This window comes from Schistocerca serialis, chromosome 7 (genome assembly GCF_023864345.2).
Source record: "Schistocerca serialis cubense isolate TAMUIC-IGC-003099 chromosome 7, iqSchSeri2.2, whole genome shotgun sequence".
NCBI lineage: Eukaryota > Metazoa > Arthropoda > Insecta > Orthoptera > Acrididae > Schistocerca > Schistocerca serialis.
This window is the reverse complement of record NC_064644.1, coordinates 47,983,407-48,127,585: the sequence shown is the minus strand read 5'-3', so window position 1 is coordinate 48,127,585 and position 144,179 is coordinate 47,983,407. Positions and strand designations below refer to the sequence as shown.

General features: G+C 39.5%; 1 protein-coding gene and 1 non-coding gene across 2 annotated transcripts; both read right to left on the bottom strand.

Annotated features, from left to right (window-relative positions):
- Nucleotides 1–28,851: 28,851 nt before the first annotated feature.
- Nucleotides 28,852–137,975, bottom strand: LOC126412408 (coatomer subunit beta). The gene is made up of 19 exons (XM_050081992.1): nt 137,895–137,975; nt 122,443–122,570; nt 115,251–115,480; nt 111,497–111,666; nt 111,059–111,266; nt 92,563–92,700; nt 83,079–83,271; nt 78,739–78,887; nt 76,810–76,950; nt 76,594–76,728; nt 71,168–71,307; nt 53,363–53,565; nt 49,817–49,986; nt 48,868–49,162; nt 48,598–48,759; nt 48,308–48,453; nt 46,981–47,070; nt 35,588–35,740; nt 28,852–29,103 (listed from the first exon to the last, which is right to left on the bottom strand). Exons 2-19 carry the CDS (start codon nt 122,531–122,533, stop codon nt 29,029–29,031), a joined length of 2,889 nt encoding a protein of 962 aa, XP_049937949.1. The 5' UTR covers nt 122,534–122,570; nt 137,895–137,975; the 3' UTR covers nt 28,852–29,028.
- On the bottom strand, nt 115,914–115,988 carry Trnas-uga (transfer RNA serine (anticodon UGA)). Its single transcript has one exon. It is a non-coding gene; the product is annotated as a tRNA-Ser (tRNA).
- Nucleotides 137,976–144,179: the final 6,204 nt, after the last annotated feature.

Here is a 144,179-nt window from a genome sequence, read left to right as displayed (position 1 = left end):
CTACAGAACAATGCTGAAGATTAGATGGGTAGATCACATAACTAATGAGGAGATACTGAATAGGATTTGGGAGGAGTTTGTAGCACAACTTGACTAGAAGAAGGGATCGGTTGGTAGGACATGTTCTGAGACATCAAGGGATCACAAATTTAGTATTGGAGGGCAGCGTGGAGGGTAAAAATCGTAGAGGGAGACCAAGAGATGAATACACTAAGCAGATTCAGAAGGTTGTAGGCTGCAGTACGTACTGGGAGATGAAGAAGCTTGCACAGGATAGAGTAGCGTGGAGAGCTGCATCAAACCAGTCTCAGGACTGAAGACCACAACAACAACAGAGTGCCCTATTTCCTTGTACGTACCGATTTTTTGCTTTTTCATCACACGATAACTTTTATCCACGTGGCATTCCCAAGTCGTGGTTTATGTTCACAACACGCACTGTCACTATTGGTGTCATATCCTATCTGCAGTAAAGGCATGTACGCGTATACTAACACCACACAGAGCAAATTGCCTTTATACCCAGTTCCACAGTCTATCACCTGAATCATTGATGTTTTCTTATGTGCTGTACCCAAAATCAAATGCGATACCTTTTGACTGTATTTATCGGTGTTGGATTTCATACTGTTCCATATGCACTGTGCACAACTATTCCAACTGACAATGTTAATATCCATGCCTTCATACTGATTTCCACTACTGTACCACAGTCTAATATACATAGTCGCGACACTCACGCTGATTTTGTTATACACCACAACAGCGCCCCAAGCTACGCTGGTGAATACGGTATTCAGTAAATGTAAACTATCGTTTATATTCATTTTTAACATTTTTAACATGGTTTTTAGGAAAGGCAGCGTATGTAGCGCGATCAATTGCAGAAATAATAGGAAGAAGACATCACATTTGTCATTCTTCAGATTTCCTAAGGACCCTGAGAGCGCTCTTTATTTGCGATTTTTTTCTAAACTGTATTGAGTTACTGAATTTGTTTCTCTTTTTTAGGAGCAAGAAATGATTAATAAACAGTAGAAGACAGGACCTGCTGCAGAAAGATGTCCTTTATTTGCACAATAACGTCAAGTTTTGTGCGTTACATTTCGAGTCAAACCAGTTCATGAGCGCAGAAAGAAGACATTGGTATGGAACGCAATTCCTGCGTACTTCGACGTGCCGAATAAGCCACAACTAGTGACGATGAAGAGAAAATTGCCATACAAACGTGAAAGTGTTACTGCAAAAACAATAAAACTCTCTCCTGACACAGAAGAAACAGCTACCACAAGTGTTCCTACACGAGAGACACATTTAAAATCACTAACAACGAAATCTGCAACACAGACATCTTTTTAAGATGAAATGCTTAGATTACGTGAAATTATTCCCGTCTTGGAAAATCGTGTGAAATGTAAAAACGTGCAAATCATTAGACTTCGTACAAAATTACTACGTGACAAGGAAAGTGCCCATCGTAATAATAAACTGCAACCACAACGTCACAGGACACAAGTACAAAAGGACAAGCTCATTTTAAAAAGTATTGGTTCCAAGTACTTGAAAAAAGATGCTCTCGATTTATTGATAAGCCAAATCAATATACCATTGAATGGAAAACATGGTGCGAGATGGAAAGGTGAAACTAAATTATTTGCACTTAATTTGTTGTATTATAGTACTCAGGCAGCCAGTTTTTTTCACACGGTTTTAGCCTTCCGGTTTTTTATTCCCATTATTTCCTGTCATAAACCGAAAAATCGAACAAAGATTGAAAAAGTTGCCACTTTGTTTCAGTATAAAAATGGTTCAAATGGCTCTGAGCACTATGAGACTTAACTTCTGAGGCCATCAGTCCCCTAGAACTTAGAACTACTTAAAACTAACCAACCTAAGGACATCCATGCCCGAAGCAGGTTTCGAACCTGCGACCTTAGCGGTCGCGCGGTTCCAGACTGTAGCGCCTAGAACCGCTCGGCCACTCCGGCCGGCAGTTTCAGTATACACAGAATCGAAATATTAAATCAATAATTAATCGAAACATTAAATTAATTTTGTTTCGAAAACTTCGCCCGAACACCATTGGCTGCTTTTCTCGAAAAGTGATAAGTGGTTGAATATTACATAAAAACACCAGTATTCTGCTATTGATTCCAATTGTTTGAGACTCTGCTCAGGAATCATATTGTAATTAGGTATCATACCACTATTTGGGCATTACGAATAGTCAGTGCTGTTATTGTGTTGTGGTTTTCTGTCTGAAGACTGGTTTAATGCAATTCCCCGTGCCACCCTAGCCTGTGCGAGCCTTTTCATCTCAGAATAATGACTACAACTTACATCCTACTGAATCTACTTACTGTATTCGTATCTTGGTCTCCCTCCACGATTTTTAACTCTCACACTTCCCTCCCATACTAAATTCGCGATCCCTTGATGTCTCAGAATCTGTCCTACCAACCGATCCCTTCCTTTAGTCAGGTTGCGGCAAAAATTTCTTTTCTCCCCAGTTCTCTTCATTACTTCCTCATTACTTGCGTGATCGACCCATCTTATCTTCAGCGTTCCTCTGTAGCACTACATTTCGAAAGCTTCTATTCTCTTTTCATCTAAATTGTTATCGTCCATATTTCACTTCCATACATGGCTACACTCCAGACAAATACCTTCCGAAAAGACTTTCTAACACTTAAATCTATATTCGTTGTTAACAGATTTCTCTACTTCAGAAATCCTTTCCTTGCCATTGCCAGCCTACATTTTATATCCTCCCTACTTCGGCCATCTACTAATTTAAGTGTCTCGTTTCCTAACCTGATTCCCTTAGCATCACCTGGTTTAATTCGACTTCATTCCATTATCCTTGTTACGCTTTTGTTGACGTTCATCATAAATATCCTCCTTTCAAGACACAGTCCCTTCCGTTCAACTGCTTTTCCAAGTTCTTTGCTGTCATATCATCGGCAAACCTCAAGGTTTTTATTTCTTCTCCCTGAACTTTAATGCCTACGCCAAAGTTCTCTTTGGTTTTCTTTACTGCTTGTTCAATGTACATACTGAATAACATCAGGGATAGGCTACAACCCTGTCTCACTCCCTTTTCAACCACTGGGTCCCTTTCATTCCCCTCAACTCTTGTAACTGTCGTTTGGTTTTTGTACAAGTTGTAAATAGCCTTTCGCTCCCAGTATTTTCGCCCTGCTACCTTCAGAATTTCAAAGAGAATATTCCAGTCAACACCGTGAAAAGCTTTCTCTATGTCTACAACTGCTATAAATGTAGGTTTGCCTTTCCTTAACCCATCTTCTAAGATAAGTCATAGGGTCAGTACCACCTAGTGTGTTAATACATTTCTCCGGAATCAGAACTGATCTTCCCTGAGGCCTGCTTCTATCAGTTTTTGCATTCTTTTGTACAGAATTCGTGTTAGTATTTTGCAACTATGACTTATTAATGTGATAGTTCGGTAATTTTCACACCTGTCAGAAACTGCTTTCTTTGGACATGGAATTACCCATTTGCCCTCTAGCCATTCCTGCTTATCAATTTCGCACTTCCTGTCAATCTCACCTTTCAAACGTTTGTATTCAGTTTGCCTGCTTCATTTCCTGTATTTCTAAATTTTCTCCTTTCATAAATTAAATTCAATATCTCTTGTTATCGTAGGCCTTGTCTTTTTACCTATTTAATCCTCTTTTGCCTTCACTATTTCATCTCTTAAAGCTATCCATTAGTCCTACTACATTCCTTTCCCCTGTTCTAGTCAACCTTTGCCTAACGCTCCCTCTGATTCTCTCAACGACTCTGGTCCATTCAACTTATCCAGGTTCCATCTCCCTAATTTCCGACCTTTTTGCAATTTCTCCAGTTTCAAACTACAGTTCATAACCAATAAGTTGTGATTGGAGTCCACATCTATCCCTGGAAATGTTTTACAATTTAAAATCTGGTTCCTACATCTCTGTCTAACAATTATATAATCGGTCTGAAACCTTCCCGTGTCTCCATGTCTCTTCCGCGTATACAACCTTCTTTTAGGATTCTCAAACCAAGTGTCAACGATGAATAAAATATGCTCTGTGCAAAATTATACAAGGTGGCTTCCTCTTCCATATTACTCTGTCATTAGTAAAAAAAAGACGCCTATTACAACCAAGACGGATCAAACACCGAAAAATACCTTTTATTCAGAACTGAAGTACTGCTATCGGTTTAACCAGTCGGCTTTTCCCATTCCTACACACGTGCCCGTCACTGTCCCCAATCCCGCACAAAGACGCCCCTCCCTTTGCTGCACAGCGGAATCAGGACGGTAGTTAACTTGTCTGTGGATGAAGACCCATTGTAGCTTGCTGTTCCTATATAAATTTTCACACACCACAGCAGCTACAGAAGTCTCTGAACAACACGGCCGTGCCGCAATGTAGGTGTGTACTTCTCTCCCGGAGCTGGGTGCTTCTCAAACTGTGTGAGGTGCATCACGGCGCCACATTTCGCCATAGAGCTAAGACTTCTGTAGTCCTACTGAGCTGACATTGCTGTGCAATGAAGTTACAAACTGAAGAGATGAGGACTGTCTTGGTTCAGTCTAAGGTGTTGACGGTCAATTGTACCGGCAAATTTTAGGGTGATTCTGGTAGATTTGCCTTCTTCAACTAGTCGAACACTGGCCCTAGCCTACAATTTACCCAGCTTTCAAAACAATTTTTGTTGAACACTTCTTAGGTCAGCCAACATTAAAATGCCTGAAGCTAGAAAATAACACAATGACTCCATTAGCATGATCGAATGCGAAGTTTTCAGGCAAACAGTGTGTTCCCATCAACTTTTTCTTTAAAATTTGTCCCCTATTTCCCCACTTCGAGGAGGATTAATGAGGCATTTTTTGTTGGTTATTTTTGTTGATACCCAACAGGATTTTCTAAATCGTCTGGCCCTTTGTTCTATTTCACATCCTTAATTTTCAGTTTCAACCGAACACTGTTCGAATATGAATACATTTCATTCGTAATTCTTTTCTGGCTTTCTAGCTGTACTTCATAATTCGTTGATGGGACACTTAGAATTTATCATCTTAGAATCTAACTTTCAACTCGCTGAATTAAAAATTTAGCGTCTATATTCATATCAATAACTTAAAAAGATTTAATTTTGCTATACCATTAAAATGTGCCTAACCTTTATGTATCAAAGTAAGCTACCTTAAAAATTCTAATGTGATATCCATCAGCCGCATGAGATACAATACGTTTTGCGTATTTCCTGACAAATTAGTTTCCTGGAGCACGACACGTTTTTCAGAAATAATGTACCAAGAACGGCAATTTTAGAATCTTGCCCCCTCTTACATAAATTTCTGCGTACACACTATTCTAAGTCATATCTCATCTGAGCATGCAAATGATCAGAGTGTGGATGAAGTAGAAGACATCCAGTTGGTAGAAGATACGGGGCCTGTTCAAAAAATTCCGGAACATTCGCAATTTCGCGTCAATGATGAGTTGGAGCGAAATGCGGTTGGCATCCCTGCACCGCCTGTGTTTAATGTGTAACTGCCGGAAGATGCATTGTTGTGTGTCTGTTAGGTATTGTTCAGTGCTGTACTGAGTAGAACGTTGTGTCGCACAGTTTGTGAATTTCGAGATGGGAGAGTTAGGGGAGCAACGCGTCTACATTCAAGAAAACCTTTACAGAGACACACCAAATTATCCAGGAAACCTACGGTGATGAGTGCTTAAGCCGTACTCGGTGTTATGAATGGTTCACACGGTTTAAAAATGGCCGGACAGAAGTTAAAGATGAGCCTCGTTCAGGATGCCCTTCGATGTCTGCCGACTACGCTCATGCGGGGAACATCAATGAAATTGCGCGTGACAACCAAAGACTGACTGTCCGAGATGTTGCAGAAGAATGTAACATTTGAGTTGCATCGTGTCATGAAATCCTGACAGCGCATCTTGTAATGCATCGTGTTGCCGTCAGGTTCGTGCCATAACTCATGAGTCACGACCGCAAAGACCTTCGCCTCGCAATCTGTGGAGAGTTTTTGGATCATGCAAATGAGAACGAGATGTTCCTTAAGAGGATCATAACAGGTGATGGTACTTCTTTTACTTCCAGAGTCGAAAATCACGTTGAGAGGACGAAGATTTGCAACGATAGAAAATTCGCAGATGGCGTTTCGCACGATCCAGCAAGAGGCGTACCAAGACTGCTTCCGGACTTGCAAATGGCGTTAGGAGCGGCGTATCAATTGTGGAGGAGAATATTTCGAAGTAGGCCAAACACAATAAGTCAAATATGTAATCGTAGGATAATTTTGTGGGCCAAGTCCCGTAATATTTTGAACCGACCTCGTATTTCTCCAACAAGCACACTCAGAATTTCTACCCATAGTGGTGTTTCAAACATAAGAATATGGCGGACGTTACGCATTCACGGCCTCCATCCCTCTCATTTAGAGCAGATTCAGCACTTTCGAGAAGAAGATGTCTTATCACATCATCTTACAGGGCCTCATTATCTAGACTTGCTTGAAAACGAGTCTTCCAACGTTGCAGGAAGATGTTTGTTTGGCTACAGCGAGTGAATGTTCTTCCAGCAAGACTCCTCCTGCACATTGTAGTCGTCAGACGACGCATCATCTACACCTAGTATTCCCTTTTAGATGGATTGCAAAAGTGTTCACATTTCTTCGTTGGTTACTTGGCCTTTGGAGCAACGTAAACCGAGTCCCATCCTAGCGACACTACTCATCACCCCCTCTTCCCCCCCCCCCCCCCCCCTTTTCCCAGTTCAGTGGTATTTGGGGCTGAAACAAACATGTCATCCAGAATGTGTCATCAATGGACAATTGATGGACCGCTCCAGTGCTGCTGGCAAAAAGCGGTGTGTGACAGTGACACCTTCACAGGGTCAGGCACAGGAGGTGTGTGATGTCCATTCTATTTAGTCTCGTCAGCACTTGATTCCAACACAATAAAGTCTGGTTTTTAACCTGTCGGCTGAAAGCACAGAAGGCGAACTGTGAATGTCAATGCCAAGTGTCTTTTCACACCTCATGAGGACTGCAAAGGAACGAATGTATGATGACTGCAATTGTGCGACTTCCGAGTCGCACCATCACACACACACACACACACTTGATAGCAACTCTTGACAAATTAATGAATGTTTGGCACAAAGTTCGTTCGGTACTGTAGGTCGAAACCTGTGGATTTGTACACGTAGCCTTTGGACAAGCGCAAGTACTTGTGTATCGTTATTAGCTGTGATGAAAAATACACAGCGTTTGTCCATAGACCAGCTATGCAAGTGGATCGTGTCTGAAGGATGTTCGCCTGCCAAGCAAGACAATTGGTGGAACCTCTGTCTAGTGTGTAGAGACGTAGCACCTGTGACAGGCCTTTATTAACGACGAAACCACTTCATCAGTCCATTTTCTGAAGCATGGCGCGCTGAACTACGAATTCTGTGCATTCCCAGGCCCGTTTCTAGTGGCTTCAGTAGAAGAGACTCGAATTGTTGGCCATGATCTGTACTCACGTGCGTGCAGTAGTACATTAAATCGCGCGATCCAGATGGGAAACAATGTTTTGCCTACGGTTCGAGATGTGATATCTTCTGTAAGTTGAACATTTAGCCTTCAGTTGGTGGAAGAGATCCAACAATATCTATGTGGACGTGTTCGAATTTCTTGTTTAGTGGAGTGAAAATTCCAAGTAAGGATGGCACATGGCGACTAATTTTATTCAGCTCGTATATGTCAAATATCCATACGAAACATCTTTAGTTTTTTTGCTTTCTTAGGCTAAACATATGTTCTATAGGTTTAATCGCTGGATAGGACAGACTATGAAATTAGGAGGTGCTCTAACATTGGAATTTAGTTGTAACAAACGGACATGCGTCCGATGTTGAGACACTATGGCCTACTGTTTGTGTTGAGTACGTTGATACGCTTAAGCTGTACTAGAAATCTAGGAGGTTCTTTAATTCGTTGCCTTCCTCCTGTACACTAGCCAAAAGGCTCGAAATCTAATGGTTATGCAACAGTCTCGGATGCAGTAAAAGGCATCTGCTGCTATATTCTTAAAACTGGGGTGGCAATACTTCCAAAGTTCGCTGTTGTATAGTGACCAACTGGATTATAAAAGTAATAGCGGGTGTTTGCAATTAATTGTCAAGCGATTCATTCAAAAATTTGTGAGGTTACAACTTATTGTCAGCAGATTGTTTGAGAAGCTCTCCCTAAGGAAGATGTCACAGACCGTAGACAAAATGTTCTTTCTCTATTGCTTAATTTGTGAACTATTGTTTAATTTGGTATACCACTGCACATAAAAGCAGTTGAAGGCCAACAGTTTACATCTCGTTTATTCAAGAGACTCAGAACGCTGCTGGGAATGGACAGAATTCGGATTTCAGCCCAACACCCTTTAGCAAGTAGGGTACTGACATTACAATGCTTTCATAATCAGCTAAAGGCCTCTCTCAGGTATCCGCACCTGAACAGTTGGTAGTGAACTCAGCCAGTTGTCCTGCTTGGCTTGTGAACACCCTTCAAACTCAGCCACACCGAAAACGTTAAGTCATTAATGATATCGAAGTATCTGACTTCATCCAAAACTTACGCCAACAAATCCACAGGATTTGTACTACAGTACCCTAGGAATATGGTGTCAAATATCAATTAAATTTTCAGGATACGCGTTCAAATGGGTGCATCTGCAGGGTGTATCACAATTACTGTTGTAAACACATACAGTTGAGAGTACACAACACTAGAAGCAAAAACCTCTCAGTAAACAAAGGTTCACAAAGGAATGGTTCGCGGAGTAACTGCGAATTTGTTGTTACCGACCACCACTGACTTGATTCTGTGTAAACGTCATCTCAATTAGGAAAACGTAACAGTACTGTGCAACACTAAGAAACGTTATTAGAGGCACTTTGGTACAAGTGCAGGTATCTTGAATGAACACGGCAACAATTACATGGCTGTACTCATAGTTATTATAGCGATTATGATGCTGTTCTATTTCAATACACATACCATTAATGAAACGTACTTTGTCCTTCTACAATTCCATTGTATTGCTCTCCACAGGTTCTTGTATCTGACTTGATCCTGGGTAGTGTGGATACCAGTTTTCCTCAGATGGCTTCTCTCTTCAATTATCTATAGTGTGTACTGCGATATCCAGGGATGCTTTGCACTCTGCGATTGTTCTGATGACGAAGCGAGAGGAAACATCATTCTTCATTCGGTCCCATATTTGTGATGCTGGTGCTTCCTTATCAAAAATTACCTTGTGAAGTTTTGGTCTTACAAGTTCACCAAATTTGCGAATAGATTCCTTGTTTGTGACTCTTAGCTGTCTTTCTTCACTCTTCTTGGTAGATTTAAGCTTAATGCGCATTTTCATGTATAGCAGGATGTGATCATTACCACAGTCAGCTCCGGGAAAGGTTTTACAATATAAGACTGAAGTCTTCCAACGTCTTCGCACCAGGATGAAATCAAGTTGGTTTCTAAATCTATCACCAGATGATATCCAAGTGTACAGTCGTCTTGGGTGAAGTTGAACATTTTGTTACAGATGGACATGTCGTTACTCACAAAGAAATCCAATAAGTTCCTGCCTCGTTCATTTCTCTCACCAAGACCATAAAGTCCAATGATGGATCGTAAGTGCGAGTCTTGATTAGTATCTCCAACTTTAGCATGGAAGTTGCCTTGGATTATTGTCTGTTCTTTGGTAGGGATCTTATTAAGGACTTTCTTCAGTTAGTCATAGAACTTCTCCATCTCCTCGTCTGACACTGTAGCTGTAGGAGCATATATCTGAATTATGTTGAGTCTGCATGGGGAAGCATTCAGTTTGATAGAGATGATCCCGTTATTAATGGGTTCGTAATCTACAACACAGTTCGTCAGATTTCTTGGAACAACTATTGCAATACCATTCTTACTTTGGTCACTACTTCCTGAAAAGTACACAGTGTTCCTTCTTTGAGTCACGAAATGGCCACTTCCTCTCCAGTGAGTCTCACTAAGCCCAAGAATGGTAAGACAGAGGTCCTGAAATTAGACACTGGACTGTAAGGCATACCAAGGAGCAATATAGTAATGATGAACAGTAGGCTGAAGTTTAAAAGAACTGTCAGCAAAAATCAGCCTGGAAGGAAATAGTATACTTAAGTGCTGTATGGAAGAATGATAATGTAAGTTTGAAGTTCTCTAAAGCTGTACATATTGGTAGAATGAATATCACAGTATGCAGTTCAGCTGAAGAGAAATGGACATCTCTAAAAATGACAATCATGAAAATTGGACAGATAAACATAGGTACAAGGATGGTAACTGCAAAGAAAGCTTGTGTAACAGATGAAATACATCTGTTCATGGATTAAAGAGGGAAGTACAAAAATACCCAGGAAAAAACAAGCACACAGCAATATAAATCGCTTAGAAATGAAACAAACAAAGTGTACGGAAACTGAGGCATAATGGCTGTAGGTACAATGTGAAGAAATTGAAAAAGAAATCGTCATCAGAAGGGCAGATTCAGCATATTAGAAATGCCAAACAACCTTTGGTGAAAGTGAAAGCAAAAGCATCGAAATTGTAAGTGCAGCAGGACTTCCATTGTTAAATGTAGGTAGGTAGAGAGAGATAGAGAGAGAGAGAGAGAGAGAGAGAGAGAATGCAAAAGAAGCACAGCATCAAGTGTAAAGCCAGGTTCACACATACTTCTAATGTGGTACCACACCATGTGGGTTTTCCTAGTGGCATTGTGAGCTAGTGTTCACACGTAGCTACACAGCTTTTAATATGGCATCAACTGAAATCATATGGGTGGGTATAAATGTTATAGTGCAGGTTATGACATTATAGATATGACAAGAGTTAAATACAGGGAAGACAAAATCCAAATGTTGGATCCGAAAATAGATTTCGCATACGGATACATCAGGAGCCACAAAAACATTTAGAAAAGAAATAACACTCAGAGGTGACAGTGGTGTCTACAATGGCAAACTAAACAACAGCTGGCATGTAAATATCATCTGCAGACACGCCACTCTTCCAACATTTTAGAATCTTCCTGTATTCATTGATATAGGCACTTCAAATAATTAATTTTTAGTTTAACAGCTGCCCCGTGACACTCAAGAGCTATTTGCTGCATATAATCCACAACTTACACAATACTTGGTGTCACAAATCACAAAGTCTATACAACTGGTTTTTTTGGTTACATATATTAAGTTTATTTATTTATTCACTCAAAAATTTTTTTTAGGTTATGATACATCATTGAATTATAAAAATTGCCGCCCCTCCCGAACGATACACTGCTACATACAATCGAACATAGGTGGTTGTTGTTGTAATAATAATAATAATAAAAATTTTATTGTCATTCAGCTGATTACAGCAATAGATAAAATCGAGAGCATATATTTCTACATAAACTACTATATCGATGTAAATTGGTTTACATAAAATAGGTACACGTTAGAATACAGTATTTTCATCTTCAAAAAATTCATCAATGGTGTAAAACGGATTGTTCACTAGTAGCTTGTATAATTTAGCTTTAAAAATATTTGCAGGCAGTTCTTTAAAGTCAGCACTTAGACTATTAAACATCCTTAGTCTAAGAACTAGGTAGGAGTTCTGCAATTTTGAAAATCTATGATATGGCACATCTACAGATGTTCTATTTCTAGTATTATGGCTATGAATATCACTTCTCAACACAAAATTAGAGACATTGTTTCTAATGTACAATAAAACATTGTAGATGAATAAGTTTACTACTGTAAGACACTGCAATTTAATAAACAGAGGTTTACAATGTTCTGTTTTATCAGAATCCGTTATTATTCTTATTACTTTCTTCTGTAAAAGTAAAATGTCATTTACATGACACCTACTACCCCACAATAAGATTCCATAGGAGATGATGCTTTGGAAGAATGAAAAATATGCTGATCTCACATAGTCATTGGGAACCCGTCTTTTTAAATTTCTAATTAGATAAATAACTCTTGAAAGCTTAGCCAATATATTTTTAATGTGTGGTTCCCATGTCAATTTATTGTCAAGAGTAACACCTAAAAATTTTACAGTTTCTAATTCTTGGTAGTTACAAATCTCTTTGAGGCTAAAGTAAAGTGTCTGGGTTTTGTTTTCATTTAGTAAGAAGCCATTGGCTTTGAACCATAATGAGGACTGAGCAAGGGTATTTTCGGTCAGTGTTTTCAGTGTACCTGGATCAGAGCTTTTATGTAGAAAAGTTGTGTCATCAGCATACAATATTGTGTGAGAATTTATGAATGAGGACAGGTCATTAATCATTAGTATAAATAGTAAAGGTCCAAGCACTGACCCTTGAGGCACTCCATACCTAACATTAACCAAATTTGATTTCTCCCTACCAATGCACACAACTTGTTGACAGTTCTCTAGAAAAGACCTGAACATATTTATACTGTTGTCATCAAAACCATATTAAACTAGCTTATTCAGCACAATGTCATGCTCTACACAGTCAATGACTCTGCTCAGGTCACAAAATGTAGCCTGGGCATAGTCCCTAGCCTCGAACAAATCTAGGACTAATTTTATAAGGGAGTCCATTGCTTCTGTTGTGGATTTACCTTTCCTAAATCCAAACTGTTTATCACTAATTATATTTAGTTTACCCAAGTAGACACTAACTTGCTCATACATAACTGTTTCTAAAATTTTTGAAAAAACTGTGGTTATGGATATAGGTCTCCAACTAGCGGGACAATTCTCTTCCCCTTTTTTATATATGTAGTTCCAGAAGCTGTGAAAGTGTTCCTACTGACCACTGTTTTCACTTTTTTGAGCAACAAAATGAAAACAAACTGAAATCGAGTGGAGTACAACAGCAGTTACTCTACCATAACCGACAGTATCCTCATGCTTCGAAATACTGCCACCATGGAGCCGTGGTGAAAGGGAAGTGGCGCGACAAAGTACAACGAAGTTGAACTTTTTGTGGCAAGCAGAAGTTACGTCACTAAGAACTGGGAGTTCACACATGCAGTGGCGACACTTTTGTTGCATGTGTGAAATGGCTCTAAGCACTATGGGACTTAACATCTGAGGTTACCAGTCCCCTGTTGCATGTGTGAATCTGGCTTAAGGTTCTGCTGTGGCCCGTGGCAATCAATGGGTTAATATATCTGCACCTTTCACTCTGTACTTCCCGTCAGTTCTGAAGCAAAGCTTGTACAGTGCTTGTCAGTGCAATGGGCAAGGCAGTCATACAGGAACATTAAAAAAATTGATGCTTAGGCCTATCAGATACTTAAATTGTTTTTAAACTGTATATGAATATACTGTAGCGTTCACGAGTGGAAATTCACAGTTTATCTTAAAAGTTATTGTTATTTTAATATGGCATAATCCAGATGGCATCCTGGGTTTGCACACATTGTCAGAGTCTGAAAGTGAATCTGCCCATTAGATTAGATTAGATTAGATTTCGTTCCATAGATCCGTGCTGAGGAGATCCTCGTGGATGTGGAACATGTCAGTTTTTTTTTTTTTTTTTTTTTTTAGGTGAAATAACAATACTAATAGTATGATTATACACAATACATCATTTGTTTCTATTAAAAAATTCGTCAATGGAGTAGAAGGAGTTGGCCACTAGTAAGTCTTTCAGGCTCCTTTTAAACTGATCTTTATTTGTAACTAAATTTTTTATGTTTACTGGCAAATTATTGAAGATGAGTGTTCCTGAGTAGTGGACCCCTTTTTGAACTAAAGTAAGTGCTTTTAAGTCCTTGTGCAGATTATTTTTGTTCCTGGTATTGTAAGTATGAACTGAGCTGTTTGTTGGAAAAAGAGATATATTATTTAGAACAAATTTCATTAATGAGTAAATATACTGAGAGGCAGTAGTTAGTATACCCAGTTCTTTGAAGAGGTTTCTACAGGACGTCCGTGAATTTACTCCACAAATAATACGTATTACACGCTTTTGGACTCTGAAAACTTTTGTTTGACTTGAAGAGTTACCCCAAAATATTATACCATATGATATTATGGAATGAAAGTAGGCAAAGTATGCAAGCTTTTTCATTTTTATGCCGCCTATGTCTGCTAACACTCGAATTGCAAATACAGATTTGTTAAGGCGTTTCTGCAGTTATGTGGTGTGCTCTTCCCAACTGGATTTATTATCAAGTTGTAATCCCAGGAATTTAAGACTGTCAACCTCTTCTATCTGCTCTTCTTTGTATTTTATGCATATGCTGGATGGAAACCTCTTACAGGTTCTGAATTGCATATAGTGGGTCTTTTCGAAGTTTAATGTCAGTGAGTTGGCTTTAAACCATTTATTAATATCCATGAAATTTTCATTAGCAGATCTTTCTAGAACTACACTTGACATACTATTTATTGCAATACTTGTGTCATCTGCAAACAAAACGAACTCTGCTTCTGGCAGTGTAACTGATGAGAGATCATTAATGTACACAAGAAAAACCAATGGCCCTAAGATGGATCCCTGTGGGACACCACATGTAATTTCTTCCCATTCTGATGACTGATGACTTAATTCACTAGTCCCTTGCACTGACACCCTTTGTTTCCTGTTAGTGAGGTATGACTTGAACCATTTTGCAGCACTGCCTGTGACACCTTAGAATTCTAATTTACTTAAAAGGATGTTGTGGTTCACACAATCAAATGCCTTTGACAAATCACAGAAAATACCTGCTGCTTGTAATTTGTTATTTAATGAATTAAGTACATTTTCACTGTAGGTGTAAATAGCCTTCTCGATATCAGAACCCTTCAGAAATCCAAACTGTGTTCTTGATAATATGTTATTTGTGGTCAGATGGTTGAGCAGCTGCCTGTACATTACTTTTTCTAAAATTTTTGAGAATGCTGGCAAAAGTGAAATTGGTCTGTAGTTTGATGGTATCTCTTTGTCCCCTTTCTTGAATAGAGGCTTAACATCTGCATATTTTAGCCAGTCAGGAAATGTCCCAGTTATAATTGACTGGTTACACAAGTAACTTAGAATTGTACTAAACTCACAAGAACATGCCTTAATTAACTTTGTTGATATTTCATCGTACCCACTAGAATGCTTTGTTTTTAAAGATTTTATTATGGACATTATTTCTTTTGGTGAAGTGAGTGATATATTCATGTACTTGAAGCTATTTGTGAAGGCTAGTTTCAGATAATCAAGGGCTTTATTTACTGATCCTGAAAGTCCCATTCTATCAGTAACGGATATAAAGTACTTGTTAAATAGATTTGCCACACTATGCCCATCGGTTACTAATGTATCGTCTACCCTTAGTGCTATTTGCTCCTGTTCCTTTCTGGTTCTACCAGTCTGCTCTTTCACTATATCCCATATTGTTTTTATTTTGTTCCCTGACATTGCTATCTTCTTCTCTTAGTGCATTTGTTTAGACGTCTGAATTACTTTTTTTTAGTGTTTTACAGTATTCCTTGTATTTAGCTAAATCATCAGCATTGGAGCTATTCTTGGTCGACAGATACGTTTTCCTTTTTGTCTTGCAGGAAATCTTTATTCCTTGTGTAATCCATGGTTTTATTATAGACTTCTGTTTAATTTGAGTAACTTTTAGAGGAAAACAGTTTTCAAACATGGTACTGACATTGTTCATGAATGTGTTATATTTTTCATTCATGTCATGAGCACTATAAACATCTTTCCAGTTCATATCTTTGAGCAGTTTTCTAAAACACTCAATTTTTGGTTGATTGACTACTCTCCTGTACTCAGATTTAGCAGTCTTGATAATCTGCTTAGAATTTACATCTAAAACAAGGAGCTGCATGTCATGATCTGATAGTCCATTTATAACAGGTTTTATGATATGATTTTGTTCCTTTGATTTGTCTATAAAAATGTTATCAATGGCTGTCCTTGAGGATTTAGTGATCCTAGTTGGAAAGTTTACAGTGTGAGTTCGATTGAAAGACAACATTACTAACTGCAGTGAATGTTTACTGGAAGATTGCATTAGAAAATCTATATTAAAGTCACCAGCAATCAAAATTTCTTTGTTTCTTCCTGTTAAATAACCCAAAAGAGGTTCTAGATGATGTAAGAATAGATTATAATTTCCTGCAGGTGCTCGGTAAATAGTTATTATTATATAGGATCTGTTATGGAACTCTACTTCTGTTGCACATGCTTCTAGATGATACTCTAAACAGAATTTTTTAATGTCAATGTTCTTGAATTTATGGCAGTTTTTGATCAATGTGGCAACTCCTCCTCCATCCATATCCACTCTGCAGAAGTAGGAAGCTAGCTTAAATCCTGAAATGTCTGTGTCGTATTTCCGATGGAAAGTTGTTTTCTTTTTTATCAAATTCATTCCTTCAAATCATCTTTGATTCTTGGAAGATTTCCTTAGAAAACTTTAAGACTTGAGGTAATCTCAAAGGAAAAGGTCTGGAGCCAATATCTGGTGAGTAGAGCCAGCATGGAATATTGCCATTTTTGCTGTGGAGATGACCACAAGTGTGAGTCCAAATACATCCATTGACACTGCAGCTGTATTGCTTGTTGCGGCATCCTGCTAGATCTCAGGCAAAGAAAATGTTACCAGCATGACAGCATAATGTTTTAGAATTTACTATCATATTGTTTTCTCATTTATTTTCAAAAGAGTGAGGTCTCATTATGGCCCAAGATAATATTGCACACCAAACTATTATTTTTCATGGATGGAGAATGGTTCCAAGGAGATGATGTGAGTTCTCATCAAACAGTATCAAAAGTTCTGCTTGTTGTCAAAACTATTTTGGTGGAAATGTGCCTTGTCACTCATCCATAAGTTGTGAACTCTCTCCTTGTTTTTTCTATTACATTTCACATTGCTTGACAAACGCATATGCAGTTATGGTGACGATGAAGTTGGAGAGCTTGCACACAACTTGCGTCTTTTATTAATGGTGGTGGAGATCATTCTCCAAAATCCTTCTCACTGATTGTTAGCTGAGAACAGTTTCTATGTTGTGCTGTCTAGCTCATTGTTGCGGTTCTCTGTAAAGCTTTATGCATCTGATCAATATTCCCTTGGGTGCAGTTTGTTTTTACACTGCAACCTCTTTTCTTTGTAATGCTACTAGTGGCTTCGAAGTTTCTCACCCAGAGGTTGCCAGCATTAGAAGATGGCACTGGAGCACAGGGGGTATATTAGACTCTCAATGGAAAGTGTGTTGAACTTCAACAAAGTTGTCAGGAGTTTCTGTAACATGCATTTACAGTGAACACATGCTGCACACTTGACCAACACTCCATTGCTACTGAGACTTTCACCTGTGATCACGTCCAAGATCAAGTCCCCCATTCCCGTAATGTCCCACTATGACAGGCAGCCAGTCCTCAAATCTTCCTGTTTGACTACCTCATCCTCCACTAACTTTGCTCTCCTACACTGATGCCTTTTCCTTTAGCTTTGCCTCCCTTTGTCTACATCTACATCTATATTCTGCAAACCAATGTGAGGTGCATGGCAGAGGGTACGTCCCTCTGTACCAGTTATTAGGGTCCCTTCTTGTTCTGTTCACGTATGGAGCGCGGGGAGAATGATTGTTTGAATGCCTCTGTGTGTGCAGTAATTATTCTAATCTTATCCTCATGATCCCTAATGTAGTATATCCCTAGAGTAATCATTTATGGCCAGGTCTTGAAACTTTGTTAATAGATTTTCTCAGGATAGTTTACATCTGTGTTCAAGAGTCTGCCGGTTCAGTATATCTGTGACACTCTCTCATGGATTAAACAAACCTGTGACCATCCGTGCTGCCCTACTCTATACACATTCAATGTCCCCCATTAGTTCTATCTGGTACAGGTCACACACACTTGAGCAATATTCTAGAACTGGTCATATCAGTGATTTGTAAGCAATCGCTTTTGTTGACTGATTGCACTTCCCCAGTATTCTAGCAATAAAGTCTGCCATCTGCTTTACGCATGACTGAACATACATGATCATTCCATTTCATATCCCTACAAAATGTTACACCCAGGTATTTGTACTAGTTGGCTGATTCCAACAGGGACTCATTGATATTATAGACATAGGATACTATGTTTTTTCGTTTTGTGAGAGCAAAATTTTACATTTCTGAACATTGAGAGCAAGTTGGCAACCTCTGCACCACGTTGATATCTTATGAAGATCTGACTGAATATTTATGCAGCTTCTCTCAGATAGTACTTCATTATAGATAACTGCATAATCTGCAAAAAGCCAGATTTTGCTATTAATATTGCCTGGAAGGTCCTTAATATACAACATGAACAGCACAGGTCCCATCACACTTTCCTGGGGCACACCCAAAGTTACTTCCACATCTGGCGATGACTCTCCATCCAAGATAACATGTTGTGTCCTTCCTACCAAAATGTCCTCAATCCAGTTACAAATTTCTCTTGATACCACATATGATCATACTTTTGACAATAAGCATGGGTGTGGTACTGAGTCAAATGCTTTTCAGAAGTCAAGAAACCTGTGTCCGCCCGATTGCCCTGATCCAAAGCTTTCAGTATTTCATGTCAGAAAAGTGCGAGTTGGGTTTCACAGGATCGATGTTTCCGAAAACCATGCTGGTTGGCATTGAGGAGGTTATTCTGTTTAAGATACCTCGTTATGTTTGAGCTCAGGATATGTTCTAAGAATCTACAACAAATCGATGTCAAGGATATTGGACTGTAGTTGTGTGGATTACTTCTGCTACCCTTCTTGTAGACGGGTGTGGTCTGTGCCTCAGTTTGTTTGTTTAGGGGATCTACGATAGATTATAGTTAGAAGAGGAGCTAACTCAGTCACAAATTCAGTATAGAATCTGACAGGTATTCCATCACGGCCTGGAGCTTTGTTCAATTTTCCCAACAATAAGTAAATCCCTTGCAAACTAGGGTCTTAATGATTGTCCTCCTTGCCCTTCCCAACCACTCTCTCCTTACTCTCTAAAGGAAAAACTTATTAGTTCCAAAATCTGCAATTGGTATTTTCTACTTTGTTTCTATAGGCAGATGGTATCATTCAGGGGATTCACCCAGAATCTTTGTCCTTTGTACAGATACATGCTGTCCACTTAACTCTCAACAAAATTAATAGCTAACAACAAGAACAAAATTCAGGAAGTACAATATGGAGAGTAGCACTAACAACATTTCAATTACAGGCTATAGCTTACAGTTGTAGTGTTTTTGGGAAAATCTGCAAACATCTGAGTAATCTGTGAAAACATACAGCAGCAGTTTATGGTAAATGACAGCCAATGTAGAACCTCTTTAAAACTGAATTACACATTTGTAACTCTGCTTGTACGTTTTAGGTCAGCAGTTTTAAGTATCATATTTGTGAAGTTCTAGGGTACAAGATTAATATCAAGGAAATAATTTTTGTAGCTGGACTTTCCACATGTTTAACCCTTTGGCTACCAATAATTATGTAAAAATATGAAAAAAAAATCTGTTTCCAATGCAGAGAGGGTAAGAGATACAGGGTTACTCCTAAATAGTCTGAGGTTTCTGAAGATGACTGCACAAAAATTACCATACACACAGAAAGCGCACACATTATCAGTGGGTAGAGCAACTCTTTAAGCTTATAACTTACATTATAGGTGCTCAATATGAGCTCGCTCTGTGACATGGCAGACATGAATACGAGCATGCAATTCATTTACGCAAATTTTTCACGAAGGTGTAATAGCAGCACACTTTGCTAATCTGTTTGTGTGGGTGCCTATATGCAGGCACAAGCTACTTATGGAGCAGAAGGTAAACAATAAAAGTTGAAGACAGCACAACCTACAGGTATGATATATATATATATAAACAATTAGCAGGCTTCCCTTTGCCAGTGGACATAAGATACATAGCAATAACAGGTGGCAAATTCTCACTGTTTCTCTGATAGCCTGTTGTGAGACACTTATGTCCAGATGGTAGTCAAAGGGTTAAAATATTTGTCTCACGGCAGTCTTTTTATTCTTTTCCAGGGCACTGAATTTGAAACTCTAACAGTGGTTCACAGAACATGTCACATGTTAAGACCTCAAACAACTACCAGTCAGTCAGTATCATTTCCCTCACAAGTTCACTCACATGTGCAGTACAGCATTGATTTTTGGGCCATCTGAATGTTATACAGTTTTTCGTGGTCGATGAGAGTAAACTTCCAAACACCTGTTGTTCTTGTTCTGAACAATGGCTGGCCATCTCAGTTCTCGGCTGTTGGCCAATGTACTTTGACTGCTCTTATTGCTACCTCTGTCACCTGCAGCATAACATCACAGATTCCAAACAGCAATTTAAGGGAGAGAATAATGCACAGTAAGGTAAAGGAGATTGTATTCAATATCATTAAACAAATGAGGGCACACAGCACATCCTCAGCCACATGTTGACTGCAAGGGGACTTGTGTAACATGACTGCTGTCTTCTCTTCTGTCCACCCGTCTGCACAACTGTGTGACATGTTAAATGGCTCACCCTCTACAGCCAACGTTATCTGACTTCTATCTTCTTGCATGTGGTTTGTAGTAGACAAAATCAATCTGGAGGTGGTCAATTTTGCTCATTTACCTTGCGAGCACAGGGGTATTCACCACCTAATTTTCATGATTGTTTTCACAGATAATCACTTAAATACTTTATATATACATATACATTGATTTACTGGTAGACTCTTGAGTGTTATAATGGTAAAAAGTAATAGATGTTAAACCTATTAAAATATTCCCGGCTGTTATGCCACGGCTGGGGGGTGGTGGTTGGTTTGGGGAAGGAGACCAGACAGCGTGGTCATCGGTCTCATGGGATTAAGGAAGGATGGGGAAGGAAGTCGGCCGTGCCCTTTCAGAGGAACCATCCCGGCATTTGCCTGGAGCGATTTAGGGAAATCACGGAAAACCTAAATCAGGATGGCCGGACGCGGGATTGAACCGTCGTCCTTCCGAATGCGAGTCCAGTGTGCTAACCACTGCGCCACCTCGCTCGGTGCCACGGCTGGATAAATTTCTTGTCGAAACCCAATGTTTTGGTCCATCCGCGGAGGACATCTTCAAGGCAGTTCTGCCTTTCTCAAAGGACCAATGAACATCCTATCTCACTACTAACCTAAGTTCCCTATGAGCAGGAGCTTGCAGAAATGGAATTTTAGTTCAATTAGTAATGAACCAGGATGTGCATCAGACCTTTGAAACTGCTACAACCCTCCTTGAAGATGTCCTTCACAGAAGCGGTGAACATTGTTTCAACAAGAAATTCATCTAACCATGGCATAATAGCATGAGATATTTCAAAATGGCATAATATTACTGGCCATGGAAGTTTATTTTTACAATTGATAGTTTTGATAAAATAAGTAATCTTTCTATAAATGAACTGGCCTCATTGCAGTTTGAAAAATTTGTTCAAACTGTAATGACTACTGTGCCACTTTTTGTGAATATCAATATCGGATACTGTATTTTCAAATTTCATGCCTGGTTTAAGAACTGAAACAAGTATATTATTTTTAACAGTGTTCAACATCAATGTGCCGAGTATATAATCTCATCATAAAAAAAAAAACCATTTTCATTACTTTTGTTTTTGTAGAAGGACTGAATATTTTACACTCATGTGGTGGTGTCCTATTCAGCCACTTTGCTGATAATGTTTTCCCAATATGTTGACAATTCTCTTAATCCACACATGGTACACACTGAGCCAAAACATTTTCATCATCTGCTTAACAGCATGTTGGTCCATCTTTGGAACACAATAAATCTCTTCGTGGCTTGGATTAGATAAGTTCAAAAATGGCTCTGAGCACTATGGGACTTAACATCTGAGGTCATCAGCCCCTAGAACTTAAAACTACTTAAACCTAACTAACCTAAGGACATCACACACATCCATGCCCAAGGTAGGATTCGAACCTGCGACCGTAGCAGTCACGCGGTTCCGGTCTGAAGCGCCTAGAACCGCTCGGCCACTGCGGTCGGCGATTAGATAAGTCCTTGGTAGTTTTCCAGAAATATGTGGTACCAGATGACCATGCACAGGTCATGCAGTTCTCACAAATTATGGGCTGGTAGTTTGTGGGAGTGTTTAACTAGCACCTGACCACTTCCCGGACAGTTATATCGGGTTCATAACAAGTGAATTTGGTTGCCAAGATGTCAAACCCATCTACTTCACTATAATGTTCTTCAGACCACAATTGCACAATTATGACCTTCTGTAACGGACAGTTATGCTGCTGGAAGATGAATCTGCTGTCAGGGAAGGTATCATGCATGGCAGGATGCTGCCGGTGCACATCAGTGTTCACGATAATACAGTACAACTTACCTGCACCCAGGGTGAGGTGCACGTTTCGATCAGCCACTCACCTGGAAGATGGGTGTATCTGGACACGACCATCGACATGGTGTAACAAGAAATATGACTATCCAACCACGTGACATGTTTCCAATGATTTACAGTCCAATCTCAGTTACCCTATGCCCATCGCAATCTTAATTGACAGTGTCAATTGGTCACCATAGGAACACACATGTATTGTCTGCTGTGGGGCCCATGCTCAACAATGTGTGCTGAACAGGGTGCTCTGAAACATTTGTGCCTGCACATGCGTTGTCCTCTGTGTCATCAGACCTGCAACAGATCACTGCCAAGCCTGCTTTACAGAATGGGCAGACCTTTGACCTCCACATTCTGCAGTGAGATGTTGATGTCTAGCCCCATAATGTCATTTGTGATTTCACTGTCCTTCAACCACTTTCCGTGCATGCTATTACAGTACCACATGGGCAGCTGCATAGCTACAGTGTTTATGTTATGCTCATTCCCAAGTGTTGTGCCATAACACTCTATCCTTTGTCCAACAATGGGAAATCCAAATTATTAGTGTAATCCTTTGTCAAAGATGATTATGTCTGTGGATTTCGCCATCTGTGCAACTTATTGTTGCTAGAATGATTCCCCATTCGTTTCTGCGTTACTTAAGTACTTACTTTATCACATGCTCCTGACACCACCAGGTGGGATTCAATCTCACAATGGGCAGTGGTCATAATTGTTTGGCTCATCAGTGTACTTTCTGCCCGAGTCTACTTTAACGGATTTATTGGTTTATGTTACCACACTGTGTTGTACACTGATCTTTGTTAATTGCTGAAACACTACGTCTTTCCTGAAACACCATATTTACCCAATGTAAGACAACCCTGAATATATGAGACCCCCTACTCTAAAGAGGATCTTAGTATTTTCAACAATTTATGACTACTCAAAATTACAAAATCTTTCACCGACAAAACACACATTAAAATCTGCCATAAAAATTCTACTAACTATTGTAATCTTACGTCATTCATCTACTGTCCACATTCTGGCAAAGCAACAAGAAATAGCATTAGCAAAAAGAAATGGTTTTCATAGATTTATCTTCACAACCTCTGTTTTGCATACTATTAACAACATGGGCCTGTGGAATCACTATTTTTCATTTGTCTTCATCAAGAGCACCATTCATTTGTAAGCCTACTACTGCTTCTTCTCTTCTTGCAGTTCTATATTGCCATTTTCTAACAAAGAGATAGAGGGGCTGGCCAGTACTTGCCTCAGCTCAGTACAGCCGATAGATACACATAAAACAGAACTGAAAATTTACATTCCTAGCTTTCGGAACTTTGTTCCTTCATCAGGGAGGAGAGAGGGGAAAAAAGGGAAGAAGGGAAAGTGGATTCAGTTACTCACAACCCAGGTTATGAAGCAACAGGGAAAGGTAAACAGGGAGGGTAGCAAGGATGGAGGCAACCATGCCTCCATCCTTGCTACCCTCCCTGTTTACCTTTCCCTGTTGCTTCATAACCTGGGTTGTGAGTAACTGAATCCACTTTCCCTTCTTCCCTTTTTTCCCCTCTCTCCTCGCTGATGAAGGAACAAAGTTCCGAAAGCTAGGAATGTAAATTTTCAGTTCTGTTTTATGTGTATCTATCGGCTGTACTGAGCTGAGGTAAGTACTGGCCAGCCCCTCTATCTCTTTGTTAGTATTTGTTTCATATCTTATATGAGATTTTCCATTAATCATTTATATTGCCATTTTGTGAGACACCCATGACATTGAATACTGTGAGGCACCATTTCACGGCTCACTTTCTTAATTGATTGAATGGAGTTCATCAGTGACAAGGACAGAGATGCCACTATTAGTTTATTATATACAAGGTCTGTTCAAAAAAATTCCAGAACTCTGTCCCCAAAATTTTTCTATGCTTATCTTTTACTTATTGTGTATGATCTTTGAAATATTCTCCTCCAAAGTGACACACTGCTCCCAACACCACTTCCACTTCCAGAACCAGATCTGGTAGGCCTCTTGCTGAATCGCATGAAGCACTGTCTGCGAATTTTCTTTTATCTCATCTACTGTTACAAATCTTCATCCTTTCAATGGGGTTTACAACTCTGGAAATAAAAAAAGTCTGTAGTGGGCCAGGTCTGGAGAGTGTGTAGAATGAGGCAGCACAGTGATTTTGTTTTTTGGCAATAGCCATGCGCCAACACGGATGAAGGTTTGCGGGTGCATTTTCATGAAGTGAGAGCCATGAATTGTCTTGCCACATTTCAGGCTATTTCCTTCTCACATTTTTTTGCTGGTGTCGCAATATGTCCCAATAGTACCATAAAATAAGTTCATCCCTGTGGCACAAATTTTGTAGTTGTTTCTGACATGAGCATTGTCGGTAGACATTGTAAGGTCACTCTGTGTGAGGGCCATCTTCAACTTCCGTCCAGCCATTTTTTTTAATCTGTGTGAACCATTCTTAACACTGAGTACAGCTTAAGCACTCATCACCGTAGGCTTCCTGCATCATTTGGTGTATATTTGTAAACATTTTCTTGAGTTTCATGCAAAACTTAATGCAGATGCATTGCTCCTGTAACTCTTGCCATCTCTAAATTCACAAACTGTGTGACTACGTTCAACTCAATGAAGCACTGAACAATAACTAACAGATAAACAATGAAACTGCCGGCAGTTGCAAAATAAACACAAGTGTGTGCAGGGATGCCAACCGCATTTCGCTCCAAAAGACCATTGGCGCAAAATTAAGAATGTTCTGGAATTTTTTGAATAGACCTCGTACTTTGTCAAAAGGAGTTATTCAATGATAGTAATAAAATCATCCCACGAGATTCAAATAAAACTTCAAATATCATGAAATCTTCAATCTTGGACAACATCCCCTAGTTGTGAATTACTGTTTAATTTTCTTCATACAGGCAACCATAAAATTCTGTACACTACTTGGGTTTCTTTTGAATACTTCCTCTTCCAGAGTTTGCGACTCTGAAGCCTCTCATTATGGATTTACTTGAGATTCTGCTCCTTGCAGTAAGAAACCACTGACCCTGCATGGATTGTGAGGGCTTCAGGTCATTAACCATTCATTCCACTTTTTGACATCTAAAGATAAGTCCTGCAGGCAGTTTATCTTTTGGTATGATTTTCTTGTGAAGAGCCACTTATGACAGGAGCTTGCTTCCATCTGCCAGAGTACCCAGAATGACAGTTAGTCTGGCCTTTTCATTGCCAGAACTTCTTACAAGAACACTGAGCCATTCCGCTTCATATCGATAGTAGTTGTTCACTATTACCTGTGGCAGTTACCCAGCAATGGGTTCGGCTTTGTCGATGACAGGCCACGACCTATCTGTGAAACTTTTACAGGGCATGCACATAAGCACATTCATTCCATTTTGTCATTCAAATGAGTGGATAGGAAAGGCAGTGCCTGCCAGGACCATGTGCTGGGGCTGTGCAGACACGCAAGAGGAAAGACACACTGCTGCAAAAATATGTGGTACTCTGAGAGCACCTGCTAGTGGCAGGCAGAGTCTGGACAGACTGAGGAACTTGCTGCTGTTGATTCCATCATATTCATCAGCTGCCATCACCAGTGGAATTAAAATTGGTGAGCACTTTCTGAACATTTGCTTTTGACATTTCATTTTTGCAAACTGCGCATGTTGACACTCATTGAGACCAGTTTATTTTGGACTGTCAACTTCCATTAGTTGCTGTAACAACTATTTCTGATGTGGCATTAAGTGACCAGCACTGAACTTGCTGCTGGTTATTGTAGTAAGATAACACAGTTTTATTAAGTTTTGGATACTCTTAGGGATTAAGAGTTCATGAAGGTGGTTGCTCCATTTATCTTGTGTAAAAATTGTTGTGCCTATGTTTTAATGAATTGTTTTTTGAATTTTATAGTACAGCCAGTTACTGTGGCAACTGAGACATGGTGCTGAGCAGAGTGCACGTCCAGTACTGGTGACTGGAGCTGACACCTGGTCGAATGGATTATCCAACCTTTGTGTCTCTCTGGCATGATGTGTTTTTTATTGTAAGCTGTTGGCAAGCATTAACACTCCTTATTTGATTAATGTAGTGCTGGCCTGAGTAATGGCAGTAACATTTAACAGCCTATTTACATAAACAGGCTTAGCAAGTAGTCGTAGTTTCTCAGGATGATACACAACGCTGAAAAGCAAGTAGCTTTTCATTAATTGCTATGGGAAGTCACTTTGTTACCATTGTTCATGGTCACGATTTAAGTCATGTCCTATTCATTATCCTCATGCATCAGCCCATACTCGCTTTGAATTCTGTATCTCATGTTATTGGAAAATTCTTATCTCCAGCACCTTCATATACTGCATGACCTGTTGCTCCAATTACTGAAACCTTCTGTGCTGCAGCTCCTGACAGCTGGGGGCATGTGGAACTGGCTTTCTTTAATTTATACATTATCTTACACAACCTACAAGGATTTTTTTTTGTGACACCAAATTTTCTTCCTGCCATACCATTTTTATGGTCCCTTCTTCATGAATTAACATTAACTTAAAATTAGCACTATACTGTCTGCACAAACCAATTGTGAATTGTTACCTTTTGTGAACAGTATCGTGGCAATGATTTTCATCTATTATTGAGCCATATAATTTACTGTTCTTATAGCATTGAAAATCATAGCAAACTGAATGCTGCTGTTACTTTTGAGAACTTTAAGGTTATAGATTTCAAATGCTGAGATAATAGTGATGGAAACTGCAACTTAATTTAAAATTAAAAACATGCTGTCCTCTCGGCTCCATAGGTGTTCATCAGCAGAAATCTGAGCACTTTGGGCTAACAGTGCACTTGTAACATCATGTGTTGCCAACCTCAAAATGCAACAGTGCTGTGGAGCAGTAACTCCATTGTTGAACAACATGTTTTGTTTTTTATGCTGTGGGGTTGGGTTGTTTGAGGAAGGAGACCAGACAGTGAGGTCATCGGTCTCATCGGATTAGGGAAGGACAGGGAAGGGAGTCAGTCGTGTCCTTTCAAAGGAACCATCCCGGCATTTGCCTGGAGTGACTTAGGGAAATCACGGAAAACCTAAATCAGGATGGCCAGACGCAGGATTTATGCTGTGTTTTGAGTGTTCTGTGTGAATGTATTTATATTAGAATTAATATATTTCTCATAGAAATGTATTTTACTGTTGAGTATCTTTCTATTTGCAATACCAGGTCAATTTTGACTATATTTCAATTCAGGTGAACTGGAGCTTGCCACTCCCTTCCCCATGTTCATCCTAGTGTTTGACTAGGACTCTGCTTCCACCTCCAACTGCCCTTCTGAAGTCGCTAAATAAAATCTGCACTTGATCTCAACTACCAAATCTTCACCTGCAAATGGAAGACAACCCCTACATTAAGCCACTACACAATGTAAAAACACTGACTTCAAGCAGTTGAAGTTTAATCTGCTGTATTTTTTACTGATGAATTTTGGAAAAATGTCATCTTGCAGTCAGTTAAATATGGTATATATTTAACTTAAAGAGCACCATTTTGCATTTTTAACAATCAACATACCTTTGCAGCATTTGAAAATGATGTACTCGTTTTTGACAAAGTTTACAAACTTCCTTTTACAAGGTTATATTGTGAACACGTCCACAAGTAACTGTCACTAACAGAATTTAAGTATATTTTTTAGCATGTTTTGTTGATATCAACCTTACAGCTTTCATAAAGTATTATTTATTACTTCAATTTTACCAGTAGCATTTACAGCAACTTTTGCGACTGCTGTCTTTTTACATTTCAATGGTACTCTCAGATACGTAATGATGCAGTAAAGTTTCATTAAACTACACAGTAAGCTCAGTAAATAACTCCCTTGTTCTTCATAATGTGAGTTATGACTATACTGTGACCAGCTGATTTCATTTGCGATCTTCAGCCTGCCTATTTTCAATATCCCACTGTAATAGTTTAATTGAAAACACTTCTTGACAATTCATGAATTTGAGAGATTGTTAAATGGCAGTTAGCTTACATCTTTAGTATCTTGGACAATTTTATCAGTGATGGCTGATGCTTTTCCCATGCCTTTCATCATGACAACTGAAATCTACATTTTCAGTATAAACAAAAATATATTGAAGGTTAAATTTAGCAGGTGTCTTCTCTTTTACATAAACAACATGAATCATAGCAAGAACTTTGCATGTGTGAGCATTTGAACTTGCTATGACCATATTTACACTAGTTTACAGCGGGCAGTATGATAACTGAGGTCTGGTGAATAGATGAACTGTGACATATCCTGGATAGTTGAAATCTTGGTCTGTGAGATGTATGTGTTATTAAGTTAACGAAACTGACAGCTACTTACCGTTTGAAGCAGGGTGTGAGGCACATCTCAATTATTTCAACATTTAATTTACAACTTCGAGATTTAATCTTAAATAAAAACATGTACAGTATACAAGTTGTACTATTACAATTATGTAAAACAAGATATTGTATAATAATATGAATAAAAGACATCACTTAACTCCAGTATATTGTTCACATTTCATATCTCAGAAAATAAATTCATGGTAGTACATATTTATGCTCCACTACATGCTTTTTGTGGACCTTTTTGTGTCATGTTGATTTTATCTCCCAAGCTCAGAGCCATTCCCTGCAAAATAAAAATGAATTTTAGTTTCATATCACAAAAAATTGATAAAACCTGGTGTATGAAAATTTAGTTCATTTTTTGTGTAATTTTTTCTCAAACGAATATTTAGCACTTACATTTAGGAGGTAAAATTCTAGCACTGCAATAGAAATAGAGATGATCTTTTTCTTACTTTTATTGGGTCAATTGGAAGTATGGGAATTTTACCTACTGAAGGTAAATAAAGGCCAGTCAGTCTCTCCTTGAAATTTTATATTTCTCTCAAGTGAAGTCTCCTTTTGTACATACAAAAAAATACTTAAACACCCTATGTGTTCTGCAAGAGAGCAAATCCAACTACTGATACAGGTGTCCTATGATTCCTGGTCACTACCTAAGAGGTTTCAGTGGCAAACTGCTCTTGAATTGTTTCACTTACATGCATATAATGTCAACTGAGGAGCTACTGGACTAAGCAGTTGATGACACACTACCACACAAACCACCAAAGTCGCAGTAAGTCAGAAGACTCACATTCTACCAAAGTGGCCTGTAGCCACTATTACAAACAACAAAGATGGTAAGACTTTTTTTGTCTGTCATTATCACAAAAAGACATAATTAAGAATAGGATCATACAGTGTCATCTGAACAATTCCGCTAAGGACAACTTGTATCCTAAAGAAGAACTTTCATTGGACGTGTAACAATTCAGAATTTCCTCCAGATAGGATCTTGAACCCAGATTTTCTGTCTGCCACAAGCACTTGTCTTAAGTCTCAGGCAATCTGAGCCTCCATGCCTGACTCAAAGTTGCATTATTACTGTTGTTGCCAACTACAAGTTCCGAGCACTATCGCTAAAAGAGCCTCTCAACAGCACCACTGTGGAAGCGGAGTCTGTTAAGGATCATGCCTTCCTTACCCTGACACAAGGTATATGAACTACATGCACCGATATGAAATTAATGAATCCATATACAACCTGATGATAAAATTAGGGCAGAGTGCGGGCTGCTGGAAATGACCACTTGCACACTTCAACGAAGTAAAAACTTCAGTATTATCAGCAGATAAACATTTGCTGATTGGTCAGTACAGTCCACATACCAGAATAGTGACATGCTGAGATGTCTTTGTTGGTTACAGTTCCAATCTCTTAGTACTAAGGGTTTTAAATACACGAGCACATAGATAAAATGAAGTACCTACATCTGAGGCAACTAGGAACAACTGAAACCACCTTTCTACGGAGCACATTTACAGAAGATTTTGCCACAAATTAAAAACTATTTTATGAAATAAAGCACTTACAATTGGTGTACCACAAAAATGGGTACTCTTTCAGAGACATTTAAAAGGCACTTTGCTCTACCACTCCACCAGATGTTACAGAAGAACAATAAGAGACAAAGACAGTGGCATACCTGCTGTACTACAGACAAATCTCTGCCAAACCAGCAGAATTCTCTTGAAAAACAACATCAAAAGTATATTTTGCTCATCCATTACAACTGGGGAATATAAACGATACTTGGAGCTACAGAAGCAAGCTTTTATAATATGCCGTGCCAGTGAAGAATGTCACACATTGGCCAGACCACTGGGATGCTGGGCATCAGGTATAAAGAACATCAGAGGCATACCAAAGGCAACCAAATCAGCAATAGCAGATCACTGTCTAGAACTTGGTCACTCATGAGCTACAACAACACCAAGAGTGTGATAGAGACCCAGAGATACTGGGAAAGTGTCATGAAAGAATCCATCGATATCAAGGTCATGGAGAAGCTCCTCAACCACGGCACTGGATACCTGTTGCACCCAATGAGAAGTACAACACGGAACGCCTGCTTCAACAGGCAAGGACATGACACACAATGCCCAAGACAAATGGAGGATGGCCAAGCCAGCAGTCAGTGGATAGAACACATGGCAGAGTGTGGATGCAAAACAGAGTATCAGAAAACAAGCATGACACCAGAGGGTGGCTAAACCGGGTGCAGATAGTGATCTGACCACTAGCAGCAAAAGAGGACAACTAGAGCCGCCCCTGGTGGACATGGACTGCGGATGGAGTGCCTGATGTAGCTGTGAATGAAAACGGAGCACCTAGCACCATCCAGGCATAATTACTCCAACCAATCCACCCATGGAAGAGCCTCAGGGAACATCTGAAGAAGACAGTGAGTCACGCCAATGAAATATCATGCAATTGTCTGATGAAGAAATAGTAACGTTAAAACCTGTGGGAAGCTGCTTCCCACAGGTTTTAACATTATTATTTCTTCGTCAGACAAGTGTTAGCCTCATTTTCATAATCTGCCACGAAATATCATGTAAGATTGACACAAACAGCCAGCAGAAGATCTGATTATTCAACATGTCAACATTATCACTGGGAAAGCCTGAAGAATTACAAAATGATGGTTGTTCCTCATCCATGATATGCACCCAAAATGGCACAGAGAGACTCTTTTTATTTCCCAGAATGAAACTCAAGTTAAAAAACTGAAGATTTCACACTTTCGAGGAGATTGAGTCAGAATCACTAGTGGCATTAAACAGGCTCATCAAAAATGCATTCCACAGAGCTTTCAGTTCATGGAAAAACTGCTAGGAGCGTGTATTCACCCCCCAAGGGAACTACTTTGAAAGTGACGGTGATAAGTTCCAGGTAATGTGTAATATTATTTATTGGTGTATTCTGGGAACTTTTGAGTAGTACCTCGTATATGTAGAAGGAAGCAATATAATGGTCGACTCATCTAGAAATGTACACTCTTGTATCTTTAACAGTGAACCACACCTCTTTGGAGCACCTGTCACTGAAGTTGTCTGAACACCACCTATGAAGCTTTCACACTTACCAATTATCATCTAACGAAACATGCTGCTCTTCTTTGGATCTTCTCTATTTCCTGTATCGATACTATCTGGTATAGATTCCAGACCAAGCAATACTGAAGCACTGGTCGAACAAAGGTTTTGTAAGTTACCCCCTTTGCAGATGGACTACATTTCCAGAAGTTTCTTCCAATAAGTCTCAGTTTGGCCTTCCCCACAACTGATTTTATACGGTTTAAATCCCTCTCTGTGCATAATCTTAGATATTTTATGGAAAACTGCATCCAGTTATTGTTCTGCTATCATGTAATCATACAATAATGGGCTTTTCTGTCTACTTACACACAACACATTACGTTTGTTTATGTTAAGGTTCAACTGCTACACACTGCACCAGTCCTCAATCCTCTGTAAGTCTTCCTGCATTTCACTACAGTTTTCTAGCATTGTGACCTCTGTATACAACAGCAACATCTGCCAAAAGCCTCATGGAACTTCCAGCATTATCTACCATTCATTTACATATACTGTGAAAAGTCATGATCCTATAACACTCCCTTGGGGTGTGCCTGAAGCTACTTCTACATCGAACACTTCTCTCCACTGAGAATGACACACTTTGTTCAGTTTGCTAGTTACTCTTTAATACAGTCACACAGTTGATTTGGCATGCAGTACACTTATTTTGTTCACTAGGCAGCAGTGCGGAACTGTATCAACCACCTTCCATAAAGTCAAGGATTATGGCACCTACCTGGGCACCTGTATCTACTGCTTTCTGGATTTTGTTGATGAACAGAGGTCAGCTAAGTTTCCCACCATTGTTGTTTTTAGAACACATTTTGATTCCTACAAAGGAGAGTTTCGGTCTCCAGAAGTTTCATAATGTGTCGGCTTAAAATGTTTTCAAAAATTCTACAACAGATCAATGTCAGAGATATACTTTTGTGCATCTGTTCACCATTCATTCTTGAAACAGGAATAATACATGCTTTTTCCCAATAATTAGGAAGGGCTTTAGTCCTCTAGAGATCTTTGGTACAATGCTGCTAGAAGAGGGGAAAAGTTCTTTAACTTATTCCAAGTAGACTCATATTGGAAATCTGTCAGGTCCAGTGGCCTTTTCTCTACTGCGTGATTTCAGTTGCTTTTCTATTCCTTGATTATCAATTCTGATACCTAGCTTTTGTTGTATGTTTAACGATTTAGAGTAGGAACTGAAGTGCAATCTTCCTCTGTGAAACTGTTTTTGAAACAAAGAGTTTAGTATTTTGGCCTTTTCTATGTCACCATCAGTTTCAGTGCTACTATGGTCTCAGAGTGTCTGGACACAAGGCCTTGATCCATTTACTGATTTACCCTAAGATCATAACATTTTAGGATTTTCTGTCAAGTCAGTACATGGCGTTTTACTTTTGACTACACTGAACACTTCACACATGGTTCTCCTTCAACTAAATTTATTCCATTAACTTCATCAGAAACTAGAAGCAAAAAGAAATCAACACTTCAGAACAGTAATCTGTGGAGTGGAATTTTATACTCTTAAAAAAAGACAACATAATAGGAAGAATTCTTAGTATATTTATTTTATTTACTGATTTATTTAACCAGGCAATATTAGGGCCATTAGGCTCTCTCTTGCACCTAAGCAAGTTTTCTATATATATTTTACATTGTCATATACTGCAGTAAGCATGTTATACTACATTTAGAAAAATGAAAATTACAAAAGTACAGATACTATAATGTTATTGGATAGAATCTACTCACCACGCACTGCGAGGAGAATACATACATAAGAAAAGGTTTAACTTATTCAAGTTTTCAGAACCATTGGCTCCTCCTCCTAGCAGAACGATTGAAGGAGAAGAAAGAGGAATGAAGGGAAAGGAAATGGTGAGGTTTAGGAAAAGGGGTAGAGTTCAGAAAAGTCACCCAGAACCCCAGGTCGGGGGAGATTTACTGGATGAGAAGGAAAGACTGATTGTTGGGGACTGCACCAGACAAGCTCTCAAAATCTGAGACCTCAAAGGTGGAAGAAAGGGTAACGTGTAAGACAGTGATTACTGCTACAACATCGTGCACTAGTTAATAAGAGTGAAAAGCTAAGTTCATTGGATGTAACAGAGGTTGGAGGGAGACAGGGAAAAATAGATGGGTCGGAAAATGAAAAAATGTAGAAAATTAAAATGGAGTGAAGAACAGAGTAGTTACATTGAAGAAATGCTGAGACAGAAGAAATTAACCTAAATTAAGGCCAAGTGGGTGGCAATAATGAAGGATGTGTAGTGCTAGTTCCCACCTGCAGAGTTCTGAGAAACAGTGGACCTAGGGATGTTTAGAAGTGTGGAAATCTCGCGTACAGTTGTATGACACATGTGACACCCAATCACCTGACCACGTTCGAAATCTGTGAGTTCCGCGGAGCACCCCAGTCTGCTCTCTCACAATGTCTAATGACTACTGAGGTTGCTGATATGGAGTACCTGACAGTAGGTGGCAGCACAATGCACTTAATATGAAAGCGTATATTTTTGGGGGTGTCCGGATAAGTTTGATCACATAATGTAGGTGCTTGTTCCGCCACACACATCATCTGGAATCTTCCCCTGGACACCAGTTTCTCAGAACTCTGCAGGTGGGAACTAGCACTACACCACGTCCTTCGTTATTGCCACCCACTTGGCTTTAATTTAGGTTAATTTCTTCTGTCTCAGCATTTCTTCAATGTAACTACTCCGTTCTTCACTCCATTTTAATTTTCTACATTTTTCATTTTCTGACCCATCTATTTTTCTCTGTCCCCCTCCAACCTCTGTTACATACAATGAACTTAGCTTTTCACTCTTATTAACTAGGGCACGATGTTGTAGCAGTAATCACTGTCTTACACGTTACCCTTTCTTCCACCTTTGAGGTCTCAGATTTTGAGAGCTTGTCTGGTGCAGTCCCCAACAATCAGTCTTTCCTTCTCATCCAGTAAATCTCCCCTGACCTGGGGTTCTGGGCTACTTTTCCAAACTCTGCCCCTTTTCCTAAACCTCTCCAGTTCCTTTCTCTTCACCCCTCTTTCATTCCCTTCTGCTGGACAAATGAGGTCCGAAGCTTGCATAAGTTAAACCTCCTTTTATATGTGTATTCTCCAGGTTATTTTCGTTGTTATAATAGTACACAGTAATACAACAATAATTAGAGGTTACAATAAGGTAGATTTTTAATTATGAGTGCTAGCGGCAATGGGATGGACGAGGAAAGGAAAGATGAATCTGATAATACACAATTAAAGAATATAAGGGAGGAGGAGGTGGCATGATACACAGAAAAAGGAAAAGGGGATAGGAGCCTTAGCTCTGCTTTTTGACAGAGGGGAAGTTGGCCACACATGTCAATTTTGGGGAAGCATTATGAGGATGACAGGAGGAATTTCTTCAACTTTTCTTTGAAAGTAGCAGGACTTCGAATTGCGGAAGGAGTGTAGGGCAGCTTGTTCCAGAGGTGAACAGTAGCAACAGCAAACGAGTTGGTTAATGTTTTTGTTTTATGAATTGTATAATATTGTAGCAAATTTTCCAGATATGAGAGAGAGAGAGAGAGAGAGAGAGAGAGAGAGAGAGAGAGAGAGAGAGAGAGAGAGAGAGAGAGAGAGAAATGCATACCTGGCTTTTAGCTCGTATTCGAATGTGCCCGGTAACTGGCGCATCTGGTTTGTTGAATGGCTTTTCAATACTCAGGTTAGCCAAAGCATCTTCCCCAAATATTGAGCGTGCATACATATTAGCTGCCATGAAGCCACACTGACCGGACAGAGCCTGAAAATATTAAACAAGAGAGGTTATTATGCAAAAATAAAGAAAAAAGTAAAACTGTGAAACATGATATTGGCTCATTATAGATTATCTGTTTAGTTATGAAAGTGGCCTGGTGTTTGTTTGGTAGTGCTTAGTGTGCAGTTTTTGTTGGAGACTCATCAGATTTGAATGTAACATCACTCTTGTCTAATGGCAGTCCTTTCTCAATAGTGTTAGCAGAGCAAGAATTTTTGTAGATGGTTATTACCTTATATAAATATACCCTATCTCATGAAAAATGTGACCTTTATAATTACATTCAGACTGCTAGTATTTGTTGTAACAACTGATAGTTTTTTTTTCAAATATAAACACGGCAAAATTGTGACCATAAGCATGAAAGTGCCACGAATTTATTCTGTACATCCCAAGTGAAAATAGGGAATCATCTTGTCTCAAACATAATGGAACATTGTATGACAATATCTTATCATCAGGAGAGCAGATGTCTGATAAAGATTCACTGGGCATAGCATCTTGCAAATGAAGTATCTAAGAAGACAATTGTGCAATCTTTTCTTAAGTAGCATTTTTCTGTTTAAGACTCTTACTGAATCTCAGTTTTTGAAAAAATCTAAAGGGCTGGCATACTCTATAAGAATGCTTTAAATTCAGACTAATTCCATAATAATAAATTTAGGATGAAACACAAACAATAACATGCATAATGCTACAGACTCATTGAGAACTCAGTAAGTGTACAAACAAGAAATAGAATAACGGAGCTCAGCTTTCCAATATTCATTCTTCTTTAGATCAATTTATTGTTTTCAAGCCACTCTGGGTCCTCAACACAGTATCCTGTTCCCTGGGTGCTCAACAGCTTGCATAAGTCGTAGCAATCCAATGTCATACACAGCGTGCACTCTAGGATGGCTCAGTAGCACGTCCGCGATGAGCATTTCTGATCTGCGCAAAATTATCAGTCCGATCTAGTGTGTTGCTATATAAGTAACCACACTTTCTTTATTTCAGTCAAGTCAAATGTCACCGTGCTGCCATGCTGTTCTATTCATTGTGTTTACAGGTAGCATCCTACTACATATAAACAAGTACATGATTATGGTATCGGTTTTAAAACTGCTACCACCACCATCACATATCAGCAGTTATTTCATGGAGGATAATGTTTATAGAATTACATCACTGGAAAACATTCCTCTTCAAAATATTGTCAGCTATAAGACATTAATGTTTGATACGATTTGGTCTTATTTTGCCTCTGCTACAGCATCTGTTTCTGCTGATAAGCCCTTGTGTATTTGTTCTATGCATAGTTGCCGCCTCTGCTACAGCTTCTGTTTCTGCTGATAAACCCTTGTGTATTTGTTCTATGCTTAGTTGTAAATTAAGTCCTGATGTTATACTCTTGTGATCTTCAGTTCGAAGACTGGTTTGATGCAGCTCTCCATGCTAGTCTATCTCACTATGCCTTCCGCATCCTCAAAAACTTACTTCACCCTCCATATAAACACTCCCGAACACCCATTTAACTTGACCATTGCAGAAGTGTCAATACTTTCTAAAGGCCTCAACGTTAGACCCAAATGCAAGTTCAACCATGTTAGACTTGTAAAGGAACTTGTTTGCTTTACTCATTCTCGACAGTGGAAATATTTCTTTGCCACGCACCTCACTGACAACAGCCACCCAAAACCCCCATAGAACTTCATTTAAAGCAGTTCCAACCTTCCTCCGACCATGATCCTCCATCTTTTCCACCCAGTCATCCCCTGGTTATCTTACTTCTAACCTGATATCACCTCCCCAGTGAGTCCAGCATATAATATTATGTCTCAAAAGAAGAAAATAATGTTTTTAAGCTGGTAATATTAAACTCGTTGTTAGTGAACTAGTGTATGTAGTGTCTCTGTTTGTATGCCTGTGAAGGAAGATATCAATTTCCAGAGCGGCATCAACTGCTCCCACAGCATACATAATTTCGTACATGTAGACAAGTTACTCTCGTGGTGTAGAAGCAGCTGCTAACTCTGATGGTCGCCTGTAAAATTCTTGAAATGTATGAGAAAGAAAACTTCTATAGGATCTTCACGAACTGGGATACTGCTATTCGTATTTGGTCATTCGACAATTGTCTGCGAGTGAAATGAGTTTGTTTTAGCAGAGAACACTTTCTCTATGCTTTTGACCATGTTATTGAAGCAGATTCTACAGCAAACATTGACCACCAAATGTTCAGAGTCCTGTACAAGCTTGTTGTACATTACAGTTCATCACAGAATCCTTTGATCAAAAATAAATACGCCAAATTACCTTTGAAATACTTCATATGTATTATGGCTGTTACTAAAATCCACATTAACGTTACATATAGCTTATGAATCTCAAAAAACACAACAATGACTGTTTCATTGCAAACACTTCACACGCATCCTCTCATCATCCTATCTTGCAACGAAGTCCCATCACATACTGATTTTCTTACACTTCTTCACTCGCCATGGAGCAACGCTAAGTGAAGGAACAACTATTTTGCTCGTGCAGGCGAAACGCCCACCTTGTGATGTATATTAACTTTGAACCAATAACAATAGCAAGGTTGTTGAATTGATCAGCTGATCGAGTCACAACTCCTAACAGCTAGTACGCGGCAAGGGATATTATAATCATCATTTCTATGGAACACACAGCTACCTGTAGCCTGAAAATCAATCCAGACTTGGTCATCCCAGACAAAGGATCCACCACAGAGGTCATGACTCTGACAATGTGGCTTAAGTCTTCTCTGCTTAAAATCCTTATGACCATGATTTCATCCCAGAAGTCGAACAAGACCTCCAGCAGCTCCTTAAGGTATTTGGCCCATCCAAAAACCTACCTTACCATTCATGGCGGAGGACATCTTATACCATTACTAGTCATTTTCTCTCCTGTTCCACTCACAAATACAACAAGGGATAAACGACTGTCTATATGCCTCTGTCTGAGCCCCAAACTTCTCATACCTTATCTTCATAGTCCTTACTTTAGTGTATGTTGGAGGCTACAGAATCGTTCTGCAGTCAGTCTCAGATGCCATTCTCTAAATTTTCCCAATAGTGTTCCTTGAAAAGAATGTCGCGTTCCCTTCAGGGATTTTGATTTGTGTTCCCGAAACATCTCCGTAACACTTGTGTGTTGTTCAAATGTATCAGTAACAAATCTAGCAGCAGCCTGCTTCTGAATTACTTCAATGTCTTCCTTTAATCTGACCTGGCACAGATCCCAAACACTTGAGCAGTACTCAAAAATAGCCTCCTATATGCAGTCTCCTTTACACTTGAACCATAGTTTCCTAAAATTCTCCCGATAAACCAAAGTTGACCATTTGCCTTTCCTACTAAAATCCTCACATGTTCGTTCCATTTCATATCACTTCGAAATTTTACACCCAGATATTTAAACAATGTGACTGTCAAGCAGGACACTACTAATGCTGTATCTGAACATTACGGATTTGTTTTTCACTTGGTTCTACCTTTGGAGCTAGCTGTCATTCATCACAACTACAAATTTTGTCTAATTCATCTTGTATCTTCCTTCAGTCACTTAATGATGACACCTTACCAAACACCACAGCATCATCACCAAACGACCACAGATTACTGCTCACCCTGTCCGCCAAATAATTTCTGTATACAGATAATAGCAGTGGTCCTATCACATTTTCCTGGGGCACTCCTGACAATACCCTTATGTCTGATGAACACTCGCCATCGAAGACAACATACTGGCTTCTATAACTTAAGTCTGAGTCACTCACATATCTGTGACTATTCCATCTGCTTGTACTGTCATGAATAATTTGCATTGGGGCACCGTGTCAAACGCTTTCTGGGAATCAAGAAAAATGAAATCTGCCTACTGCTCTTCATCCATAGTTTGCAATACAACATGTGAGAAAAGAGCAAGTTGAGTTTTACACAAGCGATCATTTCTCAAACCACGCTGATTCATGGACATAAGCTTCTCGGACTCAAGAAAATTTATTACATTCGGTCTCAGAATATGTTCAAGCATTCTGCAGCAAACCGATGTTAGGGATACGTAATTTTGCGGGTCTGTTCTTTTGTAATTTTGCGGGTCTGTTCTTTTGGGTTTCTTATACCCAGTAGTAACCTGCCCTTTTTTTTGGTCACTATGGATTTTGCACTGGGCGAGAAATCCGTGATAAATAGAAAATAAGTAAGAGGCCAATGGCGCAGAACGCTCTTTAAAAAATCGACTTGGGATTCCATTCTGATCTGGTGACTTATTTGTTTTCAACTCTTTCAGCTGTTTCTCTACATCAAGGATAATTAGTACTATGTCGTCCATATGGGAGTCTGTTGACAGTCATATGACAGTACGTTTGTACGATCCTCCTTCGTGAATGATTTCTTGAATGTGAAATTTAAAACTTCGGCTTTTGTTTTGCTATCTTTAAATGCCACACTGGACTGGTCAACAAGTGACTGGATGGAACCCTTAGATCTGCTTAGTAATTTTGCACAGGACCAGAATTTTCTCAGCTTCTATAGCAGATCGTTTGCTGTGTTATGACGGTGGTACTATGTGTATGCTTCGCGCATAGATCTTTCCACAGACTTTCTACTAACCTTTGTGTGTTGTCATTTGGCAATTCTCTTTTGAATGAAGAGTGCAATAGCCTCTGCTTCATCAGCAGTTTCCGACTCTCATTATTAAACCATGACCGGTCTTTTATGTCTTAATCACTTACTAGGCACATAATTCTCTAGACCACGATTTACAATCTCTTTAAACTTTGCCTGTAATTCCTCTACATCCCTCTTATTGGAACTAAGTGATGTCAGTCCTTTTCCTTCATCCCTCTTCCTTCCCCTTCAATCCTTCAGTCTGAAGAAGGAGCCACTGGCTCCAAAAGCTTGCCAATTACAACCATCCTTTATGTGTATGTTCTGCCGCCACTTGGCGAGTAGATTTTTTTTCTATCCAATTAAATAACTTTGTCAACAATTAACTTGGTTTCACCAGTTATACATGACCAGGTAACTCACTGTCACACTCAATTTTGACTTCAATAGAGACAATATTTTTGTCAACTGAAATGAACACTCTTCCTCCTGTGTTCTCTAATCTGTCTATCCGATATATGTTCCACAACTCACTAAATATCTCAGAACTTCCCACTTCGGGTTTCAGCCAGCTCTCTGCCCCAAGAATAATTTGAGCAAGAGAACTTTCCTGGAGAACAGTAAATTCGGGAACTTTACTATGAATACTTTGACAATTTACTGATAAAATTTTTACAGTCAAAGTGTATTTACTACAAATGTGATCTGACTTCACCTGCTGCATATCGACCAGCGAGTGTTCATAAGAGCATCTGAAAATACTGCCTGGCCTAAAAATCCGTCACGTGTACTCCACAAGTACTCTGCTAACTGAGTAGCTGCTTTCTTCGTGTAGTGCACCCATGACCTATCAAGGAGAGTCGTACAAAAGGAGTACATAAAAAAGCAGACTAGCACTGGCATAAAAGGGCATTTCTGGCCAAGAGAAGTATATTGCAAGGGCCTTTTTTTCCCCGACCTCCATTCGCTGAGTATAGAAGCTATGCGAGCAGCAGAAAGAGGACATGCACTGTGGGCTACTGCGCAACTCTCACACTACACACTCCGCGATTGCCGACCTCAGGGCATCAGTCTGCATTGCACTACAGCGGCCCTTATATTATCAAACATAGCCGTTAATTTGAGGAGGAAATTTCTGAGAATGTCATTTGGAGCACAGAATTAAATTGTGGGAAAACCAGAAAACAAACAGAGATTGGAATACATCCAGCAAATAACTGAGAATGTAGGTTGCAAGCACTATTATAAGATGAAGAGGCTGGCACAGGAGAGAAATTCCTGATGTGCTGCATAAAACCAGTCAGAAGACTGGTGGCTCAAAAAAGTTGCAATGCTCCTTAAACCTAGTCTGAAAACATCTGCCAGTTTGTCTAATGTATCGGGAATCACATTGTGGATACTTAATACAATCAATGCCTGTTCTATTACATGGTTTGGGTTCCCTGTATTTGTAGTGAATAAGATGTTGCCCATTATTATGAGGAATAAAGAAAGTGGGAATAATGCTTAAGTCCCTCAACCACTTTCCCACTATCTCTGGAATAATACTACAGTAGTAGTTGTTATGGTCTTCAGTCCTGAGACTGGTTTGATGCAGCTCTCCATGCTACTCTATCCTGTGTAAGCTTCTTCATCTCCCAGTACCTACTGCAGCCTACATCCTTCTGAATCTGCTTAGTGTATTCATCTCTTGGTCTCCCTCTACGATTTTTACCCTCCATGCTGCCCTCCAGTACTAAATTGGTGATCCCTTGACACCTCAGAACATATCCTACCAAGCGATCCCTTATTCTAGTCAAGTTGTGCCACAAAGTCCTCTTCTCCTCAATTCTATTCAATACCTCCTCATCAGTTACTTGATCTACCCATCTAATCTTCAGCACTGTTCTGTAGCACCACATTTCGAAAGCTTCTATCCTCTTCTTGTCTAAACTATTTTTCGTCCATGTTTCACTTTCATACATGGCTACAATCCATACAAATACTTACAGAAATGACTTCGGGACAAATCTATACTTGATGTTAACAAATTTCTCTTCTTCAGAAACGCTTTCCTTGCCATTGCTAGTCTACATTTTATATCCTCTCTACTTCAACCATCATCAGTTATTTTGCTCCCCAAATAGCAAAACTCCTTCACTACTTTAAGTGTCTCATTTCCTAATCTAATTCCCTCAGCATCACCCGCCGTAATCCGACTACATTCCATTATCCTCGTTTCACTTTTGTTGATGTTCATCTTATACCCTCCTTTCAACACACTGTCCACTTCGTTCAACTTCTCTTCCAAGTCCTTTGCTGTCTCTGACAGAATTACAATGTCATCGGCGAACCTCAGGTTTTTATTTCTTCTCCATGGATTTTAATACCTACTTAGAACTTTTCTTTTGTTTCCTTTACTGCTTGCTCAATATACAGATTGAATAACATCGGGGAGAGGCTACAACCCTGTCTCACTCCCTTCCCAACCACTGCTTCCCTTTCATGCCACTCGACTCTTTATAACTACCATCTGGTTTCTGTACAAATTGTAAATAGCCTTTCGCTCCCTGTATTTTACCCCTACCACCTTCAGAATTTGAGAGTATTCCAGTCAACATTGTCAAAAGCTTTCACTAAATCTACAAATGCTAGAAACGTAGGTTTGCCTTTCCTTAATTTTTCTTCTAAGATAAGTCGTAGGGTCAGTATTGCCTCACGTGTTCCAACATTTCTACGGAATCCAAACTGATCTTCCCTGAGGTCGGCTTCCAGCACTTTTTCCATTCATCTGTAAAGAATTCGTGTTAGTATTTTGCAGCTGTGACTTATTAAACTGTTAGTTCTGTAATTTTCACATCTGTCAACACCTGCTTTCTTTGGGATTGGAATTATTATATTCTTCTTGAAGTCTGAGGTAATTTCGCCTGTCTCATACATCTTGCTCACCAGATGGTAGAGTTTTGTCGGGACTGGCTCTCCCAAGGCTGTCAGCAGTTCTAAAGGAATGTTGTCTACTTCCGGGGCCTTGTTTCGACTTAGGTCTTTCAGTGCTCTGTCAAATTCTTCACGCAGTATCATATCTCCCATTTCATCTTCATCTACATCCTCTTCCATTTCCATAATATTGTCCTCAAGAACATTGCCCCTGTATAGACCATCTATATACTCCTTCCACCTTTCTGCTTTCCCTTCTTTGCTTAGAACTGGGTTTCCATCTGAGCTCTTAATATTCATACAAGTGGTTCTCTTTTCTCCAAAGGTCTCTTTAATTTTCCTGTAGGCAGTATCTATCTTACCCCTAGTCAGATAAGCCTCTACATCCTTACATTTATCCTCTAGCCATCCCTGCTTAGCCATTTTGCACTTCCTGTCACTCTCATTTTTGAGATGTTTGTATTCCTTTTTGGCTGCTTCACTTACTGCATTTTTGTATTTTCTCCTTTCATCAATTACATTCAGTATCTCTTCTGTTAGCCAAGGATTTCTACTAGCCCTCGTCTTTTTACCTACTTGATCCTCTGCTGCCTTCACTATTTCATTCCTCAAAGCTACCCATTCTTCTTCTACTGTATTTCTTTCCCCCATTCCTGTCAATTGTTCCCTTATGCTCTCCCTGAAACTCTGTATAACCTCTGGTTCTGTCAGTTTATCCAGGTCCCATCTCCTTAAATTCCCACCTTTTTGTTGTTTCTTCAATTTAATCTATAGTTCATAACCAATAGATTGTGGGCAGAGTCCACGTCTGCCCCTGTAAATGTCTTACAATTTAAAATCTGGTTCCTAAATCTCTGTCTTACCATTATATAATCTATCTGAAACCTTCTAGTATCTCCAGGGTTCTTCCATGTATACAACCTTCTTTCATGATTCTTGAACCAAGTGTTAGCTATGATTAAGTTATGCTCTGTGCAAAATTCTACCAAGCGGCTTCCTCTTTCATTTCTTAGCCCCATACTACAGTAGGGAGTGTTAAGATACTTCTCTCCCGTATCCTGTACAATGACTGTGCTGCCTAAAAACCCATTATTTCTTCTCTTTTTTTGCAAATTGTTTATTTCTTCCAAAATCTTGGTAGGATACCTTTTAGCATAAGTTAAGCACTTTACTGGGACCCCATTGCTTATTAAAGTCATTCTATTGACGTGGAACTTTGTGTAAAGGCCGTGCATTTATGGACTCAAGCATGCATAGAAGAACTATGTATCAGTGTATCAATGGTGATTAGTTTTTGGTAAATACAAATCCAACCCCGTCACTATGCACAGTAAGTAACAAATTCAAATACGGTAAAGCAACATATTGTGGGAACTCTGCAATAAATTTGATGATAGGTGCTTGGTTAATCAGGGTCTTACACAAATCTAAAAGCTGGTCCCTGTCCTCACCATAAATGACACTTATGTCACCGATATACATCCTATATAGCACCATTTTAAGTTTGCACTGGGGGTGTTCATTAAAATATTTTCCCTCAAAGTGTGATGAAGTGGCTAATGGAGTGCCACTGCTGAACGTGCAGGTTTAAGGAGAATTTTAACGGTCCCCCCCCCCCCCCCCCCCCCCCATTAGTCTTCTGATGGGCGTGACACATTTAGTCTTCTGATGGGCGTGACGCATCCTGCCACAAATCCCTCTCCTGTGCCAACCTCTATATCTCAGAGTAGAACTTGCAACCTATATTCTCAATTATTTGCTGGATGTCTTCCAGGGTCTGTCTTCCTTTATAGTTTTTTACCTTCTACAACTCCTCTACTACCATGGACATTATACCGTGATGTCTTAACAGATGTCCCACCATCCTGTGCCTTCTTTTTGTCAGTGTTTTCCATAGATCCCTTTCCTTGCCACATGTCGAATGTTTGTTTCTCTTCTTTTCCAGTTTTCCCACAGTCCATGTTTCACTTCATACAACGCTGTGCTCCGAATGTACACTCTCAGAAATTTCTTCCTCAAATTATGGCCATGTTTGATACCAGTAAACTTCACTTGACAGGGAATGCCCTTCCTGCAAGACATAGTTAAGGAGCACTGTAACGTTAATAAGCCAAAATCAATTATGTCTAAGCACTTACCATTAAATAATCACAAACCAGGGAATATTAATGAGAACATTTCTATACTTCACGCCTATTGCAAGGGCTTGACTTTAAACATATTGGAATAGAGATATATTTTCAAATGTAGACTGAACAATTCTGACACTGCTCTCAACAAAAAAAAATCGGGTTCAAGCAGAAAAATCCCCTGTATAGCTTTGCACAATGCTTTCAATTGTCAGTTCTGGGTGTAGCTTATTGGTTTCTCTGCTGTTACTTCTTAACCCTGACATGACCCCTTAATCAGTGCTCTGAATCTTTTTTATTGCAATAACATGAGACGAGTAACTGCTATAAAACATTTCAGTTTGCAACTGTTTTCAGTTTTTTCAACTGTTTATTTTTTTTAAATTTCTTAAACATTTTACCTTTTAAATTCACAGGTTCACAACTTTATCATTTGTCACATTTGGCTTTTCTGCTATTAGATGCAGATTTTGGCATTTTTATGCATTTCGCACTTCGAATTACACTATTATTTTTTATGTATTCTGTGTCATGTATCTGTTGCTTGCTTGCACTACTTCTGTTATTAGTCTTGCTGCTTTTCTTATTTGCTTATTAAGGCCAACATCTCTCATAGTGAACTGCCATTACTTTCAGTTATTACCTATATTTCTTCAGTATTCTTTATTCGGCATTCATACGTACTTGTACTATAGTTTCTTTTTGCGCCACGTTATGTGCCCCCTTCAAGGTGTTTACCACGAAAACAGCCTAAACAGCCTGCAGCATTACTGCTCAGTCCCCATGCTGCAGGCACACGGGTCACACAGGCATTTGGTAAATGTTGGCCATGAACGTTACCACTGTTTTCTCGTGGTTCACCGTATCATGTTTATAGGTGATTTACTGTTTGCAGCACAGGGTCATTATTTAACTTTGGTCAAGCCTATGACTTCCACCTAATGTCATAATGTCATATGGTGGCTTTCTTCTAGTAGACTGTATGCATTCCTGGTGGCAATTTTGAAACAAGAGACATTTTCCCATGCTGCACTTGCAAGTTGGGGTTCTTTGCAGCCATAATTTAAAAAAATCATTTCATCCAACCTCCTGAATTTTAATTTTTAAAACTTTTTTAATTCTTTAAAGAAGTAGGTTACAATTATTGTTTTACTTTAGATTTCAGATGCACGAAATCACCCCAAAACTATGGTAGTGTATAGTGGCTTCTGTCATGTAAAACTCGAGTCAAAAAAAGCATTTTACAACTGTGGCAGATTTGTTTACCATGAATATGTAGCGGAACAGTTATTGTTGTCCCACAAATAAAAATTTATGACATTTCATATTGGTGTGCATCATTAATGTGAAGTACTGTGCATAAAATGCCGTGGTTTATGTGCAGACAATGGTGTGGTGCAATCAGTTTTCAAAACAAACCCAACATTGAAAAGAGTCATGTTCTTAAACAAACACAAACACAAAAACAAAAACACACACACACACACACACACACTTGGCAGATGCAGTTTATCTGTAAAATCTTATTAAAAATAAGAAAGGGAAACAGAACTGAACCCACCTTCTCTGGTGTCAAACACTTCATATTTGTGCTGCTTATCAAATGGTGCAGGTATTCATGAAGATCTGTTAAGTTTGTATTCACAGATACCTGATGAACAAAGAGGAAGAATTTTAAGTTGAAATGACTTAATTTTGCTGACATAGAAAGATATTTAATCACAAATCTAACGCATACTCTTTTTCTTTAAAAAAATATTACTAATTGCATCGATGCAATACTAAGTGCTAACATTTCTCAAAGAAGTCTCCTTACCATTAGAGGCATGCAAACTGCTCTATAAACAACCACGACACAACGTAGTACATGTCTTCACCAGAGTAGGTCCTATTTTTTTCAATATTTCTCTGAGTACTTGAACATTTGTATAACTAGATGTGAATGAGTAAGACATTCAAGGCAAAAGTCTTTAATGGCTTCAACTGATCCCTGACAATTATGCAGTCATTAATTGTAAAATTCCACAATGATACAATCTACACTGCTCTGATGTTATAACAGGGAAAATATTTTTTAGAAAATCTGAACTTAAAATACGATGTAGTGACAGAGCTTCATGATAATGCCTTGATACCCCTCAAGAGAACCAGCATAGCATTTCTGAAAATGGTTGGTTTTGGTAAAATAACTTGCCACTGTCAGTTTAAGTGATCCCAAGTTTCATCACAAGTAGTACATCTTGCAAGGAAGCAATTAAGTCTGATGCAAAATGTCATAAAATTGCTTCACAAGTTTATGCATGCCACTCTTTCAACTTAAGAATCGGCAAATGTAGCACCCACTTGGCCTTACATTATTAAATTTCAATGCAGCGTGAATAATGTGGTATTTCAAGCTCACTTTAACTTAGTGTGGTTTCAGGTGCTGGAATGCTTTCTAGAAACTACTGTTTGGAGCATCAGATGGTGAAGGCAGATCAACTGAAAATGCCCTACTATATCCCAGCAGTTTAGTTTTGAGAAACTGGCACCACCAAACAAAATCTCCATTCGTCTATGAAGTTTAATAAGTTCAAAACAGACTGCTTTCAGAAACTGGACGACATTATAAAGTTATTAGTAGGCATAAATCTCAGAGTAACTGTCTGTACAGTAGTAGCGATAATGAGAGTGCTTGTGCATCTCCACCCTCCTATCACCTACATTTCTAATAATGCCACTACCTTTAAAATACTGGGTAATATTCTGAAATTCTATTAGAAATTTATTGTGTTAATTTTACTTCCTGCCATAACATAATACTTTGTATTGCATGTGAAAGGTGACAGAGAAGGAAACATAATGCAATATCAACTTAAGTAATGCCATAACATCAATCTCACATGTACCTTATTTTCCCACTCAAATTCTGCCCACATCTGACGGAATTCAGTGTCATTGCAAGTGGCAGGAACTATGTAATCCATGATATCAATATGAATATCATTAAGTACAACAACATTGCGATCAGAAGCAGCTCCACTCACATCGTACACTGAAAATAACAATCACTAATAACATATTAGAAAAACTTTGGCTCCAGAGTGGAGTTATTTGAAATTTGCAAACTGGTTAAAAACTGGGCTCATATTCTATTCTATTCACAAAACTACAGAACATTTGCAAAATGCATACGTACCTATGTTACCAAAAATTATTCCATTTTCGGTTGAAGCAACCTTAACATTAGCTTTTATGTTGCAGAAGTCATGAGGTGCAAGAACCACAGGCTGTGGTTTCTCGACAAGCTTCAAATCACCCATTGTTGCGAGTTCAAGAGTACAGTTTTGTAAAGTATCATCTGTAATGTATATAAACATTTATTAGAAACTGGTGACCCCAATATTCAACTGACAAAAATTAATGTATGTATTTTTGCCTGGCATTAAGATATGACATACAAACAAACCTGTCTGGTTTACAATAAGCACATCAAGCACAATGTCGTATTGGTTGACATGCACATATGCCTCCGCATAGACAGGGTCAGAAAACCCTGTGAGCTGAGTGACTTTACTGAGCCTGCTGCTGATGGCTAGGGTCTCTGGGCTGCTGCGAGAACCAGAGGGGCCACCTGCCACAGCCTGTGTCAGGCTCAACTCAAACACATTTTCTGCTCCTCCCAAATCTCCACGATGAGCTGACAATTGTACAAACGAGATTGGATCGTCTGCCTGCACTTTAGAGCCTGGCTTTTCCTTTGCCTGTATAAGAGTGAGATTAGGATTAATCTGAGAACAGAATGATTTGTATGACTTAATAATTACCAAATCATTATTTGTTGGGGTTGAGTTGTTTTGGGGGAAGAGACCAAACAGCAAGGTCATCGGTCTCATCGAATTAGGAAGGACAGGGAAGGAAGTTGGTCATGCCCTTACAAAGGAACCGTCCCAGCATTTGCCTGGAGCGATTTTAGGGAAATCACAGAAAACCTAAATCAGGATGGCCGGACGCAGGATTGAACAGTCATCCTCCCGAATGTGAGTCCAGTGTGCTAATGATTATTTGTGATGATTTTGTTACTCACCAAGAGTAAATATACATAATCAGCAATACGAACACTCACAGTATCGATTCATGGCATAGGGTGTATAAATGAGGTTCTTGTAATTATATATATTAGTTTATTCACAGAGAACTCCCTTCATTCACAAAGAAAGCAGCTCATGTAAGAGAGCATCAAAAATTAGAGCAAAAAATGATACACATATGACAAATTAGACCAAACAGTTAGAGAAACTGAAGTATTTACTATCAGTGTCGTATTTACTTTGCAAGTAGGAAGCATTTTCTTCTCTGAACATAATTTGTTTCAGGTTTCATATTTTTCACTTTCCTGCTTCTGACATTACACATACCTTTTGTGTAGATGCTTCTTCTTCAGCTTTTGCAGCAAGCATGTTTGATAAAGCTTTGCGGCAGTGTTCATTAAATATGCCTACAATGACAGGAGATTTGTCAGACAGCACTTTCAGACACAAAAACAATCGATCCGCATCATCATTGGTCATGGCTTTAGAAGGAAGACCTGAAAGTACATTCAAAATGAATTTAGTTATGTGCTTTGATAGGTTAGCAAAATCATCACAGAGTTAATTTGTTCATTATTATTCGTAATCAAACAATATGGAAATCCATGTTGTATTGGCTGTTTTTCAAACAAAATCTCTACAGACTGACAGTCTAAGATGTGTGTCAGCTTTGTGTGATATTTAGAGATTACTGGAAAGATGACGATTAGGAAAATTATCAGAACACTGCAGTAGTACAAACTTTTAACTCTTCTGCTAATACAAGATTCTTTATCACAATTGTGATTCTTTGTGAATCAACTTTAATTTTATTAGGTCAACACAAATTATTTATTAACTTGACTGTAGAATCCACACACAACCACACAGATGCAGACAATAAGCTATGACATTACATAAATCTTTGATTAATGGAACCTAGCAGACCTTTGAATAATCTGCCAGTTACTGACAGGGAAACTTGACAGTGACATTGTAATACACATTGGTGACAAAGCCTTAGACAGGACTGAGCATTTCAATCTTGTAATTTTCTTTGCCTGATACAAGGGTCATTTCAAAAGTCTTGCACACTGCGTATGCATGACAGTTACGGTGCGTTGTAACATGTCAAAATTAATTTTGAACAGTTTTGTGTCGTTACGTAAATAATGTGATCATCTCAAACCACTACGACAGCAGCAAAATGTCATAAAGCAGATAAAGGATGTAAAAATACGTTATTTCTTGTAACTAAAAAGTCAGTATGTGTGTGTGTATATTCTAGAAAAACCAGTATTGTAACCAGCTGTACAAGTGTTCACGCAGAAGTGGCGGACAGCAGCAACGTGTGCCAGAGATCATTCTGGGTGAGCTGGCTGCTATACAACAAAACGACAGCCACAAGAAATTATATATTGTTTTTTAAAGAATAACGGTAGTGCCCTATGTTTGTCTAGATTTAGGGTTCATCTACAGTTTTGTTGAAAGACAATACTGTGAAAAGGAAAGTTGCTACTCACCATATAGCAGAGATGCTGAGTCGCAGATAGGCACAACAAAAAGACTGTCACAAACAATAGCTTTTGGCTGGTAAGGCCTTCGTCAGAATTAGGGGGCAAACACACACAGACACATTCATGCAAACCCAACTCACACACACATTACTGAAATCTCAGGCAATTGAGGTCACAGTGTGTGTGTGTATGTGTGTGCCGCCGTTGATACTTTGCTAGGAGTATTCAATATCAATTATCAAGACAATTAGAGATTTTCTATGAATTTTGTTAGAAAGGTTTCAGCAGCTTGTAATGAGTGGACTTAGATTAGATATACAGTAATGATACTAGGGCACAATCAGTGGAACTGTTTGATGAATTTTATCTGAAAGTAGCTCCTTTGAATGATGGGCATAGTGTAGCATTTCTAGTACACTGTGTTAGTTTGAAGATTGGTATTTGTGTGTCATAGATATGGCTGCAAATGGAAGTCCAACAAGGTCCAGTTTTATTGCCTGTGATAGTTTGTTGCACATGCCAAAGGATTTGGGTGTTGCTTATAGTTTGGAGAATTTGGGATAAGCACACTCTCAGGTGGTTGAGTGTTAGCTATTTGTGTAGATTTGTGGAGGATAGTGTTACTAGAAGGCAGTAACTTCTTGTACAGTGTGGAGTATTTAATAATCGAGTGTTGTTCTCAAGTTTTTCTTGATCGTAGGATCAACTACAGAAACAAACAGACCAAAAGTGAATTGCAATTACCAGTATAATTAGTCCGTACTCTTCGTTTATGACACAGTTATAGATATTCCCTTGCCCTAGCTGCACCAATTGAAGACGGAAAATCCAACTGCTATCATTATTCTAGTAGTACGTGATGAGTTATCAAACAGGAACAGTTTCTGAAAAGGATTGTTGTGCTTGAAACATGGATACCAGATTCCGAACCAGAACTGAAGTCTCAGTTGTCACAATGGGAAAGTTCCAACCCTCCATACCTAACAAAATGCTGCCGCCAACAATCAAAAATGATGATTTTTGCGTATGACATGAGTGGAGTCATAGCTACAAATGAAGTGTCCCAGGGGATGCCTGTAACAGACGCAGAATACAGGCTGTTTCTGCAAAATGTTTTGCACCTGAAAATTTGTCAAAGGAAGCCTGACGCACTTGCAGCTAGTGCCCTCATTCTGCATGATAATGCAAAACTGCGTATTGTCCTATTTGTGAGAACAATGTTTGACAAATATGGATGGGAAATACTTGCCTCCATTGGCACAGGCTGAGGATGCTACTCCACCGCCAGATGATGAGCAACTGTCATCACTGCTCCAACAAACTTCCCAGCCACATGACTTGGTCTTAATCTGCAGCAACAGCAACTGGCTCCTCTCAGTTCCCAGCTCTATCAATAGGTGGCAGTGTGTTACTACAGGCGTTATACAAACTCCAGTAGGGGATATTTACTGCCACCTCAGCCAATTGTACCCTTGTGAATTTGCTACCCACATTGTTCATAATTTCTTCCAGCATTGGGATTGGCATTGCCACCAACTTTACATCTCACATTAGCTGATGGCATGGCAGAACCCACTTCTACAACCCCTATAGCACAATACCACAAATCATATATTTCACCTACCCTGCAGGTGTCAGGCTAATACCAACGAAGAATTTGCTAGCATATTTGGGCAGATGGTCGCTGCATTTCTGTCTGTCATGGAAGTGAAGCCACCTACTGCAGAACAAATGAACTGCTTATGCTGTCATCTTCTCAAGGGTCTGTGATGAGGCAGTATCAGGTTGCACACACCACTGTTACCTGCTGAGCTTCTAGGTGCCTTACAACTGATGCCAATGAAGCTGTTCAGTTAGTTCTGATTGAACCATTCAAAAATGGCTCTGAGCACTATGGGACTTAACTTCTGAGGTCATCAGTCCCCTATAACTTAGAACTACTTAAACCTAACTAACCTAAGGACATCACACACACCCATGCCCGAGGGAGGGTTCGAACCTGCGACCATAGCGGCCGCGCAGTTCCAGACTGTAGCGCCTAGAACCGCTCGGCCACTCCGGCCAGCTTGAACCATTCCATCAACTACTTGGGAGCCCAACGAAGGAAAAGAACAGCAACAACATGTCACCATTTCTAGACAAGTTCTCTGTTTTCTTTGCACTACCACATGCTTGCTTGTGTGAACAGTTGTATAAAATTAGTAGCACAAAAAGGTACCATATTTAGTTGAATCAAGAATGGGAAAAATGTATTATTTCCTACAGATCATTTTTATTTTTATAATAAACTATTTGCAACAGTCAACTGGAAAAGAACACAGGTTCAGGAAAAAGAATGGGCCCATTTTAGTACTGCTTATTGTCATAGTCTACTCACCAGATTTTCCAAGATGCAACACAGAAGCCATAATAAGCATGGCTTCTGCAGTAAACCTGTTTTGTCGACGGATATCTGGTACAGCCGTGCAATAACGCAGTGCTAGTTTCGCTAAGGTTGTTCCCAAAGCTGCTCCAATAAAGAAGTCGCCTTCCATTAAATACTGACGAAGGGGAGGTCTTGCTTCACCTTTCTTTGCCACGCTAACGAGAGAAATTGCTTTCTTTGTAATGAAGGCACATTTATTAAAGCATAAAACTTTATGTGGATTATTATAGCCATTTTATGTTATTAAAGTATAAAAATAATAGTTACAAAAATGTCTGTTTGATAATTTCCAAGTGTACATAATGGAAAGAAAGGGAGATTACAATTTATCTCACTGACCGTGTATTCATTATAGATAAAGCAGCTGCTCATCTGGGTTACAATGGGAAGCCAATGAAGTGAAAAATTGCTACGTTAACAATAAAAAATGGTAGGCTGAGAGAATGATTGGAGGCTGGGGTAATGAGGATGGATGGGGGAGAGGGCAGTTAAGGGGGACGAGATGAGTTGGTGGGAAAGGGAGGGATGGGAGGGGCAGAGAAGAGGGGGGAGGGAGAGAGAGACGGAGAGAGAGAGAGAGAGAGAGAGAGAGAGAGAGAGTTGATTTTGAAATGGTAAAGGGGAGGGGAGGTGGAGTTGATAAACTGATTCAGGGCACCCAGTTTATTCTATTAAGAGAATCCCCTGAGGTTTCCAGGTTTAAAAATGTTCAAATGTGTGTGAAATCTTATGGGACTTAACAGCTAAGGTCACCAGTCCCTAAGCTTCCACACTACTTACCCTAAATTATCCTAAGGACAAATACACACACCCATGCCCGAGGGAGGACTTGAACCTCTGCCGGGACCAGCCACACAGTCCATGACTGGAGCGCCTAAGACTGCTCGGCTAATCCCGCGCGGCGTTTCCAGGTTTAAATTTCTGATTTGTTCAAATACATTTTGTGCATATTTACTCAACAACTTGTAAGTAATTATTATCAGTTCAACCATGATGGAAAATATATATATATTAAACTGAAGACTTTTTCTTTGTTTGATAAATAATGTTCAGTGATAAAATGTGTAGAAAAGTTAAACGATAAAATTGAATATGTTTTATTATAAATTTCATTTCCACTAAAAAAAAAAAAAAAAAAAAAAAAAACCACTCTAACTAGGTATAATGCCATCATGGACATGGTGACATTCAATGACTGATCATGCTTTCACAATGTACAAGATAACACAAACAGGTAAGTACAGCGCAACTACAATCTCGACAAAAAAATTAAATAGCCTATTTTATTTCTGTGTGTAAGGAATGTACACAATGTATGTTAAAAGTTATACTGCGTATCAATTGCTAGTACAGAAGGGGAAAACGGGAGAGGGGGGGGGGGGGGGGGCGAGGGGAGGAGAGGTTATAACTCATACTACAAGGTAATTTTTGTTTATGATGGGACAAACCCATATCAATTGTTGCACAATGAGGAGGTGGTTGTCAGTAAAACTAGAAACATGATTTGATTGATGAACATATTCATTGCACCAAGATTGGTATTAAATGACATATTTCACAGAAGACTGATAGGAAAAATTATAAGTAATAAGGGAAACTGTGGGGGGAGGGGGTAAATTTACTAAAGAAATGAAAAATAAAAACATCATAAAAAGATATATTTAGAATGATAGATAATAGCAAGTGCACATTTTTTATGCACATAAAAATTAACCTTCATTCTAAGAGACAAAATAAAATTGTTGGTCAACATAAAAAATCATATAAAAACACTATGGAGTAGACAATACGTTCAGAATGTACTGTACATCTTACTGCAGAGTCTACAAAAATACAACTAGCAAAGATATTATACAATAATAAATTAGTAAAGGAATCTAACAACAAAATGAAAGGCATTTGAAGTGTTGTAAACATGAAACAAATAACAAGCCAAACAATAAAAAGAAAACTTTAAACTGGACCTAAATTATATTTTTAATGACTAACTTAGTAAAATAGTTGAGGACCTAAAAAAAACCACTTTCTTTACAAACATCTTCATGACAAACCAGGAAAGGCTTTTTGATGTCTTAGGTCACTACCAATCCATTGAGATTCATCACTTTCATCGTCATTGTCTGGACTCACTATGCACATAAAATATTTACTTTTCCAACAACTCTGTCAGGAAACTGCATGGAGGTCATCGAGACCCCATATTCTTCCCTAAATTTGGATCCTCCCCATCTTTTCAAAATAAGTTGTACACAATCTGTCAGCTAAATATACTACTAATCATTCAAATACTGACTTCATCCTGAAATCCTCCAGAAACCTCAGGCCACCATGGCTTAATCACACCTGAATACATGCTAGAGAAAGAAGAGAAAATCATTTTTCCCTAAAATCCACAGTACCATGTTGGATTAGGATGTAGAACTTAACTGCTATACCAAGGGTAATTCTCCCTTAACCTATGATTTAAGTTCCAACAGGTTTTAGCATATGCTTCAGTAATGATTCGGCTATTTCAGTCTCATAATCAATGTAACTCTGAATTTTCATGTTATTTATTTTGTTGCGTAAAATGCATGAACTGAGTAGATCAATATTGAACAGAAAGATAATTTTTCAGTGTCCTTTCACATGTCTTCTCTTGATTGGGAAGCTTGTTAGTATTTGGTCTTGTTGATCAAATCCAATCATTCCCTTACTGTACTCAACAACACAACCCAATTTCAAAGTACAATTAGACCCTTGTGTAATGATCCCTACTGTTTCATCTTTTGTCATAATAATTTGAACATCTTGGTTATCTTTCCATTTTACAGGAATTATTCGATTACAGCTCCTCATTCTGTATCCCCCCTTTTAATTTTACTTTACAGAAATCTTTTGTCATATTCTTTCTATTCGCATTTACATTTCACACTTGTTTTATAACTGTGCAATAGCATCTTAAATAGTTTTGGTGAAGAGTACCAATTATCTAGGTACAAAGTGTGTCCTCTGTGTAACACCAACTGTGATGGCTCTTTGACAACACTTTCAGAGGCACTACCATCACAATTTATCTTTTTATGGCCTGTATATATTTTAAAGCCATAGCAATAAACTGAATCTGACTCACATAATTTGTAAAACTTAATAGCAAACTGTGTCCTTTTTGATGGATTGAATTGTCTGTAAGATATGCGTCCCTTATATTTCATGAGATATTCATCAATAGTAATATCCTGTTTTGCTGTAATATCCTGTTTCGCTGTATATGTTACTTTAAATTTTTGATTAAAATACTTGGTCACAGGTCCTATTTCGCTCAATTTGCCTGTATTAGCAACCACATCATTATTTGTGAAGTGCAAACATCTTGTACTTTGCAAATATCTTTTTAACGGCACTGTTTTTCTAAACATGGGCATTTCCGTAACAGCCCTCTATTATCAGTTCAGCTGAATTCTTGGTTTTATTCCTCTGCAATATTATTATGAACAATGAAAAATACCTTTCAATTTCATTTCACTCAACAGGAAACCAATTGTTATTGATTCTTTGTATTTTCTTTGGGTTGGTTCATATTTGTTCTGTGCACTGGTTAGTCTTGCTTACAATGTTCTCACAGAACATGTTATCAAATATATCTCGTTCTCTTTTATTTACTCCTACCAGATGTAAGGTTGCCTCCTTTATGCCAGGGGTCATTGTATAGTTCCAGATTTTTGGACTACATGTTTCTTTCCAAATCCAGGGCTCCAAAAGTTGAGTCTTGAGAATCTTTGTCAGCAGTATCATCCTCAACAACTAAATGGTTGCATTTTTGTCACACAGGGTGTGTGAAGTCACTACTGTCACTGCCGGTAGCAGAAGTATCAATGTAATGCTCATTTTATATTCACAACATTTAAGTTTTGAAAACATTTTCTGGAGATAAATCTTAAATATTAAAGAACATACAAATGTGACCAATAATAACATGTAATTGAGTGTTATACAGTGAGATAATAAAATCTATCACAAGACTGGCTTGTGCTGTGTGTGGTGGGGCATATCTCAAGTCACTACTGCCGTACCACAGGTCAGGCTCATAATAATCACATTTGGCCCAAATACCAGACCATGAATCACACACATGGTTATAGGATTTGGAGTTAATTTATGCCTACACTACAAAAGAGTTGCAACCAGTTCGTGATATTTCCCATCACATGAGGGAGTTAGTTTGCACCTGAATACAGCAAAGAAATGCACAGCCAGAGCTCACATGTCCAAATGAGCTGTCAGGGAAAATTACAATAGGGCATGGTGCTAACAATGTTCAGTACAGTTAATATCTTTTTTCAGCTGTATGGCAGTTGCACAATTCAAAGGGTTGGTGGGAGAAAGTGCTGGCGGCATAAAGTGCTAGCAGCATAAAGGGCTGGTGGCATAAAGGGCTGGTGGCATAAAGGGCTGGTGGCATAAAGGGCTGGTGGCATAAAGGGCTGGTGGCATAAAGGGCTGGTGGCATAAAAGGCTGGTGGCATAAAGGGCTGGTGGCATAAAGGGTTGGTAGAAGAAAGTGCTAAACCGCAAGGTCACTCCATGAGTTAGTGTGAGTTACATGTTTGGTTAAATTAAAAAACAATAACATAAATACAATAAGCCAAACAAATTATAAAGCTGGGGGATGCAGCAACATGGGTATCATGTTTTTCACCTCTCCATTAGAGGGTACTACATTTTTCTTTCAGTGCCTCTCTCATCAATCTCAAGTTATGGAAGTAACTGAATATTTAATGACTATGAAAAATACTGAATTACTGAGGAATGGTGAGATGCGTTTGGCATTTGCTAAATATGCGGACAGTGCGATTAGAATAGATTAATTATTCATTCCATAGATCCATAAAAGAGGGAATCCTCCTGGTTGTGGAACATGTCAGATAAACACATTACTAAAATGCAATTAGAAAAACTTGAGTTTCATTAATTTTAATGCTCCTCAGTGAATAAACAGTAAAATTATGTGCATGAATTAAATTTAAACTTCTAATATTTACAAGTTTAATACTTACATCTACTTTCATTAAATCCATCATTCAGACATTTGTTAGTTTCTTGGCTATTACAACCAAGTATTGTCAAAAATGAAGGTAAATTATTCATTTCGGTGATCCTCAGTTAAGAACAGTCAGATTATGTACAAGATTTAAAATTAAACTTCCACTATTTACAGACTTAAGACTTACATCTGCTTTCCCCACATCCATCATTCACACAGTAAGTTACTTGGCTGTTACAAAAAAGTATTGTCAAAAATTAAAGTATAATAAATTTTCATTAAAATGGTCTACTGCACTTGTTGAGAAACTCATGGATGGAGTAGAAGGAGTTGGCCACCAAAAATTCTTTTAAATTATGTTTAAATTGTGCCTTGTCTGAAACTAAACTCTTAATGGTTGCTGGTAACTTATTGAAAATATGCTTTGCTGAATACTGGACTCCTTTCTGGGCAAGAGTAAGTGATTTTAAACCTCTATGTATATTGTTCTTATTCCTAGTATTGATACTGTGTACTAAGCAGTTAGTTGGAAAAAGAGATGTATTATTTACAACAAACTTCATTAAGGAATAAATATACCAAGAAGCTGTGGTTAATATGCTCAATTCTTTGAATAGGTTTCGACATGATGTTCTTGGATTTACACTACTCATTACTCTTATTATACACTTCTGTACTCTAAAAATTTTTTCTCTGTTTGTGGAGTTACACCAAAATATGATACCATATGACATAATGGAGTGAAAATAAGCAAAATATGCCAGTTTTTTTTATATTTATATCTCCTATGTCTGACATCATTCGCATTGCAAACACAGACTTGTTTAGGCGCTTTATCAGTTCGTTAGTATGTTGCTCCCAACTGAATTTATTATCAAGTTGTAATCCCAAGAATTTTACACTCTCAACTTCTCCTATTTCCATGTCGTCATATTTTATACACACACCAGAAGGAAATCTCTTTGAAGTTCTGAACTGCATATAGGGGGTCTTTTCAAAGTTTAATGACAGGGAATTGGCTATGAACCACTTATTAATGTCAGTAAAAATTTGATTAGCTGCCCTTTCTAAATTTATATTTGATTTACTATTTATTGCAATGTTTGTATCATCTGCAAATAAGACAAACTTGGCATCTGGTAATATAACAGATGATAGGTCATTAATATACACAAGAAACAGTAGTGGACCTAGTATGGAACCTCGGGGAACACCACATGTAATTTCTTCCCAGTCAGATGATGTCTGATTGCCTACTGCTGAAGTGTTATGTAATGACACCCTTTGTTTTCTATTAGTAAGATATGATTGAAACCACTTTGCAGCACTACCAGTGACGCCATAATATTTTAATTTACTTGAAAGAATGCTGTGATTCACACAGTCAAGCACCTTTGACAGGTCACAGAATATGCCAGTTGCCTCTAGTTTGTTGTCCAATGAATTAAGGAATACCACAGGAGAAATGGACATCTCTAAAAAGGCCAATCACAGACGTTGGACACACAAAAACAGGCAAAGGAAGGTAACTACTACAAAACCTTGTGTAACAAAAGAATTACTTCAAGCTTTCGCAACAAACAGTTGCTTCATCGGGAAAGAGGGAAGGAGAGGGAAAGACGAAAGGATGTGGGCTTTAAGGGAGAGGGTAAGGAGTCATTCCAATCCCGGGAGCGGAAAGACTTACCTTAGGGGGAAAAAGGGACAGGTATACACTCGCGCGCACACACACACACTTATCTGTGTCTGTGTATGTGCAGATGAATATGTGTGTGTGTGTGTGTGTGTGTGTGTGTGTGTGTGTGTGTGTGTGTGTGTGTGTGTGTGTGTGTGTGTGTGCGCGAGTGTATACCTGTCCCTTTTTCCCCCTAAGGTAAGTCTTTCCGCTCCCGGGATTGGAATGACTCCTTACCCTCTCCCTTAAAGCCCACATCCTTTCGTCTTTCCCTCTCCTTCCCTCTTTCCTGATGAAGCAACTGTTTGTTGCGAAAGCTTGAATTTTGTGTGTATGTTTGTGTGTCTGTTGACCTGCCAGCACTTTTGTTTGGTAAGTCTCATCATCTTTGTTTTTAGATATATTTTCCCCACGTGGAATGTTTCCCTCTATTATATTCATAAAAGAATTACTTCAATTCATTGACAAAAGAAGGAAGTATGAAAATGTTCATGGAAAGACAGAAACACAGAAATATAAATCCCTTTGGAGTGAAAGAAAAAGGAAATGCAGGGCAGCCAAGACACGAAGAAATAAAAAAAAAAAAATAAATAAATAAATAAATAAATAAAAATAAAAAAAAATCAACTTCCAGTGAAATTAAAAGCACTGGTGCTAACATTAAGAATGCAATGGGAATTATGCTGATAAATGCAGAGGTGAAAGTGGATAGGTGAAAAGAATACACTGGAGACCTCTATCAGGGGGAGGACCCGTTTAATGACATGACAAGAAAAAAGTGGAGTGATATCAAAGACACAGGAGATGCAATATTAGAATCAGAATTTTAAAGAATTCTGGGAGACTTGAGATCAAATAAAGCAGAAGAGATAGATAATATTCCATTGAAATTTCTAAAATCCTTGGGGGAAGTGGCAACCAAATGAGTATTCAAGTTGGTGTGTAGAACTCATGAGACTGGCAACGAACCATCGGCCTTTCAGAAAAATATCACCCACACAATTCCAAAGCAAGAGTAGATAAGTGTGAGAACTATCGCACTATCAGCTTTTCAGAGCATGCATCCAGGCTGCTGATAAAAACAATATACAGAAGAATGGAAAAGAAAATTGAGGCTCTGTTAGATAATGATCAGTTTGGCTTTAAGAAAGGTAGTGGCAACAGAGGGCCAGTTCTGACGTTGTGCTGGACAATGCAAGCAAGACTACAGACAAATCAAGACACATTCATTGGATTTGTTGACTTAGGAAATGTGTTTAGTATAAAATGGTGTGAGATGTTCGAAACTCTGAGCTAACAGGAGTAAGCTTTAAGGTAAGATGGGTAATATACAATATTTATAATAACTATGAGGGAACAATAAGACGGGAAGACCAAGAACAAACTGCTGAGATTTAAAAAGGGTGTAATACAGGGATGCAGTTTTTCATCCCTACTATTCAGAAGCAACAACAGAAATAAAAGGTTCAAGAGTGGGATTAAAATTCAAGGTGAAAGAATGTCAATGATAATATTTGCTGATGTCATTGCCATTCTCAGTGAAAGTGAAGATGAATTACAGGATCTGTTGAATGTAATGAACAGTAAAATGAGTACAGAATATGCACTGACAGTGAACTAGAAAAACAACAAGAGCCACGAGAAACAGAAGAAATGTGAATGGCAAGAAACTTGTTGAAACTGATGATGACAAAGTAGATGAAATTAAGGAAGCCTGCTGTCTTGGGAAGGAAATAACCTAACACGGGTGAACCAAGACAGACAAACCAAGCAGGTCAGCAAAGGGAAAGATGACATTCCTGACCAAGAGAAGTCTGCCGGTATCAAACACAGGCCTTAATCTGAGGAAGAAATTTCTAAGAATGTACATTTGGATCACAGCATTGTGTGGTAGGGTATCATGGATTGTGGGAAAACCAGAACACGAGATAATTAAAGCATCTGAAATCTGATGCTACATAAGAATGGTGGATATTAGGTGGCCTGAAAAGATAAGGAACGAGGAGGTCCTCCACAGAATTGACGGAGAAAGGAACATATGATGAGAAAAGACAGGATGATAGGAGACGTGTTAATGACACCAGAAATAACCTCCGTGGTACTGTAAGATGCTGTAGAGGATGGAAACTGTAGGAGAAGATAGACAATGGAAAACATCCAACAAATAATTGAGGACATGGGAGCTAGCAAAGGAGAGGAATTTATTGTGGGCAGCCTGAAACCAGCCAGAAGATCACTTTTTTAAAAAAGAGGGAGGGAAGAAAAACATTCAAATACTGGTTGGTAGCTGAATGGATATTACAGGGATTAAACCGTGTCATACAGCAGATAATCACATAAATTCTGTATCATTTACAAATGTGAGACACTTGTTCTTTGCTGGTTGAAGACTGCACAATAGCTGGGTTAATGAGGTGGGAATTTAAGGAGATGGGACGTGGATAAACTGAAAGAACCAGAGGTTGTACAGAGATTCAGGGAGAGCATAAGGGAGCAATTGACAGGAATAGGGGAAATAAATACAGTAGAAGAAGAATGGGTAGCTTTGAGGGATGAAGTAGTGAAGGCAGCAGAGGATCAAGTAGGTAAAAAGACGAGGGCTAGTAGAAATCCTTGGGTAACAGAAGAAATATTGAATTTAATTGATGAAAGGAGAAAATATAAAAATGCGGTAAGTGAAACAGGCAAAAAGGAATACAAACGTCTCAAAAACGAGATCGACAGGAAGTGCAAAATGGCTAAACAGGGATGGCTAGAGGACAAATGTAAGGATGTAGAGGCCTATGTCACTAGGGGTAAGATAGATACCGCCTACAGGAAAATTAAAGAGACCTTTGGAGATAAGAGAACGACTTGTATGAATATCAAGAGCTCAGATGGAAACCCAGTTCTAAGCAAAGAAGGGAAAGCAGAAAGGTGGAAGGAGTATATAGAGGGTCTATACAAGGGCGATGTACTTGAGGACAATATTATGGAAATGGAAGAGGATGTAGATGAAGATGAAATGGGAGATACGATACTGCGTGAAGAGTTTGACAGAGCACTGAAAGACCTGAGTCGAAACAAGGCCCCCGGAGTAGACAATATTCCATTGGAACTACTGACGGCCGTGGGAGAGCCAGTCCTGACAAAACTCTACCATCTGGTGAGCAAGATGTATGAAACAGGCGAAATACCCTCAGACTTCAAGAAGAATATAATAATTCCAATCCCAAAGAAAACAGGTGTTGACAGATGTGAAAATTACCGAACAATCAGTTTAATAAGCCACAGCTGCAAAATACTAACACGAATTCTTTACAGACGAATGGAAAAACTAGTAGAAGCCAACCTCGGGGAAGATCAGTTTGGATTCCGTAGAAACACTGGAACACGTGAGGCAATACTGACCTTACGACTTATCTTAGAAGAAAGATTAAGGAAAGGCAAACCTACGTTTCTAGCATTTGTAGACTTAGAGAAAGCTTTTGACAATGTTGACTGGAATACTCTCTTTCAAATTCTGAAGGTGGCAGGGGTAAAATACAGGGAGCGAAAGGCTATTTACAATTTGTACAGAAACCAGATGGCAGTTATAAGAGTCGAGGGACATGAAAGGGAAGCAGTGGTTGGGAAGGGAGTAAGACAGGGTTGTAGTCTCTCCCCGATGTTGTTCAATCTGTATATTGAGCAAGCAGTAAAGGAAACAAAAGAAAAATTCGGGGTAGGTATTAAAATTCATGGAGAAGAAATAAAAACTTTGAGGTTCGCCGATGACATTGTAATTCTGTCAGAGACAGCAAAGGACTTGGAAGAGCAGTTGAATGGAATGGACAGTGTCTTGAAAGGAGGATATAAGATGAACATCAACAAAAGCAAAACAAGGATAATGGAATGTAGTCTAATTAAGTCGGGTGATGCTGAGGGAATTAGATTAGGAAATGAGGCACTTAAAGTAGTAAAGGAGTTTTGCTATTTGGGGAGCAAAATAACTGATGATGGTCGAAGTAGAGAGGATATAAAATGTAGGCTGGCAATGGCAAGGAAAGCGTTTCTGAAGAAGAGAAATTTGTTAACATCCTGTATTGATTTAAGTGTCAGGAAGTCATTTCTGAAAGTATTTGTATGGAGTGTAGCCATGTATGGAAGTGAAACATGGACGATAAATAGTTTGGAAAGAAGAGAATAGAAGCTTTCGAAATGTGGTGCTACAGAAGAATGCTGAAGATTAGATGGGTAGATCACATAACTAATGAGGAAGTATTGAATAGGATTGGGGAGAAGAGAAGTTTGTGGCACAACTTGACCAGAAAAAGGGATCGGTTGGTAGGACATGTTTTGAGGCATCAAGGGATCACCAATTTAGTGTTGGAGGGCAGCGTGGAGGGTAAAAATCGTAGAGGGAGACCAAGAGATGAATACACTAAGCAGATTCAGAAGGATGTAGGTTGCAATAGGTACTGGGAGATGAAAAAGCTTGCACAGGATAGAGTAGCATGGAGAGCTGCATCAAACCAGTCTCAGGACTGAAGACCACAACAACAACAACAATTAAAAACTGTTAGTTAATCCACATTTCCAAAATATAACAGACTACACAGCTCATTGACAGTAACTGCTCCCTGTAAGCAGTAACATATTACCTCAAAGTTAAATAACTATGATAGTCTCTGATGGTCTTCATTTTTAGACAGTGTTAACTGATTTGTACAGTAAATATGTACCCTAATATTTTGAAGCTTATATACTAGTTCATTTACAACAACATACAACATTCTTCCAGCAGGCTTTCTGCTCACACTTATTAAAATGAATTGTCGTTTGATATTTGTCATATGGTGCTACATTGTTGTCAGCTGCACCTCAGTTAATATACTGCTTGAGAATTGCTAAGCAACAACTGACACTTACTAAGACTAAGGAACAACTGACATCTGATAGCAAAATGAAATGTAGAGAATGGGTCATGTTAACTGCCACGAAGCCTGTGCATGAACACACTGTATGCACTCAACAGTTCATGATATTTGTGTGCTTACGATCATGGACGACCAGTTGGATGACTTGAAGCTGGGCAAAGAGTCACTACTGTGGCCAAAGTAACGGCTGTGTCCAAAAGTGTCATTTCGCGATTAAAAATGGGCCGCTGAAGGTGGAAATGCGATGTGAAAACATGTCAGTGGTCACAGATGGATCACGACATTTTAAGAGGATCACTACATAGCCATAGTGGTTAAAAGAGGCAGACATCTCACTCCTAGGCAGACTGCTGCAGATCTTGCAACAGCTACTGGTTCACAAGTCTCTCCCAGAACCATTTCACAGCAATTAAATCAAGCTGCTTTGTATGCTCAAAAGCCTGTTAAATGCATCTCACTTCAACCATGCCATTGCTGGGAAGGAGTTCGTTTGTGTAGAGAACATGTTGATTGGGGTCAGCAACAGTGTTCCAGGTGATGTTCTCTCTGTTGAATACCATAACACAGTGACGAGTGATTCTGGCCAGTTAGTGCCAAGGGGGGGGCGGGGGGGGGGGGGGGGCGGGGGGGGGGAGTGTGTGTGTGTGTGTGTGTGTGTGTGTGTGTGTGTGTGTGAGAGAGAGAGAGAGAGAGAGAGAGAGAGAGAGAGAGCAGGGGGTGGGGGAGGAGGACATTACACATCGCAGAATGTTCATGAACGTCGTCAGCATGGCCTACGCATTACACGGTGTGGGCAGGCATTATGCACAACGGTCAACCACGGCTGCATATTTTTGTGTGAGGTACTGTTACAGCACAGTGCTATTGCAGGGAGATTATTCTGGATCATGTCCATTTGTTTAGGGGTGCAGTAGGTCCTGACTTTCTGTTTATGGATGACAATGACCTCCCACATAGTAACGCTGAGGTGTCGGACACACTAGAAAGTGAAGATACTGAACTTATGGAACGGCCTATTTACTCTCTGGACCTGAACCCTATAGAGCATGCCTGGGATGTTCTTGGCAGATGTCTTTCTCAGTGAACCCTCCCATAGCCATGCAAGAAATGAACACCAGCTTGAAACAGCAGTGGGAGATTATCCCACAAAGACTCCTCAAAAATTTGGCAGCCAGTATGAACAACAGGTGCAAAATGTGGGGACTAATGACCTCAGAAGTTGAGTCCCACAGTGCTCAGAGCCATTTGAACCATTTTGCAAAATGTGCATTAGGGCCAAAGAGTGGCATATTCCTTACTGAGGGTCAGATATCAACCTTTATGTTGGGAATCTGAACAGTGCAAACATGAAAGTTTTTTACGTCTGTTATCTTGCTTTTCCATGTGGTGAAATCTGTACCATTTTTCATTATAATTATACCACACCACCTCTATTATATATGTCATCCTACATTGCTTGTAATTATTCCTGTCAAATCATGTCTCTGTTCCTTAGCAACTGTCAGAGTATGCAGAGCACATTTTTTCCTCCATTGAGGTTGGTGACAAGTTGTCTGGAGTCCTGGCAAAGCTTGTTAATGGGTTGTATGTAAACAACATATTAATTGCAAACTGTAAGCGAATTACATTTTATAACAATAAGAATATAATCGAGGGAAACATTCCATGTGGGAAAAATAGATCTAAAAATAAAGATGCTTTAACTTACCAAACGAAAGCGTTGGAATGTTGATAGGAGACAATGAAAAACACACAAACACACACACAAATTTCAAGCTTTTGCAACCCACAGTTGCTTCATCAGGAAAGAGGGAAGGAGAGGGAAAGACGAAAGGATGTAGGCTTTAAGGGAGAGGGTAAGGAGTCATTCCAATCCCGGGAGCGGAAAGTGTGCACGCGAGCGCGCGTGCACACACACACACACACACACACACACACACACACACACACACACACACACGGTGTGTGTGTGTGTGTGTGTGTGTGTGTGTGTGTGTGTGTGTGCATACCTGTCCCTTTTTCCCCCTAAGGTAAGTCTTTCCGCTCCCGGGATTGGAATGACTCCTTACCCTCTCTCATAAAGCCCACATCCTTTCGTCTTTCCCTCTCCTTCCCTCTTTCCTGATGAAGCAACCGTGGGTTGCGAAAGCTTGAAATTTGTGTGTGTGTTTGTGTGTTTTTTATTGCCTCCTATCAACATACCAACGCTTTCGTTTGGTAAGTTACAGCATCTTTATTTTTAGATATATTACATTTTATAATGGCGCACTGGCAACAGCAGACAGTTCATGTATAACAATGAGAGCATTGCAGGAACTAAGGTCCAAGGTATAAAGTATCAATCAGAAAGTAATTTCAATGAGACTACAGTACAAAATTTTGCGCTCTGCAAATATCTTGAACTCAAAGTTTGGGTCAGTTCTAGTGTAAGATTCCACCCATCAGCTTTCAGCAACGACTTCATACATAAGGCAAAAGACGCGACATAGAGGCGATGTTTGAAAGCAACTGATCATATTCTTAAACAAATGAATGTAACATACAATAAAACATAGACCATTGTTATATATGGTCTACGCAATAAAATTAAAATCACAGCTCATGTGATTAGTTACTTAGCCACAAATTATATCGAAAAGATTTGGAGGTAATGAAAATATGAAAATAAATAAGAACAGAAAAAGAGAAATATATACATCTGAAGTAAATATCATTGCAATTTATGTGAGTGAGAAAATTACAGACAATCTTTAAATGCATCGGAGTATAGCACATGGTGAAGATGTAATATTATGAAATAGTGTTTTAATGATGACTACTGAATCTAACGGGACTATCGCGGTAAAGTGCTGGGTTTTGGCGAGCAGAAACTAAAATGGTAAAATGAAATAAATAGTTAGAAAAGCCTGTACACAAATAACGAAAATTCACAAAAAATAACAGACTGCAATCGGTAACTACAATTAAGTTATATAGGCCAGTCCTAAATACCAATTTCAACCATGGTCCATTATTTAGATCATTTTTTCAGCAGGTGTTTGGACTAATAATAGGATTTCTGCATTTGTAATTCTCTTTGAACTCTGTGACAAAGAAACAAATACTGGAATCGGTAACTAGAATCAAGCTATATCAGTTAGTTCTAGTTATCAATTCCAACCATTCCACAGTTCATTACTTAGACCATTTTTGCAACAAGTGTGTGCACTACAGTGTTACAGGATTTCTACGTTTAGTATTACTCTCTTCACTACCAAGAAAAAGAAAAAGTATCTTGGAGTTGGTTCCTACAATACTTGTTACTTTTTCACAGGAGTTCACAGATCAATAAGAACTCTAGCAATCCTACACACATACTGCAGACATGTCCAAAATTATGAACCATTGAACGGCTGGAATTGGTAACTAGAATTGACAACATGTGCAGGTCAATTCTAGTTACTGATTCCAATGATAGCATGGTTCATTATTTAGATCATTTTTGCAGTGTGTGCACTGAAATGTAATAGGATTTCTGCATTTGCAGTTGCTTCCTGAATTGCTGTGAAAAAGTAATTAATATTGCAATTGGTAAATAGAATTAACGTATATGTAGGTCAAGTCTAGTTTCTAACTCCAATATTAGTCACTTTCTAGTGAATTCTCGTTATTTGTGTACTGGCTTTTTTTAACGATTTCTGTGTTGGTTTTTCCATGTTTCATTCTACTGTTTTATATAGGTTACAATTTGTTTCTTTTTCCCCACTGTTGTTTTAAATTTTAGTTTCTCCCTGCCCAAACCCCTCACTTTCCCGCGATAGCCTACATAGATTCAATTGTTATTATTTCTTTCCTTTCTCAGACGTTATGTCTGGTTAAAAATTGAAAGTGACACGGACCTTGATCAAGCGTGACTTCCTTTTAACTGTACGGTATATGTTACATTGCATTTAGGAACTTTCAGGTAATTGAACATGTATCAATAATTACAGATTTCTGCAGTTGTATATATACCTTTGGATGTAGCTGTATTGCGTTGATGTACTGGTGGATATTGTGTGGTATGACTCCAATTATTATTATTATTATTATTATTATTATTATTATTAACCCTATTTTATAATATTACTACTTCACCATGCACTATATTGTTATGGAATGTAAAGGTTCTCCAAGGTTTCCTTACTCACATAAATTAAGACAGTAATTTATTTCACACATATATACTTCTATTTTGCTATGTTCTTATTTATTTCTGTTATCTCCAATTCATTTCGACATAATTTGTGGCTAAGTTAATAACCACATGAATTGTGATTGTTAATTTCATTGTATGCTACATTACTTTGTTTACAAATATCATCTGCAGCATCCATGCCTCTAGTATGAAGTCATTCCTCAAAGCTGACGAGTGGAATCGGGCACTAGAGTTTATCCTAAAGTTTTATGTGAGAATGGCCGTTTTGTTTTTCTTGGAAAATGCGGTTTTTGCCTTTCAAATTTCATTCGCATGGAAAGGTTTTTTTATGAACAGTTAATGATGATAATGATCACACCAAGGTTTTACAGCAACTAAGCACTCTAATTGGAAGAATATAAAAGTATATCTATTTTCCCAAATCATCATGAATAAATCAAGAAGAGATGCAGTAAGAAATGTCCTGGCAGAACATAAAGATGTAAGAGTATAAGAGAGAACGCACTGGATAGTAGAAGTAATGAACTATTGATAAGTGCACAAAAAAGAATGTACCTGTCAATGATTAACACTTCTACAATTCAACTCAGTGAGTTGTCTCCTTTAAAGTATTTAAATGCACACATATGTGTACTCCAGTTCATTAAAGCATTTACCTGAAAGCTAGTGAACTTTTTTTTTTTTTTTTTTTTTTTTTTTTTTTTTTTTTTTTGTGGCTGTTGATGGCTCAATGCTTGGACTACTCAGTGAGTTATGTCCTTGAGTCATAAATTATTTACGCAGATGAAGAAGACATGTATTTGTGGCCTCCATTGCAGCAGTGCTGCTAAACTCCAATAAAATCATCTTCCTACGGGAACTGATAGTAACACTGGTTGACAGATTATGTTACATACCAAAAACAAGTCTTAACCTAAAGGAATAATGTAGTTTCAACACATATTTTCAGTGTATCTTTTATGCCAGAGATGTTAGTGCAGCTGCATAAATTGACTTACCAAGATGCCACTGTAGAAAACCACTAATCGCAGTTTGTACCTTCTCTCTTGTCAATACTAGACTTATCTGTCACTTATCACTTCTTTCACCTATGGCAAGGTTTAGCGATGTGAGGAAAGCTGAGTTGCAGCATGGTCCATGATACGTGCTGAACTGGCTGCATGAGACAGTGCAAAAGTCAGAGGAGGGCAACAATGTACTACATCCAACAGGGCCATGACTAGTAAAGCATTGTGGTGTTCAAAACAATCTTCTGGTTGATGACTGCTTTACTTTTTTACTTCTCATCAGTGCACCTTGATGTCCCAAAAGATTAACACGACTCTCTCATAAATTGTCATTGCCTTGAATTTTTTCTTCAAATTTGGGTGCTTCCACTATTAACTGTCCCTACTTTCCAGTCCTTCATGACAGTGTCATCAACAATGATGTATGTTATGGCATGGAGTCACTAGCTGATCTGCTGTTTCACTGTCTCATTCACAGGCACACTTGTCTTCTACTCTGATTCCAACATTCAGTGCTAACAAAATCTCTATTACAAAATCTCTAGTACTTCCTTAATTTTTCAAATTCTTCATACACTATCTGTTTACTTAAATAATTGTCTCCATGCTGCACTTTCATTCTGATGTAAATTTTGGATGATATATGTTCTGGCCCCCAAAAACAAACAGGATTTTTATATGGCGCACATTATTTGATCATGAGATTTTTCTGGCAAACTGTTAATGGACTATTGTTTTTTATACACTATTTCATTTCTACAGAATATATAATAAAGTTTATGCTATTTAATGCCTTAAAAATTCATATGTTGATCATGGACACTTCTCTTATTTAGTATAATTATCTCTTTCTCCTATAAGAGCTCGAGTCTAATTTATGTGGACAATATAAATAAACTATGAAGAACAGTTCTCTGCAGCAGACATATATAATTTAACTGTTGGATCAGTATTATCAGTAAACAAAGGACATTTACCTTGCAGTGTTAAATGCTGATTGTGTAGCATATGTGCCATCGGGTGTCACAAGCTTTTGAACAGGCACTTGAGCCTGCATTGTTTCATCATCCACCTTCTCACCAGCTGCCCTGCGCAATTCATCCTCCACAATCGGGATCTAGGAGATGAATGAGGTAAATGATTAACTCTCAACAACCAACATACTAATTCTGCAGTAAAGAGTTCTTCACCTAATGGGGCAACTTGGATCTTTGGAGGAGAACAGTAATTTCGATACCTAAATAACTTAAAGAATTATTTGTATTGGTCACATATTGATTTACCTGAAAAGGTAACATAAGCCTGTCCTTATACGGTGAGACTTGTGCTGGCAACAACGACATCCTCGCAGTCTACCAACATCAACACTAGCTGGAGGTTCTCAGCATAGTGTAAACCAGTGGTGGTTGTAGCATACGAGTACAAGAGCACATGAACACACTACATTTTCACACCTAGAGGATTTATTGGTTATTTTTCTTTGGATGCTGTTAAATGTAATGTAGATGCAGTATCTGAAATACACGGCACTAAATCTACTGCACTGTGCTACACTGCTCCTCTACACTCGGTGAAACTTGGCATCATGGTCACGAGCACACCTTCACTTGTGCACATTTTACAGATGTTCTACACACACGCAACTGACATGACGTAATTGCCTTATGGGCCAAAAACAAACACATTTGATAAACAATGTGCACGATTCACGGTGTGCACTGCTAGCCCTTACCACTCAACTACGAGGGGGGATCAAATATAAACGGGATTTTTGTTCCTTAACATCCCTGTGCTTCTGCTATGCTTCGCTCACAATGTATAAGTAAAACAAGTGCACCCCTCCATTGCGCAATGCATAATTATCAAATTTCTTGCTCGTGAAGGAGTTACTGCAGCAGAAATTTGCCCAAGATTGATCGAATAGTTTGGTGACAAAACATTATCAAGGATGTGTGTTTTTTCCCAGCATAAAAAGTTCAAGGAAGGAAAAGAACATGTGTAAAATCAGCAACACGATCGCCATCCTTGTACCAGCATTACAGACAAAAACATTTGTGCAGTTAAAGACATTATTGATGACTATCGACGGGCGAGAGTATCAGAAATTGCACAAAAAGTCGAAGTCAGTTATGAGAGCTGTCAAGCAATCATCAAAAATGACCTACAGTTCCGTAAAGTGTTTTCCAGATGGATCCCTAAACTTTTGACCAAAAATCTGAAATTGAGACATTTGGAGGTCTGTCAGAGGCTTACAGCAAGGTTTGCGGAAGAAGGTGATGCATTTTTTGAGTCAGGTCGTCACCTGCGACGAAACATGGGTTCACCACTACCCTCCAGAATCCAAACAAGCCAGTAAGGAGTGGCAGAGGAGAAACAGGAGGCCGCACCAGTGAAAGCCAACACTCTACTATCAGCTGGCAAGGTTCTTTCAAGCATTTTTTTCGATCAGTGAGGCATTTTGCTAATTGATTTTTTGCATGAGTGATGCACAATCAAAGCTGCTTACTACTGCAAACTGTTGAACAAGGCTAGAGTTGTATATCGCCGCAAAAGACGAGACCGATCGAGTCAACAGGTCAACCTCATCCATGGCAATGTGTGACCCCATACTGCAGCTCTGTCTGTCTTCAAGCTACAAGAAATGCACTGGAGTACACTCTCATTACAGCCCGGGCTTATTGCCCTGCGATTTCCATTTATTTGGACTGCTTACAGAAGCTCTAGGAGGGCGACGATTTGAAGATGACAAGAGTGTGGAAGACTTTGTGTGCAACAGGCTGGTGACACGGCCCAGTTCTTTTTATGATGAGGGTGTCAAAAAGCTGCCCACATGCTGGAACAAATGCATTTCCAAAGCTGAAGAATATGCGGAAAAATAAATAATAACTGCCTTAAGTTTTCCAATAAATGAATTTAAATGCAAAATAAAATCCCGTTTATATTTGATCCGCCCTCGTACAAGTTTAAGTCAATGCCATCAGGAGGTAGCACACTGCAGCAGACTTATCTACGTTCGCTTGGCATAAATCCTGCTAGATGGTGGCACAGTCCACAGATATGCCAATTCACTCACTATACAGTACAATTACATTGGACATCAATATAAGTTATAGTTATACTGATAGAAAAATCTATTTTGTGGGATTTTGAATGAAATGTAGTATAATACTAAGTTTTGGATTTTCTCATACAGTAATACATTTGAGGCACTGAAAACCATTAAGAACATCATTGTCGAGTGGGAGACTGTAGCATTTATTCATGCTTCTGACGTCTGTTGATCTTATGGTGGGTCAGGCTTCTCCCTAATGTAGGCCCACATCGCACATATATACGGACATTCACAAAAAGCTTCTTATTGGTTTCTTTGATGTTCATTTAAATATTGGGGCGAAGATGATTTGCTTTTCGCCCTTATGGCTCTCAGTGCCTAATTTGCGTTCAAGAAAGTGACCTTGTTGGTAAATAGTAATACTTGAATTTAATAATTTCCACAAATGGCAGTATATTTGGAGTTTGTTGTCTACTGTGCGGGAGAATCAGCTTTCCTGTATAGTGTGAACATGAGGTCTGTTGAACCTGCATTAATTGCTAACAGAAAAGAAAAATAACCAGGAAAAGTTAGCCGCAAAGGAACTAGCGCCTCCCAGACCAGATCCGTTGCCTGAGAAAGTGATGAAATAAAATAAGCGAGACTACAAATGAAGATTTAACAATTAAGTGGATAATAATTTTAAGTAGTTGTGTGTGTGCAATGTACAAAATTGCCCGATTTTCAGCCCAGAAGTTAATCTGTTAACTAATACAAGAATCAGGAATCTTATACATTTGTCTGAAAAAATAAAAAAGCATGAAAACTCTCACTTACACAAAAATTCGAAATGGAGAGTTGCAAAAGCTTAAAACGGACAGATTGTTTGCGCAACTGCTTGTTCTATTTCTTTTGTGCTCACTGCATACTGATGGACTGCTCATCATGGACTGAGAAATACTGCTGATGTCATCTTGGTTAGACACCTCCTCGTCTTACCTAAGATTATACTTTCAGACACATTTTATATTTGTGCTACTGCTTTTAACATGTCAGTTTGGTTTTGTATGTATGAGAGATATCAGGAAAATAAGATTACAAGATTTTTTCCACAATCCCAAATGCATAATTTCAATGAAACATACAGCACCAATTGCATAGGTATTACATCATTTTTCCACATAGCCCCCCATTTACATCAACGCGTTCTGTCAACTGTGGGATGAGTTTTTTAATACCTGCACCTCAGGTGTCTCCTGCTAACTTATTAAACCACTTCTCCACTTCAATTTTCATCTCCTCATCATTGGAAAACTCTTTTTTGATCATACATTCCTTCAATTTAGGAAAACAAAATGATGCAAGACAGAGACTGTGAGAGGGGTGGTCCAAAAGATTGCAATGAAGTGTGGTCAACAACTTTTGCATTATGAGAGCGGAGTGCAGCCTAGTTTTGTCACCAAGGAGGCAGACTCCCTTTGTCAGCATTGCAGGGCATTCATTCTGGATTGCACTGGGGAGCTTCTTGAGGGCCTCATAGTATTGCACAGAATTGATTGTTTCACCTCTCGGCAAAAATTCAACAAGCAGAATGTGTTTTATGGTGCAGAAAGTGGCTGCCATGACTCTTTAAGCTGTCTGCTGAGTTTTAACTTTTTTGTTGCAGGGGAATGGGCATGTCACCACTGCACTGACTTACTTGTTCTCTGGAGTATGGTGGTAAACCACAGTTTCATCCCATCACTATGGAGTACAGAAAAGTCTCTCTGTCACTCGCAAAATGATCATGAAACTCTAGCATGGTCTTGCCTATGCTGATTTTGCATTCTGCATCTCCAAAAACCAATCGTGCACACAACTTGCGATATCCTAATTGATCACTCAAGATTTCATGAACAATGGTCCACAGTTCATCCAGGTCATCACTGGTCACACAGCAATCAGAATGAATATGCTCTTAAAGTTTTTGCACCAGTTCATCGGTCGCAATGGACAGGCATCCAGGTCTCTCTTCATTGTGAATTTCCATTCCTCCGAAAGTGAAATTCTGTACCCATGTTGTAAGATGTTGCCATGACATAACCTTCTCCCCATACACTAGCATGACTGTGATGAATTGTGGCAGCACTCATGCCCTTGGCATTTGGGGAGTGTATCACAGCATGTACTTCACACATAATGGGAGATGGAATGACAGCATTCATCTGTAACAGCCAGCTCAATGAGAGTTGGGACACTACTGTACTGATGAATGTTACCACTCATTCATTTCAGTGCTTACTGCCATAAACAACAGTGGTACCAAATGAAAAACTCAGTTTGTTGGTAGAGCCACAGGCCTCATAACCTTAGTCTCTGGGTATCACTACAAATTAAATTATACTCATCTGATATACTAAGAAATTTACCACTGCATGATAGTTTCTTATACTTAAACAATAGAAAGTCCAGGATGGAATAACAATATGGAAAGATAGATTGCTACTCATTACACTGATGATGCGTTCAGTCGCTGACAGGCATAATGAACCTATCTTTCCCATTTTTTTCTGATATTTAACCTAGTTTTAAAAATTGTTATATGTAACTGCCAAATGTATAAACCTTACATTTTGTTCCACTTTCTGAAATTTAGTTGTGTTTCATAAAATATTTGACTTAAAAATCTGTTTGCCTTTCTTCCACTAATGACAACCATTGTAATTGTTTTTACCTTAGTTGAGAATTACTCACCTTCTACACAACTACATGTTCAGTTTACGACTACATATCTGGTGCATCACTGCTCTTTTTAAGGTAGTTAACTTATTGATTTTCCTTATATGCTCTGTTGATGTTTCATAAGTTCTGAAATACCTAAGTTTATATTTTCCTCTTATAGATCTGACGATGGCTATGCAGCTGAGGCCAGTTATCAAATAAATAAAATGTAACCAACATAAAGAATTCTTCAATTTTATAAGTAGGAGTTCCTGTGAAAGAGGTTGGCTTTTCAGTTCAAAAGCCTCCAAACCCCTTTTCACCATCTTACATAACCCAATGTTAACATAATCACAGTGGAAGGGAATATAGCATATTTCTGTTTTCCCGCATCTAGTGTCAGTACTCATCATGGAAATACAATAGGATTCTGGTTTAATGATACAGATTTTAATGGTAAAACACATTGAGAATCTAAGACATTACTTAAAAAGTTTGTGAAAAATTCTAGTTACAGAATCAAATTAAAATTCAGACTGAACTGTAGTCACACATCACTTAGAAAAAAAAGTATCATACTCTTCATGTCACACAGTCCGTTTTTAGTTTCCCGTAAGTAGGAAGGAGGAACTATTATAACTATAATTGCAAATACTTCGAACATTATCTTACCTCTCCGAGAGTTTGTCGCACTTGGTTCATAACAGACTGAATGTCATCTGGTGTAGTTGCATATTCGCCAAGAATCCACAGTGCTGAACGATGAACTTTCACTGACTTAATTGTTGGGAAAGCATCTAAAAGCCTCTGCAAGACAAAGTAAATGTTTCTACAATATATTACAGAAATGAGGAAATAGTACTGAAGGTAAATGATTTTTCATTTTACCTCAATGATCAATGGCCGAAGTCCTTCAAACTTCTGTATAGCTTCCCTCACAAACACGAGAACATCAGAGGCAGCAAGTTCATTAGTATCTGACAAGAATTCAATCAAAACTGGGATGACAGTAGCTGCTACATCTGGAAACTAAATGAGAAATATTTAAATGTATATTTCTCATTCACACTGGAAACATCAATATACTGCACAGAGTTAAGTAGGTCACAAGCCTTTTGGTGTAACATTAGTCTACAAATATCTTGGATCTATAGTACCCAGGACACGCATGTATCAACAAACTTTCAATTTAAAGTGAGGGATATGAAGAAAGTGATCAAATATCCAGGTATATTGGTAAGACATGTTATTTTGACAGGAAAGATATGAGACTGAGTAAAGAGGTTACAAGGAATAGATGTTGTCAAGAATAGAGGGGCAATTAAACAGAACAATAAAACCACAAGCCAATAATACTTAGAGAATTATGATGGTAATAATTTACTAATGCCACAGGAAATCAAGTTATGGTGAAGAAGCAAACAATAATACACTGACCTGGTAGGGCATCTGTACATTCCTGCAATTAAATTACACAAATGACATGAACTATTCATCCAAGATGGATTTTTCATCTAAAATTAGTAGTCATACTGAGCATTTAACGTTTCCATCTGTGAAATGTATTATTTTGTAATAATTACAGTTTTTAAGTGGCTGGGCAAATGGAACAATATAATGTCCTTTCCACTTGAAGACACAGATTGCACCTAAGTGAATCCACAGAGACCATGTTCTTCCATGGTACCAACACAGTCGCTACGACAGCCAATGGCGCACATAATATAAATGGGAAAAGCAAACTGCTCCTTGGTTTCTTGTATTGTCAGTACTAATTAGCACTGGTCAATTTGTATTGACATTGTCAAAACACCTACAACAGCTGAAGTAAGACTGACATTTCTTGTATGAAAATAAAGTTGTGGACTCTGGCTTGAGGACAAAGGATGGCAAGTTCATCAGACATGCAGCACATGCTCTGACTGGGGATGAAAACTGGCTCTGTCCTTTTCAAAGGAACCACCCTTGAATTGAAGGAAATCATGGAAAATCTAAATCTGAATGCCACAGTAAAATTTGAAGTACCATCCTGCAGAATGGGATTTCAATGCCTCCAACATCGCTCTGACTGTTTCACGCTGTACTACGAAATCATTAAATTTAAAGTCATGAATATTTTTGAAATCCTACACAGTGGAGAAAAAGAAACTGATAATGTTAGAGCAACAGGGGATGGGGAATCAATCAAAACTTTCCAGATAACCATAAGTGTGAAATGCACCATAGTACGGCTATGAACATAAAACGATAGCCAATCAGCGACGGGTGTACAGAAGGTTGGAGCATTTCTGGCAGCCCGGTTTCGTCTGACTACGCTGCTGCTGTGTTATTGTGGCTGGCATTACCCGCTGCACTTACTATGTGCTGTTGGAGGCAGGAACTTCAAGCATTTGCTGTAAATAATGTTAATCAAAACTGAGTGTTTTAAATTTTATTTGTTTGCTTTTTCAATAATCTCTTAGTTCACACTTAATAATCTATTGTAATTTTTAGAAAAAAAAAGTTCATGCAAGCTCTTTATACATTAGCTAATAATGTTAATTTCAGTGCAAATCTTCAAAAGGAAACATGTTCTATTCTGCAGCAGTGGGGGAGCGGGGAGGGGGGGGGGGGGATACCAAAAATATTTCTTTAGAATCACATAATATTAACCACTCTTCATATCACTTCAGTTCACAAACTAATTAAACCTCCTTGTCTTCCTTTTCTCAGTTTGTTTCTGCTTTTGAAGAATTCCACTGAAATTAACATTTTAACATTTTCAGTTGTTTCCACTCATCAACCAATCTTTTATGAGTAGACACTAGTGTTGCATACCTTGATGCAGCAGGAATGAAGTGTGCGAACGAGAAGCTGTCTGTATTTTCCTGTGTCCTCATGCTCCACCACATTATGAGTTTTAGCTACTTCTTTTTTCAACACAAGCACCATTTCCTCAATGTTGCGAGACGAAACAAGGTCCATTGCTGCAAATTTGAAAATCAGTCAAGGACATACACGTGCAATTAAATTAAATGCATAGCGACAACTTATAATGGTGAGTTGCTTGATAAACATATCTACATTCTGATAATTACGGTATTATCAGAATTCTCAAGAAGTTTTAGTAAAGCATGCATTTTCTCAACCTGTAACGTTTCCTCCTTTCTCTTAACTAAAGGTCTAGAGAAACTGCAATATAAGTCCCACATGCACACGAAATATATTAATTAACTATGCATTATCAATGAATATGAATATAAGAGTTTCACAGCATATAATTTTTCAACAATGAATGCAAAACGTCAATCTTCAAGTTTAAAGTTTGCATTCTAAAACACAAAACAAATATCATATGTGGTGACTTTAACAGAAATAAGCAAACCAGAACCAACATATCGCAAAAGATATTTTTGAATCTGTAAGATCTTTAAAATTGTATTGAATGAACTACTGCCCAGCTCATAGTAACGCTTCTCTAGAAAACATTATTATTTTTAACTTTTCAAGAGATGTGTAAAAACTAAGTAATGTGGGAGGTGTATGTCTTGTTGACCATGATCTACTAGTTCTTTCAATCTGTTGTGAATGACATTCTCATTTAGAGATAGACATGCAAATTAGTACTGAGAAATGTACTGTATACGTTAAAGGTTAGAGAAAGGACAATATTAACATGTGGTAGATAAGGTGGCCCCTGGGTCAAAACTGGAGACATTTTTATTGCACTAAACTCTAGCTAATCCATCAGACCGTTGTCCAGACTCTCAGTAATCCCATCCACATCCAGCCTGAAGTTGCTCAAGCAGAAATGATGCATACAATAATGAATTATTGTGTGAAATTGTGGCTTGTACAGTTCAGTCTCACATCATCTAAAAGGAATCATATTATTTTAGACCTCAAGTGGAAACTCCAAGTTAGAGATAAGTTGAACTGAAGTTCTTTATAGAAAGCCATTGCTGCTGAGTATAGTGCTGGGCAAGAAACTATTTATGACAAAACACTAACCTAATGAAGAGATAATCAAAAGCATACAGGAAAGTTATGACGGAAAGTGATGAAGAAAAGGATGTAGGAGGAGAGACAATGATGATATCTCACGCAGATGGTGCTGAAGCTGCAAATATCTTCTTGGAGTACATTATCCAACAACCAGTAACAGGCAGTACTGTTGTAACGTTTGTAAAGTAGTTGTGTGATACAGTATGCTGCTGCCACATATCATCTTTGAGTCAACTAAAAATTTGGGACATTTCATAGTGAGTGATATTACTCTATAGAAACACACTCAAGGACTAAGTTTTCTACAAATGTGTCTTTGGATTTCATAAAGAATAATCCATATGTGTTAACATCAAATTTTAGACACACTAAATAATCTACCACTTCCGCTAATGCGACAGCCATATGTGCTAGGAATGGCCAGATTAGTAAGAGTCTATTGTATTTAAATTTCACAAAAAGACAGTATTTTTCGTCTATAGTCTTTCCTCCTCTAAAGTGACAATTCTACTGTAATCTTCAGTCCGAAGACTGCTCTCTGAATAACTAATGCAATCTACATCCTTCTGAATCTGCTTAATGCATTCATCTCTTAATCTCCCTCTACGATTTTTACCTTCCTCCCCCCCTCCCTCCAAAATTCCCTCCAATACTAAACTGGTGATCTCTTGATGTCCCAGAATGTATCCTATCAACCAATCCCTTCCTTTAGCCAAGCTGTAACACAAAATTCTCGTCTCTCCATCTCAATTCAGTACCCCCTCATTAGTTGTACGATCTACTAACCCAATCTTCAGTATTCTTCCGTAGCATCATTGCAAAAGCCTCTATTCTCTTCTTGACTAAATTGTTTATTGCCATGTCTCAGTTACACACATGGCTACACTCCAGGCAAATACCTTCAGGACAGACATCCTAACATTTAAAGCTATATTTGATGTTAACAAAAAATTTCTCTTCTCCAAAAACATTTTTCATCCCATTGACAGTCTACATATGATATCCTCTCTACTTCAGCCACACGTATGAAATTCAAAATTACAAGAGTACTGCGTAAATTGTATTTTATTATTTATTGTAAACATTTATTAATTTATGTTGTTCTTTTTCAACACTTTAAAGAACACCTGCCCCAAATATCCAATTAAAAGAAGGAAAGAAGAAAGGAAAGTTAGTGTTTAAAATGCTGTCGACAATGAAGTCTTTAGAGATGGAGCGCAAGCTCTTATTAGGGAAGGATGGGCAAGAAAACTGGCAATGACCTTTCAAAGGAATCATTCTAGTATCTGTCTTTAGCAATTTTGGGAAATCGCAGAAAATTTAAATCTGGAAGGTTGGATGGAGATCTGAATCGTTGTCCTCCCAATATGAGCCCTAAGTGTTAACCACTACACCACCTTGTTCGGTCCAATTGAAAGAAGAAAGTGAAATGCCGTTATGATATCTCTCACGTTAGGGAGGAGATGCTCACCATATTTAAAATTTGTAAAAGCTTTTGTGAAGGTGGGGGTCAAGTGGAATAACATCATGTAGAGGGCCTACCTGAAGTGTAACAAACACTACAAAGACGGACTTACTCTGTCTATAAGAGTAGCTTGTGAACAGTATACTGAAAGTGCTCCGAACAACTGCAGAGCAGCATCAGATTTCATTAAGCAAGTGCAGGCATGCATATGCGTGTGCCCCCCCCCCCTATCCACCCACCCCCACCACACAACCATACTGCATAAAGACACAACACTTAACCCATACGATTTCAGTGACTACTTTCTGAACTCAGTAACTGAACTGAGGTTCAAACTCAACACAACACAACACACACACATGCAGCTGTCTTGCTTGGTGCAGAGTTGCCTGGGAAGTATGGTTTCTACTAGAACATTATCATACCCAGAGATGCGATAAAAGTTGTTTCCATGTTCTTTACTCCAAAGTATGGAATGTCATATCTATAATCACAAAAAATACATCTGACTTTTATAACAAATACTGTCATTTAATAAGTGCTTAGAATTTTCCCTAAGTCACTGAAAATTTCTGAGTTCAAACAAGTATATAAAATTGAGACAGCACCTCCCACAAAACTACTGACTTGATTCTATTATCTCACTATTCTCTAAAATTTTTACTCCCGTTTGTACCATCAACTGTACAACTACCCTGGAAAGCAAGCTCTTCTCTCCAGTAGTCAGTATGGTTTCCAATAGAGGAAGAATACTATCATCACTATCCTTGAAACTGTTAATTAAACAGTGACTGCATTTGAAAACAAAAGCAAGGTGTCTCAAGTATTGTGTGATTAATGTGGTCTGTGACAGTGTCGCTTTTGGTATAGCTTTACTACCATAGGCTAAGTAACTCCTCAGTAACTGTAACTGATTCACATTCAAGTAACAGTGAACAATTTATATCAGTTAAAAATGAGGCACTCTGTTGTGAGGGCAGTAAAGACAAGGGTACAGCAGGGCTCAGTTTTGGCATAATTTTTTTTTCGATTTTGCTGTCAATGATTTGCCCAGTTAGTTGTATAAAAGCAATAATTCTCAAGGAAACTATAACATTATGATATGGAAGAGCTGGCAAATACTTACCTTTAGGACAAATGTCCATACTGAATGACAGACACACACAAAAGCACACACACTATCGTAGCTTTCGGAACTAGTAGTTCTTCCCTCAGGGATGAGAGGAGGATGGATCAGGGAAGGTTAAAAACCAAGGGCAAGTCACTCAGACCTCAGAATGATGAATGGCCCATCATTTGGGACGAAGAGAGGTGACAAAGATAAAAGGAGGGGTAGGGGGCTACTCCCTCTGATAGGCCCCACCACACTTTCATCTTTGTCTACCCTTGTCCTCACAACAGGTGCATCCCTCTCACCTATCCGAGAAAAGACCCAATAGTTACAAAGGCTAGAATAGTGCGCCTACTTTTCTTTGTGTCTGCTGGCAGCATTGACATTTCTCCTAAAGTTAAGTACCGAGCTGCAACTATGTCGCAGAACTTTACTTTATGTAAGACCTCAATCATTTATTTGCTATGCAGATGATACAACACTGGTTAATTCACAAATTATTCTACCCCACAGTATCATCTTCGAGGGTAAAGGAGTGAATCTGGGACAGAAAAGAAAATTATTAAATCAGCGTCAGATGCAGCTATAAATACCAACCTAAGTTGAGTGTCTTCTTACGAACTTCAAGATCTGGACTTGAGAGAACACGTAGTATGTCCATCACAAGATCCTGAAGCACTCTTTCATGTGTTGGGTGCTCCTTCAGAGCTATGAGGCGATCCAATACAATTAGCTTCACATTATTGTCACTTTCTTTCACTATCAATTCAATGTAGCAAGATGCAGCAGCCTGTAAACATCAAGTTTTAAGAAATCATTATTTTTAAATGCAGTATATAAATTCTGAGTATCATAATGTCCAATTTATTCCTTCCAGTATGCAAAGAAGCCATATGAAAAGTAGTCATAAACAAAATACCATGCACTGTACTCTTGAAATGGGTGAATAGATAACTCCTGATCAGTGTATTGCACTAGCAATTGTGCAGAAAGGACAAGTAGGTACTTGTTTTTGTTGTACTTTAAATGGGCATTGAATGATTCATTTATGACAACAATTGCTACCTGGTAGAGCTTACAGGCAGTGTGCCATCACAAACAGTCGGGAACAAAGCACTGGAGATCTCGAGCTGCCGTGTGTCATTTACTTCTGACACCATACAATGGCCAAGAGAGGCCTACACGGTATTGAGTGCAGTCAGAACAATGCCAGTGTGTCCATTGATGGTCAGGTGAATGACACAAAGCTGCAACTCTAGAGACCAGTACCTCTCCGACTACTGGAAGCATGGCATGGAAAACTATTGGCTATGACAATGTGACTGATTTGCTAATTACTGTAGGAAGGCTGAACTGACCTGTTGGATGAGACAATATGATTGATCTTGTAATTACTGAAGGAAGGCTGAGTGCTTGTCACTAAGTGCCAAGAATGTTTACCCATACCGTCATACTCTTCATGACCAGAGTACCAAATGACATGTTTCAGAACGATGATGCCAAGAACCCACTGTGCAGTTCAGGCAACAAATATTTTGAGGTATGTACAGATCGTTAACTGGCCTGTCCAGTGCCCTCATTTGTCGCCCAGAGAGCATGTCTGGGAAATGATGGGAAGATGATTACTTACATATCAGCAATCTTAATAAACTGACACAGTATGTGTTCCAGAAAGAGCAATAAATACCTCGAAGTAACATTCAGAGGATGCTTGCTTCCATGTTACAACGAATATAAGACAGTATGTGTGTCTGTGATGAGGACGAATCATACTGATGATGATGGACACTAGTTCAAACTGAAACGAAAGTTACATAATTTAACACTCATAATGTGTTAACATCTCCACAACGTTTGATGAAGCTCCGTGTTGTAATACATTCTAATTATGTCAGTGAATAAAAAAACTAAATACGTTCGAAATGTGGTAAAAATTGCTCTTACAAACATTGTACCAGTTACAGTTTGTGTGCAGTCTACTATTGTGTCATGTCACCGCGATGTGCTGCAGGCTTAGATTGTCATTTCCGTGAACTATAACTACAGAATAAAAATAAAAAAAAAAAAAAAAAAAAAAAAAAAAAAGTGAGGATGACATGGACATCTACACACTATTCCTTGTTACAGACGTTACTCTTGACAGTCTAATGTAGATAAAATTATGTCACGTGTGTTATTGCCAAACTTTATATATACAGAGCGCACGTTCCTTGCTGTAGAGGTTATGACATTTATACACAAAATTTCACTGTGTTCAAACACATGCTACTTGAGTGCTATAGGGATAAGACTACAAATAGTCTTTGGAGTATGTGATTAAGGTATTGTACCCCAAATACAATACACTGAAATGATGGAATATATTCTCGCACAATGTTCAGTTCCATACTTCAGGAATAAAATGTTGGTGTTATACTGCCTAGTTTTCACACCTATGATGCGTACCTTAACATGTAATTTTACAAGGCTGTGAAGTTCTCATTTACTTCACTGATTAAAACAGTTTACCAGACAGTGAAATAAATGCAGGACCTTTGCTTTTCTGCAGAAATGCCCTACCTAAATACCTTGCTACACTAACATTCCATGGAGAATGAATGGCTTAGCCACAGCCTTGAGATTATTTCCACTACGAATTTAACATTGTCTAGATATGTGTACAATACAATAAACTATTTACAGGGTGTTTCAAAAATGACCGGTATATTTGAAACGGCAATAAAAACTAAACGAGCAGCGATAGAAATACACCGTTTGTTGCAATATGCTTGGGACAACAGTACATTTTCAGGCGGACAAACTTTCGAAATTACAGTAGTTACAATTTTCAACAACAGATGGCGCTGCAAGTGATGTGAAAGATATAGAAGACAACGCAGTCTGTGGGTGCGCCATTCTGTACATCGTCTTTCTGCTGTAAGCGTGTGCTGTTCACAACATGCAAGTGTGCTGTAGACAACATGGTTTATTCCTTAGAACAGAGGATTTTTCTGGTGTTGGAATTCCACCGCCTAGAACACAGTGTTGTTGCAACAAGACGAAGTTTTCAACGGAGGTTTAATGTAACCAAAGGACTGAAAAGCGATACAATAAAAGATCTGTTTGAAAAATTTCAACGGACTGGGAACGTGACGGATGAACGTGCTGGAAAGGTAGGGCGACCACGTATGGCAACCACAGAGGGCAACGCGCAGCTAGTGCAGCAGGTGATCCAACAGCGGCCTCGGGTTTCCGTTCGCCATGTTGCAGCTGCGGTCCAAATGACGCCAACGTCCATGTATCGTCTCATGCGCCAGAGTTTACACCTCTATCCATACAAAATTCAAACGCGGCAACCCCTCAGCGCTGCTGCCATTGCTGCATGAGAGACATTCGCTAACGATATAGTGCACAGGATTGATGACGGCGATATGCATGTGGGCAGCATTTGTTTACTGACGAAGCTTATTTTTACCTGGACGGCTTCGTCAATAAACAGAACTGGCACATATGGGGAACCGAAAAGCCCCATGTTGCAGTCCCATCGTCCCTGCATCCTCAAAAAGTACTGGTCTGGGCCGCCATTTCTTCCAAAGGAATCATTGGCCCATTTTTCAGATCCGAAACGATTACTGCATCACGCTATCTGGACATTCTTCGTGAATTTGTGGCGGTACAAACTGCCTTACACGACACTGCGAAGACCTCGTGGTTTATGCAAGATGGTGCCCGGCCACATCGCACGGCCGACGTCTTTAATTTCCTGAATGAATATTTCGATGATCGTGTGATTGCTTTGGGCTATCCGAAACATACAGGAGGCGGCGTGGATTGGCCTCCCTATTCGCCAGACATGAACCCCTGTGACTTCTTTCTGTGGGGACACTTGAAAGACCAGGTCTACCGCCAGAATCCAGAAACAATTGAACAGCTGAAGCAGTACATCTCATCTGCATGTGAAGCCATTCCGCCAGACACGTTGTCAAAGGTTTCGGGTAATTTCATTCAGAGACTACGCCATATTATTGCTACGCATGGTGGATATGTGGAAAATATTGTACTATAGAGTTTCCCAGACCGCAGCGCCATCTGTTGTTGAAAATTGTAACTACTGTAATTTCGAAAGTTTGTCTGCCTGAAAATGTACTGTTGTCCCAAGCATATTGCAACAAACGGTGTATTTCTATCGCTGCTCGTTTAGTTTTTATTGCCGTTTCAAATATACCGGTCATTTTTGAAACACCCTGTAGATCAAAAATAAAATGTATAGTCTGCTGCTAAAACAAGTATTATTTCAATCATTTTCTTGATGGGGGATATCACAGCTGTATATTTCTTAAAGAACACTTTGAATTTTTTTCCACCTCAGCTGTTTTTTTGACAAATATTCAATTTATTATATCTTGCAAGACTGGCCAATTTTGACCTTACAGATCAAAGATACAAAAAGTATAAGTTTGGCTTACTTACATAAAAAACAGTAGTTTACAACAGACAGCCTAAAATTGTACTTACAGGTGTCAATGTGTTGTACAATTATCCTGACATAACGTACTGTATGTTGTTATAAACATATTAAGATCAGAATTGTGGTTGGTTGGTTGTTTGGGGAATGAGACCAGACAGCGTGGTCATCGGTCTCATCGGATTAGGGAAGGATGTCGGCCGTGCCCTTTCAGAGGAACCATCCCGGCATATGCCTGGAGTGATTTAGGGAAATCACGGAAAACCTAAATCAGGATGGCCTGACGCGGGATAGAATTGTAAAATACTGAATCCAGAATGAGCAGTGTACCAAGGCATCAATTGCGACAGCAGAGTGTGGCGAAATCCAGAAAAAGGAGGGAATCTTTATTACATTTTGGATGTAAAATAATTACAAATATAGCTCCACCAGATGGTGCATCATTATTTCATTCACTTACATCTTATATTTGACATCTTTATAAATCTATGTTGGTCTTACTATCTCAACCTTCCCATTTTTTAAGGATGCTGACATTTAACATAGTTTTCAGATGTCCATTATGCTCTATGTGCTTTTTATGCTATAAACAGTCCTACATTAATAAGTTAAATAACATATTTTCCAGATGTCCATTATGCTCTATGTGCTTTTTATGCTATAAACAGTCCTACATTAATAAGTCAAATAACATATCTTCCAATTTTTAATATTTAATATCATCACTTGTTTTTACCCTTGGTCTTGCCACTATAAGATGACCGAGTGCAACCCCCCCCCCCCTTTTTTTTTGTTCGCCACTGGTAGTATATTTTATGCTACACTACCTCACACCATAATTTCAACCTATCACTGCACCCATTTTAGCCACAAGCAGTAAGACTTTCTCAGACCATGACACGAGAATAAAACATTTTATTATATATAATAATTTTACCGTCATGTGAGTTTTACACCCTGTCACCCGTTTTTGTGTACCAAACTATCTCTGTTCACATTTTAAATATTGAGAATGTTATATTTTAAACTATTTTTGGATATTTTAACTTAGGCCCATGATGCTAAATAATAAACTGATTAAAAAAATAAACAAATAAATAAAGTATGTCTGTGTTTCATTAGGCAAGCAAGCCATGTACTACAATAACTATTCAGACTGAGTGTACGCTATCATCAGTCATAAATGTTGCTTTCTAGCTAAACATCACTTGCCACATATCAGTAGTTATGTAGTCACAAGTTTATTTATAATGATGCACCATAATGCAGAGTTACATTTCAGGGTGTATACGCGGACAAAGAAAAAAAATTCCTGGATTTCTCCCGGATTTCCTGGTTAAAGATACATTTTCTCCTGGGTGAAAACATACTTTTTCCCTGTTAACTGACAGTACATTTTCTCTCGAAACTGTATAACTTATCCATCCTTAGAATGGTTATGGTTTTATACACGGGTGTAGAATTACTGGCGCTTTAGAAAATGAAACACAGGGGGAAAAAACGTTTTGGAAAGATCTTTGATGTGCAGTAACATGTACGCTGCATATTTTCGTATCACGAAAGTATAAATCCGAATTCCACCAAACAGCGCATGTTACTTTCCGAAGCATTGAAATTGAGATTGCGATGCGCTTTTGTAAGCCAGTCATAGCTCATGTCACGTGATTTTCACCAGCTGATGATACCAGGTATTCAGAGCTTATGACACGTGATGAAGCCAGCCAATAGCAACATCACTGTTAAGTAGCGCGAACACACAAACAGAAGAAGTTAATGGTTTAAATAAATATACATTGTTGCTACAAGAAAAGTAAAGCCTTCACTTATAATATTGGTCTATAAGATTAATAAGGTAGAAGAGAAGCAAAGATTTCACATATAATGTTAGTCTTTTATGCAAGTATTACAATTTAAGATATATCACACAAATGTGTCATTAAAATTTTTAATAACGACATAAATGTCTGTTCTTCTGGGCTCGAAATTCATCTAAATGGCTTGCCATCAAAGAGTTTATTTTTAAATGAGAGTCAAACGCTCTTTGATTTAAGAAATTCAACGTACATTCTCATACGTAGTTCAACTTGCGTAAAAGGAAATTTTCTTTGATAGTAACGCTTTTCAAACCACCTTTCGGAATATTTTCCCGCGATCTGTTAGAAATAGGTTCGTTTCTGCAGTTGCCAGAGAGCGCCAGATGACGGGCGTCACCGTGCTTGCGCAGCTACGATGTCGAAGGGCGCCGTATGTTCGTACGTGTAAAACATTAAAAGATCTTACATTAGGTCATAAAAGAAACAAGACATTCGAACCTGCGGCTGCTTACACACCCAACAGCCACATTTCTGTAGCCAGAAGCGGGAGAAGGTACTACTCAACTGCGCACGCGCATGATTCTTCTTGTAACTGCTAAAACGAATAATGTAAAAAGTTGTGACGTCATTCTCATCGGAGGCAATTTGTTGTTACGAATCATTGTATATTCTTCCTAAAGCCTTTGACATGTTTTGTTGTTGGCAGACGCTTGTATGAGCACTTTGTTTTGTTGCTGTATATGGCGCATATACTTTGCAGTTTAAGTTTTATTTTCATTTTTTAATTCATTCATGTTTTATTGCTAAAGTATTATTCTGCAGTAGCGGGACACAGTAATATTCTTTGTTAGAGTATCGGTTCTTACCAGTCAAAATTACAAAAATGTAACTGAAAACAATGAAAATTTCCCAGAATTCTAAAATATTCCCGGGTTTTTCCCAGTTTTTTACTGGATGAAAAAATTCCCAGGTTTTTCCCGGATTGTATACACCCTGCATTTCTAATTATTTTATGTTCGAAATGTGATACACACTTCCTTTTGCCCTTTTCCTGGGTTTCACTGCACTAAGCAAATGATTTTGATGCCTTGGCACACTGTTCTGGATTTGGTTTCTTACAATTTTAATCTTTAAATACATGCTTATAATAGCATACAGTACATTATGTGTCTGTCACAGGTAACAATCTAAGGACATATAGATTCAAATTGCTTTAACTTTGCCGTAACTGTTTCCTCTCCAGACTAAATCAGAACTCATCTGTGAAGAAAACAATGGCCTACTGTTCGACTGTCTGGATGGCAAGCTGATGAGTCCACTGTAGACATTCGCTCCTGTGACGAAGCATCAGCAGGTCTCAGACAACAAAGGCTACTCTGCCGAAGCCTTCTGTACATTGTTTCCCTCTATAGAACATATTCAGTGTATGCTGCGAGGTCAGATCCCAGTTGCTGTGCAGTACTAAGCAGTGCCGTTGTGCCCTTACAGCCAATAACGGTTCTCTCTTCTGAAGTCACATGTGGTTGGCCCTGCCCTGGTCTTCAGGATATATTTTCGGTCTCTATATACTGTTGCCACATCCGAAAAACCACAGAATGAGTCACACTCAGCCATAGGACCACATCAGTTTGTGACTGTCCCACTTCCTTTCTTTCTCTGGCCCTCTACCACAGAGTCTGGTAGGCATCTTCTATGTGTCATACTGCAGCATCTGTGACTGTGTACACAGTGATTGTGGATAAGGGGCTACCCGGCAAACACTGCCTCGTTTCATAGGTGCCCTGACATCATTGTTGGCATGGTTGTCCATTGACTGGAATGTCATCTTCTGTTCAGAACACGATCGTATGGACATCTTGTTCACAGTTTGTATTATTATATCATGAACTGGAAATCAGTGCAAAATAAAACAAAATCACTAAGCATATGGGCCATTTGTTAACAAGAGAAATAAGCCACTGATGAAGCAGGTGCCAGAAAAGCATTTGGAAAAATATCTATTTGAGCTCACATGGCAGTGGAATGACTGTACTACCGTATTTACTCGAATCTAAGCCGCACTCAAATCTAAGCCGCACCTGAAAAATGAGACTCGAAATAAAGGAAAAAAAAATTCCCGAATCTAAGCCGCACCTGAAATTTGAGATTCGAAATTCAAGGAGAGAGAAAAGTTTTAGGCTGCACCTCCAAATCGAAACAAAGTTGGTCCATTGTAATATGAGACACAATTTAGGTCGAATGAATGACGATACACCTACAGTAATTTGGTTCGAGTCGTAAGCTTAGCAGTTAAGCTTTACCAGGTAGCCCTTGCTATGCGTCAGGCGCTCCGTCCGTATTTATACGGGTACCCTTCCTTTTTCACGTGCTTCGTCTGGTTTGAATCGATTGCTTATTTTGCTTTGATCGCATAAGTGCCGTTTTCTTTGTTATAGGTGTTTACGTTAGTCTAAGCTGAAAATTCATTACTGTACTGTGTCATGCATTGTTTGTCGCATTCTGATAGTGTGTGTTTACGGCCTGTTGCCGCTCGCGGCATGGCTTGCTTTTGTGTGCGCTACCGTCACATACAATTAAAAAAAAAAGAGAGGAATCATTTCATCAGCGAAACAATGGCAAGAGACTGGTATTTGTTGTTACTTAGACTGCTGCTTTCTTTGATAATGATCAACAAGAACCAAATAGTAGACTGCGTATGATACAACATGTTCTGAACGAGAGTTAGGCGAAAATTTTTCTCCGTTTGAAAATCTTTGCGGCCGCTTCTTTAGTACATCAAATTCTGCACAGAAATTAGTCATCTTAGATTTAAAAATCTAGTCAGTTGCCGTGCTTCATTTCTGACTGCATCACTATTAGGCATAAGAATAATATGAATATAAACATGACACAATATGTATATTCTTCCTAGTTTCGTAGTTTATTAGGCAGACAGGATTTAAATGAGATAGCAGCAAACGCGAAAGAATACATGGCAAAATGTTTATATTCGTATTATTCTTATGGTGAAGAGAATACTGCATGTGATTCACGATTCATAAAAGTTCCTATTAGCAACCATTTCTTCTCACAGGAAGGAAAAAATTCAAAATGTAGAGTTGGCCATATTGACAAACATCCCAAAAAGTCTTGCCAGTCGGATTTTCGTAGTACATTGAAATTCTGCTGCATTCGAAGATGAACAATACGGAATTTGTATTTACTTTGTTGGATAATGTATGAAAATGTATTGGTTGAGAAAAAAAGCTCGTCTTCTACCTTTTTTTAAATTTATTTACTGATGCAGAGGTTTTGGCGCCAGTATTTATCTTTGTGCCTATGAAGCATGCCTGTGTAGCGCTACATATATTCGACGGCAAAAGTTAGTTGTGGCGGCACCTACCAACATTTTTCAGAACTTCCGCTTGCTTTCCACTCGATTCTAAGCCGCAGGCGGTTTTTTTGGATTACAAAAACCGGAAAAAAGTGTGGCTTAGATTCGAGTAAATACGGTACTCTTGTTGGGATAGTTGTGAGGTGCTGAACAATAGATCATTTGATGAAAATAATACTGTACCTCAGAACTTAAGCACTCTGTCGCAAAATCATGTCTTCTGATGAGAGACAACATGACGAATAAAGAGGTTTTGATCACAGATGAAGGAGCAAGCAACAAAAAAGTTTTGCAAATTTATATCCTTTATTTCTGGTAAGGAAGGTCACTAACATTGGCAGTGTCTGCACACAAATGAATAAAAGTGCTAATATATTACGCTGTAGTGTAAAACACAGACAGAAACAAGTAAGTCACAAAGGCAATGTATTTACTTATTCTTGCAGTTACCTTGATTGCAGTTGGGGCACTGGACAGTGTTACTAGTGTACCAGCTGCTTCATATCGAACAGCAGGGCTCGATGAATTCAGCAAGTTATATATGCACCGAATAAATCTGGAGCGCTCTGAGGGATTGGCATGACAGACCTAAGGAACAGAGAACAGGGAAGTGAGCACTAAGTACGTACTGCATATTCAGTAAAAATATATTGCAAAACACAGCACATTTCTTGTGAAAACCAATCCAGTCATGTTGCCAAATGTTATGCAAAACAATGAAACCATTTTAGCTGCACTCTTGATACTGAATTCATGCATTTTAATTCATTCACAACTAAAGACAACTTAGTATATCTCTCTCGCGCTAGCTACTTGTCGATGACCTTTACTTTAACTAAGAAAATATACATTACAGAAACTCCCAAGTGATTCAGAAAATTTTTAAACTGCTGTCACCTTGTATGAAATCCAACTTCTGACACGTGGAGTCCATTCAACTATATGCTCTTTTATTACTGAACTGGCCTTCTAGAAATCGCGCATTTTCTTTTCCGTTCTCTCAAACCAAATTAGTAAATTTATCTGCTTAAATGTGAAATTTCTGTCTTGTTCTAAATGCATATTACTTTTAATGGAGTAGCTTCAAGATCTTTTCTTTTCTTTTTTTTTTTTTTAATTCACATCTAATCTACACATATACTCTCCACTAAAAACAAATATTGTTATGTGACAGCTGTTGTTCAGTTCTTGTGAGTGTCTTCTGATGTCAGTGTGCTCCGAGTTCACATACTTGTGACATACTGGCCCAAGCATCTCCTAAAGTAATGTAAACTTGAGGGTGCAAATATATCTACACCAGATTAAAACTGTGCACCAGATCGAGACTCGAACTCGGGACCTCTGCCTTTCGCGGGCAAGTGCTCTACCATCTGAGCTACCCAAGCATGACTCATGCCCCGTCCTCACAGCTTCACTTCTGCCAGTACCTCGTCTCCTGCCTTCCAAACTTTACATAAGCTTTACTGTGAACCTTGCAGAACTAGCACTCCTGAAAGAAAGGATACTGCGGAGACATGGCTTAGCCACAGCCTGGGGGAAATTTCCAGAATGAGATTTTCACTCTGCAGCGGAGTGTGCGCTGATACGAAACTTCCTGGCAGATTAAAACTGTATGCCAGACTGAGACTGGCCATGTCTCCGCAATATCCTTGCCAGATGGCTGCAGTGTTTTCACTGTAGAGTTGGTGGCCACTCTTCATCCTCTTGGGCATACTCGTTCCTGCACCGGTGGGTCCTTTCTCATCTGCAGCAACATCTTGAGCAATTTGAAAGCTCTCAACCAATATTACCCTTGCCGTCCCTTGAGCATTGCTGTCCAGGATTCCCTGTATGCCCTTGAACAATGGGGATGCTCAGTGTTCCTTCATCTGGATCCCGGCCCACATTGGGATCCTGGGAAATGAACCTCCTGATAGGGTGACCAAACTGGTTACCAGTAAATCGCAGTTCAGTATGTACCATGTGAGTATAAGCAAAGCCCACATGACCAGCAACCATTGAGCCATCAGTAGAGACTGCTTCCAAACTCCAGGATGCACCAAGGATGGGCAAAAACCAGTGATGGAGGGCCTAGGGAGAAATCGATTCTTTTGGACCTCTCGATAGGTCAAGCTGAAGCTGTGACCGAAGGATACCATGGAGGTGGAGGTGAGTAGGCAGGTGGAAGAGGAAACAGCTGGAGTTCAGAGGGGGAGTGGGGGGGGTGGTCCGGATGTGGATTGCAATCGTAGTCCCCAATCTGGGCTGCCTTTATGGGATATGGATTTCCATGTTTGGAAAGAGGAGACACTAGCTCGGATGCCTGGGGGAGCTGCAAATGTGGGTGGCATACTTAAAAATCTGTTGTCGTCTGACCCGAAATGGAGGGACCCCAGCCTCCATTAGTAAGCTGTTCACAGTACTATTTAAAAGGCTCCTGTTGCATGCTGAGCCCCGTAGTGGTGTATCAGATCCAGTATCCACATTGTTGAGGGTGATGCTGAACCATATGCCAGACTCCAATAATCAAGACAGGATTGTATAAGGGCTCTGTAAAGCTGCAGAAGAGTAGTGCGATCTGTACCCCAGCTAGTGTTACTCAGGCACCGAAGTGTATTAAGGCGCAGCCAACCAAGAATTGAAGACCAATCCTAAAAAGCAGTACGTCTCCAGCACATTGAGTAGGTGGCCATCGAGGTCAAGTTCTGGTTGTGGGTGAACAGTACAATGTCGACAGAAGTGCATGACGAGAATCTTGGCAGCTGAAAACTGAAAGCCACAGGTGAGGGGCCACGACTGTGCCTCTTGTATGGCGCCTTACAATTGACGTTCAGTGACACAGCAATAGTGGAGGCAAAAGCTGTCAGCATACAAGGAGGGTGATACAGAGGACCCCACAGCTGCTGTTAGACCATTGATGGCTACTAGATAGAGAGGGACACTCAGTACAGAGCAATGCAGTGAATATTGGGGTACTCTGGGAAGTACCAACTTGAACATACAGTGTGACAGTCAGTTCTAGATAAAAATCGGGAGCAGACCCCAGCCACCCCACTCATGTAAGGTAGCAGGGATGTGGTGTCATAAGCCTTTTGCAGGTCAAAGAAAACAGCTATAAGGTGCTGACACTGGGCAGAGAGCTGTTCAGATGGCAGACTCCAGATAAACCAGATCATCAGTAGTGGAACAGCCTTGGTGAAAACCACCTGGGATGGAGCCAGAAGACCCCGAGACCCAAGAAGCCAACACATTCACCAGCTCACCATGCATTTGAGCAACTTACAGATAACATTGGTGAAACTTATTGGGCAATAACTGTCCATCTCTAGAGGGTGCTTACCCACTTTCTGCACTGGGACGACGACACATTCTCACCACTGCGATGGGAACTTGAACTCGCTCCAGATGTGGTTATAGATAGCAAGGATATGACGCTGACAATCGACCAGTAGAGGTTGATCATTTGGTTGTGGATGCGGTCTGGCTGTGGAGCTCTATTAGGACAATGGGCTAAGCCACTGACCAATTTCCACTCACTGGATGGAGCATTATATGGCTATAGGTGGAATGTAGCAGAAGGTAAGTGCTTCCACTCCACCTGCTCTTTTAAAATGCGGAAGGCAGGTTGATAATTCTCAGACGCTGAGGCTTGAGCATAATGCAGAACAAAATGTTCAACAGTGGCGTCTCGGTCAGTGTAGACAGTGCCATTCAAGGATACACCTGATACACCTGCAGGTGCCTGGTATCCATAGAGATGTCTGATCTTAGCTCAAACCCGCGAAGGAGAGGTACATGGTCTGACTGTTGAAAGATACTGTTCCCACCATTCTCACTTCCATTGTTTTATTGGGTGACAGACCTGGGCACAGAGATGCTTAAAGGCAATACGGTGCTCCATCAATGGGTGCTGCTTATGGTGTTGAGGATCCCGCCGATGATCTCTAATCGCCTCTGCAATTTCTTATGACCATCAAGGTACTGTCTCCCGCCATGGCAGACCCGAGGAACAGGGAATCATTAGATCAGTTGCCGAATGAATGGCTGTAGTTGTACTCTGGACTGCCTTACTGATATCTCCACCGGGCTGGGAGATAAGTTTGACAGCAGAGCCAGAAGCACCCCATTCAGAACTGTCGAGAGCCCATCTGGGCAGACGTCCAAGTGGGTGGCACAGAGAGAGGCATAGGAAGTGGTCACTAGCACACAGGTCATCACGGACTCTCCAGTAAATGATTAGAGAAGACAAGGGCTACAAATTGAAAGTTCCAAGTACCACACTGGATTGTGTGGGGGTAACAGGACTCAAGAGTCAAAGGTAAAGTTGCACCAGTAAGTTTTCAAGGTCTTTCCTGCAGTCAGTGATCATGGTTTTACCCCACAAAGGGTTGTGGGCATTGAAATCACCCAAGATTAGGAAAGGTGGTGAGAGCTGAGAAATCAATGCAAACAATATGTTCTGAACCACTTCACCATCAGGAGGGAGGAAAACATTGCAGATGGTCATATCCCGAAATGCCCTTACCCAAACAGCCAGTCTCCAAAGCTGTATTAAATGATACAAGTTTGCTAGATAGTGTGTCCAAAAAGTATGTGCAAACTCTGCTTGACACCTTATCATAGGTAGATTGATTCTTATAATACCCCTGATATCCAGAGGAACCGAGGCCCGAGCTGCTGGAAACCAAGTCTCCTGAAGCGCAATGCAGAAGGTATTTTAAAAGATGTCATAGCTCAGCCAGCCCCCCATGAACCATGGACCTTGCCGTTGGTGGGGAGGCTTGCGTGCCTCAGTGATACAGATGGCCGTACCGTAGGTGCAACCACAACGGAGGGGTATCTGTTGAGAGGCCAGACAAACATGTGGTTCCTGAAGAGGGGCAGCAGCCTTTTCAGTAGTTGCAGGGGCAACAGTCTGGATGATTGACTGATCTGGCCTTGTAACATTAACCAAAACGGCCTTGCTGTGCTGGTACTGCGAACGGCTGAAAGCAAGGGGAAACTACAGCCGTAATTTTTCCCAAGGACATGCAGCTTTACTGTATGATTAAATGACGATGGCGTCCTCTTGGGTAAAATATTCCGGAGGTAAAATAGTCCCCCATTCGGATCTCCGGGCGGGGACTACTCAAGAGGACGTCGTTATCAGGAGAAAGAAAACTGGCATTCTACGGATCGGAGGGTGGAATGTCAGATCCCTTAATCGGGCAGGTAGGTTAGAAAATTTAAAAAGGGAAATGGACAGGTTAAATTTAGATATAGTGGGAATTAGTGAAGTTCGGTGGCAGGAGGAACAAGACTTTTGGTCAGGTGATTACAGGGTTATAAATACAAAATCAAATAGGGGTAATGCAGGAGTAGGTTTAATAATGAATAAAAAAATAGGAGTGTGGGTTAGCTACTACAAACAGCATAGTGAACGCATTATTGTGGCCAAGATAGACACAAAGCCCATGCCTACTACAGTAGTACAAGTTTATATGCCAACTAGCTCCGCAGATGATGAAGAGATTGATGAAATGTATGACGAGATAAAAGAAATTATTCAGGTAGTGAAGGGAGATGAAAATTTAATAGTCATGGGTGACTGGAATTCGTCAGTAGGAAAAGGGAGAGAAGGAAACACAGTAAGTGAATATGGATTGGGGGGAAGAAATGAAAGAGGAAGCTGCCTTGTAGAATTTTGCACAGAGCATAACTTAATCATAGCTAACACTTGGTTCAAGAATCATGAAAGATGGTTGTATACCTGGAAGAATCCTGGAGATACTAAAAGGTGTCAGATTACATAATGGTAAGACAGAGATTTAGGAACCAGGTTTTAAATTGTAAGACATTTCCAGGGGCAGATGTGGATTCTGACCACAATCTATTGGTTATGAACTGCAGGTTGCAACTGAATAAACTGCAAAAAGGCGGGAATTTAAGGAGATGGGACCTGGATAAACTGAAAGAACCAGAGGTTGTACAGAGTTTCAGGGAGAGCATAAGGGAACAATTGACAGGAATGGGGGAAAGAAATACAGTAGAAGAAGAATGGGTAGCTCTGAGGGATGAAGTAGTGAAGGCAGCAGAGGATCAAATAGGTAAAAAGACGAGGGCTAAAAGAAATCCTTGGGTAACAGAAGAAATATTGAATTTAATTGATGAAAGGAGAAAATATAAAAATGCAGTAAATGAAGCAGGCAAAAAGGAATACAAACGTCTCAAAAATGAGATCGACAGGAAGTGCAAAATGGCTAATAAGGGATGGCTAGAGGACAAATGTAAGCATGTAGAGGCTTGTCTCACTAGGGGTAAGATAGATGCTGCCTACAGGAAAATTAAAGAGACCTTTGGAGAGAAGAGAACCACTTGTATGAATATCAAGAGCTCAGATGGAAACCCAGTTCTAAGCAAAGAAGGGAAGGCAGAAAGGTGGAAGGAGTATATAGAGGGTTTATACAAGGGCGATGTACTTGAGGACAATATTATGGAAATGGAAGAGGATGTAGATGAAGATGAAATGGGAGATAAGATACTGCGTTAAGAGTTTGACAGAGCACTGAAAGACCTGAGTCGAAACAAGGCCCCGGGAGTAGACAACATTCCATTAGAACTACTGATGGCCTTGGGAGAGCCAGTCATGACAAAACTCTACCATCTGGTGAGCAAGATGTATGATACAGGCGAAATACCCACAGACTTCAAGAAGAATATAATAATTCCAATCCCAAAGAAAGCAGGTGTTGACAGATGTGAAAATTACCAAACTATCAGTTTAATAAGTCACAGCTGCAAAATACTAATGCGAATTCTTTACAAACGAATGGAAAAACTGGTAGAAGCGGACCTCGGGGAAGATCAGTTTGGATTCCGTAGAAATGTTGGAACACGTGAGGCAATACTAACCTTACGACTTATCTTAGAAGAAAGATTAAGAAAAGGCAAACCTACATTTCTAGCATTTGTAGACTTAGAGAAAGCTTTTGACAATGTTAACTGGAATACTCTCTTTCAAATTCTGAAGGTGGGTGGCAGGGGTAAAATACAGGGAGCGAAAGGCTATTTACAATTTGTACAGAAACCAGATGGCAGTTATAAGAGTCGAGGGGCATGAAAGGGAAGCAGTGGTTGGGAAAGGAGTGAGACAGGGTTGTAGCCTCTCCCCGATGTTATTCAATCTGTATATTGAGCAAGCAGTAAAGGAAACAAAAGAAAAATTCAGAGTAGGTATTAAAATCCATGGAGAAGAAATAAAAAACTTTGAGGTTCGCCGATGACATTGTAATTCTGTCAGAGACAGCAAAGGACTTGGAAGAGCAGTTGAACGGAATGGACAGTGTCTTGAAAGGAGGATATAAGATGAACATCAACAAAAGCAAAACGAGGATGATGGAATGTAGTCAAATTAAATCGGGTGATGCTGAGGGGATTAGATTAGGAAATGAGACACTTAAAGTAGTAAAGGAGTTTTGCTATTTAGGGAGTAAAATAACTGATGATGGTCGAAGTAGAGAGGATATAAAATGTAGACTGGCAATGGCAAGGAAATCGTTTCTGAAGAAGAGAAATTTGTTAACATCGAGTATAGATTTAAGTGTCAGGAAGTCGTTTCTGAAAGTATTTGTATGGAGTGTAGCCATGTATGGAAGTGAAACTTGGACGATAATCAGTTTGGACAAGAAGAGAATAGAAGCTTTCGAAATGTGGTGCTACAGAAGAATGCTGAAGATAAGGTGGGTAGATCACGTAAGTAATGAGGAGGTATTGAATAGGATTGGGGAGAAGAGAAGTTTGTGGCACAACTTGACTAGAAGAAGGGATCGGTTGGTAGGACATGCTTTGAGGCATCAAGGGGTCACAAATTTAGCATTGGAGGGCAGCGTGGAGGGTAAAAATCGTAGAGGGAGACCAAGAGATGAATACACTAAGCAGATTCAGAAGGATGTAGGTTGCAGTAGGTACTGGGAGATGAAGAAGCTTGCGCAGGATAGAGTAGCATGGAGAGCTGCATCAAACCAGTCTCAGGACTGAAGACCACCACAACAACAACAACAGCTCAGCCAGGTGGTGGAAAAAACTGCTACAATTCCACTGGAGAATAATGTTGTCAATGTACCAAGGAGGCAGGTTATGCCCTAGGGTCACCTGCTGCCACTGGTTGAGAGGTTATGGCACCAATATAAATAGGTTCTGGGTTCTGTTGTGCGGTGCGAACTGGGGCTCAGGAGCCGCTGGAATGTCCACCTCAGCCACAAGAGTGGAACAGGTGGGATCTGCTGGCGTGGGGCCACCGAAATGTCCTCCTCTTTCTTGGAGGACTTCTCCTTGTCTTAGCTCTCCTTAGAGCATTTCAATGAAGGAAAGGACTTCTCTGAATAAGTTGCAGGTAAAAATTACGACTGCAAAGCCCTCTGAAAAGCAGCCTGTGGCTCCTTCAGCCACTAGCTGGTTTCTGGTTGTAGACTGGCGGAAACCTTGGAAGGAATGGCTGGTTTCTGGTTGTAGACTGGCGGAAACCTTTCTATGATTGCTGCTTAGCCCATTCCTCCCAAGGTCCAGCCAGGGAGGGGAACATTTTAGGGTCATCCCTCTGCATTATGAGGCCCTGCAAAGTCTACGTTAAAATAGCACTTATAAATTATATGTTTTCTCAAAGTATTCGAGCTAGGAAGTTGAAATTTTTACAGGTTATTTATTGAAGTATTGGTTACAACTTAATACAGGGACTTTTAAAAATTTGAATTCAGTTGCTAGAGATTAATTTTTTCTATTGTAATGAAAATTCACTACTTTTTGTGCCTTTTTTTGTTTACAAATTCAACAATATAGAGGTTTTTGGAAAAAGACTTCAGTTAAGTAGATGGGACTGTGTATCGTTTTCCGAAAATTTGAAGCAAATTGGTTTGGTAGATCCTGAGAAAACATGAATTTGTATGAAAAAATAAAACTTTCGGGAATTTCAGGTCCACAGGATGGGTTATCTTAATCTTCTGCAAACTCCTCCTCCACCTTTCTCTTTGTCTTCCTCCTGTTTACTCCGGCTTGTATTTCCAGGCTATTTACAGCCCTGTCAGCAGCCCAAAGACATACCTTGTCTAAAACATCTTCATTCCCATATTTTGAAATACTTTGCATTTTACAACGTTGCCATTATTGAAAGTAGCAACCGCATCATACACACCAAAGTGAAGAGTTTCTATTCCAACAAACAGTCTTGGGGATTCTTGACCATGTAACACTATTTACACTTTCATTGGGGTTTTAAGTTTTTCTATGAATACACTTTTTCAACTGTTCAGGTGCTGCTAAGTCTCTGCAAACAGGTTTCATCACCTCTATTACCACATCAGGTATACTATGTTTATAAGTGTACATTTCAGCACCTAACACACCCTTCTTGTACTTACACCAAGTGTTTTCTCCTTTGGATACAAGTAATGATGCGGTCTTTCATCAGTTGAAAAGTATATAAAAAAAAAGAGCCCAAATAGCATTCTCCATTTCATTGATACTGTGTGTGTTTTGCTTAACAGCCAGTCCACAATAGTTCTGTAGTTTGTCAATTACACTGTCAGTTAGCCTCCCCTTCCCATCCAACCCTCTACCATCACTGAGTTTTCATTTTCTGTATGAAGCTTTCCGTTGTCAAAGTCTTGATCCCATTCGTTTTCTGTCCAGTACACTCAAACTTCTGCACTATAACATCATCACCATAGGGTTTCAGTTCTTGAATACGTTTGAAACTTTTCGAATCACTGTCACCGAGGTAATTCACATATTGCACTTTATCACACGCAACAGAATGTTGAAATATATTAGCAACACCAACCACTTCCATTCCTCCACTACTGCTATTATAGTTAGCTGTGCAATTATTTTCATGTGTACCTTTATTTTTTGTGGACACCTACAATATTTAGATATTACTGTTACTTCTAAAACTTTCCCTGTATACATACTGATGGCAGATGATACACCATGAAGAGGTGTATGTGTATGTCCCCATCCATGCCAGGTACCATCGAAAGCTGCAGTCGAGTCTCTGATACAACTGCCTCGTCTACAGCTTTCTTCATAGATTCTACACAGACATAATCTACTTTACACCTTATAGATCTATTAAGGTTCGTAAATTTAGTTGGGGGATTTGGAAGATTCATAATATCAGAGAAAACTGCACTTGCAGTAGCGCCCTTACCAACTGCACGCAAGGCATAAACAAATCTAATGTGTTCATAGGTTTTGCTGCCGTTTTCTTCATTTGGAGTTACGGCCACAATTTTCCAAAAGGTGTCATGTATGAACGCTTACCACACTTCAGTTCCATTTCACTGGCAAGTCCTATGCGATTTTTTATAGAGAGTTCCAGACCAACATCACTACACTGCATACATCTTACAAATTTTGCAAAAATTCCATTGAAAATGGACATATCAAATATTTCATTCACATGCAATTCGCCTATAAAACATGCATACTTTTCACTAACTGAACCAAGCTTTCTCTGCGAAGTACTTTCTTTCTGACTTTCACTGCAATGGACAAGTGTACCAGTGACATCGCCTTTATTGTTTATGGTAATAATGCCTACCTTTGGCATTCCAACACTTCTCCTTTTCTTAAAAGCCTTCAGAGGATTTCTAGTCACTTTACGTTTATCCTTGACTATCCTTCAATAAAACAAGAGACTTTGATGAACAGAATTCACTATGAATGTTTTCATTTCAAGAGTAAATAGACATGAAACACATGAGAATTGAGCAAGCAATATATATCGAACTATCACACAGGTTAATCACAACACTTATTTCATTTTAGAGCAGTTTAGCAGCATCACAGTGGGTCACACCCATACCAAACATTTCAAAAATAATTTAAAAATAACTTTAGTCTCCTGAACTGAATAAATTATATATCAGTTGAAAGGGGAAAATCTGTAGATTTTTAAAATGCAAATAAGTAAAAATTGAACATTTCATGATTCTGAACCTTTTCGGAGCCATTTAAAAGAGGACTGTCCTTTCCTAGTGCTGGGGCCATATGGCCACCAGCGGAAGAACTTCATCTGCACTGTTTGTGGTTCATCCGCAATGGTGCCATCCACTCAGAACGCGTGCTCTCCCCATGGACGCCACCCAACCTCAGCAATGGCTATCTGGCCAATAATCTATTGCTCGGAGTCCCCGTGCCCCATTCATGGTGGACATATACTCCTTGGCATACAAGGGGAGTTTTCCGCTCATGCCCCAACAGTGCGAACCCTGCATGGTTGGGGGGCAGGTGTCTGACACCCCCCTCCCCCTCAGTTGGATGGCAACTGTGCTGGGTTTTGGGTGCACTACCTTATTAAAGAGAAGGGAGCAAAAATGGAAAGGCACAAAGGTGGAGCATATACCGTATTGGGCCACTTAGCCTGCATGATCCATACTTCTGGAGATTTTTGAAAATTGTAGGCAGGTCAAATCCAGCAATGGGGCCATGCATTTATTTAATGAAAAGTTGAAGAAAATGCTGAAAGTGGGACTTAATGGAGACACAGAGGGAGAAAGGGATAGTGGAGGCATAAGCTTGCAGCATGGAAAGCAAGTAATGCTGCAAAGTCTGTAGCCCTGTGGTAGCCAAGCATAGACTCACAAAAGAGTTGCGAGTTCTCTAGGTGGAGGTGGGGAGAGAGGGGTTCAACAGATGTCATAGTGAGGTACAGTCACATAATTAGTCTTTCTTTAAAATAAAAATTTTCTTATTCTTATTTATTTGTCGGTATTTTAGGTAGAATATAACAATTTTATGTGGCGATTTAAAAGATCCAAAGAGGGTAGTTAAGCTGCTTAAACTGGTCACCACTTAGTAAATATTTTTAATATTAAATGTGGAACAATACATACAAAATTTTTGAATATTTTAAAAAGTTTTTAAAATTTTACACTTGATTATATGCTTATGATGCTTTCACCCATACTAAAAAATCAGATTTATTCAATGACAGATGAACCGTAACTTTGTGTAGTTCAAGTAGTGTTTCCCTTCGAATGTTATACCATCAACATGGAATCTGCCACTAGCGATTTAGGGAGACAGTTGTTGTTGTCGTTGTTGTTGTTGTGGTCTTCAGTCCTGAGACTGGTTTGATGCAGCTCTCCATGCTACTCTATCTCGTGCAAGCTTTTTCATCTCCCAGTACTTACCGCAACCTACATCCTTCTGAATCTGCTTAGTGTATTCATCTCTTGGTCTCCCTCTACGATTTTTACCCTCCACGCTGCCCTCCAATGCTAAATTGGTGATCCCTTGATGCCTCAGAATATGCCCTACCAACCGATCCCTTCTTATAGTCAAGTTGTGCCACAAATTTCTCTTCTCTCCAATTCTATTCAATATCTCCTCATAAGTTATGTGATCTACCCACCTTATCTTCAGCATTCTTCTGTAGCACCACATTTCGAAAGCTTCTATTCTCTTCTTGTCTAAACTATTTATCGTCCATGTTTCACTTCCATAAATGGCTACACTCCATACAAATACTTTCAGAAATGACTTCCTGACACTTAAATCTATACTCGATGTTAACAAATTTTTCTACTTCAGAAACGCTTTCCTTGCCATTGCCAGTCTACATTTTATATCCTCTCTACTTCGACCATCATCAGTTATTTTACTCCCCAAATAGCATAACTCCTTCACTACTTTAAGTGTCTCATTTCCTAATCTAATTCCCTCAGCATCACCTGCCGTAATCAGACAACATTCCATTATCCTCGTTTTGCTTTTGTTGATGTTCATCTTATACCCTCCTTTCAGGACACTGTCCATTTTGTCCAACTTCTCTTCCAAGTCCTTTGCTGTCTCTGACAGAATTACAATATCATCGGCGAACCTCAAAGTTTTTATTTCTTCTCCATGGATTTTAATACCTACTCAGAACTTTTCTTTTGTTTCCTTTACTGCTTGCTCAATATACAGATTGAATAACATCGGGGAGAGGCTACAACCCTGTCTGACTCCCTTCCCAACCACTGCTTCCCTTTCATGCCCCTCGACTCTTATAACTGCCATCTGATTTCTCTACAAATTGTAAATAGCCTTTCGCTCCCTGTATTTTACCCCTGCCACCTTCAGAATTTGAAAGAGAGTATTCCAGTTAACATTGTCAAAAGCTTTCTCTAAGTCTACAAATGCTAGAAACGTACGTTTGCCTTTCCTTAATCTTCCTGGTTTCTTTGGGATTGGAATTATTATATTCTTCTTGAAGTCTGAGGGTATTTCGCCTGTCTCATACATCTTGCTCACCAGATGGTAGAATTTTGTCAGGACTGGCTCTCCCAAGGCCGTCAGTAGTTCTACTGGAATGTTGTCTACTCCCGGGGCCTTGTTTCGACTCAGGTCTTTCAGTGCTCTGTCAAACTCTTCACGCAGTTTCTTATCTCCCATTTTGTCTTCATCTACATCCTCTTCCATTTCCATAATATTGCCCTCAAGTACATTGCCCTTGTATAAACCCTCTATATACTCCTTCCATCTTTCTGTCTTCCCTTCTTTGCTTAGAACTGGGTTTCCATCTGAGCTCTTGATATTCATACAAGTGGTTCTCTTCTCTCCAAACGTCTCTTTAATCTTCCTGTAGGCAGTATCTATCTTACCCCTAGTGAGATAAGCCTCTACAGCCTTACATTTGTCCTCTAGCCATGCCTGCTTAGCCATTTTGCACTTCCTGTCGATCTCATTTTTGAGACGTTTGTATTCCTTTTTGCCTGCTTCATTTACTGCATTTTTGTATTTTCTCCTTTCATCATTTAAATTCAATATTTCTTCTGTTACCCAAGGATTTCTATTAGCCTCGTCTTTTTACCTACTTGATCGTCTGCTGCCTTCACTACTTCATCCCTCAGAGCTACCCATTCTTCTTCTACTGTATTTCTTTCCCCCATTCCTGTCAATTGTTGCCTTATGCTCTCCCTGAAACTCTCTACAACTTCTGGTTTAGTTAGTTTATCCAGGTCCCATCTCCTTAAATTAGCACCCTTTTGACAGGGAAAATGAAATCTTGATGGTTGGGCAGGGATTTGAACAAAGTGTCATCCTCCTGGATGTAAGTGCAGTTGTTCTACCACTGTGTCACCTTGCTCAATGTGCGATACCACAAAAGAAAATTTTCAGCAGACAAGTCATGGTTCACAGACCCACACACATGTTCACTGTCACTGCACCAACCATTCCAAACACTCCCTCAAAAGAATCCTCCAGTCAATGATAGTACAATATTTGAGGAGTAAAGGAGACCACTCACCATATAGCAGAAGCGGAGTTGTCGACAGGTGTGTGTGTGTGTGTGTGTGTGTGTGTGTGTGTGTGTGTGTGCGCGCGCGCCTCAATCATTCTGTTTTGTGTATGCCCATCAATGACTCAATGCTCCTATTATTTGGTGTGTGGTCTCCTACTCTAAATTATTTACATTTGCCACAATTTTCCTTGCTATATTTACACTACAACACTTGCATTTCCACCAAGAGATTCACATGGTCACTATTTTACAGGTGTATTTAATCCAGCCGTCAACAAATAAACTGGACAAGGAAAACAATGGGAAGCTTTTTTCCCCTAATAGCTGTTTTGCATATTCCATTTAAATTGTGCTGCAAGTTCCAACCTTCTCCAAATCGTCTTCAGGGTCACCATGCTCCTCACACATTTTAGCTGAATTAGAATCTCCCAAGCTGATTATTTACGTGTGTTGGTTTGTTGTAGATAGCAGTGGCCCTATCAATCTTCTCTAAGCCTCTTCAGATGATGTTTGTCTTTGATGGTAAGTCTCCACAGAACTGCATATGAAGTTCAAAATGGAAAGGTCAACAGTCTCAGACACAGTCCAATCAGATATTCCAAAACTGCAGATCTTATTAACTGACAGCTATCTGGAACTTCTGTTTATAGACTTCCAGATTTTCATATACAGAAGGAGAAGGATTCATCCAAATGTTGTTTCCTCAATCAAGACAGACTGACAAAGGAGGTTGTATTCCAGGAAAGTTGTCATATTTAGTGCAGAATGTTGTTTAAAACTCTTTATGCCTTCAATATCAAATCTACAGTCCTGCAAGTCAATCCTACTACTGGCAGTGACTAGGGCTATCTTTCAATTACTCTGAATCCAAGTGCAACACTACTAGAGTGCTCTGCAATGATTAGCCGCTGGGAGTATAGCCCACTTTGCTACATGTCTACAATTAGTTTATCAAGAGACCTATCTGATAACAGTTCACTGCTTTTATCCGTACTTCTACTTTCACAGCCATACAATGGTCAAAGAGACGACTCAGTTTCAAAAAATAACAAGAATTTCTTTGTTATAATTCTTCAGGCTTTCCTGGCGATCTAATGACATCTTGGGTTGTCGGGTATTCTGCCAGATATCTGTCTACCGACAGAAATAGAGCATCTCCAAACAGTGTTTTGCAAAAATGGATATACACCGAAACAAATTGAGATGGCACTCCAACCAGCCACTACACCACAAGTTCCAGAAGCAGAGCAAGATGAAGCAAAGAAGGTGGCATATTTGCCCTATGCTGGTTCTATTTCTGTCAGAATTAGTAGGATCCTCCGTAAACACAATATCAAGTGCATTTTCTGTCCACCCAGCAAGATCAGGGGACTGGCAGAAAATGTTAAGGACAACCTGAGTTTACGGAAACCAGGGATTTGTAATATACCTTGCCAATGTGGCATGTTCTATATTGGCCAAACAACAAGGACAGTAGATATCAGGTGCAAGGACCATCAGAGGCACACCCAATTACGACAGGCAACAAAATCAGCCATTGCTGAACACTGTCTAGAGCTAGATCATGCTATGAATTATGAAGAAATCACATCCAGATTTTGGGATAGTGTTATAAGGGAGTCAATAGAGATAAAAGTGACCGATAATCTCATTAAGCGTGACACGGGGTACCAGCTACGTAGAGCCCAGTATCCTGCCCTGGAATTGCTGAAGAAACAATGGGGACAGCTGCAACACTCCACAAATAGAAGAACTGAAGGCGTGGACATGGAGAACAATCCCCATACAGAGTTACAGGTGCACCAGACTGAAGATGGAACGCCCAGGGTTGCGTCTGATGGGTGCGGGCCACAGAGGGAACATCTAGAACCACAGCAGACCGAAAGTGGAATGACAACGCTCCAGCAGATCACAGTGAATGGGAGAGGACCACAGGAGGAATGCCTGGTTCCACAGACGGGATTCCAAACACACCAGATCGAAGATGGGACACCCAGGAGTGTGTGGCGGGTGCGGACCGCAAAGAGAACACCCAGGACTGCAGCGGACGGAAAAGGGAATAGTAATGCTCCAGAAGATCGCAGCGAGTGGGCGCAGACTGCACAGGGAGTGTCTGGTGAAGGGGGAAGGACACTGCCATAAATACTGGATCAGGTACACTCAAGGAGTAGTCTCAGGTTGCACCTGATGAAGGTAACGAGCTACGTTACTGAAATATTGTGCAAGTACGATGCTGATATCAGGCTGAACACCTGACAATCCAAGATGTCAAGAATTTCTTTCTTTCTTTCTTTCCTTTTTAAGAAACTTATTTATTTATCTACTACACCAATGTTTTCCACATCAAAGAGTATCATTACATATTATACATCTGTTCATATCTTCAAAATACTTTGGGAATGAGAACTTTGGAACAACATTTAGCTCTCTGGTGATGCATTTTTCAACTCACCTATACTTGTAAAATGATGGCCCTTTGAAGTTTCCTTTATTTTTTAGGGAGACAAAAATCACATGTGGCCATATCTGGCGAATATGGAGGATGGGGCATCATTACAGTGGCATTTTTCACCAAAAATTCAAGAACATGCAACAATGTGTGAGCAGGAACATTATCATGCAGGAAAAGTGATGAATTGCTTTTCTACTAATTCAAGCTTTTTTCCAGATTACTTCACAAAAATCATCATTAGGTTTGAAAGTACTGCTCCTTATTGTGGCAAGAACTTGTGGTAAATTATGCAATTAAAATCGAAGAACAAAGTGAGTCTAACCTTTACATTTGATGGTATTTTACAGCTTTTCGATGTTAGCAATCCAGAATGCTTCCACGGGGACAATTGTACCTTAGTTTCGACATTATATCTGTAAACTCAAGCTGCATCATCTGTTATGACATGTTTCAGTAGTTCTGCATTATTGCTGATTTCGTCTAGCAACTGCTCAACAACTTGCATTTTCTGCTGTTTTCGTAAAAAGGTTTTGCTGTCTCATATTTCATAACAACAACATCAGAAGAAATGTCATCGCATGAGCTAAATTCTATGACTGTGATTTGATGATTGTTCATGATCGTTTCTTTCAAGTCTCCCATGATTTAATTAGTCGATGACATGAAGTGGCATCCAGGGCGTTCATCAACATCAATGTCATCACAAAATCAAATAATGAAAAATCCAAGTGGAATAATGGCAATATTTTGAAAAGGAAAGATTGCTACTCGCCATACAGCAAAGACATTGAATCGCAAACAGACCAACAAAAAAGACTGCTGAACACGTAAGCTTTTGGCCGGAAGGCCTTCTTCTGTAACAGACAGCATACACAGACACATTCATGCAAATGCAGCTCTCCAGCTCTCTCTCTCTCTCTCTCTCTCTCTCTCTCTCTCTCTCTCTCTCTCTCTCTCACACACACACACACACACACACACACACGACGACTGTCATTGGCTGCCGAGACCAGACCACGAGCAACTGCAGCTGTGCACAATGGCCTCGGAAGCCAAAGACAATGGTTTTTTGTGTGTGTGTGTGTGTGTGTGTGTGTGTGTGTGTGTGTGTGTGTGTGTGTGTGTGCGTGTGCCCGCGCATTGTCTATTTTCGAAGAAGGCCTCCTGGCTGAAAACTTGTGTGTTGAGTCTTTTTTTTTATTGTGCCTGTCTGCAAATCAATGTCATCAAAGTCTTTTTCGAAATGCTCATATCTCTAGTAAAATCTTGTTGTGCTCAAAGCATATTCTCCATTCGATATTGCCAAAAAACACCCATAACCTTTTTCATAGCTGACAACAGACTAAACATCTGATGTATCCAATTCTGGTACAGAAGCTTCTCAGACAGGTTTACCAACACAACAACTAAAAAATTGAGGTAATTTGTCTACCACAACATACAAAATTATGAAATTCTTATTACTTTTTTGAACACACTTTGTTTTCTTTATGTGTAACTTAAGCCTGAGAAAACATCTTTCAAGATTACTTTTCCTTTTCCCTATAATACACCTTCAGTCATTAAAGCAATTGAAAAGAAGATTTCAACTTGACTGGTTGATTTCAACTGACCATATATCTTGATACTCTTTGACAGGACTATGAGAAACTTCTGCTAACCAGTTTCTCCAACATTTTTCAGTTTTTGCTTTTGACCCTTTGTTTTAGCTGAACTGTCGTTTCCTCAGAATTTTATGAGTGGTCTTCCAGCTGGGGTACAGGTGTCCTGAATCTTTACCATTTCTTGATGTTCTTAAACCAACACAGCTCTTTACAGCGCACCCACTCTTTCTTGGTCAGTCGATATTTACTGTGATTGCTTACTAATGAACACTATATTTATAAGGCTCATGCTGAAGCAATCTATTACTTCAACAAATAGACTAAGCAGAACATAGAAATATTTGGCCACAGGTTTTATCTGCCAAGCAGTTGATAAACTGATTTTACACCCTCTTGAACGTGAACAGAATCAGTACAAACATTACCTGAATGATATTTTGTACCCTGCAGTATTTGGATGATCTTTGAACTTTATACTTCTGTTGGTCATATATTTTCCGTCCAACTCAGTACACAGTAACCACAAACACAGAATTCTAACACAACAAAGGCAGCAAGAAAAAATGAAACAAACTATTTTAAAGCAGTATCAATAGAAAATTTAATATGTCATAAGGACTTAATTTTGCCAGTAGCCACAGTTCTTACCTTATAAATGAGCTCTACAATAACTAGCTGTAGAATGTCACCAAATGAAGTAACTTGATCAAGACACGATGCTAAGTATGCAAGGGCTCTCTCCTGATCAGCATGCAGTAACATAAGGAATGCATTACGTTTGCAGGACATGTCCTGCTCACCTTCTAGAAAGTTTGCTATCAGTTCAGGAGCATCAGGGATAAGGAATTCAAAGTTCCTGTAAAACAGTAGAACTAATGAAGCTCAAACATAACAAATTCAGAGAATTCAAGTCCAGCTATAACATTGATTTCTTTTAACATGCACTTGAACATAAAATGTTACCAAAATGCAATTCCACATTTTCCATGGAACTTGCACACAGTACTAATTCCAGCACGAAACGCACTACAATATGAGTTATACAACACCAATATTTCATGAACCATTAGTATTCTTGGGATTTACCTATAAATGGTGAAAATTGCAAGGACAGCATTTCTCCGAACATATGAATGCCTGTGTTCTAAACAGGCTCGAATGGCTGGCATAAGTGGCTCCAGCAGCTCTGGTTCCTTCAGTTTGCACAGGAAGCGAAGTGTGGAGCCTCGCAGGAACTCGTTCGGATGTTGCAAATCCTGAAACCAAATACACAACACAATACTGACTAAACTAATTAAAGAACAAACAAACCACCTCTACCCAAATCACTTACAACACTTGATTAACATTAACTATTGACATACAGGAAATTTACCGAGCTCCTAAAAGCAACAGGTGAAATAATTGCTGATTTTTTATAATTTTAGACATAACGTCCAGTGTTGGCAAGAGATCACGTGCTAAAGTACACTGTAAATATTGCACTTATATATATATATATATATTGTAGTACTCTCTCTGCGATAACTAAAAACCAGAGTCAAGTGATGAAATGATGGTCATCTGTGCTATGATCAACTCGGAGAAGGGACGCAGCTGTCTTGCTTTTGATCGCATGCTCTTATGTGACACCACCCCTTGTGGAACTATGGGTGGTATGTTGCTCACTGCACCAGGTCGGTATTTTTCTTAGAAAGTGCGTTTAAATCTAACAAGGAGATACAGAAGGAATGGGCTTCCAAATTTGGCTTGAAGTGTATGAGTAGAAGCAGAGAGATACCCCATTCAAGTTCCTAGAATATTCCTCCCGAATTGGCCGTATGAAAGGATAAAAATCTCAAAGATTTATGAATATGGAGGATTTTTGAGTTGATGTATCGGTGCTGTAGCTCAATGGTCACTGACTGGCAATTAGTTGGCTCGAGTTCGATTTCTGTTGCTATCACTTTTTTTTTTAATTATTATTTTTTTTATTTTATTTTATTCCCATTTTACTATTATCTAAATTTAAATGTGTTCAAGTAGTTTAATTTATATATGTAAAATTAATATATTCAATTTAATTATGATTACAGCTCTTGTAAATCGAAAGACTATATAAGGTGGTAAAAAAGTAGGTATGTGAGGAAATTTAGTATAAAGGTGTATGAAAAGAGATGGGTCTGCAGGAGCGATGTCTGATTTAAAAAAAAAAAAAAAGCCACACTCGATATTAGTATATTACACTAGGTAAAGCAAATATTGCAATACTGCAACAATATTAAGTCATGACTTCCCACCACTGATAGTGTCTGAAGCAAATTCAGCAACGCAAAAAGTCCACAAGCTATGCTGACTGAAAAGGAAATGCAACACTAAAAAATAATTACTGTAGAGTAATGAAATTTCGGGAAGACATTTGTCTAGGTAACATGTCGATAGTGAAAACCTTGTAACCCCATTTTGTTAAATTTTACAGGAGAGGCAAAAATGGTTGCTTAAAAAATATATAAAGTGACAGATACTATTGCTACATGTGTAACTATATAGTAGAAGCCTAGTTACTTACAGATTAGAGAAATCCATACACTTTCAAATCACTCTCTTTCATAATGGACTTACTGGTTACGCAAATTACGAGGTTTTCACAGAGCGATGGTGTTACAAGGTTTTCATTGCCTCCATCAATATTTTGGTGATTAACATGGCAAGATAAAAGATTAATGTAAGCGCAAGATAAGCAAACGTAAATGTGAAATGCTGGTACATTAATTAACAGTGTAACAACCAGAATGTTGAATGTAAGCATGCAATGTGTTGTGAAGGCACTGGATGTCAGTTTGTGGTAAAGAGTTCCATGCCCGTTGCATTTAGTCGGTCAATACAAGGACGATTAATGCTGTTTGTGTATGGCGCTGGAGTTATCATTTGATGATATCACAACACACGCTCAATTAGACACACATCTGGTGACCGAGCAGGCCAATGCAACACGATCAACAGTCAGTAAAGCATTTTGAGTTACAAGAGTGGTATGTGGGCAAGCATTATCGTGGTGAAAAACACCCCCTGGAATGCTGTTCACAAATGGCAGCACAACAGATTGAAACAACAGACTGCTGTATGAATTTGTAATCAGGTTACATTGAATAACGATGACAGTGCTCCTGCTGTCATACGAAATCACACTCCAGACTATAACTCCAGGTGTAAGTCCAGAGAGACTAGCACACAGACAGGTTGGTTCAAGCCCTCAAGTGGCCTCCTCCTAATCAACACATGGCCATCAGTGGCACTGAAGCACAACCAGCTTTCATCACAAAACACAGCAGACCTCCACCCTGCCCTCCAGTGAGCTCTCACCTGACACCACCGAAATCTCAAATAGCGGTGGTTTGGGTTGGTGGAACGCACACTTCAAGGCATCTGACTATGGGCTGACTGCAACAGTGCGTTGTGTCAATGTGGCACCAACTGCTGCTCACATTGTTGCTGCAGACACAGCACGATGCACCAGAGCCATACTCTGAACACAATGGTTCTCCCTGTTGATAGTGACAACTGGCCATTTAGAACCCGGTCTTCTTGCACCCGTACATTCTTGCGACTACCGCTGCTAGCAACTGTGTACAGTGGCTCCATTCCTGCCAAGTCTTTCTGCAATATTGCAGAAGGAACATCTGGCTTCTCGTAGTCCTATTACACAATCTTGTTCAAACTCAGTGAGGTACTGATAATTGTGTCCCTGTTGCCTTGAACGCATTCTTGACTAACGTCAACTCACCATCTCCAGTCTCAAAGGTACCTAATGCTGATGACAGTTACAGTGTGTATTTAAAGCAAACCTGATACGCAACCTCATAGTGGTGCTACAAGTGCCACTCTTATGTGAATGGTGTGAAATCTGAATACGCACGATCTTTCAGATGTAGAAACACACCAACCAACTTTAGTTTCTGTTGCACAACTCCTCCTTGGAATTGAGATTTCTTTTCCATCAGTGTATTTCATTCAAAATACAACTCAAATCCAGAATATTTCCACCAGCACTAAAGCTTAAATAAAAGTATACCACTTGACAAACAACTGGATGATGTATGTACACATATGGACGGCACTGACAATTGAGAAAACATTCAAGGTTGTCTTAATTACACCAAAACTAACAACAATTAAGTAAAAATTTACAAATTTGGACTTAATTTCAAATAAAAAATACTTCATTAAATATAAAATGGAACTCTGGTATGGTTGACTTATAGGAAAGGCTAAAACAGAAAGTAAACAGCTTGCTACAGTGAAGGTCCTCAAGAACAAGAACTTCAAAGGTAAGGTAAAAAAACTGGGTTGTGGCTGAAGTAGCAACATTTAGTGGAACAGCACATTTAACCTATCCGATATTTTCATTCTCTTTTCATTATTATTTACTCTACATTTTGAGCTATTGTTCACTTAATGCCTTGAACATGTCTGACAAATGAGTGGCAAAGTTGAATTTACTTACAGAATAAAAAGTAAGAAATTTAAATTGAAGTATCGTTTTTGTACATGTTTAATTTATTGGAAGTTTCTAATTTATAAGAAGAATAGTTTACCCCACAGTTCAGAAAACTTTAAAAACAACAACAAAGAAAATGGCTTCATGAATATGAAACCTAAAAAATAAGAACCTCTTTGTCCAAGACAGAAAGTAACTAGCCCACTTACAGAGGAATTTATGTCAATAACTGACAAATCATTGTACATACGACATTAAAATGCTATTGCTAGGGTAAGAAAAGGGGTAAAGAGTAGAAACTACCAAAACTTTACTTTGAAAATTGATTTTAATACATTTACTCAATAATTTATATTAGATTACCTTTCTGTAGGAGTCACAAACGAGTATCATTTCCTGCATAAGCTTTCCATCTGGTGTAGTTTTTGGTACTATTTCCCAGAATATCAATAAGAGTTTTTTGATCATGTGATCTTGCAGTGGAAGTACAAATCTGATTATAGTCATCAAAAGACCTGGGAGCCTTTCACCACTTGCTATCATCTGAATTACTTTCTTCAAAGCTTCTATTTTTACTTTTACATCTCCTTTCTCTGCAATGGCAAATTTTTCATAAAAGCAAATGTTTAAAAAGATATGGTAAGGAAAAAACAGTCTTTAATCTTAGCTACTGAAAACAAAGGAAGTTTAAGTGCATGCATTCAACACAACAGGCAGTGCTTTACACAAAACAATGTCATCTCACAACCAGAATGGACGAGTAAGAATTATTTTCAAAACTGGCTCATTTCATTTCAAATCACCCAAAATAAAATCATGTTACACATGATGGCGAAAATTTGGTGTAAGGAAGTACATGTGACAGAGTGTTAAAATAGTTTTTCCCAAACTTTTTGACCAAAAGTACAGTTCAGATGATTTTTGAAACATGGGTCATTTTTACAAACTGGTGTCAAGAGACTAGGTGGCATATAAGTTTGTAACAACTACAACTTTTTTTGAAACTTCCTCGCAGATTAAAACTCTGTGCCGGACCGAGACTCGAACTCGGGACCTTTGCCTTTCACGGGCAAGTGCTCTACCAACTGAGCTACCCAAGCACGACTCACGCCCCGTCCTCACAGCTTTATTTCTGCCAGTACCTCGTCTCCTGCAGGAGAGCTTCTGTAAAGTTTGGAAGTGCAAAATGGCTAAGCAGGGATGGCTAGAGGATAAATGTAAGGATGTAGAGGCTTATCTCACTAGGGGTAAGATAGATACTGCGTACAGGAAAATTAAAGAGACCTTTGGAAAAAAGAGAACCACTTGTATGAATATTAAGAGCTCAGATGGAAACCCAGTTCTAAGCAAAGAAGGGAAAGCAGAAAGGTGGAAGGAGTATATAGAGGGTCTATAAAAGGGCGATGTACTTGAGGACAATATTATGGAAATGGAAGAGGATGTAGATGAAGATGAAATGGGAGATACGATACTGCGTGAAGAGTTTGACAGAGCACTGAAAGACCTGAGTCGAAACAAGGCCCCGGGAGTGGACAACATTCCATTAGAACTACTGACGGCCTTGGGAGAGCCAGTCCTGACAAAACTCTACCATCTGGTGAGCAAGATGTATGAGACAGGTGAAATACCCTCAGACTTCAAGAAGAATATAATAATTCCAATCCCAAAGAAACCAGGTGATGACAGATGTGAAAATTATCAATTTGGATTCCGTAGAAATATTGGAACACGTGAGGCAATACTGACCTTACGACTTATCTTAGAAGCTAGATTAAGGAAAGGCAAACCTACGTTTCTAGCATTTGTAGACTTAGAGAAAGCTCTTGACAATGTTGACTGGAATACTCTCTTTCAAATTCTGAAGGTGGCAGGGCTAAAATATAGGGAGCAAAAGGCTATTTACAATTTGTATAGAAACCAAATGGCAGTTATAAGAGTTGAGGGGCATGAAAGGGAAGCAGTGGTTGGGAAGGGAGTGAGACAGGGTTGTAGCCTCTCCTCAATGTTATTCAATTTGTATATTGAGCAAGCAGTAAAGGAAACAAAAGAAAAATTCGGAGTAGGTATTAAAATCCATGGAGAAGCAAAAAAAACTTTGAGGTTCGCCGATGACATTGTAATTCTGTCAGAGACAGCAAAGGACTTCGAAGAGCAGTTGAACGGAATGGATAGTGTCTTGAAAGGAGGGTATAAGATGAACATCAACAAAAGCAAAACGAGGATAATGGAATGTAGTCAGGTGATGCTGAGGGTATTAGATTAGGAAATGAGACACTTAAAGTAGTAAAGGAGTTTTGCTATTTGGGGAGCAAAGTAACTGATGATGGTCGAAGTAGAGAGGATATAAAATGTAGACTGGCGATGGGAAGGAAAGCGTTTCTGAAGAAGAGAAATTTGTTAAAATCGAGTATAGATTTAAGTGTCATGAAGTCGTTTCTGAAGTATTTGTATGGAGTGTAGCCATGTATGGAAGGGAAACATGGACGATAAATAGTTTAGACAAGAAGAGAATAGAAGCTTTCGAAATGTGGTGCTACAGAAAAATGCTGAAGATTGGATGGGTAGATCACACAACTAATGAGGAGGTGTTGAATAGGATTGTGGAGAAGAGAAGTTTGTGGCACAACTTGACTAGAAGAAGGGATCGGTTGGTAGGACATGTTTTGAGGCATCAAGGGATCACCAATTTTGTATTGGAGGGCAGCGTGGAGGGTAAAAATTGTAGAGGGAGACCAAGAGATGAATACACCAAGCAGATTCAGAAGGATGTAGTTTGCAGTAGGTAATGGGAGATGAAGAAGCTTGCACAGGATAGAGTAGCATGGAGAGCTGCATCAAACCACTCTCAGGACTGAAGGCAACGACAACAACGACAACAACAACAACAACAACAACAACAACAACAAGTTTTATTTTCAGTTTTTCACTCGTTCATGTTTTATTACTGATGTATTATTCGGCAGTAGCGAGATACAGTAATATTCTTTGTTCGAGTATCGGTTCTTACCAGTCAAAACTACAAAAATTTAACTGAAAACAATGAAAAATTCCCGGAATTCTAAAATATTCCTGGGTTTTTCCCGCTTTTCTCCCTGATGAAAAAATTACCGGGTTTTTTCCCAGATCTCCCGGTTGTCCCGGGTCGTATACACTCTGACTTCAGAAGAAAGTGTAAGGAAGATGAATGGGCAAGAGCATGTGGGGATATAGAGCATTTGCTTGGATGTAGGAGATCGGCAGAAGCATGGAGGATAACGAAGATGAAAATGGTTAGCAATCCTGCACCCACAATACAACTTATATCCACTGGTCAGTGGAAAAAGCAGTTTGAAGAACTTCTGGTAGAAAAAAGAAGAGACCACATGACAGAAGTCTAGAATAAAAGTAGTACATTAGGTAATACATAACCTATACTAGAGGAAGTAGTAAAAGATGTGCTTAAAAAGGTAAGTGTACCAGGAGGAGCTGTACTCAACTGTGGAAAAATGGGCTCCCTCAAATGGTAAGACTTACACGTAAACTCTTCAATCAGATTGAAGAGGGAGAGGAAATACCAAGAGACTGGTGTGTATCATACATACCTGTTACCTATGAAAAAATGAAACAAGCGGCATCCAAATAATTACAGGGGAATTAGTGTTATGGAATCTATCAGAGACTTTTTAGTGCTATACTGAAAAGCAGGTTGGAGAATGAGATTGGCAGAAAGACGCGAGATGAACAGGCAGGTTTTACAGTGGAAAATCTTGCATGGACCATATTTTTAGCCTTTGACAGATAAGCAAGAAGGCATATTCTAAGGATCAGGAGGCACACCAAATATTTGTAGATTTAGAAAAAGCGTATGACTCTGTGCTCAGCAACACTCAGTGGGAAGGGATGGAGTATATAGAAGCACAACAAATACCCGTATTTCAAAGAATATACCACCAACTGTGGGCAACAGTTAAAGAAGGGAGAAAGTTGAGTGAGATATTTCAAACATCAAAAGGGCTTAGACAGGGCTGCAGTAGGTTGCTGACCCTGTTTAAAATATATATGCAGTATATATTTGAATGGTAGCATCAGTAATGCAGAGGTTTGGGAATTTCTTTCCAGCATGGTACTATCTACTCACTATTATTTGTCAACGATAAAATACTGGCACCACGAAGCGGAGAGGATGTCAAATTTAAGATGATGAAGTTAATGGAAGCATCTGAACAAGGTGGGTTTAGAATAAATATGAGAAAAACAGAAAATCTGGTAGCGGGAGGAATAGAAGGGAATTATGAAAGCTATAAAGCAGTTTAAATACTTAGTATCTTAGGATCTACTAGCCATTCCTCAGGAAGCTGTGAAACAGATGTGGAACGCAGGATCTCGTGGGCAAGAGGAGCAATTAAAATGCTCAATGGAGCTCTGTGTAGCTGGAAAATATCAAAAGAAACAAAGAAAAGGATTTTGCAAACAGTAATAGGAAGTATACTAACATATGGTGCAGAAAGATGGACCGCGGCAGAGAAGCACAGTGCAGGCAGTAGAGATGGATGGAATAAGCAGGGCAGCCAGGATATCCAAAAGAGAATGGAAAAGAAATGAGGAAATTTTAGAGAGAATGGATAAGGAACTAACCAGTTGTGCAAAGAACCGAGAACAGAGCTCTTCAGTGAAATGGCCATGTACAGAGAATGGGCAAGGATGAAGGCTGAAAGCAATCCTGGTATGGTTGCCGCCAGGAAAGAGGAAGCATGGATGGCTGCGATTAACATAGAGAGTGGGAGTAATTACGACAACAAAGAAGAGAGACCTGAAAGAGGGATACTACAATTATTGTGAAAGTTCTCAAACGGGAATACAGGACAATTGCTGAAGGGTGGAAAAAGTGAAAGTAAATTAAGTAAATAAAAATGTAGTAAGAGTGGAAGCTGAAGTGAACAAGAGCGATCCTTGTACAGAAATTTTCAGAAAATATAACATATTGCCTATCTGCTCTACATGCGTATCTACTCTATGTACCTCCTGCAAGCAGTAATGTTCATAATTATAAAACGCAAGGAAGGGAAAACTTTCACAGAATTGCAAGTAATTAACAGGCTTCAGACTGCCGTTCATGTAAAACAAGGACAATTTTTTGCAACATATGGCCACCTGATTTTAAGATAGCCAATTTAAATAGAAGTACTTCATAACAGAGAAATACTGTTATTCAACAGAAGAGTTTGAATTGTAAAGCCTTCTTGTAAAACTGTTAGTGTATAAAATCATAAGCTTGTTTTTGTGACAGTAAACTCATAATTTCTGATTATATTTTATGAATGTATTTTACTGGTAAGAGAATTAAAATTAGTACAACCTTGTATCACAATACATATGTAAATTAAAAGCTATGCCAATGTCTGGAAACAATGCTGTATGGACAACAAATAAATAAATAAATAAATAATAAATAAATTCAAAACCATCCACTCTCTCTATGCACCAGCAACGCACTATTTCTCACCCCAAATCTGTCACCTTAATCTTTCCTGGCATCACAACATTTTGGGCAAACAGGAGTGGTTTGAAAGCATACTGTTATTCAACTTCCTGCTCTGCAAAAAGTAATTGTGGACCAAATATGCACTGCAGCATAATTCCAACTGAGCAATGGTTTTCAGTATGTCATGTTCATTGGTCAGAAACTACGAGGGCAGTTCAATAAGTAATGCAACACATTTTTTTTTCTGAAACAGGGGTTGTTTTATTCAGCATTGAAATACACCAGGTTATTCCCCAATCTCTTAGCTACACAACACTATTTTTCAACGTAATCTCCATTCAACGCTACGGCCTTACGCCACCTTGAAATGAGGGCCTGTATGCCTGCATGGTACCATTCCACTGGTCGATGTCGGAGCCAACGTCGTACTGCATCAATAACTTCTTCATCATTCGCGTAGTGCCTCCCACGGATTGCGTCCTTCATTAGGCCAAACATGTGGAAATCTGACGGTGCGAGATCGGGGCTGTAGGGTGCATGAGGAAGAACAGTCCACTGAAGTTTTGTGAGCTCCTCTCGGGTGCAAAGACTTGTGTGAGGTCTTGCGTTGTCATGAAGAAGGAGAAGTTCGTTCAGATTTTTGTGCCTACGAACACGCTGAAGTCGTTCCTTCAATTTCTGAAGAGTAGCACAATACACTTCAGAGTTGATCGTTTGACCATGGGGAAGGACATTGAACAGAATAACCCCTTCAGCGTCCCAGAAGACTGTAACCATGACTTTACCGGCTGAGGGTATGGCTTTAAACTTCTTCTTGGTAGGGGAGTGGGTGTGGGTGTGGCGCCACTCCATTGATTTCCGTTTTGTTTCAGGTTCGAAGTGATGAACCCATGTAACAATCTTTGACAAGAAATTGTCACCCTCAGCCACATGACGAGCAAGCAATTCCCCACGGATGGTTCTCCTTTGCTCTTTATGGTGTTCGGCTAGACAATGAGGGACCCAGCGGGAACAAACCTTTGAATATCCCAACTGGTGAACAATTGTGACAGCACTACCAACAGAGATGTCAAGTTGAGCACTGAGTTGTTTGATGGTGATCCGTCGATCATCTCGAACGAGTGTGTTCGCACGCTCCGCCATTGCAGGAGCCACAGCTGTGCACGGCCGGCCCGCACGCGGGAGATCAGACAGTCTTGCTTGACCTTGCGGCGATGATGACACACGCTTTGCCCAACGACTCACCGTGCTTTTGTCCACTGCCAGATCACCGTAGACATTCTGCAAGCGCCTGTGAATATCTGAGATGCCCTGGTTTTCGCCAAAAGAAACTCGATCACTGCCCATTGTTCGCAACGCACGTCCGTTACAGACGCCATTTTAACAGCTCCGTACAGCGCTGCCACCTGTCGGAAGTCAATGAAACTATACGAGACGAAGCGGGAATGTTTGAAAATATTCCACAAGAAATTTCCGGTTTTTTCCAACCAAAATTGGCCGAGAAAAAAAATGTGTTGCATTACTTATTGAATTGCCCTCGTACTACAGAACGCTGCTTCCTTTTCTGCATGTTTGAAACAGTGTCTCTTTCTTTACATCAGTGTTGTGATTGTGGCACACACACACACACACACACACACACACACACACACACACACACACACACACAGAGAGAGAGAGAGAGAGAGAGAGAGAGAGAGAGAGAGAGAGAGAGAGAGGCTATAGTGATTCACTGAACAGTCATTGAAATAATGACTATTTCTGACAATAAAATTATCCACAAGTGCAAATAAATAATACAACAGGCAAAAAGTAAAATATAATGTCAAAGACTCAGCACTTAAGTGATATTTAGTGTTATCACTGTTCACCATAAACTATACTGTGGCAATCACTTCACAAAAGATTTTGAAAAACCTGAAACTGTAGAAAATGAGAAATTAAGGTTTCAATGTAACAGTTCTTGCAAATTATGAAACAGGAATTTAAACCGTATGAACTGCTTTATGAGTTAAAGTTTAGAAGTCAGTTATGTGGACTGTTACCCAAAAATTCTAAATAATAAAAGCAAATTAGTGTTTAAAGGCAACATACCAAGATCTATTTTCAACTGCATTTCATTAGGAGGATCAGAGTCTGATGGAAGATTAATAATAGTATAACATGGTTGCTCAACTGTCACCATTTTTATAAACTGGTTCTGTTTCTTCAGTTATATCAATCTGTAAAAGAAAATAATTATCAGACCATAAAATGCTGAACACATAACTAAACTACAGAGCAAAACAAATTTTGGCATACATAAACACTTTGAAAGGTAATATGGAGAATGTAGCTTACATTCTGTGGCTAGGTCAAATAATATTCTCTGTATGTTAATTGTATTGTAAGAATAGTATGTCTTTTTTGATAACAATTATTTCCACTATGACTGTATAAACTGGTGAAATGAATGAAGTTGTTGACATGGCTAAAAAACGCACATCCTTGGCTGCTGCTACATCGCCTAACATGGTATAGCAGTTATAGTTGCTTGGTGGCAACAAGAAATATTTGGTAGACATTCTCTGCCATGCCGTCATTCAATGTGGAATTGTCGTCTTCTTCATATTTAGGTTTGCTGCGTGACACAGTGCCAAAATATTGTATATACAACTATCTCATCTCCACCTGACTCTTCAGCTATTTGGAGCTACGAAATGTTTTCTTAATTACTGCCAGAAATTTGTCCCAGTTATTGAGCTTTTCCATATTCTCCTCAAACCACTACTGGGCTACACAGCATTGCCATCAAACCATATAACACAGAAACAACAATCAGATTTTAGTCACTAGGACAGGATCACTAACAAGAACTAACACATCTCACTGAAAACACATGTATGAGCACATTTTGAAGTACAGCCTTCCACTCTGGGGGCGAATCCACTGCAGTCCCAACACATCCACTGTAGTTTCATGATAAGTACTGGGAACAAACCCATCAACAGCCGTTAGTTTGCGTACAGAAAGTCCTTTACAAATTGTGTCAGCCCTGAGAAGGGTCTTTTTCGTAGCTAGGCCATTGTTTACTTAAATCAGGTGCTCGAACTAGCAACCCTCTGATGTGACACAGTCTTGGTAACGTCAAATGGTGTTTTGCCAAACTCATTCAAATATTCCTGGCATTGGCCTGATGTGATTGGCAGCATGTTGAATGCGATCCATTAATTACTCTTCGTTTCTAGGTTGTTTGCGTCTGGGTGGGTGAACTAGAACCTTGAAGAATCCCCACAGGAAAAAGTCCGGAGGTGTGAGGTCTGGTGATCATGGGGGCCATGTCCTATGAGCACCCCTGCCAATTAGCCGGCTGTCGAAAGTTCATTTAAATATGTGCGTACAATATGACCGTTATGTGTGGGTGCCCCGCCAAGTTGCAACCACATGTTTAGTCGTCTGTCCAGGGGAACATCTTCCAGCAGGCCGGGTAGAGGTTTTTCAAAAATTGAAGGTAATTTGCCCCGTTAAGTCGAGGAGGTAGATGGACTGGCCCAATTAGATGGTCACCCACAATGCCTACCCACATATTGAGTAAAAATCATTCCTGGTGTCTGTATACGTACGTGACATGGGGATTTCTCTTTGGTCAGTAATGAACGTTTCAAGTGTTGTAAAGGCCATCCTGATGGAAGGTGCACTCGTTGGGAAACAACACAATGGCGGGGAAGTCGGGATCTCAAGCAGCACATTGCAAAAACCACCCTCAGAACCCTAGCCTGTGTTCATAGTCCACCACAGGATTTAGATCTTGGACAGGGTGGAAACTAAATGGATGCTGGCCATTGTCCCTCAAAACCTCCCAGACTAACAGATGAGTGACCCTCATGTCATTTCCAACCGCTCGAGTACTTGCCGTAGGTGCTTCCTCGAAGGGCTTGGGAACAGTCTCTTGAAATACAGCATCCTGTCGTGTTCAAGTTCTTCCAGCATCACTGTGATATCCTGCTAATGAGTCTGTTTTGCCAAGTCACCGATGAATTGCTGTAAACGTTTGCAGGTGTGGCTGGTGTCTTGCTGGGTACCGTTCCTCATACAAACATCAAGCTTCATGTGCATTACCATCTGCTAGTCTATAACCGTATCTCGTTGTTCTTCAAACGAATACTGTGCTGCCATGCTTGCCGTACGACTAAATTGCAGGTGACGTTTGTGTGCTCCGAAGCAAAGATTACGTGTGAATGCTTCTGATGTGAGGTGGAGACAAACAGCAAGACCTGTCAACACGTGTGCGTACCGCGTTGGGGCAGTGATGGAGTGAGGGACCTTTGCATGTGTGAACCAACAACCATAGTATTAGTTATGTGTTTATTTTACATTTAATAATTGATCACACATGTTGTACAACCTTCAGTTTAGCACATGGTTACTTTAAATGTTCAAAATGTTCACATTTGGTGGTTATACACGTAACAGAATGACAAGCAGTCGCTGCAACTACGTCAGTCAATGTTACAGTGGAGATCACTGCACATGTTGCTGTAATCTCCTGGCAAAGTTCCTCCAGCATACGTGGCTTACATTGATAGACATTATCTTTCACAGTTTCCCACAAGCAAAAGTCCATAGGTGTTAGACCTGGCGACCGTGGATGGAACTCAATGGGCCCCCTTCGCCCAATCCAATGCCCTGGAAAATTGTCAACCAGGAAAGCTCATACGGTTAGGTGGTAGTGTGGTGGCACCCCGTCCTGTTGGCAGAAGATGTCTACATCAGCTCTATAAAGCACATGTATAACTGGCAAAATTGATGTGCATAACATTTCCAGGTACACTTCTTCAGTGACAGTAGCATCAAAGAAAAACGGTCCTTAGATGATAGTCCACACCACACATGAATGCCTGGTAGATTGACCACTTTATCCACATAAACATGCGGATTTTCCTGTGCTCAGTACACAGTGTTATGCCGATACACAGTTCCATTAAGCTTAAATTGAGCCTCATCACTCCACACTACCTTTGTCACAAATTATTCATCATCAGTTACTATTTGCTGATACCATTCACAAAATTTCATTCGGCTATCTGGATCATCATCATTAATTGCATGCAGTAATCGTGGAATGTAAACTTTCCACTTTGCAGCTTTCACAATTCTTCGTACACTTGTACTGCTAACTCCCACTTCAAGTCCATATTGTGTAGCAGACTTCTGTGGAGAATTAATAAACTTTTCCAACATGAGAGCTGATGAATCAGAACTTGCAGCTGTACACTGTCTTTTCCTGATCTTCTTTTGTGAATATCACAAATCGTTCCATGCAATTCAAACTTGTCAATGATGCATTTAATTGTTAGGCAGGTTGGCAGTTCCGTTTCAAACTCCCACCTCCACTGCTGTTGCACTTCAATGGCATTATCAAACTTGAAAAATCATTTCACAATACATTTTCATTGCTCGAATATCAAGCGTGGTCCAGCCACTTGTTTTCTCAATACTAAGATGAAAGTACTAATATCTGCTGAGCCAAAGACCATACTACAACACACTCTTAACTCAGATCAAACGACAATATCTATATCTCAACAGAGCCTGACAAAGAGTGTATACATGTTTCTGGCAGAGACTGTCTGTCCACCTGTGTGTGTGTGTGTGTGTGTGTGTGTGTGTGTGTAAATAGAGCATATCACATCATTCCATAAATATGTAAGTTCCAGAAAGAACTCGGCAGCTCAATAACTGGGACAAATTTCTGGCAGAAATTAAGAAAACATTTCGTAGGTCCATATAACTGAAGTCAGGTGGAGATGAAATAGTTGTATATATATTATTTTGGCACTGTTTCACACAGCGAACCTATATATGAAGAAGATGACAATTCCACATCTAATGACGGCATGGCAGAGAATGTCTACCACATTTCTTTTGTAGGTCATCATCACAACAGAGTATTTCACCAAGTGGTGCTCACACACGGAGGCAATACACTAGAAAAAAACTCCAAAGGGAGGCCAACACACATCCAGATGTCATATTAATTGCAGTTATGGAAGAACAGTGGGATCTTGCATTACTAATACGGCCAAGAAAAGATATACACTTAAGAGCCAAAGAAACTGGTACACCTGCCTAATATTGCGTAGAATCCCCACGACCATTCAGAAGTGCTGCAATACGATGTGGCATGGACTCTGCTAATGTCTGAAGTAGTGCTGGAGAGAATTGACACCGTGAATCCTGTCCATAAATCTGTTGGAGTATGAGGGGGTGGAGATCTCTTCTGAACAGCATGTTGCAAGGCATCCCTGATATGCTCAACAACGTTCATGTCTCAGGAGTTTGGTGGCTAGCAGAAGTGTTTAAATTCAGAAGTGTGTTTCTGGAGCCACAATGCAGCAATTCTGGACATGTGAGGTTTCACATTGTCCTGCTGGAATTGCCCAAGCTCCTTGGAATGCACAATGGACATGAATGGATGCAGATCATCAGACAGGATGCTTACGAACGTGTCACCTGCTCGAGTCGTATCTAGACATATCAGGGGTCCCATTATCACTCCAGTTGCACATGCCCCACACCATTACAGAGCCTTCACCAGCTTGCACAGTCCCCTGCTGACATGCAGGACACATGGATTTATGAGATTGTCTTCATATCTGTACAAGTACATCCGCTTGGTACAATATGAAACTAGACTCGACAGATCAGGCAACACATTTCCAGTCATCAACAGTCCAATGTCTGCCTTGACGTGCCCAGGCTAGGCTAAAGTTTTGTGTCGTGAGACATCAAGGGTACACAAGTGGACCTTCGCTCCAAAAGCCCCTATAGATGATGTTTCGTTGAATGGTTTGCATGCTCAGACTTGTTGATGACTCAGCATTGAAATCTGCAGCAATTAGCAGAAGGGTTGCACTTCTGTCACACTGAACGATCCTCTTCAGTTGTCATTGGTCCTGTTCTTCGAGGATCTTTTTCCGGCCGCAGCAAGGTCGGAGATTTGATGTTTTATCGGATTCCTGATATTCACGGTACACTTGTGAAATGGTTGTATGGGACAATCCCTTGAAGATGCTGTGTCCCATCGCTTGTGCACTGACTATAATACCATGTTCAAACTCACTTAAATCTTGATAACCTGCCATTGTAGCAGCAGCAATTGATCTGACAAATGTGCCAGACACTTGCTCTCTTATGTAGGTGTTGCCGACTGCAGCACCGTCTTCTACCTCTTTACATATTTCTATATAATAGAGGGAAACATTCCACGCGGGAAAAATATATTTAAAAACAAAGATGATGTGACTTACCATACGAAAGCGCTGGCAGGTCGATAGAAACACAAGCAGACACATACATACACACAAAATTCAAGCTTTCGCAACAAACTGTTGCCTCATCAGGAAAGAGGGAAGGAGAGGGAAAGACGAAAGGAAATGGGTTTTAAGGGAGAGGGTAAGGAGTCATTCCAATCCCGGGAGCGGAAAGACTTACCTTAGGAGGAAAAAAGGACGGGTATACACTCGCGCGCGCGCGCGCCCACACACACACACACACACACACACACACACACACACACACACATATATCCATCCACACATATACAGACATATTTCTGTATTTGAATATGCATGCCTGTATCAGTTTCTTTGGTGCTTCAGTGTATGATGGTTCACGATATCTATTAATGTCTAACTTGACTCGCACTGGAACCATCAAACACCATTCAAGATTCTCAATGACACAGATTCAACAGGTTACCTCACCAATCCAATCATTGCACAGAAAGACGGACATTTGGAGAATGAAGGACAACACATCAGTAGATTTCCATTGCAGTTTCCTAAGGCATGTAGTATGCAACTGTAAATTAAAGGTGTGAGCAACTACTACACAGTAATACATCTACAAACATAGCAGTTCTCTGATAGCCACACAGCTGCAGATGACTACTAGTCTGTTGGGTGAAACTCATCGCTGTACCATGGTCAGGTCGTTCACCGATGCATGGCAGTTATTCTCTTTATCTGTCAGTGGCCAGAGCTTTCAGCTACTTGTTCCACCTCAAAAATCAGGAAGATCAAACAAACGACTGTCTAAGGAGGGTGCCAGAAACGAAAATCCTCCATATTTGACAGTGCCCATGGGAAATCACATACGCGTCAGTCAATGACCAACCAGATCAGGCACTACTCAATACTGGGGCACTATTTTCCCCAATAGTATTTGTCTTTCTTTGCCAGCTTAAGTGCTGTTGATGGAGAACCTTGCTGCAACTACCCACAAGAAGAACCTACTATCTAACACCAATTGGTCCTAGATTAACTGCAGAAAAACTTTGGTGAATAACGGATATTTAGTGTTACTTTTTGGCTGCATTCAACTCTGGAGAGAAGACACAACAGACCAAATGATCCTCTGCAAATCACCATACCAACAGAGGTGCTCATCCCACCACCAATCAGTTCTCATGTAGCGCTTTCCAGTTAACATTTACATCTACATACATACTCCGCAGTCACCATATGGCGTGAGGAAGAGAGTACCCCCTACCACTACCAGTTATTTCCTTTTCTGTTCCACTTGCAATTAGAGCAAAGGGAAAATGACTATCTATATGCTTCAGTATAAGCCCTACTCTCAAATCTTATCTTCATGGTCCTTACATGAAAGGTATGTTGGTGGCAGTAGAATCGTTCAGCAGTCAGCCTCAAATGGCAGTCAATAGCCATAACCTATGGATAATGGGACCTTCCTCTGACATCCTCGCAAAATAGAGAATAGCCACATGGCATCTGTGTATCAACTGTGTTGTTGTTGTGGTCTTCAGTCCTGAGACTGGTTTGATGCAGCTCTCCATGCTAATCTATCCTGTGCAAGCCGCTTCATCTACCAGTACCTACTGCAACCTACATCCTTCTGAATCTGCTTAGTGTATTCATCTCTTGGTCTCCCTCTACGATTTTTACACTCCACGCTGCCCTCCAATACTAAATTGGTGGTTCCTTGATGCCTCAGAACATGTCCTACCAACCGATCCCTTCTTCTGGTCAAGTTGTGCCACAAACTTCTCTTCTCCCCAATCCTATTCAATACTTGCTCATTAGTTATGTGATCTACCCATCTAATCTTCAGCATTCTTCTGTAGCACCACATTTCGAAAGCTTCTATTCTCTTCTTGTCCAAACTATTTATCGTCCATGTTTCACTTCCATACATGGCTACACTCCATACAAATACTTTCAGAAATGACTTCCTGACACTTAAATCTATACTCGATGTTAACAAATTTCTCTTCTTCAGAAACGCTTTCCTTCCCATCGTCAGTCTACATTTTATATCCTCTCTACTTCGACCATCATCAGTTATTTTGCTCCCCAAATAGCAAAACTCCTTTACTACTTTAAGTGTCTCATTTCCTAATCTAATTCCCTCAGCATCGCCTGACTTAATTCGACTACATTCCATTATCCTCGTTTTGCTTTTGTTGATGTTCATCTTATATCCTCCTTTCAAGACACTGTCCATTCCATTCAACTGCTCTTCGAAGTCCTTTGCTGTCTCTGACAGAATTACAATGCCATCGGCGAACCTCAAAGTTTTTATTGCTTCTCCATGGATTTTAATACCTACTCCAAATTTTTCTTTTGTTTCCTTTACTGCTTGCTCAATATACAGATTGAACAACATCGGGGAGAGGCTACAACCCTGTCTTACTCCCTTCCCAACCACTGCTTCCCTTTCATGTCCCTCGACTCTTATAACTGCCATCTGGTTTCTGTACAAATTGTAAATAGCCTTTCACTCCGTGTATTTTACCCCTGCCCCCTTTAGAATTTGAAAGAGAGTATTCCAGTCAACATTGTCAAACGATTTCTCTAAGTCTACAAATGCTAGAAACCTAGGTTTGCCTTTCCTTAATCTTTCTTCTAATATAAGTCGTAAGGTCAGTATTGCCTCATGTGTTCCAGTGTTTCTACGGAATCCAAACTGATCTTCCCCGAGGTTGGCTTCTACTAGTTTTTCCATTCATCTGTAAAGAATTCGTGTTAGTATTTTGCAGCTGTGACTTATTAAACTGCTAGTTCGGTAATTTTCACATCTGTCAACACCTGCTTTCTTTGGGATTGGAATTATTATATTCTTCTTGAAGTCTGAGGGTATTTCGCCTGTTTCATACATCTTGCTCATCAGATGGTAGAGTTTTGTCAGGACTGGCTCTCCCAAGGCCGTCAGCAGTTCCAATGGAATGTTGTCTACTCCGGGGGCCTTGTTTCGACTCAGGTCTTTCAGTGCTCTGTCAAACTCTTCACGCAGTATCGTATCTCCCATTTCATCTTCATCTACATCCTCTTCCATTTCCATAATATTGTCCTCAAGTACATCGCCCTTGTATAGACCCTCTATATACTCCTTCCACCTTTCTGCCTTCCCTTCTTTGCTTAGAACTGGGTTTCCATCTGAGCTCTTGATATTCATACAAGTCGTTCTCTTATCTCCAAAGGTCTCTCTAATATTCCTGTAGGCAGTATCTATCTTACCCCTAGTGAGATAAGCCTCTACATCCTTACATTTGTCCTCTAGCCATCCCTGCTTAGCAGTTTTGCACTTCCTGTCGATCTCATGTTTGAGACTTTTGTATTCCTTTTTGCCTGCTTCATTTACTGCATTTTTATATTTTCTCCTTTCATCAATTAAATTCAATATTTCTTCTGTTACCCAAGGATTTCTACTAGCCCTCGTCTTTTTACCTACTTGATCCTCTGCTGCCTTCACTACTTCATCCCTCAAAGCTACCCATTCTTCTTCTACTGTATTTCTTTCCCCCATTCCTGTCAATTGTTCCCTTATGCTCTCCCTGAAACTCTGTACAACCTCTGGTTTAGTCAGTTTATCCAGGTCCCATCTCCTTAAATTCCCACCTTTTTGCAGTTTCTTCAGTTTTAATCTACAGTTCATAACCAATATATTGTGGCCAGAGTCCACATCTGCCCCTGGAAATGTCTTACAATTTAAAACCTGGTTCCTAAATCTCTGTCTTACCATTATATAATCTACCTGATACCTATTAGTATCTCCAGTGTTCTTCCTTGTATACAACCTTCTTTCATGATTCTTAAACCAAGTGTTAGCTATGATTATGTTGTGCTCTGTGCAAAATTCTACCAGGCGGCTTCCTCTTTCATTTCTTACCCCCAACCCATATTCACCTACTACGTTTCCTTCTCTCCCTTTTCCTACACTCGAATTCTAGTCACCCATGACTATTAAATTTTCGTATCCCTTCACTATCTGAATAATTTCTTTTATTTCATTACACATTTCTTCAATTTCTTTGTCATCTGCAGAGCTAGTTGGCATATAAACTTGTACTACTGTAGTAGGTGTGGGCTTCGTATCTATCTCGGCCACAATAATGCGTTCACTATGCTGTTTGTAGTAGCTTACCCGCATTCCTATTTTCCTATTCATTATTAAACCTACTCCTGCATTACCCCTATTTGATTTTGTATTTATAACCCTGTAATCACCTGACCAAAAGTCCTGTTCCTCCTGCCACCGAACTTCACTAATTCCCACTATATCTAACTTTAACCTATCCATTTACCTTTTTAAATTTTCTAACCTACCTGCCCGATTAAGGGATCTGACATTCCACGCTCCGATCCGTAAAACGCCAGTTTTCTTTCTCTTGATAATGACATCATCTTGAGTAGTCCCCGCCCGGAGATCCGAATGGGGGACTATTTTACCTCCGGAATATTTTATCCAAGAGGACGCCATCATCATTTAATCATACAGTAAAGCTTCATGCCCTCGGGAAAAATTACGCCTGTAGTTTCCCTTTGCTTTCAGCCGTTTGCAGTACCAGCACAGCAAGGCCGTTTTGGTTATTGTTACAAGGCCAGATCAGTCAATCATCCAGACTGTTGCCCTTGCAACTACTGAAAAGGCTGCTGCCCCTCTTCAGGAACCACACGTTTGTCTGGCCTCTCAACAGATACCCCTCCGTTGTGGTTGCACCTACGGTACGGCTATCTGTATCGCTGAGGCACGCAAGCCTCCCCACCAACGGCAAGGTCCATGGTTCATGGGGTGGGGGTGTGTGTCAACTAACAGTGGCTAAATAAAGTTACCAAAAAGGATACAATGAGGCAACAAGTCATGGGATACATTTTAATATTGTGTCGGACCTCCTTTTGCTTGGCGTAATGCAACAAGAAGTCGATGGAAGTTCCCTGCAGAAATATTGAGTCATACTGCCTCTATAGCTGCCCATAATTGCGAAAGTGTTTCCAGTGCAGGATTTTGTGCACGAATTGCCTTCTCAATTGTGCCCCATAAATGTTCGAGAGCATTCATGTTGGATGATCTGGGTGGCCAAATCATTCACTCTAATTGTATAGAATGTTCTCAAAACGAATTGTTAACAACTGTGGCCTGGTGACATGGTGCATTGTCATCCATAAAAATTCTATCTTTTGGGAACATGAAGTCCTTGAATGACTGCAAATGGTCTCCAAGTAGCCAAATATAATCATTTACAGTCAATGGTCAGTTCAGTTGGACCAGAGGACCTGACCATTCCAAGTAAACACAGCCCACACCAATATAGAGTCACCACCAGCTTGCATAGTGCTTTCTGTCCACGACTTCATGTGTCTGCATCACACTTGAACCCCACGACCAACTCTTACCATCTGAACTTGGGACTCATCTAACCAAGCCATGACTTTCCAGTCACCTACGGTCCAACCGATACTGTCACGTGCCCATGAGAGGCACTTGCATTGGTCATCTGCTGCTGTGGCCCATTAATGGGTATGTTTGTTGTATGTCTCACACTGATTTTTGTGTGGTTATTTTGCACAGTGTGGCTTGTCTGTCAGCACTGACAACTCCATGCAAATGCTGCTGCTCTCACTCATTAAGTGAAGGCCATTGGCCACTGCGCGTCCATGGTGAACGGTGATGCCTGAAATTTGATATTCTCAGCACAATCCTGACACGGAGGATCTTGGAATACAAAATTCCCTAACGATTTCCAAACAGAATACGTCGCGTGTCACACTCTTACTGCAATTTCGCATTCAAAATCTGTTATTTCCCACCATGTGGCCATAATCACTTTGGAAACCTTTTCATATGAATCACCTGAGTTCAAATGACAGTTCCACCAATCCAATGCCCTTCTATATAACACTACCACCAGCTGCATAAGTGAATATTTCCATCCCCTGACTTTTGTCATGTCAGTGTACATACCCACTGCCACACATTGTCAATATTTTTGGCTTCTGAAGGAAGCAAAATATTTCTCCACTATTGATAATCATGCTGGCTGGCTACTGGTAGATTGAGGTTGACAAGACTGCCTGAGAAAAGATAATTTCCTTTCGTAACACCTGGTTACATCTACGAGTTCAGAACTGTAATGTATGCTCTGTGCAACACTCAAGCCACCTGCGAATGTATGCGGGGCAACCTACTTTGACATCTTAAATGGACATTGTGTCTTTGCTACCTGGATTCCATTGTTTTCTCGAAGTCATGTGAAGGGCATCTAATCCAGTTGACAACTGCACTGAGGTCTGTCCATGACGTAGGTCTTCACCTGAATCTGAGAAAGTGCCTTTTCATCGTCAAAGAAATACAAATCTTGGGGCTAACACAAACAGTGTATTCTATGCTGATCTATAAAAAGTGAGAGTAAAAATGGATTCTACAACTCCTCAGCACATCAGGGAAGTGAGAGACTTCTTTAAACTATGCTCGTACTACACACACAAAGGATTTCATTTGGATTGCATAGCCACTATAAGAAGTCTGGCACGAAGATGCAAATTTTCTTGGAGCGAAGAGCGAGAAAGATCTTTCTTTATCCTTCAGAAAATGTTCACATATTGTCAAAAATTACCAGCTATGATGAATGTCAAGACAGAATGAAAGGGCAGTTGAAGTGCAAACCTAGAGTACTCTTCGACTCTTGGAATGTGAAAAAGTGCCAAAAAGTTGTGTGGGCAAACAGGAAGTTATGGTACCATTTATATGGCAAATCATTCATTGTGATCGATCACCGTTATTTATGCTGGCTAACAAGCCAAAAGGATCCATCAGAACAGTTGGAAATATGGGCACTGAAGATTCCAGAGTATGTAGTCACAGTAATATACAAAACTTGAATCAGACACATGGATGCTGAAGTCATCAGATGAAGATTAGTGATCTCTCTGTCATCACTACACTAAAAACATTGCACCCTGATAAAACAGAAGGTTTGGCATTGTACAACAGGGATTAGGACCCACTAACACGGAAATGGTTGCTTATCAACCCGGCTCACTTACAGCCAGCCTTACTAAAGTATTTCCATATCATTTTGAAATCAGGTCACATGGGATTTTTGAATACCCTTGAATGAATCAACCACAGATGTCATTGACCATGTCACTACTGATCTGCCAGAAATTTTATAGCTGTTGTAGGGAAGTCAATGACAAAGGCTATGCCTCAGTTAAGCACATGACATCTGGTACTAATTCATCCTGGAGTTTCCCCATTTCATCAGACTGTGGTTTCTCAGGTCACAAACAGGAATAAATGGACAGAAGTTTCATCAGGTGTCTCACATGCAAAACAGCCGCCATGGATGTACCAACTGCCGAAGCATTGGAAATGAGCATAAAGCACCGAGTGTAATAATCTCTGATGACAAAAAAGTTTAGCAATCAAGACTGGTGTCGGGAGGAATTTCACAATGAAATATTGTCGACATGACAACTTCCCACCACTTGCAACAAAATGGACTTGTTTTAATAAGACTTTGGCAGGGATGTGCTCTATGTAAGATGATGTCAGGTAGAGGCTTAGATATTATACTGTCTGTCTTGACGTTCAGGGACACTAGATTTCACTCCATTTTTCCCGGTCTACAGGTGAGTGGCTGTAACAGTGGTACAGCAATCAGTCATGGGGCCTCCTGTTTCTAATTTTGGTAAGTGATTTAAGCTCTCACGGTCAGTTCTTGCAATCTGAAGATAAGAAATCTGTACTCTAAAGACATCAACGGCAGTAAGGCTCAAGAAGAAGCCTTAAGATGGGATGATTGTTATAAATAAAATGAAAATTAAATTTAAAAAGAAAACACACAAAAATTGGTATGTAGCCTCAATGACAAAGGTCAAGAGAGATGGGCAACAGTTAGCACACTGGACTCGCTTTCGGTGGTTCAAATCTATCCAAATTTACATGATCTGTGATTTCCCTAAATCATTCCAGGCAAATGCAGGGATGGTTCCTTTGAAACGGCACAGCCAATTTCGTTTCCCCTCCTTGAAACAATCGGAGCTTGTGGCCCATCTCTGACAACCTTGATGTCAACGGGATGTTGAACTCCAATCTTCCTTCCTTGACGAAGGATATCTAAACTGTGTAGACGCTGTCAGACTTCTGGGGTTCATGATGGACAGTAAACTCTCTTGGCAAGTGCACATGTGTGTGACAAACTGTCTCAATCATGTGATAATTGATCAGTCTGTGCTACTGGTAAAATCACTCTTTCATAGCAATATCACCTGCGGCCTGTTACTATGGGGTCACTCTACATGGTGTAAGGAAGCACTATCGCTAAAAAGCAAGAAAAAAGCAATGGACCCTAAAATCAAGCAGAAAACTGGACCCCTGCAAACAGATAGTCACGAAGAGTGGTGATAATTTTCATTCAATATGTCTTCACCTGCCTCATGCATGTGAAAGAAAATAAGAAGCATTCACCAACAGGAGTGAAATCCACACCTATAACACACACAATAAGGAAAACATAGAAATACCGAACTGTCGACTCTCCACGACACATGAGTCTTCCAGCGGTGCTACTGAAATATTCAACCATCTAAATACAGAAATACAACCCTTGGAATTGCTGAAATTTTGAGGAAAGATATGGCATGGTCTAAGCCAATAACTACTATACAATTTGAATGAGAGTGAAAAGGTAAATTGGACTGCCTAAATAGTGCAGTGCTGTATGAAATTAAGTGAACATGAACAGTACTTTTTAAAAATTCTCATAATTGTGTGTCACTAAGTGTTGCACTACACTTATTTTAATATATGTGACACTGACACAGTCTAACCAGTCATGACTGGTGAATGGCATAGCTATGGTGTTGATAAATGATAGCAGCCACAGCTGTCATCTTACAAGCACACTTGAGAGTGATTTATATCTCTCATTTGACAGACGTTGTGGTGACACAGTAAAAGCAAGATGGGTCATGCAGCAATTCATACCGTATTTAAAAATCATAAAATGAAAGGAAGTAGTATTGTAAATGTCACTGTCAGTGGTGGAAATAACACAGTTCAATGCTGCCATATGCTTATTCACTGTCATTGATCTGATTTCCTGAGTTGACATTTGCCAGTTATTTTGCCAATTTTCTAATAATGCAAAAGGTAGAGTGTCAGCAGTCGCACTTAATGTATTCCATTCCGGTAAATTTTGATGTAAGATCTTTTTCTATGTATTATAAACAATATAGGACACCATGATTTTTTTGTCTTCTACAGCCCCGTTTTCACTGCAAATGACAGTACTGTACCACTGGAAGGCGGACAACTCTAAGGAAGAAAGTCCATGTTTAAATGTATCATTCCATAGCTGGGGAAAGAAATTAACAGTGGGCTGTGATTCAGAAAAATCGCAGAAAAATTTGGGTGGTTGGGCACAGATCTGAACCTTACTTCTCAGTGAATCTGTTGTATTAGCCTATATAACTTGCACTAATCTCTCTACTCGAGCTATGTATGATTGACAGTCATTAATTCATGTCCCACTAATCAAAGTCACAATTCTGTTACGCAATTAGTACACGCGATTGTCAACCTGGGTGGCGCTAGAATATTAAGAACATCTCTTTACAATAATCGTGATGGCTCTGGGATGTGACGGTCTTGGCGACCCAATTTTCACTACTAATGAACTGTATGTGAAACATAGCTTACCCTGTCAGTTATTAAAATAGGTATTTCAACTGGCTGTGAAAGTGAAGAGGCAACAACCACGAAAATACTGGGCAAAATTAGAAAATTAGTACTGCTCATCTGCACTTATTAATACACGCTGGTTATGTAATTTTAATTTTATAGCAAACGAACAGGAGAAAATTAAAAAATATGTCAATGTTTGAACGCTGTGGAAAAATTTTCGCGGCCTGTTGGTTACACAGCGATGCTTGTCAAAAATGTCGGATTCACGAATAGTTTATGCCGGCAGAGTGGCAAATGAAGCGTACAAATTAACCAGCAGCAACAATAGTGGAAGCTTTGGGCCAGGGGAGGAACTGAGTGTTGAGTCACAGCATTTAATGGTTTCAAATATTTCAGTTTTGAGTCATATCGTACGACGGATTCGTAGCAAGAGATGCTGGAAAGTTGTAAACATAGCACGTACGCATGCACTACAACGTATGACGGCTACGAACGTCACTAACTTGTGACTTCAAAAAAATTACAATAAAATGTCAACACGAAAATTTTATTGCTTCGGAAACAGTGTTACTCACAACAGTTACACTCTTCTGTCACTTCAGAGTTCAGAGGACCAGCACCACGTATTCCAACGCTTCACCAAAGATCTCCACACCTCGCAGTACGTAAACATTTCATGTATTTTATCCACTACTTTGAGCACCCATTCTTGTCCGTTCATTCTTTCAACAGAGGAGAATGCTCTTTTTCGTATTTTGTTCATGTACGGCATGTAGTTTCAAATTTCGTAAAAGTCCGGCATTTTACTCTACATGAACGCGTTATTTATAATGTTTTGATTGACCATTTTCAGTTTTATTTAATTTTTCTGCAATTATTTCGATAATGACAAATAATTTAAATTAAAAAGGTGTGTAATATTATGGCCAGAACTTGGAACGTGAAAGAAACATTTTCAGGTGCTACATTATTAACATCAACGACTGGTTCGTCGGCGAACAATAGGCTAGGAGTCAGACTGTGGTGTGAGTTATTAGTTACATGGATCATTTTGCACGGTAAATCGTAATGATGCGGAACGAGTCAGTTTACATTCATATCGCAAATTAATTTTGTGCATATGGTAACAAACACAGATTTCTGGGGCAGTTCTGTAGTTAGCAGTGGCCAGCGAACTGTGTGCCTATTGCACTGGAATTTTTAAATGTCTATAATTACTAACTGTAGTAAATTAACACGGAATGTCTTCAGCACCACTGGACAGTTGTTCTAATAATGGAAACGAGAGTGAGTGCAAATCTTCCGATGAACAAACGAAAGATATCTTTGTTTTAAGGAAGAGCGTTGCGAATGTGAGGAATACGTGTGACTGTTATTGGAAACAGAAGGACAGCGGATCTCGGGAGGCACATAGACAGTGAAATAACCACAGAAAATTTGGTGGAACGAATAGTACTTCATTAGACATCGCTTCATTTTTAGAAGCAAAACGTCTATGAGACAAAAAGAAAGTTCAAGCTGTGGCATTTAACGCTGTGTACCACCATCAAACTTTTAACAGGAGATTGCCCTCAAAATTAAAAGAAAGTATTGTTTTGGGATTCTCAGAATACTAAAACCAAACTGTGGGCATAACCTGAAGCAATAATAAACGACATACTTACTCCCTATCCTATTACATTGTTATTCAATGACGAAAGTAGATTATTTTCTGCAATCAAAGAATATTTTTATTGGAAGAATAATGGTATTCAGACGGAAGTCTTTGAGTTAGACACCTGAATACCGGAACAGAATTTTTGTCCAACATTCAAGGGCGATGTGAATGTTTGGACTCCAGTGCTCTTATACATTCCCAGCATGGCTACTCTGTTACAGTGCATTTTTTCAACATTTGCGATAAGCAATGTCTTTCTCACTCATATGCTGGTGCTCTAATCAGTCGCTGTCTTATTTCAGTATGGCAGTGCAGACATTGGACCTATTGGTGCAATTACTGGTTTGCTTAGAGCGCATAGAACAAGAACAACAGCGTCTCTCGCAAACCTTAGTCCACCTGGATACCGCCAACTGCAGTCTAGATTTATGCTGCCTACTCTGTTTCTCAGCTTCAGTGACAAATTGGAGCCATGGCTCGGTTTCGTGACACGACTGGAAAAGTGTTTTGTGGTCCATAACAGTCAGTGTGAGATTCAATGTAAGACATTTATACTTGCTTACTCTAGTACTAAAGTGTATCAACGTCTTCAACCTTCTGACCCAGGTATAGAACCCAGATGAAAGCTCAACTAACAGCCTACTGAGCTTCGTCTAAACTTCTCATTGCTAATACACGCAGTAAACATTCTACGGCGTCATCCACGTCGTTACAAGACTCATCAAGTCCATCAGACTTGTAAATAAACTTGAAGTCTGCAGCATATCTGCCGCCATAAGGCCAACATCCGCCCTCTACGTGAAGCCGATCTGCAAGTTCCTAATAACATAAGCTCATGCATTACTGTTTAGAATGCGATGCCCCCAATGTGGCAACAATTTGGTGCACCAATACATCACAGGAGGAAATTTCAGACAATTATCGAGATCCATTTTTCATCCCAATTAGCAACTTGCCTGTCATGTCAATGAAGGTACTGGGTACTTTCGTTCCAGTGGCTTCCACAGTTGCTGCACCCAGAGTCTTCCACTCTGTTAGTTTTCAGTATTTCTCCATTATCAGAAGGACCGTCTGACCATTTGCTGCAAGTCAGTGGGCTTGTGACCCAAGGATTTTAAACTGCAAAACTGACGCTTTTGGTACAGTGATTGTTCCCATTCCCGACTGCACATCCAGCTGAGGTAGCTCAGTCACCAGTCTTTCTGGACTCCACCATTCAGGATGCGCACCAGCTGATGTCCATATGCTGCACATTCCAGACCTATGTACCACTGAAGGACTGGCAATTTGTCAGGATTATTATGTTTGAATGTGCTGACAACAATATGTTCAAAGGACAGTCTGATAGTACATTTCATGATCCAGTAGTGTGGTATGTCATTCAGAAACCAGAGCTGGTCCTTCGCATGGCTGCAGAAATGGATGAAACTTCTTCAGCAGTTCCCAGACCTAACGCCACATAATTGGCGCCATATACATACCTACACTCACAACTGCAGTAAAGATCCACCCAACGGATTGACACACTTAGGTTCCTAACGATGCAGTGCAAACAATGCTGAGTTCAGAGCAATACTATTCAAGCAGTCGTCTTCAAAGATCTGTTTTCCCATTTGGAAAGTCATATCACAGGCATTTCAAAGCAGAAATCAGTGGAACACACTTTCGCAAATGTCCGTCCTCAAGCTTCAAAACCTGCTTCCAGAGGTTGCACAATATTGCATGAACAAACATGTCTCTTGGACCCAAACTATTTTCAGGGTGAGTAATGAGAGAGTTGTAGCACTCTAATCAGACGATCTATGCCCTGAGAAACGACTACAAAGTCAACCTCGCTGGACTAGTCGGTTTCATATTAATATGGTTGATCTTAGGAACCCATCGCTGCACACAGAGTTGCCATCCTTGCTTATCAGGACGACATACAAGTTCAAACACAAACGCTGGCGTCCACTGCAGATGTCTGGGATGAGGATTTTAGGTATTTTCTGTTTACAGATTTGCTTCAGAAAGTTCCTGTCTGGGCCAACCACAGAATTTGCGGTCACATATGAGCTGATCAGTTACAGGAACAGGGGCACTGTGGATCCGGGCACCCGCACTCACAGATGTCAATGACAATGACTCCAAGGTGCCTTATCTGTTTGGAGGCACCACTGATACAGGTTTACATCACATCGTGATGCCTCCACCATCTTTCCCCATGGGGTATCCCCATGCTGTATTCTGTGACTTTAACTTCTTGCCAATGTAGCCAAGATTGGCAGGTTGTCAGACTACAGGTGTCCACTGATGACATCATAACACCAGCTGTCATGCATTGCTTGTAAATAAATACATTAGCCAGCGTACATATGCCGAAATGACAACATGGTTACAAACTAGCCTACAGCAAGCTCCACGGAAACCTGTGGTGCCAGCATTGCTACCTACAGCAGCCTGCAACACCATTGGTATTGCTACAGTCATGTAAGTATTTTGTTTATGCCAGCCACATGCTTGCCAGAGGACAGACAAGTAGCCTTCCACTGGGTGTGTATTTATGATGTCAAGCAGCAGCTAGTGAACCACTTCCATTTGTGGAGCCTATTATAGGTAATCACAACTGTAGGACATCCATGAGCAGCTAATCTTTCGCCAGCAGGAAGCTATAGCTCTCCTTATCTACCACTACCACAGAGGACTTAGTGTCAACTCTAGCCAGCTAGTAGCTAAGATGTCACCAACAGGGAACCATCTCAAGTACTTTGTTTCTGTTACTGACAGCTTGGTGTTATAAGGTTCAGTAAACAGTGTAATGGATTATCTTAGACGAGCCTCTAACAATAACTTTAGTAGAATGGAAATGACACTTACTTCTCATAGAGAAGTGGCATCCTTCATAAACTCCTCAAAATCAATGTATTCTATTGGTTATGATAACATATCAGTGAAGTTAATCAAAGAGTGCTGATGCGAGTTGAGTTCCATCTTAAGTTATTTTGCAATCAGGCTCTTATCAGTGGAGCATTTCCTGACTGGCTAAAATATTCTGAAGTTTAGTCTCTTTACAAAAAGGGGGATACAGAAATATCATCAGCCTGTAGACCAATTTCTCCTCTGCTTGCTTTTTCAAAAATATTTGAAAAGGTTATGTTCAAGTAACTTCTTAAGCATATAACTACAAATAATATATTCTCCAGGTCACAGTTTGGGTTCCTTAAGGGTTCTGATATAGAGAATGCTATTTACACTTACAGTGAGAATGTACTTAATTCATTAGATAACAAATTAGAGGCTACTAGCATTTTCTGTGACCTGTCAAAAGCATTTGACTGTGTGAATCACAGCATTCTCTTAAGTAAATTAGAGTATTGTGTTGTCACTGGCAGTGATGTGAAATGGTTTGAGTCTTATCTAAATAACAGGAAACAAAAGGTGTCCTTGCTAAATACCTGTGGAGTAAGCAATCAATTTTCATCTGGTTACATGTGGTGTTCCTCAAGATTCCATCTTGGGTCCTTTGCCTTTTCTTGTATACGTGAATGACCTCTCATATGTTACATTTTCAGATGCTAAATTTGTTTTGTTTGGAGATGATACTAGTATTGCAACAAACAGTAAGTCAAGTACAGATTTAGAAATGGCTGCTAATCAAATTTTCGCTGACATTAATAAATGGTTTAAAGCTAATTCACTGTCACTGAACATTGAAAAGCCCAGAAAAGACTTCAGAGCCTGTAAGAGATTTCCTTCCAGCATATGTATAACATATGAAGACATTCAGGTAGAAGAGGTTGACAGTGTTAAATTTCTGGGATTTCAATTCAATGACAAGTTCAGTTGGGAAGGGCATACCACAGAGTTGCTGGAGCACCTAAACAAGTCTGTATTTGTAATGCAAACGATGTCAGATGTAGGAGATATAAATCTAAAAAACTTACATATTTTTCATACTTTCAGTCTGTTATTTCATACCCAAGCATTCTGGAGTATGCCGCACTGGATTAGCTGAGCAGTCTAAGGCGCTGCAGTCATGGGCTGTGCGGCTGGTCACGGGGCATGGGTGTGTGTGTTGGTCCTTAGGATAATTTAGGTTAAATAGTGTGTAAGTATAGGGACTGATGACCTTAGCACAGGGGTTCCCAACAAAATTTTCTCAAGGACTCCATCGGGCATGGTTGGCACCTTGTCATATCACAGTACCAAGTACCTAAAAAAGCCAAATTAAGAGTCTTTTTATACGTTTTCTATTTTTGGTACTTAGAAAAAAATTACATTCATTATTGAAAAAATATTGAGCTTAAAACTTTTTCAATTTAGCCATCATTGTTATTGTTAAATTTTTGATTTTTGCTCAAAATCTTTGTCTTCAAATGTGGGTGTTTAATGTAACAAACTGCTTAAAAAATAACACTTGCGTATCATACGAAATATATAGCTCTCGAACCCCTGGGGGTCCACAGACCACCTGTTGGGAACCACTGCCTTAGCAGTTAAGTCCCATAATGTTTCACACACATTTGAACATTTTTTGTTCTGGAGTATCTCATCAAACCTAGTAAAATTTTTTAGAGTGCAAATGCTTATAATAAAGAGTGATTTACGGTGTAAATTCAAGAACATCTTGTAGAAACCTGTTCAAGGAACTGGGTATTCTAACATTTATTCATTAATGAAAATTGCTACAAATAATATGTCTGTTCCCAATCAATAGCTTAAAACATAGTATCAATACTAGGAATAAGGACAATCTACATAAAGACCTTAAATCATTTATCTTGGTCCAAAATGGAGCCCATTATCCAGGAACACATATTTGTAATAAAGTGCCAGTAACCATAAAAAATGTGGTATCAGCTAAAGCACAGTTTGAACAGAGTTTGAAAGACTTTTTGGTAGGCAACTCCTTCTGATCTGTAGATGAATATCTTAACAGGGACTGTTAGACCAGTTTCAGTAAAAAGTCTGTTGGATTTCAGTTTTGACAGCACTTGGTCCCAACAGTCAAGATTAGGTATTTTAGTGTGATAAATTTATTGAAATTGCATAACTATGTTTCATTCTAACAGTATATTAATTCTGTAAATATTAGCAGTTCCAGTTTACTGTAATGGATTCACATATTTTGAGTATCTCCTGACAAATGATCCTGAATGTGAATATTATATTAAAATGTTCTATTTTCTTAATTTTATACTTTCTGACACAACCCACACCCACG

Coding starts and splice junctions, on each gene's coding strand:
- LOC126412408 (XM_050081992.1), bottom strand. CDS start 122,533: ATGGTGACAGTTGAGCAACCATGTTATACTATTATTAATCTTCCATCA. Junction 115,481..122,442: donor GCAGTTGAAAATAGATCTTG/GTATGTTGCCTT, acceptor TTGCCATTGCAG/AGAAAGGAGATGTAAAAGTA. Junction 49,163..49,816: donor AAGAAGCATCTACACAAAAG/GTATGTGTAATG, acceptor ACTCTTATACAG/GCAAAGGAAAAGCCAGGCTC.